The sequence below is a fragment of the Phocoena phocoena genome, chromosome 1 (assembly GCF_963924675.1).
Source record: "Phocoena phocoena chromosome 1, mPhoPho1.1, whole genome shotgun sequence".
NCBI classification, from domain to species: domain Eukaryota; kingdom Metazoa; phylum Chordata; class Mammalia; order Artiodactyla; family Phocoenidae; genus Phocoena; species Phocoena phocoena.
In genome coordinates, this window is record NC_089219.1 from 7,617,645 (window position 1) to 7,759,889 (window position 142,245).

General features: G+C 42.7%; 1 protein-coding gene across 1 annotated transcript; it reads left to right on the forward strand.

Annotated features, from left to right (window-relative positions):
• Nucleotides 1-40,607: 40,607 nt before the first annotated feature.
• UBE4B (ubiquitination factor E4B) lies at nucleotides 40,608-121,533 on the forward strand. Its single transcript, XM_065876495.1, has 26 exons — nucleotides 40,608-40,788; nucleotides 47,099-47,234; nucleotides 53,742-53,829; nucleotides 54,884-55,028; nucleotides 56,762-56,990; nucleotides 65,613-65,754; nucleotides 67,227-67,327; nucleotides 68,318-68,432; nucleotides 72,128-72,211; nucleotides 75,106-75,162; nucleotides 75,731-75,847; nucleotides 75,942-76,040; nucleotides 76,414-76,527; nucleotides 78,369-78,567; nucleotides 82,552-82,690; nucleotides 90,697-90,796; nucleotides 92,052-92,179; nucleotides 96,505-96,603; nucleotides 97,313-97,548; nucleotides 103,435-103,561; nucleotides 105,212-105,356; nucleotides 109,417-109,551; nucleotides 111,692-111,883; nucleotides 119,193-119,367; nucleotides 120,313-120,459; nucleotides 120,792-121,533. Exons 1-26 carry the CDS (start codon nucleotides 40,755-40,757, stop codon nucleotides 120,851-120,853), a joined length of 3,345 nt encoding a protein of 1,114 aa, XP_065732567.1. The 5' UTR covers nucleotides 40,608-40,754; the 3' UTR covers nucleotides 120,854-121,533.
• Nucleotides 121,534-142,245: the final 20,712 nt, after the last annotated feature.

Consider the following 142,245-nt stretch of genomic DNA (forward strand, 5'->3'; position numbering starts at 1 on the left):
CCCGCGAGCCATGGCCGCTGAGCCTGCGCGTCCGGAGCCTGTGCTCCGCAACGGGAGAGGACACAACAGTGAGAGGCCCGGCGTACCGCAAAAAAAGAAAAAGAAAACTTATGATGCTCTGAAATATCCCAGTTCATGTCTGAAACTTCATAAAAATAGCCCCAAGGGACTTCCCTGGTGGTCCAGTGGTTAAGACTCTGGGCTTCCATTGCCGGGGGCGTGGGTTTGATCTCTGATCAGGGAAATAAGATCCCGCAGGCCAAAGAAAAAGAAATAGCCCCAAGTTTAAAGACAGTCCTAAATTTTACCTATCCTTACCAATAATGTAATATCCTTACTATAATGAGTTGTGAAGCTAAAAGAAACTTTCCTAAGCTATCAGTAATAAAAAGTAGATTTAGGTCAACCACGATAGAGGAAAGATTAGTTTACTTTTTAAAATCTCTCTAAAAAATTATATTATGAAATTATCATATGAAGAGACAATGAGTATGTTGCAGATAAAATTTATTTAGGGGCAGTTAATCAAACTGTTATTTTTCTGATTCTTAAAATTCACATTTGAGACTAATTTTGTATTCTTTTTCTTAAAGAAGACCTCCGAAATTGTTTATGTTTTAGATATTACAAAACCTACATCCATCCCTGGTACTGGTATTATCTAAAATAGCAACTTAAGACTACTTACTTAGTCACTTATTTCTCAGGAGAAGCTGCCATTTATCTCTTCTTCTTCTTTTTTTTTTTTTTGGCCACACCACACATGTGGGATCTTAGTTCCCCTACCAGGGATCGATCCCACGCCCCTGCATTGAAAGAGCCGATTGTTAACCTCTGGACCGCGGGGGAAGTCCTTATCATTTAGCTTTCTAACCAGTGGGGTGGATAATGGGATTTTTATTTTGCTCAGGGAGATTCAATTTGGTTCTGCTGAAGTTAACTCCACCCCAGCTCTACAAGTGAAACATGGGACCCAGACTAAATCAATTAGTGCTTGTTTGTTTGTTTTGGTTACATGTTGTCCAAGTGGTCTAATGTGAGCGGGTTTCAGGATTCTAGCTGGGAAGGATGGGAAAAGACAATCTCTTCCTTACAAGGCTTGGATGAGGAAGTATAACCCATCCTGGGGGCCACCAGCACGCCGTGAAGGAAGCTCTCCAGAGGAGCAGGCAGCTACTGCAGAAAACAGAGAGAGAATCAAGAACCTTGGGTCCACTGTCGAGTCTCTGGAACAAACCTGACCTGAAAATCTGCTTCTGGACTTTGCAGTTATGTAAATCAATAAATTCCATTTACGGATGGAGCCAATTTCTCCTGGACTCTTTGCTTCAGTTTATTTATTTATTTATTTAGGACACGCTGCGCAGCTTGTGGAATCTTAGTTCCCAGACCAGGGATTGAACCCTGGCCATTGCAGTGAAAGCGCTGAGTCCTAACCACTGGACTCCCAGGGAATTCCTATTTTCCTCAGTTTATATTACTTACCCAGATATTGATAATGATAAAACTACACATGTGTTCTCAATACAGAAACATGGTGAGGAACGCAAATATGACCAAATAAATAAATGAAATCCATCAATCCAGGACTTCCACTCTGTATGTCATGTTTATTTTTGTTTTTAATTTATTTTTATTTTTAAAAATTTATTTATTTTATTTATTTATTATTATTTTGGGCTGTGTTGGGTCTTCGTTGCTGCACGTGGGCTTTCTCTAGTTGCGGCGAGCGGGGGCTACTCTTCCTTGTGGTGTGCAGGCTTCTCATTGCAGCGGTTTCTCTTGCTGCGGAGCACGGGCTGTAGGCACCCAGGCTTCAGGAGTTGTGGCACGTGGGCTCTAGAGTGCAGGCTCAGTAGTTGTGGCACACGGGCTTAGTTGCTCCACGGCATGTGGATCTTCACGGACCAGGGATCGAACCCATGTGCCCTGCATTGGCAGGCAGATTCTTAACCACTGCACCACAGGGAAGTCTCCCAACTCCCTTTTTTAAACAAAAATTTAAAAAATCTTTTTCTGAACCCCTTGAATCTGGTGTGACTGACTTACTCCCGTGTGAGGTGGTGTCTTCCATCATGTTCCTTTCTTATGCTCACTGACACATTTATCAATTTTTTTCTAAGAGTAGAGAGAGAGAAGGAATGTTGGAGACTTATGATGAAAATACAGCCAAGAGGTAGGTAGTTTTCTCCCGATAATACTTTTCACTTAATGAGGAAATATAGAAGATGAGTTTGTGAGTATTCATCTGATTAAAAACATAATAAATCTTATTTTTATTTAAATGCAACTGTTCATTAGGTTTTAAAAATTAAAGGAAACTCTTCTAATATTATGTTTTAAGTACATATAGCATTAATAGAATTTTTTTAACTAAAAGAGATGGAGTCAGTTCATTTGGCCATAAAATGAAAGTGGGGTCAAGATGTTCCTGCTTTTCAGGGGATTATAAAAATGAATTATCATGTTTTAAAATGCGGGGAAATACTGACATTAGTTGAGATCATTGGAAGGAAGGCTGTTGGGTAGATTTCTTTCAGAATACCTGCCTGCTTCAGTGAGTCAGAGCAATGTCCTCCAAACAAGTAATAATCTCTTTATCCTTTGGGCTCCTCTGTGCTTTCCTGGAATTTCTTTTATGGCACTTCACACTTTCTACAATGTATTATAGTTGTATACGTGTTTTGGGCTTTGTTTTTTGTTTTTAATTTTTTTTATTTTATTGAAGTATAGTTGATTTACAATGTTGTGTTAGGTTCAGGTGTACAGCAGAGTGATTCAACTATATATATATTCTTCTTCATATTCTTCTCCCTTATAGGTTACTACAAAATATTGAGTATAATATTGGGTATAATTCCCCATGCTATAAATAAGTCCTTGTTGGTTATCTATTTCGTATATAGTAGTGTGTATGTGTTAATCCCAACCCCCTAATTTATCCCTCCTGCCTTTCCCCTTTGGTAACCATAAATTTGTTTTCTGTGTCTGTGGGTCCATTTCTGTTTTGTAAATAAGTTCATTTGTACAATAACTTTTTTTTTAGATTCCATCTGTAAGCAATATCAGATGATATTTTTCTTTCTCTGTCTGACTTACTTCACTTAGTATGATAATCTCTAGGTCCATCCATGTTGCTGCAAACAGCATTATTTCATTCTTTTTTTATGGCTGAGTAATATTCCATTGTATATATATGTACCACATTTCTTTAGCCATTCATCTATTGATGGACATTTAGGTTGCTTCCATGTCTTGGCTATTGTAAATAGTGCTGCAAGGAACATTGGGCTACATGTATCTTTTTGAATTAGAGTTTTCTCCAGATATATGCCCAGGAAAGTTTTGTGTCTGTTCTCTCTCTCTCCTTGACTGTAAGGCATCTTATGGGTAGGAGAATACTTAGCATGTCTTATTCACCAGTTTGTCTTGGTAGCTTGTATAGTGCTTTGCCCACGATAGGCCTTTTTTTTTCTTTTTCCTACTTTTTTTTTTTTGTGCTTGTGGGATCTCAGTTCCCTCACCAGAGATTGAACCTGGGCCACAGCATTGAAAGCCCGTAATCCTAACCACTAGGCCACCAGGAAACTCCCCCATCATAGGCTTTCAATAAGTGGTTACCAAATGCACGAACAGATGACAGAGTGAGTCAGCAGTACTGGTTTTCTTTCCTGGATTTGGTGACCACATCTGCTGAGTGTGTCAAGCAACCCCAGACATTAGGCATAACAATGTAATCCTATAAAAATCAAATTCTACTCCAAGCAAGCAGAATTCTGAATCCTAAGGCCAAGTAAGAGTCAGAATACATAAATTTCAGATAGTTAACTTTTAGAGACATTAAGTCAGTCACAGACATTACCTGTGATTCTAGCCAGAAACAACATCTAATGATTAACATGGCCTCATAAAGCAGTAGGCATTCTTTGGCAGGCGTGCTGTATCATTTTAGGCAAGAAGAAGGTTAAAAATCTAGAAAATTACTAACGTCAAATCAGCAGTGATAGCAAACAAGATTTATGTAAGAAAAAATCTTGCTATTATTTTCCTTTCAAGAGGAAATACACTTTTCCAATTTATAAGATAAGAATATACTTCTTAGGGCTTCCCCGGTGGCGCAGTGGTTGGGAGTCCGCCTGCTGATGCAGGGGACATGGGTTCGTGCCCCGGTCCGGGAAGATCCCACATGCCGCAGAGCGGCTGGGCCCGTGAGCCATGGCCGCTGAGCCTGCGCGTCCGGAACCTGTGCTCCGCAACGGGGGAGGCCACAGCAGTGAGAGGCCCGCATACCGCAAAAAAAAAAAAAAAAAGAATATACTTCTTAGAAGGTAAAGGATTTAAAGAAGACATCAATAGTATACAGAATCTACTTTTCCCTAAATATTCAAAAATTTCCCTCTCAACTGATAATTCCCTTTAACATAAAAGATATACTATTATTTCTCCCAATATGAAAAACAAAACAGTTTTACCCACTTCTCCCTCCAACTACTGTCCCATTTCTTTGCTCTCTTTTGCCATAAAACGTCTTGAGAGAGTTGCCTATTCCTTCATTCTTTCTTATACATACCTAGATCAGTTTCCGTTCCCATCAATCCACCAAAACTGTTCTGAAGGTCACCGAAGAGCTGCTTGTTGCTAAATTCAATGGACAATCTCCATCTTCATCTTAAGTCATCTGTTGACAGCATTTGAAACAGCTGATCATTTCCTCTTTCTTTCAACACTTTGTTCACCTGACTTTGGTCACAGATACCACCGTCTCCTGGTTTTCCTCCAACTGCAGGCCAGTCATTGTCAGTCTCCCTTGCTCATTCCTTTCCTCCTCCTTGCTTCTTCTAATCACTCATCCCATCTCATGACTTCAAATTTCATCCATGCACCAAAGATGCTCAACTGATGTCTCTAGTCTGGACCTCTCTCCTAAACTCCAGCGCTATATGTGCAGCCATCTACTTGACATCTTTACTTCAAAGTCTAGTAGATATCTTAGACTTACCATGCACCAAACTGAGCTCCTTATCTTCCCCTCAGAGTCTGCTCCACCCATAGTCCTCCCCATCTCAATGAATCGCAACTTCTCTTTCTACCAACACTTGGAGTCACCCTTGATTTTTCTCATTGTTTTCATTCTCACCCTCCACTCCCAAATTCTGTTTGCTATTTCTTCAAAATATAACCAGAAGCCTATCTCTTCTCCCTACCTTGCTTGCTGCTATCTTGTCGAGCCCTCAGCACCTCTCACCTGGATCACTGAGCCAAGAGGTGAGAACCTTACTGGTCTCTGCGCTTCTACTCTTATTCCCTACTGTCTTCAACGTAGCATCGAGAGAGTGATCCTTTTAAAACATCGGAGAGATTAGATCACTCCTCTGTTCAGAATGCTCCAACAGCTCCCATCTTAGAGCAGAAAGCCACAGACATCACTTTCTACTTTCCCTAACATTCATCCTGCTTCTGCCACATTGGCCACCTGCCAGGCCTATTCCTGACTCAGGGCCTTCTATTCCCTCTGCTCCTCACATGCTCTCCCACTGATATCCACTTGGCTCACTTCCTCTGTCCCTTCAGGTCTTTCTTCAAATGCTACTTGCTGAGTTAGGTCTTCTCTGACCACTCTATTTATATATATATATATTTGGCTGTACCAGGTCTTAGTTGCAGCACACGGGATCTTCAGTTGTGGCACACGGGATCTTCAGTTGTGGCACACGAACTCTTAGTTGAGGCATGTGGGATTTAGTTCTCTGACCAGGGATCAAACCTGGGCCCCCTGCATTGGGAGCGTGGAGTCTTAGCCACTGGACCACCAGGGAAGTCCCTTTTATTTATTTATTTGAATTTAAATTAATTAATTTATTTTTGGCTGCACTGGGTCTTTGTTGCTGCGTGGGGCTTCCTCTAGTTGGGGCGAGTGGGGGCTGCTCTTCATTGAGGTACACAGGCTTCTTATTGCGGTGCCTTCTCTTGCTGCGGAGCACGGACTCTAGGCACCCGGGCTTCAGTATTTGCAGCACGCGGGCTCAGTACTTGTGGCTCACGGGCTCTAGAGCGCAGGCTCAGTAGTTGTGGCGCGCGGGCTTAGTTGCTCTGCGACATGTGGGATCTTCCTGGCCCAGGGCTCGAACCCGTGTCCCCTGCATTGGCAGGCGGATTCTTAACCATTGTGCCACCAGGAAAGTCCCCTTTATTTAGTTCATTTTTTTTTTGGAGTATAGTTGATTTACAATGTTGTGTTAGTTTCTGCTGTACAGCAAAGTGAATCAGCCATACATATACATATACCCACTCTCTTCTAGACTCTATTCCCGCATAGGTCATTACAGAGCACTGAATAAATTTCCCTGTGCTATACAGTAGGTTCTTATTAGTTATTTTTTATATATAGTAGTGTGTATATGTCAATCCCAATCTCCCAATTTATCCCCCCCCCCACTCCTTTCCTCCTTGGTAACCGTAAGTTTGTTTTCTATACCTGTGACTCAGTTTCTGTTTTGTATACAGATTCATTTGTATGACCACCCTCTTTAAAACGGAAACACCGATCTCCAGCATTATTCTCCTTCTTGGACTTACTTTAATCTACAGCACTTGTCATGTTGGCAGAGAGAAGAGGACTCAGCACTGAGCCTGCAGCTCTACAATATTTAAAACTTGGGTGAAAAAAAAAAAAGAAAAACAAAAACTTGGGTGAAGGAGGCAGCAAATGAACCTGAGGAAGAGCTTCCAGTGAGGCAAGAGGAAACCCAAGGGAGTGTGGCCTCAGTGAAAGGCAATATAGGGGAGAGTGTTTCCAAAGTGCTCAACTGTACTGAATGATGCTGAGAAGGCTGATAAAGGCTGGATACAGAAAATGGAACTGGGGCTTCCCTGGTGGCGCAGTGGTTGAGAGTCTGCCTGCCGATGCAGGGGACACGGGTTCGTGCCCCGGTCCGGGAAGATCCCACATGCCGCGGAGCGGCTGGGCCCGTGAGCCGTGGCCGCTGAGCCTGTGCTCCGCAACGGGAGAGGCCACAACGGTGAGAGGCCCGCGTACCAAAAAAAAAAAAAAAAAAAAAAATGGAACTGGTCTTGGCTAGACGGAGATCACTGGTGATCTCAACAAGAGAATTTTCTCAGAATGGCACGGACAGAGGATAGACTGGACTGAGGAATAAGGGAAGTAGTGGGAATAATATGCAAAATGTCTTTTGAGATGTTCTGCTGTGAAGGGAAGCAAGTAAAGGAGGCATAGCCCAAAGGAGATGTAAGGTCAAGGTAGGGGTTTTTAAAGTTAGTGTTCCTAGAGCAGAAATGTGTCCAGTGGGGAGAAAGAAAATGATGGTGCAAAAGAAAAAGAATAAATCCTGGACCAAAGTCCTTAAGAAGGTGGGAGGGGAAGGAATCCAGGGTCCAGGTGCAGGCGCTAACCTCTGATGGCAGAAGAGAAACCAGAATATATTGTACTTATAGATGTAGGTAGCTTTGTAGATCATCAGGAAGACAAATTTTGGTCCAGTGAACTCTCTATATCCTGGCACTTGAATAAAAGCTATCCTAAAAGATTATAAGTTCTAGAATTTACCTTCACAAATGCCTTTTAATTGACTAGGAGGCTATTTTTTACTTTTTCTAAAGACTATTTTATTTATTTATTTTTGGCTGTGTTGGGTCTTCATTGCTGCACGGGGGCCTTCTCTAGTTGCTGAGAGTGGGGGCTACCCTTCATTGCGGTTCGTGGGCTTCTCATTGCGGTGGCTTCTCCTGTTGCGGAGCATGGGCTCTAGGCATGCGGGCTTCAGTAGTTGTGGCATGCGGGCTCAGCAGCTGTGGCTCGTGGGCTCTAGAGCGCAGGCTCAGTAGTTGTGGCACACGGGCTTAGTTGCTCTGTGGCATGTGGGATCTTCCCGGGCCAGGGCTTGAACCCATGTCCCCTGCATTGGCAGGCGGATTTTTAACCACTGCGCCACCAGGGAAGTCCCTATTTTTACTTTCAAGTGAAAAAACCCCCACAAAAACTCCTTTCCCCTTATAAAATAACAAAATCTGCCCAAAGTATACTTTTATTTTCAGTCACATGTTTCAGTTTGTTCTCCTCCTTTATCTGTTACTAGTATTAAAAAGTACTTTTGCTAACTTCTAGGTAATTCTGAGAACTAATTTGTCTTGAGCCTTGATGCTTGGTAGTTCCCAAATGAGGCAGACAGATTATTTTGCATGATCTAAAGGGGGTAATATAATGCCCCCTTTAGAAGATGGAAGGTGGAAGAAACTGAGCAAAACAATGAGCTAAGTATCATGAACACCTCTGAGATACTCTTATTTATGATTTTGTGGGAAAGCTTCCCCTAAGGGAAGTGGTAGGTACTCCAGCACTTGGGCAGTTTAAAACACAACTGTAAAAGGCACTAAAAAACATATTAGAGGGATTCATCCTATAAAAGACCATGGGAAGTACAGTACATGGCTAAAGAGAGTTCACTTTTAATTTTTGCGATTTTACAAAATTCATTATATTTGCAGAAAGAGTACTTTGGAGTTGAAGAAAAAGAAAGGGAGTGGAGTTGTCACGCAAATGGTAAAAAAAAAAAATCCCTGTATTTCTTAGTCTTAAAATAGTGAGACAGCTTTAAAAGTGAATTCTATGTCAGAAAATCCAAATGTCATAAATCATAAAAGGTTAAAGCTAGATTGGACATGGAATCTATGGTGAATAAAATACTGTGGCATTTCCACAGTATCACTACTCAGCAAACAAGCATACAATCAGTACTTTCTCTTACATTTTTCGAATACCCATTTTGTTCTAGATATTGTGTTCTTGTGATGTATAGACAGAGATATTTGTGTGATAGGGAAAGAATTCAGGGGAAGCAAGACTTCTAATCATTTTCCCATTTGACTTGGGGCAGGCCATTTAATATTCATAGTTTCACTTTCTCCAGCCACAAAATGGGAAGGATATTTCCTATAGTATTTGAATATTGTTACAGATGGAATGTTTGTATCCCCTGCAAATTCATGTGTTGACACCCTCCCCATGTGATGGCATTACTTTGCAGAGATAATTAGGAATAGATGAGGTCATAAGGGTGAGGCACTCAAATGAGATCAGTGCCCTTATGAGAGTTTCTACAGAGCTTGCTTGCTCTCTGTTCACAGTCATGTGAGGATACCAGCAGAAGCTAGTACAAGCCACCTGGAAAAGGGAGTTCACCAGATTTGATCATGCTGGCACCCTGACCTCTGACTTTGAGCCTCCAGAACTAAGAAATAAATTTCTGTTGCTTATAAGCCACTCAGTCTATGGTATTGTTATAGCAGCACAAACTGACTAAGAGAAATAATAAATGATTCAATATGCCTTGTAAAAGTGAATGTATTACATCAAAAGCACAAATGACAAAAGAAAGAAAGAAATTGGACTACATCAAAATAAAACAATTTGTGCTGCAAATGATACTATCAAGAAAGTGAAATGACAACCCACAGAATGGGAAAGATATTTATAAATTACATGTTTGTTAAGGGACTAATACCCAGAGCATATAAAGAACTCTGACAACTCAACAATAAAAAGACAAATGACCAATTAAAAAATGAACAAAGGATTTGGACAGATATTTGTCCAAAGATATACAAATAACTAATAAATACATGAAAAGATGCTCAATATTGTTAGCCCTCAGAGGAATGAAAACACAAAACTGCAATGAGATACCACTTCACATCTACTAGTGTGACTATTCTAAAAAAGAGACACTAACAAGTGTTGGTGAGGATTGGAGAAATTGGAACCCTCATACATTGCTGGTGGAATGTACAATGGTGTGGCGCTTTGGAAAACAGTTTTTCAGTTGCTTGAAAAGTTAAACATAAAACCCAGAAATTCTCCTCCTAGGTATATATCCAAGAGAAATTAAAACAAATGTCCACACAAAAACTTACACATAAATATTGATAGCAGCATTATTCATAATAACCAAATAGTGGAAACAACCCAAATGTCCATTAGCTGATGTATGAATAAACAAAATGTAGTATATCCATACAATGGAATATTATTCGGCATTAAAGAAATGAAGTACTGATATATACTGCAACATGGATAAACTTTGAAAACATATGCTAAATAAAAGCAGCTGGACACAAAAAGCCACATAGAGTAGGATTCCATTGGTAGAGACAGAAAGTAGATTAGTGGTTGCCCAGAGGGAGAGGAGGGGAGAATGGGGAGTGACTGTTAACAGGTACAGGGTTTCTTTCTGGGGTGATGAAATGTTCTGGAATTAGTGATGATGGTTGATAACTGTGAATATTCTACAACCATCGTACACTTTAAATAGGTGAATTGTATGGAATACGAACTACATAGCAATGATCACGTTTAAAAAAAGAAGTAAATGTACTGATATCAATGTCAACAGGCATCTAAATTCTGGCTTACACAGAATTCCTTTCCTGGAGAACAGATAATATGTAAAGCCAGCAATGGTCTAATTTTACTTACAAATTCCTTACATATCTGGTTGTCAGGTTACTATTTTAAGTAAGTAGCAGGAAAAAAAAATTGTGACTTTTAATTCTGGAATGCAATCTGTAACATTATGGTTAAGTAAACCATCCCATACATTACATTCTTCGTAGGTGGCAAAATCTGGAATTTCATGACACTGTTAAACATTGACCACTGTTTAGACTTGTATATTATAAAATATTTGCATTCTTCAGAGAACAGATTGGTGGTTGCCAGAGGGGGATAGTGCGTGGGCAAAATGGTGAAGGTGGTCAAAAGGTACAAACTCAACTAAGAAGTCCTGTGGGTGTAATGTACAGCATTGGGACTATAGTCAACAATACTGTATCATATATTTTAAAGTTGCTAAGCGAATAACTCTTTAAAGTGCTCATTCCAAGAAAAACAAAGAACAAAAAAACAAGTATGTGTGGTGATGGGTGTTAACATATTGTGGTAATCATTTCCCAATATATACGTATGTCAAATCATTATGCTGTACACGTTAAAACTAATATGATGTTTTGATCACACACATTTCAATTAAAATTTTTTTTGTATTCTTGTCCAGGTGAGGACGATGGTTTCTTTTCCTTGGCTCCACAAGTCTTCCTTGTGTTTGTGTACGCACTTCAAAGTTTTCTGGGTCTCAAACCCATTTATACTTTCAAATTTGGAACACACTTAAAAAAAAATCAGAAATTATCTCTCTAAAAGAACACAGTGAAATGAAATGAAGTTCTTCTTGTGTTAAAGTTTTCTTCCAAATGGGCTTTCCTTGCGGACGAGGAAGAGTCTACGTTGAAAGGTTGTGCAGAATGTGACCGGTCAGGCTGGTAGAGAACGCTCATCGCAGAAAGGAGACGTTTTCCGTTTCTTTTAGTTCGTTTGGGCGGCATCGTGGACAGTCGAGAGGCGTTTGTGAGCCGCTAAACAGAAAAGCCTGGGAACAACGGAGGCGCTGTGGGCCCGGGTCGCGGGCGGGAGTCCCCTCCTGGCCACTCTTCCCGTTGTCTGCAGGCGCCGTGCCCCGCGGCCTCCGCCATCGCCCGCCCACGTGGCCCTCCCGGGAACCTACCTGGGCCGGGCCCGCGCACCGCCCCCCCGTGCCGTCGCCATGGCAACTCTCCGCCCCGCCCCCCGCGCTCGCCCGGTCCGCCGGCGGTCCCGCTCGCCCCTCCCCCCGCCCCGCGCAGCTGCCGGGGAGAGGGTGGGGCGGAGGCGGGAGGAGACGCAGGAGAGAGGAAATCGGCCGTGCGACGCCCGCGGCCCATTGGCTGCCTTGTCTTGGGGCCAGAAACCCCGCCTGTCTGACGGGGTCACGTGATCCCTTTCAAAGATGGCCGCCCTGTTGTTTTGATGAATAATACTTGGTGGGGCGAGGGGGTAAGAGTAGGGGTGGAGGGGTAGGAGGATTTACTCTTCTAGCCAGAACATCGCGAGTTCGGTCCTCCCCCTCCCCCTTGCCCAGGCTCCGGCGTGGAGGCGGGGCGTGGCCGGCCTGCTTTGGGAGGGGAGGAGCTTCCCTCCTCAGTGCTGGGCTCTGCCTGGGCGGCTCTGGGGTCGCCTTGCCTCGGGGCACCCACTCTGCAGTTGAACACTTCCCGCCAGGGGGAAAGGGTTGGAAGGAGAGCACGATCTGCTGGAGGAAGCGCAGCTGCCGCGCCACCACCACGAAGACACAGTAGGCTCCGGGCACGAGGAGAGCTGGAGACCGAGCTCCCTAGTCTGGGTAACCTGGGAAGCAGAGGGTAAAAAGTGGCGCCTTACGATAACCCTGTAGCAGCAGCAGTGGCGGTCAAAGGAGGCTGCTCGTGGCGTAAGCAGCTGTAGGAGTCTCTGGGGCAATTGGAGTGACCGACGCCAAGGCATTTCACTGCCTCTCGTGTTCTTATTTTTTAACCTCTGACTATGCAGTTCTGAAACCTCCCCCATTCGGGGGACCAGACAGCCCGATAGACACCTTCCACTCTCCTCCCGCCCCGGTCTCAAAGAAGAGAAGATCTCTCCTTAACGCCTTTCACCATTAAGAGGAAAGCGATGGAGGAGCTGAGCGCTGATGAGGTGAGGAGGTTGGGGGACACCTTGGGAGATTAGTTGGCAACTCTTTGGCGCTTTGGATAGGGTTGATATTGCGCCAGTGGTGCCTGGCCTTTGGGCAGGAATGGAGATGACATTTTCTAAGAATTAAATGAGTCCCTGAGAGGGTCTCCGGTTGTATTCTCTTGTATTCCTTTGCCTTCTTTTTCCATCCTGAACTCCATTTGCCTCTTTTCGAGTCTTCTTTTAGGGTCTAAAGAAGAGGAGAGTATACTGAGGCTTTCATTCTTTTCTTCAGGGTATTTAAGCAAAAAGGGCTAGATTTACATCAAGTTGTGTGTGTGTGTGTGTGTGTGTGTGTGTACGCGCGCGCTCGCGCATGTGCGTGTGCGCGTGCGCGCCTTACTGCAGAGATCTAAAGAATAATTTTGGGAGGAATCATAATGTATAGGTGTATGTTTTTAAAGGATTTGAAATCCCAAGTATGTGTGGCATTTCACTGTATAAGTTAATTAAACATTACATATGTGTTTGGGGGTGGTCTACAGACAGATTCTTTGATATTTAACAAAATATGCATCTTCTCAATAGCTTCGTGAATTACAGTTAAATTCTAGCAATTTAACAGACCACTAATGGCTTCTGGTATACTTCTCTTTCATTATGCCTTTTTCTAGTTTTTGCCCCTTTCAAACTTGTGTTTTGCTGTAACAGACACTGAACAGGAAGCAAATGACTTTGAAAATTCCCCCTATTATCATTTCTGAAAGGAGTCTTACAGATCCCCTTCTTGATGTTTTCAAGATTATTTAATAATAATAAGAAAAAGTGGCATTTAGGGTACAAGGATTTTCCTGTGACTGTTGACTTTTCCCTTCTTTTTTTTTTTACAAATAGGGAGCTTCCCTTTCAGGACCCCTGCTGGCCTCATTCTCTTCCACCTACCATTTCTTCCACAGTTCATGTAAAACTTCTCTACAGTATTGTGAAAGTAGTCATCCATCAGGTTGGTTGTACTGTAAAACTTCCATGCTTCAGTTTTAGCTGCAGAGCACTCAATATATTTACCTAGGGACTAAAATTCTCCAGAGATGAGGCAGGCAAGTGGTGGGTTAAGGGTCACATAGGAAAGGAAACAGATAATTTTGTTGGTTTTGATACCTGGCTTTTTGGAAAGTCAGAATTGCCCATTCTTTGTTACTGACTTTGTTTTCTAAATACATCAGTAGTGTAATCTTAAATTAGAAGAATATTGAACAATTTCTTTCATTCAGGTAGGAACTATCAAGAGATCCTCTTAGAGGCACTTTGTTTTGTGTAGTTTTTTTAAAGTGCACCCTCTTTTTTCTTTAACATTAATGCTAGTGGATCATTTCTCTTAAGGCGGAGAGTTTTTTAGTGAGTTTTTTACCTCCAGAAATTACTTTTTTTCTTGACATTCTTTAAATTGTTCCTGGTTTAGAAGTTTTTACATACTTGAGTTTTCACTAAGAAAACCATTAAAGCATACAGACCAGTTAAAGAGCTGTATAATCTGAACTGTAGCTCTTCACTTTATCCAGTCCTTGAGGAAGGTATTAACTTTTTTTTTTTTTACCATATATGGAACAAATATAATCATTGTGGAGGAGATAGACATTTTTCAAGGTCAACAAAATATTAAAATAAATGTGAAAAATTAAATTCACTAATATAAGATCAACATAAAATTATGTTCAACAAATTAGTTGGCCTGAACACAAAGGGACAGTTCAATAACTGGTAATTTTACTCTCAGCATAATCTAAAACAAATATTTTATGGGGAAGAAGCTTAAGTGTTTTTTAATCCATTCCTGTAATTCTGGGATTAGGTGAACAGTTCTCAACAGAGACATTTCCAGAACTTTTGCCTTATTGTTACTCTTTTGGTGGAAACTTGTGTCACAGATATGGTAGTTGACATTTATTTGGTTAGAAAATAATACATTTATATTATTGAAAACTCAAACATGTGTCTCAGGGTGTAAACAGTCAAGACATTGATCTTTCAATCTACATTAGGAAATTAGGTATGACAGAGTTTCATATTTTAGCAAAATGAAAATATATGAGAATGTAGTCCATGAAAAATAGAGCCTGCTGTAACCAGGGTAGTAGCTTTAGAAGATTTTACATTATGGGTACTTTTTGGTCCCTCTTATAGATCACCTTGAATTCTTGTACTTTTCTTCTCTTGTGCTTTCTAAGTAGAATATTTCTTTAACTTCAGTGCTGTTTTTATAGCACATTACAATGAGCCCTTTGCTCTATAGAGCAGATCCATGACTAAGTTTATTCTCTTCAGGAGCCTGCATTTCAAGGCGTCAGTATTTACATTACATTCATTCTGTACCCTGCTCATGTGTTGTTTTTTTTATACCAAAATGATGCTCTGAGTAGGGCAGGTATTTTAAACAGATTTTCAACTATGGTGATGATGTGTTTTCATCGAAATGATTTTCTTTTTTTTTTTTTGCAAAATCTGTATGACCTAGTTCATCTTCAAGAGGGCTGGCTGGGATTCAGGGTGTGGTCAAGGTTTTAGAAGTTGTCTTCCTTTCCAAATGCAGAATATATGACCTTGGACATTTTAGCAGTGTTTTTTCAGGGGAAAGGGACCAACATTTATTAGCAGTCTTAGAAACCTGCTCTGTGCCAGGCATTTTACAACCACTGTCTCATTTGATAAAACAGTGCAGTCCAGCAGTTCCTTAAATTTTCCTTGTTTTATAGGTGAAGCAGTTGAGAATTAGGTTAGGTCCATAGTGCCCTGGCTTAGAAGTGACAGAATTGGAATTCAAACCCAGGGTTCCTGATCTAAAAGCTCTTTTTACCGTATTTTAGTGCCCAACAACTGCCAGTAAATTCACCACAGCTTCTATATAAATATCCTACTAACATGCTTGATCTGCATAGTTTTTCTGTAAAAGTGTTGTTTTTTATGAATTCATTCATGATGTGATCAAGTTTCTAGTCTTTTTGGTGCTGACTCTCATCACACCCCTCCAAAATCATTCACTCGGCAAACATTTCTTAAAAAGATGCTGTTGGGGCTTCCCTGGTGGCGCAGTGGTTGAGAGTACGCCTGCCGATGCGGGGGACACGGGTTCGTGCCCCGGTCCGGGAGGATCCCACATGCCGCGGAGCGGCTGGGCCCGTGAGCCATGGCCGCTGAGCCTGCGCGTCTGGAGCCTGTGCTCCGCAACGGGAGAGGCCACAACAGTGAGAGGCCCGCATACCGCAAAAAATAAAAATTAAAATTAAAAAAAAAAAAGATGCTGTTGCTTTGTGACCACCTAGAGGGGTGGGATAGGGAGGGTGGGAGGGAGACGCAAGAAGGAGGAGATATGGGGATATATGTATATGTATAGCTGATTCACTGTTATACAGCAGAAACTAACACACCATTGTAAAGCAATTATACTCCAATAAAGATGTTAAAAAAAAAAGATGCTGTGCATTTCCAGCAATGTGTTAGGTAGGTTAGGAGAAACACAGTCTTTTTCTTAAAGAAATTATTTAACTGGGGTTAGGGGATGGGTAGAGATAGAGATAGCTAGGAGTCCAGCAATTACAATACAGGGTGCTAAGAGCTGTTGTGGACCTATGCACAAGACAGGAAAAACAAGAAGGGAGCCCTGTTGGCTTAGCGTCTTAGCGAAAACTTTCAAGAAAAAGCGATGCTTATGCGAAGGGCTCTTGAAACCGGCTGTGAAACTGGGGAGCTCAGGAAACCACAAGAAGTAGTGGGACTGGAGACAGGATTTGCCTGAGGGAGTGGCCGCAGGCAGACAGGCACCAGGTCTCCGAGGGTTTTCAGAAATTCCTAGGAGTTTGAACTTTCTCAGTGAGACTGTCAGAAGCCTTTGAGGGATTTTAAGGGATTCGAAAGATAACTGGCAAGGGTGTCAAAGGTGGATAGGAAGAAGGTGGCTGCTGTTGCTATGGGGACCAAGGCAGTGGAGTCTCAAGCAAGGCCTTGGCAGTGGGAATGGAGGAGAGCAGACATCAGAAATATTGAGGATCTAAGTTAACCCACTTCTGATGATAAGTTTGATGTGAAAGAGGTGGACGCAGGGGAAGAAAGAAAAAGATGACTCCTTGGTTTCTAGTTTGGGAGAAGGATGGCTTGGAGGAGAGAGAAGGAATTCCAGACAAGGAGCAGATTTTGGAGAAAGCAGATTTGTTCCTTTGGACCACTGAAAGATGAGCTGACATAGAGGCGCCAGCCCTGGCCTTTCTGCTCTTAACATCTCCATCTCTGACCTTTTCTTTCTTTGTAACAGGCCTCAGGACCTAAGCTCACTTTTCTTCCAGTAGATCATTGCTAACACTCACTTGATAACCAGGATTCTCCTTCCTCAAGCCTGGAAGGAGAGTGGGATGTTGCCTCCCAGGCCCCTTCTCCACTCCTTTTTGTTCATTTTAGCCAAAAACAGAGAATGGCAATGATAATAGTTGACATTTATGAAGCTCTTAATATGTGCTAAGCGCTTAACTTGCTCAGCAAGGTTGGTATTAATAGCCCCGTTTCACCGATTAAAAAGTTGAGGCTGATAGAAATTAACTTGCCAAAAGGTGGATAACGAGGAAGTGGTAGAACCTGGATTCTAATCCAGAGTCTGATCCCAGAGTTCTTAATCCCTTTGCTAAACTACCTCCAAAGTAGGGATAATCTCAGCCAGATGTAATGGTTACGGCATTTTTATTGTCCCTCTTGAGATGGGAAGTGGAAGCCCTCGTTATTGCTAAGAGTGGAGCTTATCAAATAGCCCTCTACTCTTTTAGGGGAAAAAGACAGGAAGACTTCTGACAACAGGTCCTCGGGTCTTCAGGCCTGTGCTTGGCACAGAATGCATTTTCTCAGAAGGTAGTTGTGGTGTGTCCAGGTGGAGAGAGCTTCCTGTAGCAGCTCATTCAGTGATACTTGCTGTTTACTTGCTGCATGTCAGACACCACACGAGCCTTGCTTGCACGGAGCTCCTTTCTAGTGGGAGGAGACGTGATAAACAGATGCATGCACATAAGATTTGTCATTTGGTGACAGTGCCACAGAGAAAAATAAAATAGGCTGTAAAGGGACGGAGAGCGATGCGAGGAGTGTGTGCAGTTTTAGGAGGTGACTTTCAATCAACTCTGAGGTGCCCCGCCCACATTTTCACATCTTTGAAATTGGGATGCTTCTTGGTGTAATCACGGTTGGCCACGTGGTAGTTGTCATTTCCTGTTTATGTGTACACCTGGTTATACCTGTTCATGTTGTTGTACGTTCAATTAAATGCTGTGCGTGAGAAATGTAGTTGCTATTTTAAATGCCTCCCCCCAGATGACACATTGATTAGCAGTGGAAGCGTATGTTACTTTGTATGCAGAGAGAAATGGAAATAGCAGCCGGGTCTCGATTTGATATTAGTAAAGAAAACAAAGAAAATGTTGGTGAAAGAATGACCACAGTTTCATATTTTATTGCAAAGCAACAACCAAGTGCATTAGGGAGCCGTAGAAAGGCAGAAATCCACAAGTCTCTGAAGCTGTGTCACATTTTGAAATTGAAGATACAGTTAGGAGGACTGCCTTCCAGGCAATGCAGTTGAAGGTCAGAGACGCTCCACCTTCTCAGAAAGAAATTTCAAAGCAATGAGAGGCTGGTGTAACTGATGACTACTCTGGCCTGGTCTGTTGTTAAGGTATTTTGTTGTGGTTTAATGGACAGTCGTTTTTTGTCTTGGTGGTGCAAAAAACAACGGTGCGGTTTACAGTCAGTGACATTTTGTATTTGATGACATGGTATATGCCCAGCTTTGTTTTAGATCATGAGGATATATGAATGAACAATACGGGCAGAAATCCTTGCCTGCGTGGGGCTTGCATTCTGAATTATGTTTTTTTTTAAAATTTATTAATTAATTAGTTTATTTGGCTGCGCCGGGTCTTAGTTGTGGCATGTGGGATCTAGTTTCCTGACCAGGGATCGAACCCGGGCCCCCTGCATTGGGAGCGTGGAGTCTTAACCACTGGACCACCAGGGAAGTCCCTGATTTATGTTTTAAAAGAATCACTGTGGCTGCTGTGAAGAGAATAGATAGAGAGGGAAAGAGTGAAAATGGAGAGAAAGGTTAGGAGGCCAGTGCAGGAGTCCCAGGACCAGGGTTTGTAGTGGAGAAGGTGAGAAAAGGTCAGATGGTCAGATATTTTGTGGGTAGAGCCAATAGGATTGGGTGATGGGATGGATGTGGAGTGGAGTCAAGAATGGCCATCTGAGCTGGGATGTCATCGAGTGGACCGTTGTAACAGTTGAAATAGCACGACACGAAATAGCAGCTGCTTAAACCAGATAGATGTTTATTTCTCTCTAAATAGAAGTCTGGGTGGGAGGCTGGGGCTGCTGTGGCAGCTTCGCGCTCATTAGGGGCCCAGGCGCCTTCTGTCCTGTTGTACCAACTCTCCTAACGTATGGGCATCCATCTTTTGGTCCACGTCTGTCTGCACTGTAGCCAGAGGGACGAGAGGAGAGGGGAAGGAGAAGTCATGCTCCTCGTTAATGGCACAGCTTGGAAGTTGCACAGATCACTCACTTCTGCTCACCTCCCATTGGCCAGAACCTAAGTCACGTGGCCACGGCTCCTGGCTGGGAAGCTGAGAACTGCAGTTCTTACTGGGTAGCTGTATGCTCATCTAAAAGCTCTCTCACGTTAGAAGGGGAGTACAGTCAAGGCTGTTCTGTTCAAACCCTTCTTCTGAAACCTAAAACACACGCTCCGCTTTCCTAAAGAGGCAACCTTCAGTTGAGTCCAGAATCTCTGGGTGATATACCATCCAGGAACCTTTAGATTAAAATGCAAGTTATCAGCTGCTTTTCCCTCCCCGCGCCCCCGCCCCACCATGTGCTGTGGTGGAGTAGGATAGAATCATGGAAATAACTACCATTTCGAAAAGGGAAGAATGGGGAGTACAGATCCCTCACTGGTCCACAGCCATTGTCAGCTCCTGCCAGGCTGTGGTAGGGGGTCTCCCTGCCTGGGCAGTGGTGGGAGTTCCTGAATCAGTCCTTTGGGGCCAGGTCATTGGAGAATATCCCCTTCCTGGGGCTGAACAGTGTCTCTAGCTTGTTTCTTTCAGGAGCCTGAAGGAGTTGGCTTTTTCAACCCTACTTGATCCCCAAATTACCAGACTCTGAGCAAACTTAGACTAGACTGTGGACGTGCCTTAGGCAGACCTGTTTTCCCTTTTATCTCTGCAGGCAAATCGGCAAACTGCAGCTTGAGTCTGTCTCATTCTTGCGGAACTGCTTGCTTAAAGTGGCAAGAGGCCAATAGGCACCCAAATTCCGAATTGTTCAACCAGTTCCCCTAGAATTGTAGGCCGTGTAGGCATGCAGGCTATTTTCTGAGGTGTCACAGGTTTTACCAAACGTTTTATTGTGGCCTAACAAGGTTACCAGCCTTCCATCCTGCAATATCTGTGCCCATGCTGAGCCCTAAGCCACTGCCACGTATTTATATTCTGTTTAGGTTGATTACTTCCAGGTTTCAAATTCTATATATTAGTTAAGGTATTGGTTTGATTGCTGCAGCAGAGAGATCCAAAATAATAATGGTTTAAATAAGATAGAAGCTTATATTTCTTTTAAGTAAAAATCTGGGTAGGTGGTTGAGAGCCGGTTTAATAATTCCATGATCACTAGGGAGCCAGTTCTCTTTAGTGCTGTGTTATCCTCTGTATGAGGCATCTAGCTTGTAGTCCAAGATGGCTGCTCCAGTGCCTATACGCACATCTGCATTCCAGTCCTCAGGGACCAAAGGGGAGGACATGTTCCTGTCTGTCAAGGGCATGATCAGAGATGTCACACATCATTGCTTACATCTCCTTGGCCAGAACGTAGTCACGTGGCCATAACCAAATGCAAGGGTGGCTGAATGTATAGGAGGAGGAAGCAACTAGCTCTCTCTACCACAGTGATGCCAAGAGTTTTAGCCTTCACAGTTTGAAAAATGGAGTTGTTCTGTACTGAGGTGGGGAACACTGAAAGAGGAGATTAGAGGGAGAAATTAAGCTATCTGTTTTGATCATATTCTTGTTATATTGTTTATTATTTGTCCACTTGGAGATGTTAAGTAGGTTGTTGGATGTATGTTGGGCTTGCAGTTCAGGAAAAAGGCTGGGGTTGGGGATACCAATCAGGACGTTGTCAGTATATTTAAAATCATGAGAATGGACAGATGACCTAGGGAGTGAGCCTAGATAGAAGAGTGGAAGTCAGAGGACTGAGCCTTGAGCCTCTCCAGCATTTAGAGATGGGAAGGAAAGAGGACCCAGATGGCTTCGCTGGTGGTGCAGTGGTTAAGAATCCACTTGCCAATGCAGGGGACACGGGTTTGAGCCCTGGTCCGGGAAGATCCCACATGCCGCGGAGCAGCTAAGCCCGTGCGCCACAACTACTGAGCCTGTGCTCTAGAGCCCGCAAGCCACAACTACTGAGCCTGTGTGCCTAGAGCCCGTGCTCTGCAACAAGAGAAGCCACCCCGATGAGAAGCCCCTGCTCGCCATAACTAGAGAAAGCCCGGGCGCAGCAACAAAGACCCAACACAGCCAAAAATAAAATAAATAAAAATAAATTAATTAATAAAGAGAAAAAAAAAGAGGACCCAGAAAAGAACTGACAAGGGATAGCCACTGAGATAGAAGGAAAGACAAGAGAGCCTGGAGTTCTGGTGTCCAGGAGAAGAAAGTGTTTCATGACGGAGGGCAGTGTTCAGCTCTGTTGAATGCCAGTAAAGTAAATTAAAGGAAGACCAAGACTCAACGATGGGATTTGGCAACGTGGAGGTCATTAGTGACCTTGACAAGACCAATTTCATTGCTGAATAGGTTTCAAGACAGAATAAGACAGAACGGGATGGGAGAGTACATAGCTCAGAGTGAGGTATCAGCTCCAGGGGTATACTGGGGAGCCATCCATACACTGTGAAGCCATGGGTTTAAAAAGTGGGAAGAAGATATTTGGCGAACATATCTATCTATCTATTTATTTATTTATTTATGGCTGCGTTGGGGCTTTGTTGCTGCGTGCGGGCTTTCTCTAGTTGCGGCGAGCGGGGGCTATTCTTCGTTGCAGTGCGCGGGCTTCTCGTTGCAGTGGCTTCTCTTGTTGCGGAGCACGGGCTTTAGGCGTGTGGGCTCAGTAGTTGTGTCTCACAGGCTCTAGAGCGCAGGCTCAGTAGTTGTGGCGCACGGGCTTAGTTGCTCCACGGCATGTGGGATCTTCCCGGACCAGGGGCTTGAACCTGTGTCTCCCGCATTGGCAGGCGGATTCTTAACCACTGTGCCACTAGGGAAGTCCCAGAACATACCCTTTTAAATTTTATCTTTTACCGTTTTCTATTATGATCACTAATTCCTTTATTCATTCAGTAAATATTTACTCTTTACTCTGTTCCTCTCTTTCCCGAGGTAGGAAGTAAAGGTGTGGAGGTAGATTTGTATATTATTCCTAGCAGGGTGTTTGGGGCCTGAAGAGTTCCAAATGTAAATTTTGAACCATAATCTGGGCACACTGAATCATACTACAGTTAATCTTTAAAACATTTAAGAAAGAGTGGCAAATAGGTATATGATAAAGTATTAATTTTGTTTGTGTAGTTTCAGCAAATATGTGTGGGATGTTTACTCTCTGCTGGGTATTGAGGGGTACATGTGTGGAGATACCGTCTCAAATATGAGTGAGACCTGGTCTTCACCTTCAGTGAGCTCGTACTGCAATGGGGAGACAGGAACACAGCCAACTCCAAGTAGAGTTCAAGGGCTGAAATAGATACTTAAGTAAAGGAGTACAGTTGATGGAGCAGTGAATCCTGACTGGGGAAATCTGGGAAGGGCTCTGGGAGGATTTGAGTTAGTCTGTAAAGATGATCAGAATTTTTGACATTTAGAAAAATCTGTGGTGAGGATAAATGTTTCAGTTATTTCTTACTCTGGGCAAACTCTGTTACATTCACTCTTTGAAATTGATTGTAAAATTTTTAGAAGCACTGAAGAAGCATTGGAGATGGTGAAAAAATCTCTGATATTGGTGGGTGTTTTGGGGTCTGAAAGGTTTTGCCATGTGATTATCAAGCACAGCCAACTGTGTAACCCCAAACGCTCCTAAACCAGTAAGTGAGCAGAAGCTGGAGGAGGAGGAGTTGAGGAGAAATAGGAAGAACAGAAAAGGTGTTTCATTAAAATCACTTCTCCTATCCTGATATTAATCACACTGGTTGGAATTGTCTATTTGTTTGGCGTATCTCCTACTGCAGCATAAGCCCTGATTATTCTTGTTTTCACTGTTTTTTAGCCATCTCTTAGCACGGGGCTTGACACAGGGTGCCCCACGGTAAATAGTGGCTGAGTTCACGAATTGACTACAAGATTTTTTTCCGTGACTCCCGGTTCTTGTGCTGCAATCGTTTTTTGTTTTGTTTTTGCTGTTACTACGTAAAATTACATTAGTTAGGTTAAGGTAGGCACTGGAAAGAAACCTTATTGTCAGAGCTGTAATTCAGAGTCAGATGTACCTGGGTTTTAGGTGGACCAACCAATTGGATGACCCGGGGCAAAGTACTTTCTGAGCCTCAGTTTCCTCACTTGTAAAATGGGGGTCTGCATACCTATCCGTGGCATTGTTCTTCATATTAATTGCAGTGATACATAAAGTGCTGAGTGCAGTGCCCTGGCAGAGCATGTAGGGACATATTAGCTCTCATATGTCCCTTCCTGGGACAAATTATCTCTTTTCCAGAGTAAGATTAAGTTGTACATGGTAAGAATTTTAGTTGGTGCTCAAATAGCACCTACCGAGCCCTTTGCCCGTAACAATGCGGAGAGCGTAAAAGGAGGTCTCTTACTTGTTAAGGTAGCAAATAGGCTGAGGCTTGTGTGAAAGGTTGGGTTGGAATCCTCTCCCCCAGCCCCTTAAGCTTCCTAAAGTCTCTTCTCACCCAGCTGCCATCTTTTGTGTGAAGCCGCAGTGTTATCACTGGGCACACCTCCTCTTCCTTGTTCCTAAAATCTGGAGTGATCAGGTGGCCTGCATGTACTAAGGGGGTGAAGGAAGAGCGAGGAAGTTTGAAAGGAAGGGAACTGTGCAGACAGGAGAAACACGCTGCATATCAGGACCAAAACCCAAAACACGAGGTGATTCAGTCTGCTCAAGTCAGATGACGTGTTTTGTCTTCTGAAGGGACTGTCCCCTCCTGCAGGGCTGGAGAAGGGGAATCTCTGAATGGGATGACGCTGTGCGAACTGCTTACCAGCTGCCGTATCTTTAGCATCATTTGAAAACAGTAGTCAGGCTGGGCAAAGAGGTCTCTTTTGGGTCCTAGTATTGAGAATATCTGGCCTTGACTTAATTAACTTTCTAATTAAACATTGTGAAATGTATTCAGTGCACATTGTTTCTTTGCTCCCTGTCAGTGTTTGGTATAGATTCTAGATGTGTAATACTGTCATGGTAATTAGTTAAATTTTCTGCCTAGATGCGATGGCCCTTTGCTTTTATGGGTCTTTTTGGGAGCTGAACTCCTTGGATTTCCAAACAAATCATCATGCACATCTGTCATCTGCCAGACACTCTTCTAGGGTCATATTAGGTCAGGGTCTTTGGTCAGACCTCTGTCTATACTTGTCACCAGGGCTGGCTTCGCGGACATGTGACCTGCAGTCAGAAGTGCCCCACACTTGGTTGAATGCTCTGCTGTTGCTGTCTTGAAATTTTTAATACATTTGAGCAAGAGGCCCTGCATTTTTATTAGGCCCCAGGCCCCACAAATCCTGTAGCTGGTCCTGGTTTGTCACTGACTTTCTCTGTACAGGTGGGTATATGTCTGGGGAGCGTTTGGTTAGAACCAAGCTTATAGAAAACCGTATGAAAGCTCATCAAAGACCCGATGTTCAGGTTTTAATGGAAAAAATATTGATATATGTCTGACTCTAATGCCATGTCATTAAGAGAATTTCTTGAAATTTTTAACAAGTTTCTACTTATACACAGTATTGAATCTTTGGATAACTCATTAAACTTCATCAGATAGATTCACTTTTTTTTTAATCAATATTTTTACATAGAGGCATTTACTTCCATATTATCGTTTTCATGTTGCATATCTTATTTCTCCAATCTCAATGAAACCTCTTTTGTATTTTATCAAATACATTGGTCATATTTTTTTAGTATAAACACTTTTTTCATGAATTATGGCTTGTTGTATTTAAAAACTATAATTCGTGTTTTAAAATTAAAACAATTTTTGATTAAAAAGTGTTATCCAACAGCTAGTTTTCTGTATTATTAGTGCTTATCTGTAAATACTTCTTTGTGCTGGCCAATCAGGTATTATGATTGACCCAAAGTAATCATATACAGCTTTCTCATTTTCAAAAATAATAAAGTACATTTAAGGTTAGAGATGGAAAAATTCTGTATGTATGAATGCCCTGGTGGGAAAAACTTATTTCTGAGAGGGAAATGAAAATTGGTGGAAAATTTAAAAATATCTAGCAACCTTTATAATCTACTGAGTAGAACTTTTTATGTGTGATTTAATTTACCCATAAAATTATCCTGTTTAGGCTATTGAGGGATATGAATATTTAGAAAAAAACAGGTAGTAAAGTTTTTTTTTTTTTTTTTTGGGCTACGCCATGCGCATGCGGGATTTTAGTTGCCCAGCCAGGGATCGAACCTGTGTCCCCTGCAGTGGAAGTGCGGAGTCTTAACCACTGGACCGCCAGGGAAGTCCCTTTTATTTTTTTAAAATTAATTAAAAAAAATTTTGAGGCAAGATGAAGGAAAAATTTTAAATGCTAAAAAGCAATAGCAAAACCCTTTTACCTTACTGTGTATAGATCTGCCAGAGGAATTTACACTTTGGTTTCAGCAATAATTATTTTGTGGGCCAGTTAAAAAATGTTAACATTCAATCTACACAGAGAAAAAAATGTATAGCCCCTTTGAGCTTTGAACATCAGTTATGTAGAGTAGATGTTTAGAGTGTCATTTACGACATTTTTGTTTTAGGATGCTACCGTATGACAGCATATATATATTTATGTTTGATGAACATTAATTAATTAATTAGCTTTCCACTTTTATGTTAGTTAACCTTTTAGTTATGATAAATACAGACCAGGCATCATTTCCGTGGAGTTTCATCACAGGAGTGCCCAATTTTTTTTTCCTTCAAGGCCATCTTGGGGCAGATGGGTTGGTCATCTGCAGGGGCTTTTGTGTGTTTGTTCTTTTTTACTTTGTATAAATGTCCTCACACTCGAATAGTTTGGTGATTTCTGGTCTAGGGAAATGCGGATAAAGCAGTCTTTTGCCTTGAGATGTTATGATTAGAATGGCTTGTGAGTGGGAGAATTTTAGTGAATGCCAAGTGGAAAATATGCTTGTGAAAGTGTCCCATTAGACACCTCTTAGTCTTTTTTTTTGGTAATTTTTTTAAAATTAAATTTGTTTATTTAATTTTGGCTGCATTGGGTCTTCGTTGCTGTGTACGGGCTTTCTCTAGTTGTGGCAAGTGGGGGCTACTCTTTGTTGCGGTGCGCGGGCTTCTCATTGTGGTGGCTTCTCTTGTTGTGGAGCACGGACTTTTTGGAAGTCCCTCCTTGTCTTTCTTGATGTTAATGTGGACAGGTAACAAAGCACATTGACCCGTACTGGAACGAGATGTTTATATGAAAGTATTGCCATTTCTGTTTTTAAAAAGGGCTGAGTGGCATTTGGGATGATGCTTAACCTGTAGGAGGAACTTAAACATTAATGATCCATGTTAGGAAGGAAACCTTTATTCATATCAAGAATATGATGGGGCTTCCCTGGTGGCGCAGTGGTTGAGAGTCCACCTGCCGATGCAGGGGACACGGGTTTGTGCCCCGGCCCGGGAGGATCCCACATGCCGCGGAGTGGCTGGGCCCGTGAGCCATGGCCGCTGAGCCTGCGCGTCCGGAGCCTGTGCTCCGCAACGGGAGAGGCCACAGCAGTGAGAGGCCCGCGTACCGCAAAAAAAAAAAAAAGAATATGATGGACAGGAAGTGGCCAGAAGTCAGTGTTTTCTCCCTCTGAAAGAGCCCGCTTTCCCCAGCCCTGCTATATAGATCTGCTAGAATATTGGCGTTGGAGTGTTCAGAGTTGGTGTGAATGTAGAACTTTGGTAGAGATTAGAGAAAACGCATGAACCCTGCCCCAGAAGAATTTACACTTTTGTTTCAGCAATAATTATTTTGTGAGTCAATTTAAAAACTCTTTCCACATAGCTGGGCTTCAGGAAATTCTTTAAAATGTTTAATACTGCCTGTTTCACTCGGTCATTCTTAAGTGACCAGGAACCATTCTGTGAGAGAGTGTCAGAAGTAGCTGCTACTTGGTCTGTAGGCTCTTCTCGTCTATTTAAGGGCCACCAGGGAAGCCCTGTAAGAATCATTTTTTAAAAGTCAGATCGAGTTAAAATGATCCTACCCTCAGGCTGTTTCTCTGCTCTATAATGTTAGGCTCTTGATTCTAGTGGTTTCTCCTAGTTTCACAGTCAGCTAATAGATCCGATGTTTTTCACAGATCTGATGTAGCTGTGCTGTTTATTCATACCGTTTGGGTGAAACAGAGCCCTGAGCCAAAGGAAAACAGCATCTGAGCCTAAAAGGGAGGTGGGCAGAACAAAAGGATGGGGGAAACTTGGAGGCTGAAGCTACAAAAAAAACAATGTTTACTGTGTGTCGGGTGGGCGCTTGGTTTGTTCAGCAGATATCTACCGAGTGCTCTCTGCTGTAGGCATTGCTGTCGTTGCTTGGGCTGTGGGGGTGAGCACGGTAGGCCAGGTCCCTGCTCTCCTTGTGCAGCGCCGCGGGGAGGTAGGCCATACGCCCATAAAGAGAGACCAGCCCAGGTAATGTGTTGCGTTACCTTTATCTCTGATGACTGTCTTGCAAGATGAGTGATATTTATATCATCACCTGCTTCCAAATGGGGAAACCAAGACCCAGAGAGGTAACACAGCTGGAAATGGGTACAGCTGGGATTTTGACCCAGAGCTGGCCCCAGGAGAGCTCGTCCGTCCCGTTGAAGGCTGTGAAGAGGGCACCTGGCGCAGCAATCGCTCACCCACTGTGCTCGGTCTCTTGTTTTACTTCCTCTTTTCTTTCCCCCTTGTTTTACTTTCAAGCGGAATGCTTTTTTAAAAAAATTGCTCTAATATCAAAAGTTGATGAAGAGTCTAGAATAAGTATTGTTATAAGCCGTTTATTATTTTAATTCGAAGTAATACTGTTAACTAATATTTTCAGTGTTACAGGGTGACTCAAGAAAGTACTTTGGATGATCAGGCAGCTTATGCCTTTGGTTCTTAGCCCTCTCCCTCTGGCAGGACCTGCTTAGGCACATACCTAGCACATACCCAGGGTTCTCCATGCTATTGATCAGATGCAGAAAATATTGACATCAGTCATTTTTGTTGGACTTTATAAAACTCCATGTAATGACAGACCCTGTAATCACTGCCTGGCATTGGAGAATTGCTAAGGGTCAAACCTTTTTTCTCCCTGAGACAAAACAGTTTATAGTCTCTTTTCTAATGACAATAAAGTCATTTCTTTGTTGTGAGCCAGACTGTGGGGGTGGTGGTTAGACTAGTTATGTAGGTGTGAGTGTCCTGTGGTAAAGCAGCCAGGGTAGTAGAGTTCAAAAGGCAGTTAGTTTGAAAATTGTGTATTTTGCCAGCGACTGCTGGAACTTGGCCTCTGTAAGAATTTTGTACTTTATTTTTGAGAGATTTACTCAACTAGAAAAGTACTCATGGAGGAAGTCGGATAACTTACCTTGTCTGCATTCCTTTCGCAGGGAAGGGAAGGGGAGCCTGGCAGCAGGCAACTGAGTGGATGTGGGTAAAGACAGGCGCTGGAGTAGAGGGGGCACCGGCCCGGGGGTGCTGAATGCAGGACAGCGAGACAGATAGCAAGTGACCACGAAATGGTCGTGTCCAAACCAGGACTCTTCCGAGAGTGGAAGGGGCTCTGTTAAAATTAGACAGGAGCACCTGGAGTGCACTGCTGGGATCCATGGTCCCCCTGCTGTGTGTGACACGTTTGGGCTGGAGAGGAGTGTTTGGGAAAAGCACTGATGCTTTAAGGTTTTAATCTGGGAGTCAGTCGTGAACGTGGTCGTCATATCCTTTGGAGAGGAAATGCAGTAGAGAAAGCAGGCTTCTTGTAGCTTTGAGTAAACATTTATTGAGTTGGGTGGGTAATCTGGAAAGAGAAGCAGAAAATGGTTGGAAGACAGATTGCAGAGGTGACATGACTGGTCTACTGTTGTCTCTCTCTGCTGTGCTTTGTGTGTCCTGTGGCAGGTTTCAGCTGATAGGAGGGCTTGGTCCTTTATTTGGAGTATGGGATCTGGGCTCACTGAGCTGTTAAATTCATGTGTTACAACTTGCGGTGCACAGTCACAGGAATGCGACCAGCTGTCTGTTCCTTTCTTCTGATACCTCCCTTTTATGACTTGCCGTTAAAGGAAGGGTAGAGAACTGCAGATTCTACAATTAAATGTCCTTTAGGTTCATTGTATTATGAGGCAAAAATAAAAATAGGAAACAGAAGGTAGAAGCAAAATCTTTGTTCAGAATCTCACCATCCAGGGATACCTGTAGTTTACCTTTTGGTGTATATACTTTCTTCCACTATTCCACTATTTTTTCTAGGTTAGGTATTTTCCCCCCACAACTAAACCTTCTAACATATTTTTTTTTTGTCCCTCTAGAGTCATAGATTTTTGGAAATTGATTTTAGAAATTGTTCTAACCTACCCTCTTCGTTTGAAATTATTTTTTTCTGATTATAAATTCAGTAGTATAGATTCACGGAATTCTGCATGATTCATTGTCGAAGACTTCCATAATCAGGAATAAAGGGAAAAGCAAGAATTACCTGTAAACCTGTTATCCAGAGAGAACCATTGTTAATTTGGCGGGGGGATTGCCTTCCCGGATTTTCTCAGTGTGTATATACTTCGCATACTCTGCTGTTTCCTACCTTTGTACCTCTGCTCTATCTAGCGTCCTCCCTCTTGAACATTACAAGTTTTGATTAATAAAATGTCCAGTTCACTCTGGTTTGAAAAACAAGATGCCACCTCTAGTCCTGCATTCCCCTCTTGCTGTCACTTGATCCCTTGGCTCTACTTTCACAGACTAGGCTCTTACAAGGGTAGATCTCTTATCCCCACTCATTTTTCAGTCCCCCTTCCTTTCCTGTGCTTTTTGGGGAGGCTTTTTCCTTCATCTTTCCACTTAGATTGCTCTTGCTAAGACCACCTGATTGACAAATCCCTTGGCACTTTTCAGAATGTGTTATTTAACCTCTCTTTGGATTTTGACCATGGTGACCACTTCTTCTTTTCAAAGTCTCTTCCTTTGGATATCATGGGGATACAGCTTTTCTTGACTTCTTTCTTTCTTTTCTGTCTCCATCACAGACTGCTCTTTCCTGTATACCTTAAATGATGATGTTTCTCAGGATTCTACTCTCGAATCCCTTCATTCCCTGCCTTCAGGGAATATCTGTTGAATGAGTGAATGCATGCACGAATGAATACCCTTTTACTGGACCTTCACTTATTTATTCTCCAGGTACTTATTTAGTGCTCCTGTGGTCCATGCTCGATTCTGCAGTCCTCAGGAGATGGATGTGAACTAGATAGCAAATTTCTGCTCTTGGTACCTAGAGTTATCTGCCATGTAAGTGTTGGTACTGATGACTTGCAAGTTCGTATCTCCTGCCTGCGATCTGGACCCAAATCTCCAGCCGCCCCAGCCTGGCAGACAGTGAGGGTGCGTGTCTTCTCAGCAGCTATACTTCTACACACGGCTCTGCTTTGGGGTATCACTGGAGGGCCACTAAGACTTGCTTCAGCTCAGTGCTCACTAGGAGTTCTGTTGAGGGTACATGTTTATGGGGGATCGAGTGAAGGATATGCAGCCCATTCATCCCCTGAGGAAGTGCTTTTTAATCTGTTCTGAGTCGGGGACCTCTTTACAAATCTTATGAAAACTGGAGACCCTCAGATTTTGAATCCGTGCCCTTAGTACTCTGAAGTCTGTCCTAAAATCAAGCCAGGCCACAGAGGTGGGGCAAGGCCCTCCTTCCTCATTCGGGCCACTCTAAACTGGATTGCTTCCTCTGAGTCACATTTTGGCATTAGCATCTGCCGATATGAATATGTGATATGTGTTGTCACTCACATACTGTGTTGGTAAACTACATGCATAATGTGTACTCATCTCCCTTCTGGCTTTATCTGATTTTTTCTGTCATCGTCTTATTTCTGTCCTAGTTTCCTTATCTATCAATGTTTGATTTTAACTTAAGTTAAATTAAAAATGTATTTTATGTGGTTTTTTTGTTAATCATTTTCGATCCTTGTTAGAATAAGGAAATGATAACCATAAATAAAACAAATGTCAGCTGCCTATAGGGCATTTCTGTTTAGATATTCTTACAGGCATCTCATACCCAGTAGTCTAATCATGACTCATCTTCTCTTCATAAAAACCCCTCCCTCTGTATTCTCAGTTTTAGGAATTTTACCATCCACTTAGGTATCCTGGCCCGAAACCTAGACTCTCCACCCTTCCTCACATCTCACTTCCAAAATAATGACCGAGTTCTGTTGATTATACACACTAAATATCCCTGGAACTGTCGCTTGCGGCGTCCCCCTTGCCCAGGCTTGCTTTGTCCTGCCTTAGTCCATTCTCCACATGGTAACTAGAGTGATGTGTTTTAAAAGATAAATCTGACCCGGTCACTCCTTCAAAATCTCTTCCTTGCCGTCATGAAAAAGTTCAGCCTTAGGATGGTATTCAGAGCTCACCATGGGCTTGCCCCAGCCTGTCTTTCCTGCCTTGTGTCTTGCTTTGGCCATTCACACGCATCTTTAACAAGCAGCCCAGAATTCCCTAAACACTGTGTGTTCTCACAAAGCCTCCCCACCGTTGCCAGTGCTCCAGTGTCCCTTTGCTTGCCGAATCCTACCTGTCCTGAGGAAGAAACTCTAGTCAGGTAACGTGCACAGCATGTTATGTTGTAGAATTTGTATGTTGCTTGACTTTCAAGATTACTCTTTGGGCTGATTCAGAAATGACTTACTATAGTTAGCGAAAGTGATTGTGAGTCCTGAAAACCTAATAGTGAAAAAAGCCAGGTGTTATTCTGTGCACAAACTATTGATCATGTCTTTGGGGAATCGAGTATTTATAAACATGTACACAGTAAGTAATACAGCAGCTTATCCAGCTTAAGCAAAAATAGGATTTATTTTAAGGCTACAGGGGTCCTCCTTCTGAGCCCAGGGACAGAAAGATAGCTGGGTCACGGGAAGCAACTGGAACCTGGAATCGGAACGCTGCCAGGGCTTCCTTTGTCTTGGGTTTGTGCTTCATTGTAATCGCCCCTTGTACACACTGTGCATTACCTTCCCTGTGTCTCACTGTCTCATACTCATGGGCAACCCTGGCTGCTCCAACTTCATGCCTACTGTGTACAGCTGAACACGGCTAGAGAAAAGCCAAGCCGGGTGGGCTGGTAGGTGTAATTTTTCTCTCAAGTTTTTATTCTGAAAATGTTCAAATCTGCAGAAAGATTGATCGAGTCACCTGGATGGATTCATCGTGTGTTAGCGTTGCCTTGTTCCGTATTCACGTGGTATGTAAGTGTGTGTGTGTGCATGTAAACATACACACGTAAACATACATGTTGGTTTTGACTGAACTGTTTGAAAGTACAGAGAACCATAAAGCAGAGATGGGGGACAGGAGGTGGCCAGGGAAGGCCTCACGAAGAAGGTAACATTTGAGCAAAGACCTGAGGAGGGGATGCTGGGAGGATCCCCTTAGAGAGGAGTGTGCTAGGGAGAAAGAGGCGGCAGTACAGGAAGTGACCCCTAACACCTGGACAGTGCGTGTGCTGAAGGAAAAAGAGCCTCTGCTTCACTAGACTGTTTTATTGTCCAGATATTCCCTGCCCCTTCCTGGCGGAAGGTGTTATGTTTCTCAGCCCCACTGGCTGCAGGTGTGGCCACGTGACTTGTTTTGGCCAATGAGATGTGAGCAGAAACGAATAGGTCCCTTCTGGGCGGGTACCCAGTGAGCACGCTCCTCTCCCTTTGCCTTGACAAGTGGGAGTGTTCCCTGTAGAGGCTACTTTGTCATCCTGGGTCCTTGGAGTGAGGACGATTTGGAGCAGAACAGACCTTGCATCTGAATGTTTTCAGATTTTATAGACATAGTAGGAGATAATAATAGTTTCATTCTCTTCATCAGAAATTGTGTGAAAGGAGAAGGAAGATGGGCAAAAATAGAAATTTATTATGTATCATTGCCATTTTCATTTGCACTAATACCTATTGTAATGTAAGTATACCCAAATGGAATCACAGTGTGTGCCCTTTTGCAACCTGCTTTTTCAATTCAATTAAAAAATACTGTGGTAAAATACATATAACAAAAATATACCTTCTTTTAAGAGCAGGAGATATCTGAATAGGAAACACATTGTTTTCTTTAAAAGATATGGCATGACTGGGCTTCCTTGGTGGCGCAGTGGTTGAGAGTCCGCCTGCCCATGCAGGGGACACGGGTTTGTGCCCCGGTCCGGGAGGATCCCACATGCCACGGAGCGGCTGGGCCCGTGAGCCATGGCCGCTGAGCCTGCGCGTCCAGAGCCTGTGCTCCGCAACGGGAGAGGCCACAACAGTGAGAGGCCCGCGTACCGCAAAAAAAAAAAAAATATATATATATATATAGCATGACTAAGCTCTGTATGTATGTATTATATATGTATGTGTGTATGTGTAACCTCCCTATGAAGTGATAATGGATGCACCAAACATCCATTATCAAAGGAGAAGAGTTGCACTCTTCTCCTTTGTGTCTTTTCTACTCTCATTATATCTTGTACAGACCTTATTTTGCTGTATCATAATTGTTGATTTTCTTCTATGTCTTTCCCCAGTGGATCTGGAAGTCCTTAAGGATAGAGCTTATGACCCCAGTGTTGTCTTACTTTTAGTGCCTGCTACCGTGACTGGTGCAAAGTAGACAAAAAAACCAACAAAGGACTGAATTTGGGGGGCAAGATGATGTTCATAAAGTGTCATTTTTTTCCTGTTTTATTTATCCATACTCTATATATTTTAAACAAGAAAATGGAAATATTCTTTGTTTCAGAATACACAGTCATCAAGAGGGAGATTTCTAATATTCTAATGTTGTTAGAATATAAATACAGTATCTGAAATACCAACATTCTATGCATAAATTCCTTTATTTGTAACTGATAATGCACCAGCACTGTGTCCTCAGGGAAGTAAGGCTGCCTCCATCTGCAAGACACTGCAGCTTCAGAGGGGGTTTTCTTCTGTAAAAGATCAGTGGGGTTTGGGTAAGACTGTACCCTCTGGAGTTAGAGTGGCTACTCTTTGGCTTTCTAGCTGTGTGACCTTGAGCAAGTCACTTAGCCTCTCTGAGTTCAGCTTTCTCATCTATAAAATGGGAAAATAAACGTACCGTCTCTTTGGATTATTAACTAAGTTTATATACGTGAAGCCCTTAGAACCAGCATTTGAGACATGATAAGGGTTTGGTAAGTGTTAATCATATTAATGTTAATTCTGTTTTGTCTTAGAGTTTGCAGCAGCCTCCCAAAGTATCAATAATTGTCAGTGACTAACCTAGAAAACTTTATTATCTGAGTGCCGTATTCACTTCCTCTTTGCAGGAGAGGAGATGATAGGATTGTATTGAGAAGTAAGGAGACATGTACTTGTGTTCAGTTGAAATCTTTGACTTAAACTCTTGTCACTTCTTGCTGTAATGTTAGGATTTAAAGAAAAAGCATTTTTTCATATTTTTGGCCTCATGTATATAGGGTGACAGTGATAGACTGAGTTTAATATATTCTTTTTAAATGGGGGGGATTTAAGTGACAAGACTTTTGGAGCTTTAAGTGAAAATTAATTTAAAATTGTGAATTTTAAAAAGGAAACTTGTGAATTTTAGATCTCAGAGCTGTGGTGTTCAGATTTGAATGTATTTACTTTGAGATATATTGTTGGGCTTAGATATAGGCATATTGTGAAATTGTCATAGCATTTAATAACTTTTAGATATGACCAGCTATTAAAAAAGAAAATAAAACCTACAATAATAATCAAAACAGGAGATACCTCCAGAAGGACACCATCCCAAAGAGTAAATATTTGAAAATGTTTTTCTTTATGTTGGAATTTAATATTTTAGAATTTAATAATTTGGAAAAGTAAGATGCTTTTGTAGAATGACTGTTTACTAAATTTAAAACAGTGCCTTTTGGATTTATTTTTCCCCACACAAACGCTAAAAATAGGAGGATCAGTTTGGCCCATCCTGTCTTAGCTTCTGCCTCATGTCACCACAGTGGCCCTTGCTGTTTTGAACAGAGGCTGTTTTGAATCTGTTTTTAGTTAGTCAGAAACGTGAGGGTAGGAAATGCTGCATCAAGATAAAACAGTTCCAGGGAAACCTCTATTTTATTTACGTTTTATCCTTTTAAAATTCTATTATTATTATTTTTTCGTCTGTACCGTGCGGCTTGCAGGATCTTAGTTCCCCGACCAAGGATTGAACCTGTGCCCCCTGCAGTGGAACCCAGGCCCACAGCAGTGAAAGCACTGAGTCCTAACCACTGGACCATCACGGAATTCCCGGGAAACCCCTATTTTAATGTCATTTGTGAAATAACTGAAACAGTCAAGATAAGAAAAACTCTAGGAATGAGATTTCATGATCAGTATGTTTGGGTTTGAGTTGTGGTTAGGTCGTAAGTTGAGGAATTGGAAGTTCCTTTTTTATGCTCTTGGTTTTTTACTCTCTGTGACATCTAGGAAGAAGTTCTTTTAAAAAGGACTTCCGCTTAACTTAAAAGACATTCTACCGGTCTTACCTGCTTATGTATAGAGTAGGCAAAGAGGAAAACGTTTAATAATACTTTGGTGTGTTGGGACTATTTTTAGTTTGTGTCTCATACGTTTTGCTTGTGATGAAAGTGAGGTCACGTCTCTTAATAGTCAAATTAATTAGGTAGGCCTTCATACCTGCGATTGCTCAAAGCCATTCTCTTGAGAGTCTCCAGTCCAGAAATTCCCAGGGTCCTCAGGCTGCTAGGCCAGTTCAGAGCCACCACCATGGTGGAAAGTGGTCAGTCCACTGAAGGGCACTGTCTTCTACTGAGAGCATTGCAGCGGGGCCGCCCAGAGCACTGCCCCATCCATGGCTGTTTGTTCCCTTCCCAGCAGGTTTTTAAGATGGGACGTCAGGACAGGTTCTGCCAGTCTCCTCCTACCAGCTCATGTTATCCGTGGACCTGTCCCTTTTCCTTACTCCACTCCTCCATCTCCCTTCCTGGTCCACAGTATATTTCACAAAGTCTTGATTCTTATTCTTTTTTTTAAACCTGTGTTTGTGGAGTGGTGGTGGGGAGGGATTAGGGAATCCCAGCACGGTGGAAATCTTTCTTCTTGGAAAATTTCCTTCAAGCCCGTATTACAGTGAGTCAGGACATTTATTCTATGTTTATATCACTGAGGAGGACATCTGAATGTAACATCTCAGGCTGAACTTGGCACCCAGTTTTTTTTTGTTTTTGTTTTTTTCCGCGGTATGCGGGCCTCTCCCGTTGCGGAGCACAGGCTCCAGATGCACAGGCTCAGCGGCCATGGCTCACAGGCCCAGCCGCTCGGTGGCATGTGGGATCTTCCCGGACCGGGGCACGTACCCGTGTCCCCTGCATCGGCAGGCGGACTATCACCACTGCGCCACCAGGGAAGCCCAGCACCCAGATTTAAAGTGGCTTCATATTTTTTTCAAAAGCAATGTGTGTGCTTTTTCAAAGGTAATATTATCATTCCCTAAACAGTAAATTTTACGTGCAATGCATTTTCTGATAGTTTTCATTTATTCTTTAATTCATTCAGCACATATTTAAAGAGCACCTACTATGTGCCAGGCACTCTTCTAGGCACAGATGAGCCATCAGAGAAAAAACTGAGAAAAGCCCGGGCCTGAAGAAACTTAAAGTAGGGGGATGGTGAACAAGCAATACACAAAGGAACATCACAGGGCTTCCCTGGTGGCGCAGTGGTTAAGAATCTGCCTGCCAGTGCAGGGGGCACGGGTTCGAGCCCTGGTCCGGGAAGATCCCACGTGCTGTGGAGCAACTAAGCCCATGCGCCCTGCCTACTGAGCCTGCACTCTAGAGCCCATGAGGCACAACTACTGAGCCCGCGTGTCACAGCTACTGAATCCCACGTGCCTAGAGCCCATGCTCCGCAAAAAGAGAAGTCACTGCAATGAGAAGCCCGCACACCTCAATGAAGAGTAGCCCCCGCTCACCGCAACTAGAGAAAGCCCAGCAACACACAGCAACGAAGACCCAATGCAGCTAAAAAATAAATAAATTAATTGATTAAAAAAAAAAAGAAACATCACATATGTAGTAGGTCAGTTAAGAGCCGTGAACATAAAATGAATTAGAGAACAGGGCAGAGTGGTAGTTTTCTCACAATTCTCTGAGGAAGGCACTGTTTATCCCCATTGTACAGATTCGGAACTGGAAGCCCAGAGAGGTCAGGTGACTTGTCTTGAGCCCACTTAGGTAGTGAGTTAGTAGTAAAGGTTGCATTTGAATTTCAAGTCAAGCACGGGCTCTTAAGTTTAGCTGCCTCTAAAGTAATGAAACTTAACTTCTAGCAAATCCCCCAATGCTGGTTTCCTTGAAAATTTAAAGTCTCTTCTGTTGTATTGGTGTGCATACACAAACACATTTTAAAATGAAAATACTGCCTTAATTTCAGTATCAGGTAGTAAGCACAGTGTTTGTGTAAGGTTTTTTAATTTACACTAAATTGAAAAAAATGGAGAATCCTCATAAAGACTGTAGCATTTCCAGTGGGCCTTGAGGGATAAGTAGGATTTATTTTTTAAAATTATATCCTATTTGAAACACGTAAAAGACTATATTTAACGTATAAGTTATGAAGAGTAATATGATGAACACCCGTGAACTCACTACCCACAGTTGTAAGTATACAACCCAGTGAATTGTCACAGGCGGACACACCTGTGAAACTAGCATCTCGTTAAAAAAGACAAAAGGCCATTACCAGCACCCGAGACACCTGCTCATGCCTCCCCCAGCCATCCTCCCTGTACCCCCGCACCCCCTGCCAAAGGTAACCACTATCCTGACTAATGTTACAGTTTAGTTTTTCTTGTTTTTGAAATTTATCAGAATGGAATCATGCAGTGTTTGCTTTCTCATGTCTGGCTTTTCTTTTTATTTATTTATTTATATATTTTTGGCTATGTTAGGTCTTTGTTGCTGTGCGCAGGCTCTCTCTAGTTGCGGCGAGCGGAGGCTACTCTTCCCTGCGGTGCACGGGCTTCTCATTGTGGTGGCTTCTCTTGTTGCGGAGCACAGGCTCTAGGTGCGCGGGCTTCAGTAGTTGTGGCACACAGGCTCAGTAGTTGTGGCGCACGGGCTTAGTTGCTCCACAGCACGTAGGATCTTCCCGGACCAGGGCTCGAACCCGTGTCCCCTGCATTGGCAGGCGGACTCGTCACCACTGCGCCACCAGGGAAGCCTCGTGATTTGTGTTTTTAAAGAATTACTGTGATTGCTGTGTGGGGAATGGGTTGCAGAGGAATCTAGGTGATACATGCTTTCTATGGATTTTATTCCATACTTAGATTAAAAAAAAAAATCTCCCTAGCTCTTGGCAACTACCATTCTACTTTCTGCCTCTATGAAATTTGACTAGTCTAGGTACCTCATGTAAGTGGAATCATACAGTATTTGTCTTTTTGTGACTGCCTTATTTCACTTAGCATAAAGTGCTTGGGGCTCATTGTGTTGCAGTCAGAATTTCCTTTTTAAGGTTGAATAATATTCCATTTATGTTTAGAGCACATTTTATTTATCTATTAATAGACATTTGGGTTGCTTCCACCTTTTGGCTTTTGGAAATAATTTTACTATGAACATGGGTAAACAAGTACATGTTTGAGTCCCTGCTTTCAGGTCTTTTGGGTATATACCTATGAATGGAATTACTGGATCATATGGTAATTCTGTGTTTAATTTCTTAAGGAACTGCCATACTGTTTTCCATAGCGGCTGCACCATTTTACATTCCCAATAACAGTGTACAGGGGTTCCAGTTTCTCTACACCCTTGCTAATAGTTGTTATTTTATGGGTTTTTGATTGTTTTTTTGATAGTAGCCATCCTAATGGGTGTGAGGTATTAGCTCCTTGTGGTTTTGATTTGCATTTCAGAAATCTAAAGCTTTGAAAGTGTTTAAAGAAAGGCGGATGGGGCCTCTGCCCTCACTAGGCCAGAGTGGACCCAGGCATATCCATTAGGAAGCTTTTGCAGAGGTCCTGGTGAGAGAGGGTGGTGGCAGAGGAGCTGAGCGGGGAGGGTGTACTCCAGCAGAAGGAACAGGACTTGGTGGTAAATTGTCTGTGTTTGAGGAGGTGAAGGGCAGCAGAGAAGCTGGGAACACAGACCCTGGGTCTCTGGCTTGATAATTGCGTTGGGAACAGGTTGGGGGTGGTGTTTCTGGTCCGTCCCCCTCCCACGCCCCCCCCCCCCCCAGTGAAGTATTCCTGAGAGAACGACTTGTTAGCTTCTTTCAGTGAGGTGTTTGTTTTTTTTTTAAGACACATATTCTTTTATTTCTGTTAAACTGAATATACAATTATTGTTCCCTAGGCAGCCAACTTTTACTTATAACTACAATTTAATTTCACGTTAACAAAACACAGACGGTGAAAAGACAACTTTGTGTAGATCTTATCACAATAGTAAATAATTTATACAAGTTTTTTTTTGTGACCAAACAACTTCAGGATTTTGTATAAATTCATCGATAGATGTATTTACAGCAGGGACACAGGGAGGGGCTTCTGAACTTTGGGGTCAAGAATCAGGATGTTCTTGTCTGAACAATAGAAGGAGCAGATTTCCAACAGTGTTAGAATATGGCAAATAGGTTCTTAGTTCAGATGAGGTCCGTCCCCGTTAGCACTTGTCGTAATTTAACTTTTTCATCTAACTTATTCGTAATGGAAAGAGTGTGAGCAGCCTAGTTGGTTTGCTTCTTTGATGCCTACTTAGAGCCAGAAGCCTTATCGTAGTTGTTGCGTATGCCCGCTGCCTGGGAGGGCAGGTGCTCAGTTTTTTGCCTGGTTATGAATTAGTGACTATGAAAATGTGGGGAGAACATTTCTGTGATCCACCGGGATTTTGTGGTACATATTTGTAATCACTTCATAACTCTGAGATGTCATTATAAGGAGGAGGTTGTTGATTATGTTTTTATTGAAATTAAGTAAGAAAAATCTAATCATTTTGTTCTTGAAAGTGAGAGTAAAATTTGTCCTAATATAACTTTTGTTAATTTCACTGTTTCAGTGACTTATATTTATTTCATATCCTACCTATTAATATGACCAAATTTATATAGTTTTATTACAATAACAACAAGCTTTAGTGTGTTTAAAAGTGTTGTATGCTTATTACAAATTCACAGTGTCACTCAAGAAGATTCAGTAAACAGAGGTGGTAAGGTGATTACGATGCAGGTTTTAGGGACTTCCCTGGTGGTCCAGTGGTTAGGACTCCGAGCTCTCACTGCCGAGGGCCTGGGTTCAGTCCCTGATCAGGGAACTAAGATCCCACAAGCTGTGTGGTGTGGCCAAAAAAAAGAAAAAAAGATTCAGTTTTTAAAATGTGAGGTGGTAGCTTATAAAAATACTGGTACACAGAGATATCACTTGTCTCGAATGAGTGCTTTTTTCTCAAGGCGTATTTAGTTGTCAAGTTCTAGTATGCTTATTGATAACATTAACGTTGTTGTTCTTTGGAAGAATTGTGTTTCTGCTGTTCAGTTATGAATTGCCCTTTCGCTCTCATTGTAGATCCGACGGAGGCGCCTGGCACGACTTGCTGGTGGACAGACCTCCCAGCCAAACACCCCGCTCACCTCTCCCCAGAGGGAGAGCCCTCCGGGGCCTCCTGTAGCAGCCTCAGCCCCAGGCCCGTCCCAGAGTCTTGGTCTCAATGTCCACAACATGACCCCAGCTACCTCCCCCATAGGTGCATCAGGTAAGCCTTGCCTTCACACCTGGGACACATTTATAGTTCCCACAACTGTAAGCTTGCTCTTAACGCTTACAGTTGTGGCGTTTCCACAGCAACATAAAATGAATTGAACAATTGCTGAATCGAACAGCAACTTTTTAAAATCCTGCAAGCGGTAGTTTAAAGATTAAGATCATCAGAGTGTGTTTTGTTAATGTCTCTTCATTTTGATAGTGATCTGTTGAAGCTACTTGTTTTCCTTTCTATAGCTTTCATCTTTTTTTTTTTTTTTTTTTGCGGTACGCGGGCCTCTCAATGTTATGGCCTCTCCCGTTGCAGAGCACAGGCTCCGGACGCACAGGCTCAGTGGCCACGGCTCACAGGCCCAGCCGCTCCGCGGCATGTGGGATCCTCCCGGACCGGGGCACGAACCCGTGTCCCCTGCATCGGCAGGCGGACTCTCAACCACTGCGCTTCCAGGAAGCCCAGCTTTCATCTTTTTTTTCAAACAGGGTCAGGTCTTTATCTCTGATGGCAAGGAGATTAAGACTAAATTTGGTTCTGTTGATTTCATGAGTTTGGTTGATACTTTTTTTTAAAGATAAAATAATCTGAAAATGCAAGATTAAACTAATGGTCAAAATGAAGGGAACTTACCTCCTTAAGCTTCGATCGTGCCTCCACCCACCTACTCGAATGTGTGGCCAGTTCCTGTTGGGCTTGAGCTGTCCCTGCCCTAACTGCAGGCTGCGCCGCGGATCCCATCTCCTCTCACCTACCCAGAGCCGTTGTTCCAGCAGTTCCTGTCTCTCTCCTGCTTCATCTGGTTTTCCGTCTCAAGTGGAAACCTTTTATTTTTTCTTTTGACAGCCATTGTGCATGCTGTTCCTTCTCCCCTCTTGGGAGTAAATAGAAAGGAACTCTCTTGATCTCGTATACCCTGCCGGCTTCCACCCCACGTCTCTGCACCCCTTCACAACAGAAATTCTGGAAAGAGTTGCCTGTCCTCAGTCTCTTCCTTCTGTCCTTGTACCTCTGCTGAGTCGAATCCCGTCAGGTGAGGCCTCCCGTGGTCTGCTCTGAGTCACTGTCTGATCTGACTTGTCAGCCCCATTCAGCGTGGATTTGGCCTCATTCTCCTTGCGGTGTCTCTTGGGCTCCGGAACGTCACACTCCTGGTGTTCGTCCCGTCTCCATCTGTTCCTTCTTAGCTCTTTGTATGAGTCTTTTTCATTTCCCTGCCTTCGAAGTGTCAGGGTTCCAGGACTCAGTTAACCTCTTCTCCTCTCCATCTATGCTTATTCTCTTACTGATTTTATCCAGCTTCCTGGGTTTAATTGGTATTTCTAATCTGATGATGCCTGAGTTTATATCTCCAGCTCAGACCTGTCGTTTGAACCTCAGACTCACACATCATCTACTACACATCTCACAGGTAACAGGTCCAAAATCGAGCTCCTGGTATTTCCTTACATCTTGTCTTTTCCTAGGACCCCTTCTCAATAAATGACAACTTTTTTTTTTCTAGTTACTTAAGCCTAAAACATTCTCTCTTCTTTTTACCTCATATTCTAGATCGGGGGTCAGCACACTCTTTCTCTAAAGGGCCAGATAGTAAATATTTTTGGCTCTGCAGGCTGTGCAGTCTCTGTCACAACTATTCTTCTCTGCCCTGTAGCACAAAAGCAGCCATAGGCGATATATAAACTAATGATCATTGCTGTGTTCCAATAAAACTCTATTTACAAAAATAGGTAAGAGTGGCCTGTGGACTGTAGCTTGCCGACCCCAGCTCTAGGTCTGTCAGCAAAATTTAGAACCAGACCCGATTCTCACCATCTCTTCTCATCTCACCACCTCTCCAGGTTCAAGGCACTAGCATATCTTGCCTGGATTACTGGAGTGGGCTCCAGACTGGTCTCTCCATGCCTACCCTTGCTTCACCTCAGTCTGTTCTCAGTGTAGAGCCATACTGGATCCCACTAAAGCATAACTACAGCGTTGTATGACAGCAACGTTATTTTTTACAGCAAGCAGGATAGTTACTATCACAAACCAACAGACTCGGGCGACTCTGAATGGTTAGTTCTTGCCAGTGCACCTCTCTGCTGTTAAGTCCCAATTATGTTTCTCATATAATCATCATTATTCATAATCATAAATAGGTAGATATTTTTAGCCATGCTCTTGGCAGGTTGGATAAACAGATTTTTAGGGATCTATTAAATAAACAAGTTTAAACAAAACAAAATAGAAAACGAACCCCTCGTAAGACAGGTCACATCATTTTCTGTTAGCTCCCGGCCTCACTCAGAATGAAAGTCAGAGTCCTCACCTCGACCCGGGGCCGCATGTGACCTGGCCCTGCCCCAGCCCTGCCCTCCTCTCTCACTGCCCTTCTTGCGCCCTCTGCTCCAGCCATACTGGCTTCCTCTCTGTTCCTGGAACATTCCAGGCATGGTACCTAGCGGGGGCCTTTGTATTTGCTATTTCTTCGCCTAGTATGCTCCTACCCTAAAGTCCACATGGCTTTTTTGTTCAGCTCTTCAGTTGTTTGACCAAGTGTCACTTTCTCAAAAAGGCCTTCTCTGGGGCTTCCCTGGTGGCGCAGTGGTTGGGAGTCTGCCTGCCAATGCGGGGGACACGGGTTCGAGCCCTGGGCTGGAAGGATTCCAAATGCCGCAGAGCAGCTGGGCCCCTGAGCCACAACTACTGAGCCTGTGCTCCGCAACAAGAGAGGCTGCAATAGTGAGAGGCCCACGCACCGCAACGAAGAGTAGCCCCTGCTCACTGCGACTAGAGATGAATAAATAAATTAATTTTTTAAAAAAAAGGCCTTCTCTGGCCACCTTGTATAAAAGTGCAACCTCTATCTGACATAGACACTTTTTCTTCGAGCTCCTGTCACCGGCTGACATAGCATGTATATTACTTGTATATCCTGTTTTCTCTGCTTCCTCTGCTAGAGTATAAGTTCTGCGGGACAGGGACTTGTGTCCATATTATTCACTGCTGTGTGCCCAGTGCCTTAACAGTGCATGCCACGTGGTAGGCACCGAATAAAGATCTGTTGATCAGTAAGTGGATTGCAAGAGCAAATGACCAAAACAACATAGGCCTGTGTAGTTCAAACAAAAGAAATCTCAGGCGGTTGTGATAGCTTTCCACGAAAACAGTGTGAAATGTCATGAGGAGGAGGCCGGCTTATGCTTGCCTCCTTTGGTCCTAGATGGTAAAAATAGGGCCAGTGGGTAGCTTCATTATCCACTGAGCATGAAGGGACGACTTCTGTTCCAGAATGATGTGCTTTCTAACAGAGACAAATACAGGGTGGGCTGCCACCCATGGGAAGGAGGTCCTTATCCGGGAGTGACTTGGCAGTCACCTGGCAGCCTTCTAAATTGAGATGCTTTCAGTTACAAGTAGGTTTCAGTTAAAGTAACTGAAGCTGCAGTGAGTCCTACAAGTTGTTTCTCCCATCTAGTCCCAGCTTCTTTTTTTTTTTTAATTTAATTTGTTTACTTATTGGCTGCGTTGGGTCTTCGTTGCTGTGTGTGGGCTTTCTCTAGTTGCGGCGAGCGGCTATGCTTCATTGTGGTGCGCGGGCTTCTCATTGCGGTGGCTTCTCTTGTTGCGGAGCACGGGCTCCAGGGGCGCGGGCTTCAGTAGTTGTGGCACACGGGCTCTAGAGCGCAGGCTCAGTAGTTGTGGCACATGGGCTTAGTTGCTCTGCAGCATGTGGGATCTTCCCGGACTAGGGCTCGAACCCGTGTCCTCTGCATTGGCAGGTGGATTCTTAACCACTTCGCCACCAGGGGAGTCCCCAAAGCGATATTTTGTTCTGTTGTTTTGATTTGATTTTAGTTACAATATTTAATTTATATCGATTCTAGATAAAGTCAAAGAGACCCTCCGTTTTTTTAAGTTTAAGAAAGAAGTGGAGGGCTTCCCTGGTGGCACAGTGGCTGGGAGTCTGCCTGCCAATGCAGGGTACATGGGTTTGAGCCCTGGTCCGGGAGATCCCACATGCCGTGGAGCAACTAAGCCCGTGCACTACAGCTGCTGAGCCTGCGTGCCACAACTGCTGAGGCCCACACGCCTAGAGCCCGTGCTGCGCAACAGGAGAAGCTGCTGCAATGAGAGGCCCGTGTACCGCAACGAAGGAGTAGCCCTGGCTCGCTGCAACTAGAGAAAGCCCGCATGCATCAACGAAGACCCAACACAGCCAAATAAACAAATAAAAAGAAAGAAGTGGGGTCCCTCCTAGATTCTAGATGGTGTGTAGAGATTGGGGAACACTGGTAGACATAATAAATTCTGGGGAGAATTGCCCCACTTGAGCCTTGTGAAGATCATATGGAGGGTTGAGGAAAAAAAGAATTCAGATGATATTCTTGTTGTCTTATAAAAATATTGCAAATACAGTATATTATACTATATGATATACTCTGGCACTCTATTACTATAGGGTTATTGTATACATAGTATAGCAGAGCACCCTGTGTTACAAGTATAGTTACTTAAACAACTTATTGTAATTATCAATTTAATTTTAGAACTGGTTTTTACAAGGTGGAGATTTAAAAGCTGCTAAATTGGTATCCCATAAAAATTGTTGAACTTTATTATTTTATTAAGAAGTTGTCAGTCCTTTCAGTGTGGTAGGTAAAATGATATTCTCTTCAGGACATTGTTGATGCTCTGTTATTTACTCCTTCAATAAATATTTATTGAGGACTTATTTTGGGTTACACTGGAATTGATGATTTAAAGTTTTACTGTCTTCTCTAAGCTTATTTCAAAATTCTCACTACATCAAATGCTTTTGGTATTTTACTTGAATCTACTTATGAATAGTAAAAATTTAGTTTCTCTTTCCCTCCTGAGTCCTGCAAAAGTTTTAATAAACAGGTCTGGGACTTCCCTGGTGGTGCAGTGGTTAAGAATCCACCTACCAATGCCAGGGTCACAGGTTCGATCCCTGGTCCGGGAAGATTCCCACATGCCGCGGAGCAGCTAAGCCTGTGTGCCACAACTACTGAGCCTGCTCTCTAGAGCCAGCGAGCCACAACTACGGATCCCGCGCCACAACTACTGAAGCCCGCGTGCCCTAGAACCCGCACACCGCAACTGCTGAGCCTGCGTGCTGCAGCTACTGAAGCCCACACACTCTAGAGCCCTTGCTCTGCAACCAGAGAAGCCACAGCAATGAAGAGCCCACGCACCGCAACAAAGAGTAGCCCCCGCTTGCCGCAACTAGAGAGGGCCCGCGCGCAGTGACAAAGACCCAACACAGCCAAAAAAAAATTAAAAATTAAAAAAAAAACCAAACAGGTCCATGTTAAAACGTGCTGTCGGGCATGGATAAAGTCTTCAACGAAGAGAGACTTGAAAGGGTGGCAAGTGGACTTTCTTGGGATGCTGGGAGGGTTAAAGTTTCCTCCACTTGATAGTTGTTTCAGCTGCAAGTGATAAATTGTTTTGTTTTGCTTTTTAAAATATATGAGCCATTTTCCTTTCAGCAACATAGGTATATATTTTTTAAGTACTTGAAAATGCCTGGGTAAACTTTTTTTTTTATATAGAAAGATATTCATAGAGTTAAAGTAATTTTTTAAATTCTATGAAAAAGATGGTTTTGAAGACATTACTAGAAACACTGTGTCCCTCTGTGCCTGGCGGTGGTTCACTACACTGTGGGCTCTGTGAGGGCAAGGATGATGTCAGGATTTTTGTTTTCCCCAAACTATCACAAGATAAGATCTTCAGTTAATAAATGGATTGATCTGTATTTAAGGGCATGGCTTAGATGGATCTATTCGACATCTTATTATGAAAATTCTAAGCATACAGAGAAGTAGAAAGAATTTTGCAATGAATGCTTACATACCCATCACCTAGATTCTACCATTAACATTTTACTGTATTTGTTTTATCATACATCTCTCCATCTGTCTGACTCTCTATCCATTCACTAAGGTATCTTATTTTTGGTACATTTCAAGGATATTTCTGGACTGTCTTGGAAGCTGATTTGTACTCGGGGCCCATAGTTTGAATTAGTGAAAGAGAAGGTGATGAGTTAGTTTTAGGTATCAGACGTAGCTCTGTAACTGACCTCATGTGATATCTGTTGATAAATTATGATTTCTTGCTAACATTCCTATGATTTTAATGTTCCTTCAACCTTCAGTGTAATATTCTGATAGAAAGTCCTCAGTTGCCAACTGTAATGATTGTGTGAATGCCGATTCTGTGTGTTTACGGTTGCCGTTACAAATAGCTTTGACGTTATCTCACGTGAGACTTCACCTTTCATGTCTCTTCTGGTTAGGAGTAGCCCATCGAAGCCAGAGCAGTGAAGGAGTCAGTTCTCTCAGCAGCTCGCCCTCCAATAGCCTTGAAACACAATCTCAGTCTCTCTCACGTTCCCAGAGCATGGATATCGATGGAGTCTCTTGTGAAAAAAGGTAAAGTAAGCCAGTTTTCCAGTAAGCTGCTTTGTTGTTGGAAAGGGAAAGATCCATTCACTTTAATCTCTAGTCCAGTGGTCTCAAATGCCAGCCCAGAGATCCATGCCAGTCCTTAGCAAGTCAGAGCTAAATATAATAAATTGAAAGGTCTTTGTTTTATTCTGAAATGTTCTGTATACCTTTTTTTGTTTTTGGTGTTGGAATGTCTTTTATGAAATAATGGTATAGGTGGTAAAAAAAATTTTTTTTAATGTCTTTATTTTGTAAATGCAAAGTTGGCAAGCATAGGTCAGCCCCTAAAAATTTCTGCAAAGATTTACTGCTTGGTGAAATTTTAAAAGTTTGGAAGGGTATAGGCAGGTAAGCCCCATATTCTAGGAGCTCCATGAGGATCAGGGTGTCTTGGAGCAGAGCCTTCCTGTGTTGCAGGTGTGCTGTGACAAGATAACAGAGTTGCTGAAGGGTTGAGTACTCCTTGGGCAGCCAGACCTCCAGGGCCTGGCTCCTTTGCCCTCAAGCAGCCCCCTCTGTTTATGTCAGTGGGCCAGACAGATACCATTTTCGGTGTGTGTTAGGATACTGGGGTGTCGTGCACTTGGTGGGTTGGGGTGAGGAGCCAGGTCAGGGGTTACCCCACATTAGGCAAGAATCAGAAAGGACTACACTCCCAGGAAGAAGATCAAGTAGAAAAAAATCAACCTCATAGAGTAAAAACAATTGTGTTCTTATTACCTTTGCTCTGAGTGGATGAATTTTTAAAAATCAAGTCAACTCTGCAATTTCTTGGCCAGTGGGTAACTTTCACATGGGTTTAGAACCTAAATTTACACTATCGTGGTAGTCTGAAAAATCTCAGGCTAAGAACTGTCATAGATAATGGACTCTTTAGTGTCTTCAGGCATCTAGCAGATATAAACATAAATCATCCAAGTCTTTAGAAAATGTCCTTAGAAAAATTTCCAAGAAATATGAACTCATGGTCAAAAATTAAAGCATGCTAGAAAAAGCCACCATGAGTAAGAAGAGTCTGTAGAATCAATAAAAACAGAATTATTCACCTAGATGTTTTTGGGGTTTGGAATTATCAAATACAGAATGTAAAATTTGTATGTTTAAATAAATTTAAAAGCGTATGGAAAACATGAATAAGGTATAAGCAACTATAAAAACAACCAAGCACATTTGAAAAAGAACCAAATAGAATTTCTAGAAATGAAAGTAATAAACAGTGGAAATGAAAACAATAAAATAATAAAATAATAAACAGATTAAAATAACTAAAGAGAAAAAAAAAATAACTAAAGAGAAATTAACAAATGGAATGATAGAGCTGAAGAACTTATCCAGAGTGTACCACAAAGAGAAAAAGAACTGAAAAATATGAAGGGTATTTAGAAATATAGAGGACACAGATCCAATATATATCTAATAGAAATGTCAAAAGGAGAGAATAGGCAGACTGGGAGATTCCCCACCCTTCTCCTTATTCCATGTTTTTTCCTCTGCTGGTTTGGAAGCCATTATCAAAAAGATAAATGGCTGAGGATTTTTCTGGAGTTGATAAATGTTATGAATCCTCAGATTCAGGAAGCCCAACAACTCACGAGCAGATTAAACAAAGAGAAATTCATATCTAGACATTTTATAGTAAAATTGCAGAACACCAAAGACAAAGACGTTTAAAGCAGCCAGAGAGAAATGAGAGATTATCTACAAAAGAACAATAGTTAGATAGATGTCTCAGTGATGGAGCCCAGAGGATGGTGGAAGTAGCATTAAGTGCTGAGAGAATGTAACTGTCAGCTGGGAATTATGTGCCCTTGTGGAACTATCTTTTAAGAGCAGGGGTGAAATAAAGACATTTATAGATTTAAAAAACAAACTAGAACAACCTGATAGTCTGCCACCAGAAGACCCGAACTTTTAACGGATGCAGAAGGAAAATGGTCTCAGGACTAATGTCTGAGATGCAAGAAGGAAAGATGAGTCAAGAAAATATTAAATATGTGGTAACCCTAAACACTGATGGTGTAAGACAGTAATAACAGTTTATGAAATAGTATAGGGGGAGAGAAGTAAATCATCAGGTAGATCTAACATACTGAACAGCAGTAGCAGGTAAGCCAGAAGGGGAGTGATTTGTATACTTGGGAGAGTGGTAAAGACAGTGGCCAACTTTTAGATTTTGAGTTAAGAATACTTGATAAAGTTTCAAGGGTAACCACTGAAAGAATAGAAAGAGTTTCTTTTCAAACCAGCAAAGGGAAAATATGGAATTGGGGTGGGTAGGGAGGGGATTTAAGTCAATTCAAAGAAAGGGAAGAAAGAAACAGATTTTAAAAAAGGCAAACAGCACAAAATAAGATGGTTAAAAGAAATGAAAATACGTCAGTAATCACAGTAAATCACAGTGAAACGTCAGGTTGGATTAAAAACAAAATAGAACACAGCTTTATTCTTGTTTACTGAAGGCATACCTGAAACATTAGGTTAGAGAAAGCTTGAAAATAAAAGGAAGGGAAAAATATATACCGGGCAAAAATACTAAACAAAAGAAAATTGGGGAAAGTATATTAGTAAAGTAGACTTTGTCACAAAGTATTACTAGAAATAAGCACTGTGCAGTGATAAGTGTTTAGTTTACCAGTAGGATATAACAGTTTCCAAAGTATATGCACTTAGTAATATAATAGCAACATGAAATAAGGCAAATCTTGATAGAACTAGAGGAAATTGACAGAGACATAATCATAATGGGAGGTTTTTAACATGTCTTCTTCAGTTATCAATAGAGCAAAGAGAATAAACATCAGTAAGCATATGGACAAATTAAACAACACAGCTAACAAGTGTGATCAAATTGAAAGATACAGAATTTGGCACTCTGCAGTTGGAGAATACACATTCTTTTCTGATAAGCTCCATTGACCCAGAGGTTTCAGGAGTCAGAATCGTACAGATCATGTTTTCTGACATTAGCTTAGATAATTATATAAGGTAAAAAAATCTTCTAAAAACCCATCATGAATTTGGAAATTTTAAAAACAGATCATGCTTCTAAATACAAGTCAAAGAAGAAATCATAATGGAAATTTGGAAGTATCTAGAACTGAACAATAACAAATATTACATATCATCATTTGTATGTTGCAGCTAATGTGCTTCTTAAAGAGAATATAAAGCTATATATAATACATGAAAAATGAAAAAGAATATAAATAAACATTGGGAATAAAACCCCTTTTCTTGGAATACTTTTCCTCTGGATATGTGCATGGCTAACCTCCTTCATAATTTTGCCCATTTAAAAGGGGGAAAGCCCTGCCCTCTCAATTGCCTTTTCCCTGCTCTGTTTTCTTTAATTTTTCCATAGCATTTATCATATACTATATGCTTTGTTTATTGTTTATTATCTTTCTCCCTTTAACTAGAATGGAAGCTCCATGATGCAGGGATTTTTTTGTCTGTTTGTTTGTTGACATCTCAGACACCTGGAACAATGCCTGCATAGAACGGGCACTCAGTAATACTTGTTACTGAAAAAGAATTCTGCGAAAAATGTAAATATGCAGGATGCACATAAATTTCAAAATTTGGATGAAAATCAAATTCCTAGAAAAACACATTCTCCCAAAATTGACTCAAGAAAAAAGAGAGAACCTGAATAATCAAAAAAACGTGAAATAAATTGAATCAGTATTTTAAAATTTTCCAAAGAAAGCACGTTTCTTATATGATTTTATAGGTAATTCCAGCATTCCAACTTTACACACATTTTTCAGGTAATTTTTAAACTTACCAAGTCAGTTTACGAGACTAATATGACCTTAATGTACAAAACCAGACAAGAATAATGTAAAAGGAGAAAATTAATTACATGGTAATCATGCTTATGAACACATTTGCAAAAGTCTGAAGATATTGGCAAATCAAATACTGCAGCACATAAAAAGAAGACAAAACACCTATGGGGCTAGATGCCAGGAGAGCAGTTACTGTGGGCTAGCGTAGTAGTGATTGAAAGGGTCATGAGGGGGGACTTTTGGGGTGCTGGTAATGTTCTGTTGCTTGATCTGGGTGTCGGTTACATTACTATGTTTCCTTTGTGAAACTATTCAGCCAAACACACCATGCATGCACATTTCTGTATATTTCAACTAAAAGATTAGTTTAAAAAAATAATATAACATGACCAACTTGGGTTTATCTTAAGAATGCAAAGGTGCTTTAACATTAGAAAATCTATAAATATTATTCATCACATTATATATTAAATAGAAAAGCCATATAATCTTGGAAGTTGCAAAGGTTTGATACAATTCAACATTGATTCATGGTAAAAATCTTAGCAAACAGGAAACAGAAAGTTGCATCCTTAAACTGTAGGGCAGAGACAGAGTTCTCCAAATACTCCACAGACTCCCCTGCATTTCCAGTCTCCTTTGCCATTAGATTGGGGCCAATTAACTAGTTCTGTCCAGTAGACTTGTGAATGGAAGTGACATGTGTCACTTTTAGGTGAAGGCAGTTGAGCCGATGATCCTCCTCCATCCCTCTCTTCTCTTGCTCTAGTGACCTTGGAGGCTGTGTATTGCAGACGGCATAGATTAAAGATGGCCTAAGGTTGCTTCACTCATCAAACTTTGCGGAAGCAAGAAACAAACCCTTATAGTGTGAAGCCTCTAAGATTGCAGAGTGTATGTGTTACCACAACATAGCCTCTTATTCTCACTAATATAAAGGACATCTACCAAAAAACCACAGCAGCTCTCATACTCAGTGGTAAGAAATTAGAAGCATTCTCTTTAAAATCAGGAATAAAAAAAGGATGAGTGCTGTTTCTGCTTCTATTCAACATGGGATCCTACCCACTGCAGTAAAGCAAGTTAGGATTGGAGTGAAAGAAACAAAACAGTTATTATTTGGAGATAAAATGTTTGCCTTATAAGCCCAGTGTATAAGTAAACAAGTAGCTTATAAGAGGTCTGTGTCTAAAGTCAGTTACATTACTATGTACTCGCAACAAATTAGAAAACTTAACTTCTAAAAAGGCCCATTCACAATTTTATTTAAAAATATTTGGTGCTGGGCTTCCCTGGTGGCGCAGTGGCTAAGAATCCGCCTCCCAATGCAAGGGACACGGGTTCGAGTCCTGGTCTGGGAAGATCCCACATGCTGTGGAACAACTACGCCTGTGCGCCACAACTACTGAGCGTGGGCTCTAGAGCCCGTGAGCCACAACTACTGAAGCAAGCCCGCACGCCTAGAGTCCGTGCTCCGCAACAAGAGAAGCCACCGCAATGAGAAGGCCGCGCACCACAACAAAGAGTAGCCCCCCCTTGTCACAACTAGAGAAAGCCCGCACGCAGCAGCAAAGACCCAACACAGCCCAAAAAAAAAAAAAAAAAAAAATATATATATATATATATATATATATATGGTGCCTGAGGATAAATTCAGCAAAAGAAGTGAAAGACTTAGGGAGAAAATTATCAAAGTTTATTGAAAGAAGACCTTAAATACTTGGAGAGAGGTACCTTGTCCATGGATAGATCAGTAACATAATGAGGTCTTTTCTTCCCAATTTGATCTATAGAGTCAGTGAAATTCTAGTCAGAATCCCAACAGGAGTTTTAAGGAACCTGTCAAGCTGATTCTTAAGTACGTGTGGAAGAGCAAAGGGCCAAGAATGGCCAAGACTCTCCTGAGGTAGAAGAACAAGGTAGAGGCGTTGACCTAGCATATAGCAAGGTTTATTGTGAAGTCGTAGTAAGTACAACACAGTGGTATTGGCTCAGGGACAGACAGATTGTCTAATGGAACAGCAATGAGTATCCAGAAGGAGACCTGCACACGTATGACAGTTGGACATATGACGTAGGTGATTTCATATTGGTGTTGAAAAGGATGGTCTTTTCAATAAATGGTGCTGGGACAGTTATTTAATGTGGGGGAAATAATATATGTACTTCACCAGATTTTGTAATCAGGCTCTGATTGATTGTATATCATTTAGAAATAGTATGTATAGAAAACCTGCTGTTAATTTTTGTTTTTGAAAGTGAGCCTGAGAAAATAACAACTTGAGGAAAATATTTCCAACAATATTATTATTATTTTTGAAAGTGAGCCTAAGGAAATGACAACTTGGGAAAAATATTTTCAACAAGAATGATAGAATGTTTATATCCTAATATATGAAGAGCTCTTAAAAATTAATGAGAAAAAAGATGAACCTTTATTATTTTGCTTTCCTGACTGACTTTGATTGATATTTTAAAACTTTTCCCCAGGGAATTCCCTGGCGGTCCCATGGTTAGGACTTGGTGCTTTCAGTGCTGAGGGCACAGGTTCAATCCCTGGTCGGGGAACTAAGGTCCTTTAAGCCATGTGGCACAGCCAAAAAAGACCCCCACAAAAACCAAAAACTTTTCCTCAACCAGTAGCTGTGACATTGGGTGGATTTATCAAAGGTGAAAGACTGATTGTCTTTTATACTTAAAGCATGTCCCAGGTGGATGTGGATTCAGGAATTGAAAATATGGAAGTTGATGAAAATGACCGAAGAGAAAAAAGGAGCCTCAGCGATAAGGTTGGTAAGAGATGAAGCCCTTGCTTCTGTTTTTAGTTACAGGTAATATAAATAAACACTGCTTCATGTCTTGTATCTGTAAAGTCCATGAGAGAATGCCACCCCAAACCAGCAGATCCTATTTAGTTGACTGGGTTTTTTCTTTTACTTTTTTCAGGAAAAGTGGGTAGCCTTGATCACCCTTATTAATGGAAGTATAACTCAGTCCTTTAACCTGATAAAAATCCTTCAGTTATCTTTGTTTCAGGTCCATGTTTTTTTCAGTAAATGTTAGCAAATAATTTAGAGCTAATTTGAATTTTTTTCTGTCTGTCTTTAATTGCTTAAGCAAGTAGGTCATCCCATCTTTGGTTGTATTCTGAGGGAAATGACTGGGAATTGAAGCAAGAATGTGAGGAAACAGGAGGCTTTTATATTTTGTTATCATCTGAGCCTTGTTTCCTATATTTAGAAAAAGGATTTTTTGGGTTTTTGGTGTGTGTCATGGTGTAGAACTGGTAGAGATAATTGCCTCACTTTCTGTTCAGTAAATTATTGGGGTTCAGCAACATTATTAGAAGCTGGACTGTAGCCTCCTGGTGGTGCAGTGCTTTATTTTGTATAGGTTTTGAGTGTTTACAAAGTCCTTTCATATATGATACTTTCTGTGATGGAAAGTAGTGAAAAACATTGAATTCTGGAAAAATTTCTAGAGAAAAATTGGTTGTGTACTTAGAATGTCAACCTGGTCTTTTAGCATTCAGAAAAGTAAATAAATGGGATATATGTACATCCTTTATCACTGTCTTCCTTGGCAATTCCTGATAACAATCCTGCTGTTTTGTACTCCCCCCACCCCATAGACTTGTGTTGTAAGCTCGTAAGACCTACATGTTGTAACCTTGAAGTCATAGTAGCAAGCTTATTTTTCCCTAAATCAGTAGGTGAATAGTTTTATGCATTTCTAAAATATCCTCATTTGTAAAAAATTAAATCAGAATTAGGTATTTCTATTAAAGTCTAACTCACACCTCCTACTACTTGAAATTAACCCTCAAATCTTCTTCCTCACAAGGAGCCTTCATCAGGTTCTGAAGTGTCTGAAGAACAGGCCTTACAGCTGGTCTGTAAGATCTTCCGTGTCTCCTGGAAGGACCGGGACAGAGATGTCATCTTTCTTTCTTCTCTTTCTGCACAATTTAAGCAGAACCCAAAAGAAGGTAGGAATCGAGCTCAGCTGTCTTATTTCAGAGCCCTTAATAGAAAACCAGGATGAAAAATCTTTTGTCTTTCCCTCCTATCCACATTCATTGTCTTGCTTTGCAGTTGTATTTTTGATTACAGGGATACTTCTTGATGAGGACTCTGCTGTTTGGCTACTTTCCACCTATCTTATTGATAAATGATTTTTTTACTTTTATGATTTCTCTAAAAGAAAACCGTATAAATAAGTTAATGGTCTCTCCTGTCTCAAGGTTGAAGTTTTTTCCTTTGCAATAAGAAGGTGCTTAGAGAGAGCATTAGCGCCTCTTATACTCTGGGCAGGAGTATACTGGGTCGTCGCCGGGGATCCTGAGAGAGGCACTCTGGGTGACTGTGCCTGCTGTAAGTGCCTCCCGGGTCATATGGAGACAGTGGCGTAAATCGGCTTGATTAAACTGCGTAGCAAGATAGCACATGTTGGTACTTTGCAGTGTTTACAGGATTCTATTTTAAGAGGCTGCACCAAACCACACTTAGAGCAAAGTAATAAAACTCTTAGCAAGATACCAGCATTACAGGGCACACGCACTTTTCTCTGCAGCAGTCATTTCGAGAACAGAAGAGGGAGGGGAAGTGCGCCGGAGTGTCCTTCTACGTATCACTAGTATATAACCTCCCTGATGGCAGGAATTTTTGTCTGTTTTGCTCACTGATGTATTCCCAGTGCCTGCACTTAATAATCCCTCAGTAGATATATTTTAAATGAGTGAATGAACATCAAGGAGATTGCATTCCCTTTTCTCTGCTGCTTGTCTTCCATGGCAGACACGTGCACGCACACACACGCACACACGTGCGCACACACACACACACACACGCACACGAGTCCTCTGTGTTCCTGGTGGATAGATAGTTTACTTCTGACTTCACTGAGATCTTCTTAACTCTGGTTATAGAGATGAGCTTAGCAACCATGAGTTTCAAAACCCTGCCACTTGTAATTATTGTAAATGTTAAGATTCTTAAATCTGTCCAGTACATAAATAAGTGGTAATTTTTAATAACAAATCAGATAAGATTTACATGGGTTAGACATTTTATTTATTTAGTAATATTTAAAATATATCTAAAGACCTACAATAAAGCAGTTGGGAGCTGCAAAGAATAAGAAGGAAGCTAGAAGACAGAGTCTGCTCCAGAAAGGCAGGTGGTGACTAAATATTAGACCCTTCATAAAATACTTTGAACTTTGTACTTAATAGTTTAACTATATAAACATATAGAGGTGAAGAAATATTAACCCAGATTGCATTTCTAGTGTGATAAACTAACCTCTGTAGTTGGGAGTAGCTTCTTTTTATAGTTAATATATATCAGCAGTGACTCTCATCAACTGGGCTCCAGTTCTTTTTTGTTTTTTTTCTAATAAGCTTTCTGTTTTGGAATAATTTTAGATTTACAGAAAGTTCTAGAGATAGTGCAGGGAGTTCCTATATACACTTCACGCAGTTTTCCCTAATGTTAACATCTTACATAACCATAGTATATTTGTCAGAACTAAGATCTTAACTGTTCACTAAACTCCAGACCTTATTTGGATTTCACCAGGTTTTCTACTGACGTCCTTCTACTGTTCCCGAATCCAACCCAAGATACCACATCGAACTTCTCTGGTTCACTTTGGCTTATTCAAGGACCGTGTGTATGAAGAACCATGTGTAACCTCTTCTTTATTCTGCCTTTCCAACAGTGTTCTCTGATTTTAAGGACTTGATTGGCCAGATTTTAATGGAAGTGCTAATGATGTCCACTCAGACTAGAGATGAAAACCCATTTGCCAGTCTGACAGCCACATCCCAGCCAATTGCAGCGGCAGCTCGGTCACCAGACAGAAATCTCATGCTAAATACCGGCTCCAATCCAGGAACAAGCCCCATGTTCTGCAGCGTGGGTTCCTTCGGTGCCAGCTCTTTATCTAGGTCGGTGTGGTTCTTTTTGTACATCTCATTGGTGGTAAAATAGCCAGGAAGTATGTAAGAGAAGAGAATGTTCATCTGTGGGCCTGTCATGCAGATTATGACATGTATTGTGTTTGGGGGATGGATTGACTCATTGAGGAGATATTGTCTCTTCCACTTGGGTCTCTTTGGCTTTCCATGGTTAGGCTACTGGTAAGTTAAGTTTTAGGAACAAATGATTGTGTATAGTATATTATTCTTTGGAAAGAAGGCTTTCTCATATTATAAGTATAACCTCTAAATCAGTACGGCAGTCTAATTACAGTTATTTAGATGAGTCTCTAAAAGATCTGTATACTTGAACGCTTAGAGATATGAAGTGAAATTATACTATTCTTTAAAAACATGATATTTTCCTTTTTAGTTATTTATCTCAAGCTTTTCTTCAATTTTCTCTCCTTTCCTCCCTTTCTCAACTCGTTTAGCCTCTATGAGACTAGCCCAGCTCCCAGCATGAGTGTCTGGAGCTCTGTGCCAATGATGAGTCTGCCTCTGGCCCCCTCGTCCCGGGCAGCCAGCCAGGCGTCCACTCCTCCCGCTTCCCTCAGTCCTCACGGTGCAGCTGCGGGGACACCTGCAGGAAGCCAGCCCTCGTCTCCGCGGTACCGGCCCTACACTGTCACCCACCCCTGGGGGTCGTCATCTTCTCCTGCCCCGCGGTCCTCGGGCAGCTCCATCCTGTCGAGCTCCCCAGGCCTGCCCACCCCAGCTAGTAGCCCTCAAGCCGTGCCCGCCAGCTCCTCCCGACAGAGACCCACCGGCGCGGGGCCACCTTTACTGTCCGCCTCACCCGGTGCGGGTGCCATGAGCAGACGGCCCTCCTCCCTAAGGAGCTCTCCTAGGTATCTATGCAGCAGGAGAGTCGGGTGCGTGTTTGCAGTGCAGGGAGAGGAGATTAACACGGTTTGGAAGAACTGTCGTGTGGCACTGACCTCAGTTACCTGTGTTTCTTTGTTTGGGGTCATTAACCCGCGTGTCTAACTGGTTCGGTAGGCTCGTGCCCCGAGTCCACGCCCAGCCAGGCTTCAGTCACATCAGAAAGTATGGGTTGCTTGATGGTGAGACCCTTTCTTCCCTTCTTCCCCCTTACTCTTCCTCCTTCCTGTGCAAAATAAAAAGAAGTCACTTGGTGTTTGAAATCGAGTGCACATGTCATGCCTCATGACAAATGAATTTCAGAGACCGGGCAGCTTGTATTTGAGAGTTGGGGCTCACAGGACCACTTTTCCACGTTTCGTACTGTTGCTAATCATAGTTGAAATACAGTCAGACCAAGGGGTTGAGGGAGCAGATCCCTTACCTCTGGCAAGTGCTTATGCCTTGACACTTTGTTTTCAGCCCCTTAGAAAGAAGCAGTATCGTGACTCCATTAATCCGCGCCCTCCACCCAAGTGTTCCTATGCCTTTATATAATTTAGGTGAATTATTTTTCTGCATGTCAGTAGACAAAACTTGTAGCGTAAGATTTCATTAAAAGGCCAGCAATTGTAAAAGCTTTCCTCCTCTCTGTTTTCCTTTGTTCCCTGATGACTTTTTTTGCTTTTGTTACGGTAGTATGTACGACAGTCCTTTCTCCTTCCTCTTCCTCGCACTTTCTGGGGACAGTAGTGATGAAGATGGAGAAGAAGATGATGATGATGGTGATGATGAAGGTGGTGGTGGTGGTGATGAGTTTTCTTGTGTCCAGTTTGGGTCCAGGTATCAGAGGAATGGAGTCTTACCCCTGCATGTGCCTAGGTGCTTAGGAACTAACTTTTATAAGTCTTAATTAGAGGTGTGCTTTGAATCCAAACAGGATAGGATCAAATGACTCCAGGTGGCCTGGAGAGTCAAGATGTGAGAAACTTTGCATGTACTAAAGCATTAGGACCTCCTCATGGGGTAAAGTGGTACACAGAAAAAATTTCATAGTTGTTGCCTGACAAGTTTGGAGAAAAACTTACATGTAATCATTTGTCAAGAACATGAACAGGATCCGTCATCGTTAAGATCAAAGATTAAAGATCAGTCATCATTAAGTTCACCCACCCTAAGATCTAAAACGAGAGGCCCTCCATTTATCTGTTGGAAGAGTATTCTTATGAGCTGCCAGGTGTGAGCAAAATCTACTCTGGGAGGCATGTTCTCTTATGTACAGTTGCATGGATTGCTGCTATTTAGGAATGGCAGAGGAGCTGGAACTTATGTCTGTGTGTGTGTGTGTGTGTGTGTGTGTGTGTGTGTCCCTCTCCAGCTCACTCTGGGCAATCCATTGAAGAGCCTATGGGGTCATACTGTCTGGTATAACTGTGATGCTGCTTTCACTTCTTTTTTTTTTTTCTTTCAATAAATGTTTTAAATTTTATTTATTTATTGTTGGCTGTGTTGGGTCTTCATTGCTGCATTCTGGCTTTCTCTAGTTGCAGCAAGCGGGGGCTACTCTTCATTGCCGCTTGCGGACTTCTCATTGTGGTGGCTTCTCTTGTTGAGGAGCATGGGCTCTAGGCTTGCAGGCTTCAGTAGTTGTGGCACGCAGGCTCAGTAGTTGTGGCTCACGGGCTCTAGAGCGTAGGCTCAGTAGTTGTGGCACACGGGCTTAGTTGCTCTGCGGCATGTGGGATCTTCCTGGACCAGGGCTCGAACCCGTGTACCCTGCATTGGCAGGCGGATTCTTAACCACTGCGCCACCAGGGAGGTCCCGCTGCTTTCACTTCTAATCTTAAATTTTGCTAATCATTCACCTCCTTGGCCTTGGTAAAGCCAGACCGTATTTGTTTAGACGGCCTGTGGAATGGCAGCAGAGGCTAAAGCATAGCTCATGATGTTGCTGAATGTTCACCCCTGAAAACCGAGTGAAAGAGATCGCTTGGGTCTTCGAGGTGACTTTGAGCAAGAAAATATAATAGCCCCGTCTTTCTAACCCTCCCACTCATTGTCTTACAATTTTGCTCTTAAATTGAAGTTTCCTCTGTACCAAGTTGATATTTGTGCCCAGCAGTGTTCAAAAATAGCTCCAGGCTATAAATAGAGACAACCGTAGGAGCGAGGTACACTGCATTCAATTCGTCGGTGTTCAGAAGAATCATTAGAGGGTATATAAAGAGAGAGGGGTGTTGGTGCAATGTCGAATATTGATTCAGGAAGGTCAATATTTGTTTTAGGTTGAACGTTGTATCACTGTTTCTCAAGTAAATTTCCCAAAGATAGAAGTGTCTTTTTCATGTAGATAAAGTCCTAATCCATGACTATAGTAATGCAGCAGGCATCCTTGTCAGGAATCAATTTCTGTACCTGATAAAAGTGCTTTATTAATCTGTTTTACTGTAAGCTATCTGTGGGAGAGACGCTGTCTCTCCCGGGCCTGTTGAATTCCAGCTTCCTCTAACAAAGATACCAGAATTGTATGCTGCTTTCACTGACTCCGCTCTAGACTTCTAACATCCCAGCCTTGTGTCAGATCTAGACTTGATAAGGAGAAATAAATCTTACCGATTATGTACTCATAGCTGCGAATAGTTACGGGCATCACCTGCCGGGTACTGTGTCAGCTCTCAGCCTACGGTATCACTCTAATCCTCACAGCACCACCCCTACTTACTGCCAGGAAACGTGGGTACAGGGAGGTTAGTCACACAACTAGTACGAGGTAAATCCTGAGTCCAGAACTCACATGCCTCCCACCATACCCAGGTGCCTCTGCCTTCTCCATCTTTGCCCAGTGGGACTTGTGTTGTTCTCATTCCTTACTAGTTATTTCGCTGCCCAGAGTTTACACATCTACTCAGTTCCTTGGCAAGAAAGTGCCAACATTTTACTCCTTAATTACAAAATTCCACTCCAGTCGGTTGGCAGGTCCTTTGCTGGCTGTTAAAATGAAATCTGATCTGTCCAGGTTTTAGAAATTATAGATTCTGAATCTATATCAGAATCTATTTCAAAAAGAATGTAGAAGGACAGGGCGTATTCATATATAACTGATTAAACAAATAGAGAAGAACTTGAGAATGCACGTAGTGTCAGACCAAGAAGTAGCAGAAAAATCTGATTAATTTGGGCAGTCGGTAAAGAGTTTTTTTCTTTCCCCTTTTCTAATTGATCTTAGAATTTTATTTACTTGGAAGTAAGCACTTTTAACACCCACTTCTCGCCTGGTAAGATCAATGTCATAGAAGCAGCAGTCAAAGGGGCTTGTTTCTGTCTCCCTTTGTGCTTGCCCAGTGGAATCGATGGGTTGTACATCTTTTGTGACGTAGTTAGGACATACATTCCTATGTTAGTTATTTATAGTGGTGATAATAAGGGTTAATTTAAGAAAGGCAAAAACATTCCTTCTAGAATGTTTCGTGTGCTCTGTGAAAAAAGCTATAAGAATTATGAGGAACTACTTCCGTATAGGAAGTATGGAAGGGATGGAGGGGAATGGAAGGGATGGAGCAGGAATGGAAATGAGTGAAGTGAGAGTTATCTTTGTAATAAAGATAACAAAGGAATTATTCTGAGGAAAGGTTTTCTGATTGTTTCCTAGGAAGTTGAGGACTAGAAAGAAGTTTTTCTTTCGTTTATTGGGTTCTTCTTTTTACTGCTTAGATATTTCAGTGAAGGAGATCAAATCTTGAAAGTTCTGAGCCTATGTGAATAGAGAAAGAGAAAACTAACAAATAGTGGAAAACATTGACCTTTCCCCTCTTACTTCTGCTGACCATCACTATTTGGAGATGAAGCAACAGAGATGGTCGAAAGGAAATCTTTCTACCATGTCTGTCCCCCAAACCCTCCAGTGATTTCCCTTCTCCCACAGAGTAAGACCCAAAGCCTCTCACCCTGGCCTGCAAGACCGTGCATCCCACGTGTACACACACACACACACACACACACACACACACACACACTCACATTCACACTCACACACTCTTCCTGCCCCTTTCTGTCACCCATACTCTGCCTTTCTTTTCCTTCATAGCACTTAAAGCACTTCTGTACTATTTTTGTTTTTAATTGTCTCCTCTCTGTAATGTAGTTGGCATATAGCAAGGTCTTTATCTGTTTGATTCAGTGTACTGCCCCCAGGACCTTCGACACTGCAGACATTTGTTCAGGGAATTTACATGGCTTGACTCTGCCCAGCTCTGCCTTTGCCTTGCATCTAGAGAATATACCATTCCAAAGTCTGCATCTAAAAAAGTAATAAAATAGGGTGATTATTCCCACAATAGAAGAATGGAAACTGCGATGGAATCCTTTTAAGAAACAAGTTTTCTTGGTACATTTAAAATGGGACTCAATTTGCACAGATCTGATGCTTGTATAAATCCCCAGAAATATTTTCATTGTGTTTTCAGAAGGATTCAGCTGTATTTCCAATATGTGAAGTAATTACATTATTCAGTTGGATTGTTGATGTCATTATCAGAAAATGGTTCACATATTCTCCCAAGGGAGGTATAATTTTATAGATACTCTTAGGACTTAAACATGACATGTTTCCAGTGTCATATTCCATGTTACGGTTGTAAAAGCATCATGAATTTCATAACAACTTCTTTAGGAAAAAAATGAAATACTATTTTAAAACATTTAAAAATGTCCATTGATAGCATAAATTTAATGCATGTAAACTGTACACCCCTTGCTCCTTTAGTATCACATTCAAAATTTGAGTTCAGCTCTTTGAGTTCAAACCTAGAGATCCTTATAAACCGGTTTTGACCGCTGACAATCATGCACATCCCTGGTGACACTGGCCGCTTTGCATAGCTGTGCTCATGATCTACTTCGGCACCCTTAGGACTGATCTTATAATTTGGAAGCATGTTGACAAACACTAGGGTTTATTCTATGTTTTCTGTTTAGTTAAACAGAAACATAGTTTCTGTTCTTTCTTTTGTTCTTTTCTTTTGTTCTGTTCTTTTCTTTCTGTTTAGTTTCTTTTCTTTCTTTCTTTCTCTCTCTCCTCTTGAAAGTCACTTGGAAGTGTTGTTTGGTGCCTGACAGATGATCACAGCATACATCAATGTCTTTTATCTTTGAAACTTCTCTTATACATTCTGAGTGTCTCTCATTGCCTTGCCTGACGGTCTCGTACACACTCTGTCATTTTTCATGCCTTTGCGACATGTTCGTGAAGGCATTTCGGTTGACTTTGAGGTGTTCAGATCTAAGTTAAAATGAAAGGGGACGTTTTGGCTGAGAATGGAACCCAGCGTCAGTGCATCAGCAGCCACCAGCTAAGCGCGTTGACTTCCCACAGTCGTTCACGGGCACAGCATCAGACTGACTCCTTGCAACTGGCAAGGACCTATTGGCATCAAATATCAGATGCTTTCCATTTCAGAGGTGTAAAAATGTGAGAAAGATGGGGCTTATTATCAAGGAAATGTATAGTTTAAATACTTCATTTTAAACACGAGGAAGATCTATTTTCATTGTCATCTGTGAGAGCTTTTCAAAGGGAATTTAACCTTAACTGTGTATAGTTATAAGCCTGTGTTAGCAAATTTCATCTTTGGGAAGTGCAGTGAATATAGTCCCTGAGTCACTAACCTCAGATGGAAGAGGGAGGGTTAGCAGATAGCTTGAGAGCGGGATCGTGGCAGGTAAAGCCAAATATCTTTCTCCCCTGTCTCCTTCTGGGGATTCACCACACTACTTATATTTATGGGTAGGTTTTTCTGTTTTGTTCTTTTGTTTTGTTTTTTTCCTTTGCTTCATTACAGTCCTCATCTTTCTGTTGTCAGGCCAATTAACAGATAACAGATCTTACCATACCATGAACTGTAGCCCAAATTTAAGTGGTGTGAAGACACAAGAATTGTTTTTGGTTTTTTGAGGTTTCCCACCCTGGGCTGCCCATCTTTGTCTCTGGTGAGGCACTTTGTGGGTGGCTCCATTACCTGCCCAGTCAGGAGGGCGTTGACTGCTTTGTGCTTTTTTTTTTTTTTTTTAATTTATTTATTTTGGGCTGTGTTGGGTCTTCGTTTCTGTGCGAGGGCTTTCTCTAGTTGTGGCGGGGGGGGTGGGCACTCTTCATTGTGGTGCGCGGGCCTCTCACTGTCGTGGCCTCTCGTTGCGGAGCACAGGCTCCAGACGCGCAGGCTCAGTAGTTGTGGCCCACGGGCCTAGTTGCTGCGCGGCATGTGGGATCTTCCCAGACCAGGGCTCGAACCCGTGTCCCCTGCATTAGCAGGCAGATTCTCAACCACTGCGCCACCAGGGAAGCCCTGCCTTATGCCTTTGACTGCTTCTCAGCCTCCCCTCCTCCCTTCCCTTCTGTCAGACCTATGTAGTAAGTAAGTTGTAAGAATTCAGGTTTACGAGACTCTGGCCTGAGAGCCTTGGATTTAAAGCCTTGGCATTGGTTTCATCTTTTTAAATTGAAATACTCTAATATCATACTTTCATTCCAAGGTCAATTATGTGTATTCTTCTAAAATTCTAAGGTCAGTTATGTATATATTCCAGAATTACTTTTGTGTATCTATGCATCTATCTGCATAATGTATCATTAATATCTTAATTCTTCTTTTAGTTTCTAGCTCCTCTCTGCCCCAGGCTGAAGTAGGGATGGGTATCTCAAGTTCCTGATATTCTTCCCCGCCTTTATCATCTTTCACATGTAAATTTTTTTTTTTGCTAAGTTTATATTTTTTCATTTATCTTCATTTCATAATTCCTGACCTCTTCCTATGCCATGATTAATCTTTTTGTATCTTTTATGTCTATCAAATTTGTGAGTTAAACAGCAGATTTGGTATTTGACCTATTGATGGTTAATCTAAACTTTGATTTCCTAACACCTAACCCTTGTGATAATGGTCTCAGGGAATAGTTGTTACTAATAATAACGGTGCCTCACGTTGTATCCTGCTTATATTTTACAAAACACCTCCACATGATTTTATTGAACGCTCACTGCAGATGAGATGAAGTTCTGGGTTCAGGTAACAAGTAAGCAGTAGGGATGGGAATAGAACGCAAGTTTGGATACTCCTAGTGCAAGGTTTTTGTTTTGTTTTCACTATACTACTTTGTCCCTTTTGCCAAACATTTTGGAAAATTTGTGTTTGTAACATATTTTTCATGTCTCCTTCTAACTGGACGGTTTTCCTAAGTCCTGTTGCCTAATGCTGGATGAAGGCTTTTAAGATCTGTGCTAGAAGTTAGGAAGAGGGGTGTTTTGTTAGTCCCTTGTAACTTCCCTCCTAAAGACTTCGATTACGTAATAGCGTAGGCTGGCTTTAACCTCCAAGCCTGCCTAATTGCAGCTGGCCAGTTGGATTTACATACCTGTGGTATCCCTTCAAATGCCCAGCGCTCAGTAGTAATTCTTAGAGTCCTCCTGGTTTTGTAAGGTGCTGTTCCCAAGAAGATAAGATGTTGGGTTTCTGGACAGACTTTCTTCTTAGGTCAATAAAATGTTTACTAAAAATTGCTATTGTTGGACTTGGAGCAGGTAAAACAAGCAGTCCGCTCCAGCCTCGGCTGCATGGGTGTCTGTGCTTTGTTCTGGGCGTGGGGACCCTAACGGGCTTTCTGCAAAAGTGCGAACTCTATCAAACATGATTTATTGGAACAGGTAAAAATCATCCTTTCTTCTTTTCTCCAAAGTTTTGGAGCCTCTGGTGGGGCAAGTACTTGGGATTCCTACAGCGACCATTTCACCATTGAGACGTGCAAAGAGACAGATATGCTGAACTACCTCATCGAGTGTTTTGACCGAGTTGGAATAGAGGAAAAAAAAGCACCGAAGGTAACATGAAATGCATTCTTTTTTTTTTTTCAGTACACGGGCCTCTCACTGTTGTGGCCTCTCCCGTTGCGGAGCACAGGCTCCGGACGCGCAGGCTCAGCGGCCGTGGCTCATGGGCCCAGCCGCTCCGCGGCATGTGGGATCTTCCCAGACTGGGGCACGAACCCGTGTGCCCTGCATCGGCAGGCGGACTGTCAACCACTGCGCCACCAGGGAAGCCCGAAATGGATTCATTTTAAAGCCCCCACAAAAACCTGGTTATGTGGTGGATAAATAATTGGTTTTTGACCCCCTAATGAGCATTCACTCATGTATTCAATCAGTAAAGTGGTTATTGAGCATCTACTATGGGTCAGGCACTGTGTTAGGAAGCTGGGGGTGGATCAGTGAACCAGACAGACGAGGATCCCAGTCCTCATGGAACTCACATCCTAGTGGAGGGAAGAAGTGACAGGGCCAAGTGCCACTGCCACCAGTGACTTACACGGCCCTGATGATTTCTCTCCTAGTCTGTCGTAATCATAATAACCAACATTTATGGAGCGCCTGAAGTGCCAGACACTTGGCTAGGTCTCATTCTCACAGTTGTTCATTAGTCCAGTGTGGTCCTGTGTGGTATAAGTATTGTTTTTTTCCATTGTGTTAATAAGCAAATGAACCTCAGAGAGATCAAGTACATACTAACCTCGGTCTTTCCTAAAAGCCAAGTGGTGTAAAGTGAACTTTCGAAAAGCGAATCACATAAATAATAAATTGCAAAACTGGGTTTAAACTCAGCAAGCTGCACTTTTTCTTCTATTTCATGCTGAGTTACTTTATTATTATCGCATTTCATTCCTATTTCATTTTCTTTTTTTTTTAAGTTTTTATTGGAGTATAGTTGATTTACAATGTTGTGTTAGTTTCAGGTACACAGCAAAGTGAATCGGTTATACATACACAAATATCCACTCTTTTTTTTAAGATTCTTTTCCCATATAGGCCATTGCAGAGTACTAAGTAGAGTTCCCTGTGCTATACAGTAGGTCCTTATCAGTTATCTATTGTGTATATATAGTAGTGTGTATATGTCAATCCCAGTCTCCCAATTTATCCCCACCACCCCAATTACATTTTCTAGTTCTGGTTTTCCATTGGAAACTAATCCGGCTGTCAACCTGTTAGCTTCATATTTGTGAAGGGCTTCTTGGGGTTTGCTGCACTTAACCTTAGCAAAATCAAAGAGAGTGGGCATATCTCTGAAATCCCCACGTGGTCACCTGAAGCTTCTGCTTCTCTCTTCTCTAATTGTAGATTTTAGCGGAGACATTATACTTGGACGATACAGTTACTGTAGTTTGTTCATCATCAGTAAAGGAAGAGAAAAGGGTGCCATTTCCTGCAGATTGATCTCTCCTGACTCTTCTCAGTTTTCAACTGTATGGGATTATTTTGTTTGTCTTTGTAGACCTAACCTCTACCTTTCTTTGCAGATGTGCAGCCAGCCAGCAGTCAGCCAGCTTCTGAGCAACATCCGCTCACAGTGCATATCCCATACTGCATTAGTACTACAAGGGTCCCTCACACAACCAAGGTATGAAAAACCAATATGTGCTTGCTGTTAGCAGGGAGAGGGCCCTCTCCATCAGGCTGTCCAGCCATTCTGCACCACGTTGGATAACTCACTTCCTCACCCATGAAATGAGTGTTTGACTAGATGGTTTCTGAGGTCCCTTTCTTTCTCTAAAATACTATGAAAACAAAACACTCTGTGTGCTTTATTGAGATAGACTGTGGTTCAAATATGTTGACATCAGGGCAGGAAATTAGTAATTCAGTTTAAAAGCAGCTGCTTGAAAGCAGTATAGATACTTGAAAAAAATGTGCAGATCATCACTTTCCATGTATCATATAATCAATTTCTGTTATTCAATAATAAAGAATAGTGGTGGAATCGGTAATATGGGAATCACCCAAAGTGTACTACATTATTAATTTTTGTTCAGAGGGTCCCATAAAGGTTTCAAGTTTAATAAAAGAGTATTTCTGTATTTCATTTCTCTTATGAAAAGACATCTAAAGGAAAAATGACAAAGTTCAAGGTTTATTCATTCTGGATGATCTTACCATAACCATTTTTGAAATTTGTCAGGAAAGAAAAAAAGGAAAATGATGCACATGTACTAAAACTTAAACACTGTTCCGTGGTTAAAATTAATAAGAGCTTAAAAAAGTCTTCAGCCACTGCTAATCTTTTTTCCCCCCATTGGATGAGGCATAAATAAATAAGTAAAAGAGACGTATAATACTTTGGTTTTTCTAATGCTTTATTTTTCAAGGGCTGTATGGAGGCAAAAATGGATCCTTTCAAACTTTCTATAGTTTCTCACAGAAAAGCCCCCAAAGTGATTATCTTAACAATGAGAAAGGTGATCTTTTGCCTAAAACGATTGACTGTTGTGTGGATTATTTGGGAAATTTGAAGCTTGACCTGTGATTGTCAGCTACGTGACATTCTGTATGTTCTGTTGTTACACGGTGACAAGTTGATTCATCAGAGCCCTTGACTTTCGTGGGTCTGCAGGTCCCTGCAGCAGCCGTCCTTCCTGGTGCCGTACATGCTGTGTAGGAATCTCCCATACGGCTTTATTCAAGAACTGGTGAGAACCACTCACCAGGATGAAGAAGTGTTCAAGCAGGTACGGTTTTGTGCGTTTGCTACTGAAAGTGCTGGATTAGGAGCTTCCCTGCTGAGCTAGATTTCTAAAGACGCCGTATATTGAAAACTTTGGTTCCTGAATTTGAACATGCGCATGTTATTTACTCAGAGAGAGCTCCCCGAGGTGCCTGTCCTGAGGAAATCAGATTGACAGCTGCATTGTTCAGATCATGTGTACATTTCAACTAATCAGTCAAGCATCAGGTATTTTAAACATGGTCTGTGCTAAGTGCTTCGGGAGAGTAGAAGAAATATCAGGCCCTGTCTTTGATTTTAAGAAGCTTTTAACACACTACCAAGAGGTAGCATAAGATGTGGTATACATTTGCCAGATAAATAGTGTTGAAAATCAGTTCTCTGAGTTTACAAAAAGGAGATTAATAAATCAAAGACCAAATTAGCTCAGCTGCAGTTTGCACGTCACATAAAACCGTTGTCTTCTCACCACTAGACCGGGAATGAAGTCTCAGATCTTACTGATTACTTCATTCATTAGGTATCCATACATTTTTGGTATCCCATTATGTAAAGGCAAGTGAAAATGCAGATATGTAATATTTAATAATAAAGCTTAATAATAATAATAACAACTAAAAAGTTAGTCTTGAAGATTTCTTCCGAGGTAGAACCTTGGCAGGAATTTTGATTACTGTTTTGTGGCCTGTGTTGTAAAGTAAGCACTTTGCCACAGCAACTTTAACACAGCTGTTTCCCATGATGAAAGGATGCTAATGACATTTTCTTACAATTTGTTGTATGATAATCTCTTTTTTTGTTTCTAGAAAGAATAATAGAGGCAATAGCTACAAATGATATGATTCCTTTTAATCTGTTTTTTGAAAAACTCTGTTTGTTTGTTTATTTATGGCTGCTTTGGGTCTTCGTTGCTACGCACAGACTTTCTTTAATTTTGGCGAACGGGGGCTACTCTTCATTGTGGTGCGCAGGCTTCTCATTGCAGTGGCTTCTCTTGTTGCGGAGCACGGGCTCTAGGCATGCGGGCTTCAGTAGTTGCGGCACACGGGCTTCAATAGTTGCAGTGCACGGGCTCAGTAGTTGTGGCTCACGGGCTCTAGAGCGCAGGCTCAGTAGTTGTGGCACATGGGCTTAGTTGCTCCGTGGCATGAGGGATCTTCCTGGACCAGGGCTCGAACCCGTGTCCCCTGCATTGGCAGGCGGATTCTTAACCACTTCGCCACCAGGGAGATCCCTTATCTGTTTTTATACCTAATATTATTTTTAACTGTTCATATTGAGGCCTTTGAATTCTCAGGAAGTGTGTTTTCAGCAGTTTTCAAAATATTAGTAAAAGAAGCATCCAGGAGTGAAAATCCCAGTCAGTGTTGTGTATTCTGTATTTGGAATTTATCAACTGCTCATCTTAGATGATGGTCTTACTGACTTATAGGAATATTTTAGGCATTATAGTGAGCTTTTCTTCTCTAGAAAATTAAGTGAACTCTGATGAAAATATACAACTGTCTTGGAAGGTTTAAGTGATACTCTATATTATATGTGTAATATATATAAAGTAGAATACTTCTACTCAAAAAGACATCACTTGAGGAGCCAGAGTAGCTTTACCTGTATGAAAGCCTGGAGATCAGCTAAAAAAGTATGTTATGCCTATTTTATTCATAAAGAAACTTACATAGAGGCTATGAAATGACCTCTATGTGTTTTTGTTTTTTTATATATTTTAAATTTATTTATTTCATCTTATTTATTTTTTGGCTGCATTAGGTCTTCGTTGCAGTGCGCGGGCTTCTCAGTGCGGTGGCTTCTCTTGTTGTGGAGCATGGGCTTCAGGCACGCGGGCTTCAGTAGTTGTGGAGCACGGGCTTCAGTAGTTGTGGTGCATGGGCTTTGTTGCTCCACAGCATGTGGGATTCTCCCGGACCAGGGCTCGAACCTGTGTCTGCTGCATCGACAGGCGGACTCCCAACCACTGCGCCACCAGGGACGCCCGATCTGTTTATTTTTAATCACAGACTTCTGATCCCTTGTCTTTTCTTATGTGTCACTATGTTTCCTCAAGAGAAATGATGAGTACGGTGGAGTTGCTGAACTGAAAAACAGCATTTTACCTTTTGTCTTAAGAATGTGGCAGATTTGAATTTCTTTTGACTGAAATTTCAGTCTTCCTTTAAAGTTTGAGATGTTCATAGATAAATAAACAGCAATAAATAGTAGCTAGAATTTAGAATTGGAGATGAACACTTGGAGCATTTTTTATCAGTGCTGGGAGGTATTTATTTGAAAATAAAATTATTTTAAAAACGTAAATCACACAAACAGTATAATGTTTGATATTTGAAAAGTATTGTGTTTAGTAATATTTTGTCTGCTTATTATGATTTAAACCCTACTTGCAAAAGAGGAAAACTCTAAAGAAGTTTTACTTTATAGCGTTCCTGAAAAAAATGCTTAAGAGATTTTTCTAGATGATCAATTGTGAAATTTAGTTTTGGGGGATTCTGGAACTACTGTTTTTCCCTCGATTGCAGTTTGGGCATTTCCCACCCCTACACCTAAGCATTTCCTCTCCATTTTTAGCTAGCTTACGAAAGCACATTACTTCTACCCTGATTGCTTGGGTTGCGAGAACTAGAAGGATCTCTTCAAGAGCTGTGTTGATATCTCAAGACACTCCAATACACTTTGTAATGCAGGGCACCTTTTTAATACTGTGCTCCTTAAATGACAAAGGTGTTCCATGCAATGGGATGAAATTAGTAGGAAAGAGAATTTTTCAGGTTTTCTAGTAGCTTTTTAGAACACTCCCTTTTTCAACTTGTTGGCATTCAGACTGTCAGCTGTTGTTTACAACATTCTCAGCTTAATGTTATTAGTCTTGAATCCCAACTAACTCCCTAAATGTGCTGCTCAGTGAGTACACTGTGAAATTTAAACATGAGCCGTGCGGAGCAGATTCTGCAGTGTTCCTGTGCCCTGATATTAATGGTGAGCTTGTAAGCGTAAATTTGAGTGCCCTTAGGCCCTGACATCAGGTTGTTGTATTAATCACACCATATATGGAGGTAAGGCATCCTGATGAAGTTTTCTTTTTCAGTTTCAACATTTACCAGCCATCTCTTTGTTCTACATAATTCAAGTTAAGATGCTAATAATATCCATTATTGGTCTATTTTTTTTGTTCTCTTCGAAGTAAACGAGGAAAGATGGAAAGAATTAAAGGTGTAGGTGTAGGGGTGGCAACAAAAAATTTCTTAAAACGTTAATAGAATTGAGCAGATATTGGAACATTTAGTCCAGTTTCTTTACAGATTATAGGTGCTTGGTAATCAGAAACATATTCGTTGCTGTGATATGCAGGTTAGAGTCATTCATTTGATTAGAGCAAGGAACCCGGGAGAGTCCTACAGCAGGCTCCACATTTGTGAGTTTCTGTTGAATCACGGGGAGTCTCGTCAGAGTTTTAGGGTTCACCAAAACCTATTCTGGAGAATTCAGCTGCCTTACTTTACGGTCAGCCTTGTGAAAGGACAAAGCAACACACTGTGGCTGGATTCTAGGCTCCTGTGTATGCAAAACAGCTTTTCCTTGGGCAAGCGGTGCAAATGCCTGGACTTGCAGATTCGGCACTTTATTTGACATGCCTCCTGTTCTTAAATTTTCTTTAACTTATATTTCTGATTTTTTTTTTTCTTGCAGATCTTTATCCCCATTTTACAAGGCCTGGCTCTTGCTGCCAAAGAGTGCTCCCTCGATAGTGACTACTTTAAATACCCCCTCATGGTAAAACTTTATTCTTTTCCTTGTAACACATTCAGTAGATGTTTTTCTTCCAGATGATTTTAACATACACTTTTCTTTCAGGTCCATGATCAACCTTGTTTTCAAACTTAAAACATGAAATCATTGTGTTGGCCATGCAGAGTGTTTGGTGTGCAGTGAGATGCATCAGTGAAGACAGTTAGCAGCGCGGTACATATTTCACCATCCGAGCCTTAGACAGGAGTCAGTGATACAGTCATTAAAATGTACTTTGCCTTATTCTATAGCTTATGAAAACAATAATCATTGGTGGTCTCCTTCTTGATTGTCCTAGCAATGAGCATACCATATTTGGGGTGAAATTTTGTTAATTTAAAACAAAACAAAACAAAACAAAGAACTGTGACAAATGCAGATAAAGAAGGCAGAGTTAGATGAAGAAAAGGAATACAATTTTGTCCTTACATAGTGACTTTGCACAGAAAATTGCACAGTGCTTTTCTTGTTCATCTTCCCCGTTTCCTGAGGCTGTACACTTCACTTCAGGCTTTACTTGGAAAACACAAATTTGCTCAGCTCCTCCAGGCACTTAGAGGAAGCATAAATTGTGGACAGGACTATTGGCTAGATTCTCACCAAGGGTCTTCAGAGTTGTGAAAATATTGGAACCAGAAAGAAAGTAAGAGGCTGTTTTCTTCTCTGACCTTGCTTCTTTAAAATTTTGGGAGAAAAATACTTCGAAGTATTACTGAATATTTTTCATTCTAAAAGTATGAAGGAAAAATATCAAAACATGAAATCAGTTGACTCTGTATAAATACGACCTTGTGTAAATTGAAGCCTTGGTTAAATTGATGTTTTGCTGCCCATGTTCCTTTTACTCATTCTGCTAACTTGATTCCATCTTACCATTAATTCACTGCTTCCTGAGCACCTCAAGTGTGACACACACAGAGGACCCAGGAGCTCATGAGATAAGGTGCCTCTCCTCAAGGCAAAAATCAAGACCACAGCGATACAGTCAGATAGTTACAATCAGTGCAAAGACAGAGGTGTATTTATCTGTTTCAGACAATCAAAAGTGAGCTAAAAGGCTAAATATTAAAGTTAAACATTAATTAATGTTTTAAACATTAAAGCCAGTTAAATAGAAGGTGAAGCAGGAAGTCTTAGTTTTAAAAACAATTTTGAATGAATTTATGTCAGGGTTCTTCCTAGTGCACGTTATTCCCATTCCTAATGAAATTCTATTAATCCTTATGCATTGTTCTGTCTTTGGCACATAAAAAGAAGTGGAAAAATCTGATTATTTGAGTTCAGTGATGAAATCTCTCAGTGTACATTAATTGTCACTGTATTATATAAATATTCCCTCCTGGAATTGTCGGCTTTTCTCTTGTGGTTTGAATTAGCTTGATGGTTCAGTAAGGAGCTTTTAGTGTCAGATACCAACAAAGTGTTCTTCCGGGTCAAAAGACAAAGGCCTCCGTTACGATAGACAGTAGTTTTTTTTTTTTTTTTTTTATAAATTTATTTATTCATTTATTTATTTTTGGCTGTGTTGGGTCTTCGTTTCTGTGCGAGGGCTTTCTCTAGTTGTGGCAAGCGGGGGCCACTCTTCATCGCGGTGCGCGGGCCTCTCACTGTCGCGGCCTCTCTTGCTGCGGAGCACAGGCTCCAGACGCGCAGAGCTCAGTATTTGTAGCTCACGGGCCCAGCTGCTCCGCGGCACGTGGGATCTTCCCAGACCAGGGCTTGAACCCGTGTCCCCTGCATTGGCAGGCAGACTCTCAACCACTGCGCCACCAGGGAAGCCCCTAGACAGTAGTTTTATTTTGTACCTTTATTGATGCTTGCGCAGCAAAGGGAGTGCACTGAGAGAAAGGGCAGTAATTTAAGGCCGGAAGCGGAAGGCCGTTGGAGCTAGAATCAGAAGGAAGCCTGATTATCCTCTAGGCCAGTGGATCCCAACTTTGCCATACCTTGGAATCACCTGGGGATCTGTAGAAAGTACCTCTGCCTGGCTCTCCAAAGCTGTGACTTAATTCGTTGAGGATGTGGTGAGGGCGTGGCCTGGCATGGGGCTTGCAGAGGCTGCCCAGGTGATCCTAATATGCAGCTGAGTTTGGGAGCCCCGGTGCTGAGCAGGGAGGATGTTTCCTTCTCAGTGGCTCTCTGAGCCTCAGCGGCTTCTCAGATGTGTCAGTGCCTAAATGCATGGACTCAGAAGCTTCCAGCAGCTGTTTTAGCAACTCCCATAGCAACATCCAAATCACAGAGGAAATTAAATTCACCGTTAAAATAGTGTTTGACTGTATTACCGTGGCCATGGTAAACGCTTTTTATGTGCCTAAGAACTATATTTCCTGACCGTCTTAACTCGAGAACGATTGGAGCGCCAAAGGAAAACTTTGAGGTTCTCAAAAAACCAGGGATCTTGAAACCAAGGAATACTTTTAAATATATTTTGAATTTGGTCGCTTATTAAATTTTAATTATTTGTAGTCCTGTTTAATACTGGCAAGACTAGCCATCTAAAGTTTATGAAGCATATCTTTCTGGTATAGAAAGATGTTAAATGAAAAAATCATTTATTGTAAGAATACACTCATTTACCTCTGTGTGTATACGTACAAAAATATGTCTAGGAAGCTCTTGGCCAAAATATCAATAGAGGTTAATGAGGGTGAAGTTTATGAGCGACTTTTAGTTTCACTTTATATTTCTGTTTTATCGGAAGTTTTTTGCAACGCACATGTACTAGTTCATTCATCAGAAAAGCAGTGAAGCTGTTTGTGCTTTGTTGGGAATGCATACGTATTTATAGCAGCATTAAAGCTATGTCTTGGTGTTACCCATGGTGGTCAGTTTAGGATGAAATACATTTAAATGACCCTTTCTGATCTTGTTTCTAGGCTTTAGGTGAGCTCTGTGAAACCAAGTTTGGAAAGACACACCCTGTGTGCAATTTGGTAAGTGCCACCCTAATGGACTTGCACATTTTCAGTGAACATGTAACACAGAAGATATTCCTTAAGTAACAGTATCTGAAAAATGTCTCTTGGAGGACGTTGAGATGCAGATGTGAGTAATACATGTGCGTGGCTCTCAACTGTTACATTGTTGTCACCTACATTATTTCCGGGAATGCCATTATTCACTTCTCTTTTGTGATTTTCGGGAGATAAGTATTGTACAGCTAGTACAACAGGTCCCATTGGAAACGTTTCCTTGAGTCCTTTGGTGGTATAGGAATAGTTCATTTGCATGATATCAAATATTATCATGAAACATAGAAATTAAAAGTATATCTTGTAAAAATGTAGCGGACCTGGAGGGCTTTCCTTCATCTGAAATGAGAAAAAGTGGACAGGCATCCTGACATATTTGTGACCTTGTGTTTTTGGATGTTAAGTGTCAGCCATTTTGCTGGTGGCTAAGAGCCAGCTGAACAGGTCACCTGCCAAGAATTCTTTTTGTCTCATTTTTACATGACTTGCTGATTTAGCAGCTTGACTTGCCTCTTCTGTTTTTTCCTAGGTTGCTTCTTTGCCTTTGTGGTTGCCGAAATCATTAAGCCCTGGCTCTGGGCGGGAGCTGCAGAGACTCTCGTACTTGGGGGCTTTCTTTAGCTTCTCAGTCTTTGCAGAAGATGATGTAAGTACAGCGGCCCTTTGCACTTTGCTGCTCTTATGTTCAGATTCTTCCCCAAATGTATATTATACGTTGAGTTTTTGCTTTCTCTTTCCAGGCAAAAGTGGTTGAAAAATATTTCTCAGGGCCTGCCATTACCCTGGAAAACACTCGTGTGGTGAGCCAGTCACTGCAGCATTACTTGGAGCTGGGAAGGGTAGGTGCTGAGAAAATGAATCCAAAGGATGAATGTGTTTTCAGTTCTGAAAGTTAAAAGCAGCACAATTATAGGCTCATTATAGTGTGATTAAGGTAATTGGGCCCCTGTCCTGGAAAGGAAATAGCAAAGGCTATTTTATTAAAACTATAACTACTCCCCTCTTCCACTGCACATTCTGCTTTCATGCTGATCATCTTGATACAGTTGAATACGGACCTCTCTTCTATCCTTGTAGTCAGGTTCTTCTAAAATGAGTGGACGTGGGAGAGGAGAAAACGTGGGAAGGAGCTTAGCTTTTCGTAAAGTCAAAAAGGAATAATTTCTTAAACAAAGTTTTAAATTTTTTCTTCCCTTATAAAATAAATTTCAGCAAGAGCTTTTCAAGATTCTGCATAGTATTTTGTTAAACGGAGAAACCCGGGAGGCTGCTCTTGGTTACATGGCAGCTGTCGTCAATGCCAATATGAAGAAAGCACAGATGCAGGTAGGATTCCTGAAGACTGCTTTTACTTATTCATGAATTCATTCATGTAAGTCATATTTATTCAGAACCTACCAGACATTGTGCTAGGAAATGGAGATACAGTGTTGAACAAGATAGACAAGCTTCCTGCCTTTGTGGCGCTTATGTTCTATAGGGTAGATGAGTAGACATGTAAATGTTTAATTCTAGAATCGATGAAGCCAGTGAAGCAAGGTAGAGGACTTGAAAGTAACCATGGAGGCACCAGAACGAAGGCATGGGAGTGTCCAAGGAGGAGACATTTGATCAGAGGCCTGACTGATAAGAAAGAGCCAGCCGTCACAAGGCTGAGAAAAGAACTTTCTAGATACGTGTGAAACACGAAGGTGGGAGTGAACCAGCTTTGGAACGAGCCCCACGTGCAGGCTTTCGTGGCTGGAGGATAGTGAACAGGAAGGAAACCGGCGGGTCATGGGCTGGAGGGGTGGGCAGAGGCTCCATCAGGTTGAGCTGATGTTTTAAGAAGTGTCATGAGGAGCCACTGGAGGGTTTTCGGGAAGGAAATCACCAAGTCTGCTGTGTGGAGGATGGGCTAATGGGAGGAGGGGATACAGGAGCCAACCCAAGGAGACCAGGTACAAGGTGCGGTGTTCCTGATGAGGGAGGCTGGTGGCTGGGACCACTTTACTGGCATGGAAAAGTTAAAAGGGCATCCTTATTATATTATTATTATTAAAAATAATAAATTTATTTATTTTTGGCTGCATTGGGTCTTTGTTGCTGCACGTGGGCTTTTCTCTAGTTGCGGTGAGCGGGCGCTGCTCTTTGTTGCGGTGCGCGGGCTTCTCATTGCAGTGGCTTCTCTTGTTGCGGAGCACGGCCTCCAGGCGTGCGGGCTCAGTAGTTGTGACACGGGCTTAGTTACTCCACGGCATGTGGGATCTTCCCGGACCAGGACTCAAACCCGTGTCCCCTGCATTGGCACGCGGATTCTCAACGACTGCGCCACCAGGGAAGCTCCCTTGCTATATTATTAATGAGCAATGTGACATTTCTACTCAGAAGAAAGAGCAGAGAGAAGAGCATGGACGTGATATTAGACTGCCTGGATTTCCAACTGGGGTTCCACTGTTTGCCGGCAGTAGGACGCAGACAGTTGCTTCTCTGCGCCTCCATTTCCTTGTTGCCAAGTGGGGATAATAATAGTACCTGACTCGTGGACTTAGTGTATATAAAGCTGTTAAATCATGCCCAGTACGTGGTGAGCACTCCACCGATGTTAACTATCTTTATTAGAATTATGGTCTTTTTTTTTTTGACTGTGCCACACGCTTACAGGATCCCCAACCAGGGATTGAACCCAGACCCTGGGCAGTGAAAGCGCGGCGTCCCAACCACTGGACCTCCAGGGAATTCTCGGAATTGTTGTATTCTTAAAGCAGGATTATTCTATCTCTGTCAGCCAGAGAAGCTGTTAGTCAAGTGGTAACTGTGAAACGAGTTGTTCTGATGCTTTTGAGGGGAAATAAAGAAGAGAAAGGAAATAGCATTTATTGCATTGCTGCTTACTGATTTTGAGGATCTTAGGCAAATCACTTAAATTCTCTGAGCCTTAGTTTCCTCCTCTGTAAAATGTGAATAACAGTATCATTCAATTCTGGGGGCTATTGTGGAGATTCAGTGAGAGAAAACCCTTCACGTATGGTTAACACTCAACAAATCGCACCTGCCAGTAGAGTGACGATGGTGGTGCTATAGGTGTCCCCTCGCTGACTTCAGGATGAAAGTTTGCTCTCCTTTCTGTACACTTGTGCCAACATTTCTGTTCAGATCATGATTTTAAATGCTTTTCTCTTTCACAGACGGATGATAGGCTGGTGTCTACGGACGGATTGATGCTGAACTTCCTTTGGGTGCTGCAGCAGCTAAGCACAAAGATCAAGTTAGAGACGGTCGACCCCACGTACATATTCCACCCGAGGTGTCGGATTACTCTTCCCAGCGATGAGACGAGAGTGAATGCAACGATGGAGGACGTGAATGACTGGCTGACTGAACTTTGTGAGTGACCTGTTCATTGTTAGGTCGTTAAAAGCTGCCCTTCTTTTATTATTTTTTTTTGGTTGCCCCACGTGGCACGTGGGACTTAGTTCCCAGACCAGTGATCGAACCCACGCCCTCTGCATCGGAAGCATGGAGTTGCAACCACCGGACCACCGGGGAAGCAGTTCTTCTACTTTCTTTTAATTACAAAAAGTAGAGTAGATACGCATTCTAACAGAAGGACCCATTTGGACTCAGCATCATCCCACAGTGTGAATCTGACAGCAGCTACAGCGTCCCTGTCTGTCATCTCCCAGCGTCCCACCCCCATCCCTGGGGCTCCCTCTTGCCCTTGTTCTTGTTCTCCGTCATCAGTGCCAGTTTTCATTGACTCCTCTCCCCATAAAGCTGCTACATCAGACTGTTATGGGATTATCAGGAGGAGAACTTTAATAAACATCTTAATAGCAACGCTACTGTCTTACTCGTTAAATATAAGGAGACTGAGGCTCCAGAAGGTGCCCAGCTCACCTAGCCTGTCAATCAGCGAGTTGCACCTGCGGCTCAGGTGTGCTGAGCCGAGCCCAGGGCTCTGTCTGCTCCACCACACTCCCTGATCTGGGTCCGTCCTTCCCGGTGTTTAGTTCGGTTCCATTTTTTCTTACTTGGCAGTAGTGAGGGAAGCAACCTAATTCTTTAGGGAATTTCTGTTCCTCTCAGGCGACCTGATTTCTGATAAGCCAGGCAAACTCCAGAATTAGGATCTGGGCTCCTGGGGCCAGGCCAGCCAGGGTTGGGGGTAGTTAGAGGGTTTGTGGAGAAGGTCAAGGGGGTCCCCTACAGAACAGGCTGCCCAGAGGACGGCTGGAGCTAAGGAAGACGCTTTCTGAGGAAGGCCCCTTCCAGAGGGAGGGCCTGTGGGAGAGAGGAAGAAGAGAGCCTACCCTGCTTGACCACAGCTGCTTTCCCGGCTAAACGCAATCGTGACAGAGAGGTCCAGAGGAGCAGAGGGAGAGAATGCAAAGGAGTATAGATGGAGAAGGCAGAAGAGAAGGAAAGACACAGGCAAAGGGAAGCTTGTGACGAATAAAATGTATCTGAGAGACCGGTGATCAGGAAAACAGAAAAGTAGAAATCCAAGAGAAATGGGTACATATTTTATGTTGCAAAATTCTGGGTTTGAAAGTGATTCCTGAGTGAAGGAAAATAATGACTTTCTGGGCTTCCCTGGTGGCACAGTGGTTGAGAGTCCGCCTGCCGATGCAGGGGGCACGGGTTCGTACCCCGGTCCGGGAACATCCCATATGCTGCGGAGCGGCTGGGCCCGTGAGCCATGGCCGCTGAGCCTGCGTGTCCGGAGCCTGTGCTCCACAATGGGAGAGGCCACAACAGTGAAGAGGCCTGCGTACCGCAAAAAAAAAAAAAGACTTTTCTGCTTTTCCATTTCTTTGTTTTGTTACAATCCCTAAGAATCTGTCAGTACTGGGAATGCTATTCATTCACCCAAGTGAGCCACATCCAGCTTATGTGGAGGGCTGGTTCTCAGCTGTGCCAGGTGAGAAGTTAGAGTTTACAGAGTCTAGGAAAAAGAGAAAAATTTATTTTGTTTGGATGCTAATGACTCCTCACAAATTGTTACTACCTCTCTAGAAATACATTTATGAGCTAGAGATATGCAATGAAAATCAATACAATAAAAAAAAAAGTTCTTTTTTGGATTAGCCAACATCAAATAGATACGTAGAACAAATGGGACGAAATGTGCTGTTCTGGGCTTAAATATATATGTGTATACAATAGAAATGATAACAATGACTTAGTTATTATGTAGATTTTATATATGCCAGTTAAAATTCTCATGAAATCTCTCATAGATCTTGATGAATTGATGGAATAAAAATACGAATATTTTGAAGGTGTTACGATTATGGATCTTTTTCTCTATATTATAAAGCATGTTATTAAAGCAACTATACTTCAATTTAAAAAATTTTAAGGGGTTTCCCTGGTGGCGCAGTGGTTGAGAATCTGCCTGCTAATGCAGGGGACACGGGTTCGAGCCCTGGTCTGGGAAGATCCCAGATGCCGCGGAGCGGCTAGGCCCGTGAGCCACAACTACTGAGCCTGCGTGCCTGGAGCCTGTGCTCTGCAACAAGAGAGGCCGCGATAGTGAGAGGCCCGCGCACCGCGATGACGAGTGGCCCCCGCTTGCCACAACTAGAGAAAGCCCTCGCACAGAAACGAAGACCCAACACAGCAAAAATAAATAATTAATAAACTCCTAAAAAAAAAATTTTTTTTAAACATGTTACTTAATGACAAACATAAAAACCATATGACATTTAGTTTTAAACATTATAAAATTATTCATGGAGTAATGTAGAGATTCCATCCTTCCCTGGCACGAAAAAGCCGAACAGAGGATTTGACCCAACCATAAAAGAGAGAGAAATTTTTAATGATTTAAGAAATGGAAAATATCATCAGAGATAATATATATATATCTTAATATATAAACATACTTTTTATAGAGGGAGAGAAAATGAATATGTAAAATCAAAGAATGGGAGAAAATATGTGTCACATAATTGATAAAATCATATTCAAAATGCAGAACTGTTATAAATGTGTAAAACCAAAACTAAATTCTCCCAAGAAACAGTTATCTTTTGTTTGGGGGGAAAAAATATAAGCAGTATATGTCAAATAAAATATACTTGTAGGGAAAAATATACATATTTGTAGGAATTAGATACAAATTGAAAGAAATTCAAGTTAACGTTCTATAACTATAAATTATTCAAAAACAGAGTGATAAGATAGAATATAAGTTTGTAAATAAATAGATGGTATTTTATCAATTAATTTAGTCTCTCTAAAGTGAGTTCTGGTGATTCATAACAAAAATCTGTAATACTGTCTTTCTCAGTAATTCCACTTCCCAGAATATACTCCCAAAGCTGGCAACGGAGAGGGGATGAGAGAGTAACTTGTTATACATAGATCCTCCCAGCACTGTTTCTAACAGAGAAAAATTAGAAACAACAAATATGTCCAACAGTAGGGAAATGGCTATGGAATCTGTAGCTTATTTTACATAATCTAATACCGTTTTGAGGTTTAACAATGATGTTTGAATAGTAGAAATGATTCTATAAAATACACCAGGGAGACACATCACCGAAGATTGTTGGTGTACATTTGTATAAACATTTAATTAGATGGGGCAGAGTACCTGATCATAAATGGAGCTCAGAGGAATTCTGTTTTTCTTATAACATTACCTAAGCCTAATTTTTTTTTAAATAAATTTATTTATTTATTTTGGCTGCTTTGGGTCTTCGCTGTTGCGCATGGGCTTTCTCTAGTTGCGGCGAGCGGGGGCTACTCTTCGTTGCAGTGCGCGGGCTTCTCACTGCAGTGGCTTCTCTTGTTGCAGAGCATGGGCTCTAGGCGCGCAGGCTTCAGTACTTGTGGCACGTGGGCTCAGTAGTTGTGGCTTGCGGTGTCTAGAGCACAGGCTCAGTAGTTGTGGAACACGAGCTTAGTTGCTCCTCAGCATGTGGGATCTTCCTGGACCAGGGATCAAACCCGTGTCCCCTGCCTTGGCAGGCGGATTCTTAACCACTGTACCACCAGGGAAGTCCCATTAATTCTAATTTTTTTAAAAGTGTCCTTGGGGGCTTCCCTAGTGGCACAGTGGTTGAGAGTCCGCCTGCCGATGCAGGGGACACGGGTTCGTGCCCCGGTCCAGGAAGATCCCACATGCCGTGGAATGGCTGGGCCCGTGAGCCATGGCCAATGAGCCTGCGCGTCCAGAGCCTGTGCTCCGCAACGGGAGAGGCCACAACAGTGAGAGGCCCGAGTACCACAAAAAAAAAAAAATAAAGTGTCCTTAAACTTCTTGAAAATACAAGTGTAATTTTGTCTTCTTAATTGTGCTTTTCCTCTGATATAGTCATGTGATAGATTTTATTTCGGGGATTTTGTTCTTTTTCCTAGATGGAGATCAATCTCCGTTTTCTGAGCCGAAATTCCCTACGGAATGCTTCTTTCTTACCCTGCACGCCCACCATCTCTCAATTCTGCCGGGTTGCCGACGCTACATCCGCAGACTCCGGGCCATACGGGAGCTCAACAGGTATGTGCATGATGCCGTGTCCTGAGGTTGCCTGAGTCACCACTTGTTCTCACAAGCAGGCAGTTCCCTTGTGACCAGTAGATTTGAATGTGAGGGGTACATAGGGTACAGTATACCATCTGCCTCTGCTACTACATCCATGTTCCTTGATTGGCCAGAGTTCTTTACATGGTGAAGTGACCCAAACTTTGATTTCTAGAGTTCTCAACCCTTGGTATATGGTTGAGACTTCCATTAACTTTTTCCACTGGGCACCGTATTATCAGGAGGCACTTTAAAGGATTTCTTGGGTTCCAGACATACCCCTCTTTCTCTGGACTGTGAAACAGTAACTCTGGTTTCCCTTAATAAACAAGGTCATTTACTCCCACTAACATGTAATTCACTTTTTTTGCACATTGTCCTGTGGCATAAGAAGTCTAAAAGGGCCAGATAGTAGCCTCAGTTTCCTATTCATTAGTACCATTGTTGTTTTTCTTAATCTAAGCATTTCTCCCCATGTACCAGCACCTGCAAACAAAGGTCACAGGAATAGGAGGCAAACATTTTTTGAACAGGTCATCTGGAATAATAATGGAGTAGCCACTTAACACCATTTGGTCCGGGAGTGGTGTAGTCCGAGTATGATAGAAAATGTGTCATATCTATATCTACCTTGAATTAAAATAGAATCAATCACTTAATAATTCTAATAACTGCCTGGTAGATTTCTTAATGTTTTTTTTCCTACATGTAATCATGTTGTCTGTAAATGATGGCAGTTTTCTTTCTTTGTCATAATTTTCTTTTTTATTTTTATTATTTTTCTAATTTTAATTATGCTTTATTATTTGACCTACATGCTATTTATGATTGTATTGATTAATTTTAAATTCTTTTCCTTTTTTTTTTTTTTAAACCCCACATTTGTTTATTTATTTATTTCTTTGGCTGTGTTGGGTCTTCGTTTCTGTGCGAGGGCTTTCTCTAGTTGTGGCAAGCAGGGGCCACTCTTCGTCGCAGTGCAAGGGCCTCTCACTATCACGGCCTCTCTTGTTGCGGAGCACAGGCTCCAGACGCGCAGGCTCAGTAGCTGTGGCTCACGGGCCCATTTGCTCCACGGCATGTGGGATCTTCTCAGACCAGGGCTCGAACCCGTGTCCCCTGCATTAGCAGGCAGATTCTCAACCACTGCGCCACCAGGGAAGCCCTCATAATTTTCTTTTTCATGCCTTACTGCCCTGGCTACAATTTCTACTACAGTCTTGAGTAGAAGTATTGATAACTTTATTAAAATTTCTTTCTTTTTCCAGTTAATGGGAGGAAGTTTTTTAGACATCCTCTATTATCAGATTAAGGAAATTCCCTTTTAGGTGATTATTTTCTACAGGTTTTTTGTTCTCAACAGGAGTTGAATTTTATTAAAATCTTTTTCCATCTCTGTTGAGGAGATCAGATTTTTCCCCCTTTATTAATATGGTTGAATTACATCAGCTGGCTTTCTGATATCAAACCAATCTTACATTCTTTTATTATTATTATTATTTTATTTATTTTATTCTTGACTGTGTTGGGTCTTAGTTGTGGCACGTGGGATCTTTGTTGAGGCATGCAGGATCTTTTGTTGCAGTTCCTGGGCTTCCCTCTAGTTGTGGCGTGTAGGTTTTCTCTCTGTAGTTGTGGCGCGCAGGCTCCAGAGTGTGTGAGGTCTCTAGTTCAGGCATGCAGGCTCAGTAGTTGTGGCACGCAGGCTTAGTTGCCCCATGGCATGTGGGATCTTAGTTCCCTGACCAAGGATCGAACCCGCGTCCCCTGCATTGGAAGGTGGATTCTTTACCACTGGACCACCAGGGAAGTTCCCTTATATTCTTGAAATAAACTCAACTCCATATTATTGCTTTTAAATCTCAGTGGATATTCAATTTGCTAATATTCTGTTTAGGAGTTTTGAGTCTATATTCAAAAGAAAGATTGACCTATGATTTTCATTTCTTGTTAAGTCCTTCTCAAATTTTGTTATCAACATTATTCTTGCCACATAGAATCAGTTGTGAAGTGTTCCCTCTTTTTATATTTTTTGAGGAGTTTATTGTGTAAGAATTATTTTATTTCTTCCTTAAATGTTTGGAAACATTGATGAAGTTGTCTGGGCTTAGAGTTTTCTATGTGGGAAGTTTTTTAAATTATGTATTTTATTGTTAATAGATATAGGCCTGTTTAGATTTTCATTTCATCTTGTGCCAGTTTTCCTGTGGTATGTAAAGTTTCAAAACTTTTCGGTATAAAGTTGTTGATAGTATCCTCTTTTTATCACTTTTGTGTCTGTAGGGCCTTTGTTATTTCCTTTCAGTTTAATTTGCTCTTTGTTGATGTTTCTATTGCTTTTTGAGGTTGATATTTAAATCATTCATTTTCAGCTCTTTCTTATATATGCATTTAAGGCTGTTTAGTTTCCCTCTAAGTATGGCTTTAGCTGCATCCCTCATTTTTAATAGGTCATCTTTTTTACTGAGGTATAATAGACATATAACATTATGTTGGTTTCAGGTGTACAACATAATGATTTGATGTTTGCATATATTGCAAAATGGTCACCACAATAAGTCTAATTAACATCTGTCACCGTACATAGTAACATATTTTTTTCTTGTGATGAGAACTTTTAAGTTCTCTCTCAGCAACTTTCAAATACACAGTACAGTATTATTAACTATAGTCACCATGTTGTATATTACATCCCCATGACTTACTTATTTTATAACTGGTAGTTTGTGTACCTTTTGACTCCCTTGACCTATTTTGTCCACCCCACTCCCCCACCTCTGGCAGCCACCAGTCGTCTTCTCTGTGTCTTTGAACTTGGTATTTTGGGTTTTTGTTTGTTTTTTTAGGATTCCATACATAAGTGAAATTATATGGTATTTTTCGCTGTCCGACTTATTTCACTTAGCATAATGCCTTCAAGGTCCATCCATGTTGTTACCAGTGGCAAAATTTCATTCTTTTTTACGGCCGAATAATATTCCTCTGTGTGTGCGTGAGACATTTCTTTTTCCATTCATCTGTTGGTGGACACTTAGATTGTTTCTCTATCTTGGCTATTGTAAATAATGTTGCAATGAACATGGGGGTGCATATATCTTTTCATTTTTGTTTTCGTGGGCTAAATACCCAGAAGTGGAATTGCTGGATCATACGGTAGTTCTAATTTTAATTTTTTGCGGAACATCCATACTGTTTTCCATAGTGGTTGTACCAGTTTACATTCCCACCAACAGTGCACAGGGGTTCCCTTTTCTCTGCATTCTTACCAACACTTATTTCTTATCTTTTTGATAGTAGTCATTCTAACAGGGGTGAGGTGATATCTCATTGTGGTTTTGATTTGCATTTCCTTGATAGTTAGTGATCTTGAGCACCTTTTGGTATGTCGTATTTTATTGTTCAGTTCAAAATATATCCTAATTTTTATTATTTCTTACTTGACTTGTGAATTATATAAAGATGGGGTGCTTAAAATTCCAGATTCTTGGGGGGATTTGTTCATTTATCCTTTGTTACTGATTTCTAGCTAAATTCCATTGTCAGAAGACATATTCTGATTTGTGTTCTTTGAACTTTATTGAGATTTGCTTTGTAGCTAACTTTTAAATTAATAAATGTTCCATAGCGGAAATGAGTGCACAGGAATTCCCTGGCAGTCCAGTGGTTAGGACTCTGCACTCTCACTGCTGAGGACCTCGGTTCAATCCCTGGTCAGGGAGCTAAAATCCCATGCGCCACGCAGCCAAAAAAAAAAAAAGAAGAAAAGAAAAGAATCCGCTTTCTATATTGCTTTTTGCAGTATTTCACATATATTGTTCAAGTTTGTTTATCCTTTGTTCAAATTTTCCTTATGTCTGCTGATTTTATCAGCTTATAATATCAGTTATTGAGAGGCTTATAAAAATTTCCAACTCTGATTTGTCTGTTCCTTCATCCTGGAATGGATGCTGTCCTGTGGTCCCATCATTCCCACTGACTTCGGAGGATACATTTCAATGGCACCATCTGCCATCTTCACTCCCAACCTGCAGTGAGGGTTGGTGCCTTTCAGAGATGTTGGTGTTTCCCTCACCTGTGTATTTTTCAGTGCTGTGATACAAGAAGTATCTTCCAGGGCTTCCCTGGTGGTGCAGTGGTTAAGAATCTGCCCGCCAATGCAGGGGACATGGGTTCAAGCCCTGATCCAGGAAGATCCCACATGCTGCGGAGCAGCTAAGCCTGTAGTCCGTGGCAACCAAGCCCGTGTGCCACAACTACTGATCCTGCACTCTACAGCCTCCGAGCCACAACTACTTAGCCCGCACACCTAGAGCCCGTGCTCCACAACAAGAGAAGCCACTGCAATGAGAAGCCCGTGCACCACAACAAAGAGTAGCCCCCGCTCGCCGCAACTAGAGAAAGCCCGCGCGCAGCAGTGAAGACCCAATGCAGCCAAAAATAAATAAATTTTTTAAATTAAAAAATTAAATAAATAAAAATACATCTGGCTGAAGTCAGATTAAGAAAATAAAAGAAGTATCTTCCAGGACACAGTTGGGGGTATGTGTGTGTTTTGAGAGGGTGGTTTTCTGAGCTAGTCATATGTGGTAAATCTATATTAATATTCCAAGCTTCTTATATTTTGGATTCCTTCCTCTGAATTTATATCAAGGAATTCCTAACAACTCAACTTCAATTCTAGGTTTTAGTCAACCAGGTGGGCACACAGTTAGAGCCCCTCCCAGATACTCAGGATAAGGTTGAATCCAGAGACTCTGGTCGTATTCATGTCAATGAATTTATCCCCACTTAGGAGTGTGTTAGCATGTTCCCTCTCTTGGTGATCAAGCATCTTCAGAATCTGTTCCACACATACTGCCCCATTTGTTCACTACATACGTAGTAGGTAGAATAGTGGTGCGGCAAAGATGTTCATGTCCTAGTGCCCAGAACTTGTGAATGTGTTACCTTACATGGTAAAAGAGACTTTGCAGATGTGATTAATTGTAGGATCTTGAGATGGAGAGGTTTTCCTAGATTATCTGGGTGGACCCAGTGTATCACAAGGGTCCTTTTAAGAGGGAGGCAAGAAGGTCAGAGTGAGAAAGGAAATGTGATGACAGAAGCAGACATCAGAGTGATGTGGGTCCACAAGCCAAGGAATGCAGGCTCCCTCTAGAAGCTGGAAAGGGCAAGGAAACACTCTCCCTAGAGCCTCCAGAAGGAATGCATCCCCTGCTGACCCATTTTAGATTCCTGACCTCTGGAACTCTAAGACTATAATTGTGTTGCCGCAAGCCAGTAAGTTTGTGATGATTTGTTACAGCAGCAATAGGAAGCTAATATAAAATATTAGCAAATCTTGGTCTTTCTTTTTTCTTCAAATATGTGCTTTTCCTGCATGTGGCTTTGTAATTGGCCCATAAGGACAGTGATTGATCTCACTCCAGTTTCAGTTCTGGAAGCAATGAGGTATGATGGGTTGGGACCTAAGGGAAATTGGCATCATCCTGCAGTTTGACCATCTGCGCTACAATCACTGCAGGAGCTGCTTCTGCTGTCAGATGAGGCTCAGGGGATTTAGGGATTTGGGTACTTTGGTTCTCCTGAACTCCTCCATTTGAATTCTTGGAGTCCCAGTCTTTGCTCTGACATTTAGATAAGAGATCCAGTGAGGTTATGGATTCAGTCTATGTTATAATTTGGTGCTTTATAGGACCAGACTCTGCTTCTTTATGGTCGCCTTAGAAACTCCCTGACTCATTGGTTTGTTCTTGAGGCGAGATTTTAAAATCTGGAGCCTGTCATTTTCTTCTGTGAGCTTTCCAGCATAGTTACAAGTAGCCACACCATCTCTTCACTCTAGGAGGTCACTGGTGATCATTTATGCAGCTGTTTTTCCACTGAGAACCTGGGCTACCAGTTTTATGCCCTCACATGCTAACTGAATCTTCACCGCTTTCTTTTTTTTTTTTTTTAGTATTTATTTTTAATTATTTATTTTGGCTGCACCGGGTCTTAGTTGTGGCACACGGGATCTTAGTTGCGGCATGCGGGATCTAGTTCCACAACCACGGATCGAACCCAGGCCCCATGCATTGGGAGCGTGGAGTCTTACCCACTGGACCACTGGAAGTCCCCTTCACCACTTTCAAACCAGCCCAGTCGAAGAACTAATCCCAAAGGCCCATTTTTCTGAAGGGCCTGTTACCTGTAACCTCTTCTTGCCAATAAGCATATAGGTCGTTATGTTAGTTTCCTTTTGCTACTGCAACAGATTACCATGACCTTCGTGAGTTAAAAAAACAAAAATTATTACCTTAGGGTTCTGGTGGTCGGAAGTCCTAAAATCAAGGCTGCATTCCTTCTGAGGCTCTAGGGAAGGATCTCTTTCTCTGCCTGTTCCAGCTGCTGGAGACCCCCTACATTCCTTGGTTCACGGCCCGCTTCCTCTCTTCAAAATCAGCACCATCGCATCTTCAGCTCTCCCTCCCTCTGATCTCTGCTTCACTTGTCACAACTCTTTCTCTTACTCTGACTCCCTCTTTCTCTTAGAAGGACCCTGAGATGACATTGGGCCCACCCAGACATATGGGCCCGTCTCAGACTCCATACCCTTAATCACATCTGCAAGTTTCCTTTTGCCATGTAAGGTAACATATTCACAGGTTCTGGGGATTAAGCTGTGACATCTTCCTATGGGGCGGTGGGGCGGAGCATTATTCTGTCTACCATTATTCATGTTCCAGTTGTAGACAGAGGAATCCACTTCATCTGAGATAAGCAGAAAGAGGATAATTAAGGCTACTATTTGGTTTATTGAATCACTGGCACGCCTGGAAAAGAGGACTCCCAGAGCTCTTCTTCGAACCTGGCCTGGCAGGAAGAAGCTGCTTCAGGGTTCAGCCTCTGCCAGTGCTTCAAGCAAAACCCGTCCACAGTGTGCTTCCAGAAGAACCATGTGGCTGTCACTTCACTATATGCACCTCTGCCTTCAGTGAGGGCTCACCTCTTGGTGGAAGCTAGGTCATGTGCAGAAATGCTGGCAGCAAGGGAATCAAGGAAATGTAGTTTTTGTTTTTGTTTAATTTATTTATTTAATTAATTTATCTTTGGCTGTGTTGGGTCTTCGTTGCTGCGCGCGGGCTTTCTCTAGTTGCGGCGAGCGGGGGCTGCTCTTCGTTCTCATGCACGGGCTTCTCATTGTGGTGGCTTCTCTTATTGCGGAGCATGGGCCTCTAGGTGCGTGGGCTTCAGTAGTTGTGGCACGCAGGCTCAGTAGTTATGGCTCGCGGGTTCTAGAGAGCAGGCTCAGCTGCTCCACGGCATGTGGGATCTTCCCGGACCAGGGCTCAAACCCGTGTCCCCTGCATTGGTAGGCGGATTCTTAACCACTGCACCACCAGGGAAGTCACTAGGAAATGTACTTTTAAAGAAGTTATTGCCCCCTAGTTTCCTACACAATGTTTTGATAGATAGAAAGGGTTGACATAGTGTTAAGTGAGCCAGTCTTTAAAATATGCAGCATATTACATGATCAGGGAAGGCTTTACCTGTCTGACAGGTGATATTTGAGGAGATACCTGAAGGGAGTGAAGGAGCAAGTCACAAAGGTAACCTCAGAGAAGAGCATTCCAAGCAGAAGGAAAAGTGCCCTTAGTAAAGTAGCGTTTTGTTTTGGGTAATTGAGTAGGCATAGTAACCTTGCATTTTCTCCCTCCCAGAAAAACAGGGAACGATGTATTTCCTTCCAAAAGTAATGATTACTGTATTTCATCAAATCTAAAATGCCATCCACTTTAAGACATCGTTATGTTGGGAACCAGTAAGAAAGAAAAATACTGCCAATTTAGCCATAACTTGCCACTGAGTTTGGTGATGCTGACATGGGGGGAGAGAGGGGACATGTGTCTGAGAGTCAGTGACATGGTGAAAATGAACACATAAGGTGGGTGATAGATCTCTGTGTCTTCTTTCATTTGACTGTTAGTCTTTACTTTCAGAACTGTGGAAGATTTGAAAAACAATGAAAGCCAATGGAAAGACTCCCCACTGGCAGCTAGACACCGTGAAATGCTGAAGCGCTGCAAAACTCAGCTTAAGGTTTGTATCATTAATTGGGATAATTATACACCAGCCTCATAATAGTAATTTTCCCACCAGAATATGAGCAGTTTAATGTCCTCAGTTTTTCTCATTATTCTCTTCCCCCCAAGATAAAAATGGTACATTTAAAAACTTGTGGATAGTTTCTATGTATATTTAAATCTCAGGACAGAAAATGCCTATGCCTATGCCAATGACAATATGAATTCTTAATGGATTTTATCATCCTCAGTTGAACATCACCTCCCTTTCCTTGCCTTGTGCAAGATCCTCCCCATCTGCTAACCCTCACCCCCGCACCTCAAAACACACACAACTCCAGTTTGTCCAGCCACGCATTTTCATGATGTTTGACAAAGTGGATTTGTGGTAGTGGAAAGATCTCTTTGCTTTGCCCCTCATTGTTCGTTTAATTGAAAATGATCCATCGTATAGAACCTAACTGCAGATGGGAAGATTTCTGCTTATGAGACATAGCTGGAAACAAATGCTAGCTAAGGTTGTACAAGGGAAGCACAGGCAGCAGATTTATGCATTTTTCATTTATGCATTTTTATGTTCCAATTACAAAGCTGAATGTTAGCTGCTCGTGTTTTTTGTTGATTCGTAGGATGATGTGTAGACATTTTACCTGACTTAGATTTCTGGTACAAGTTAAGATTCCAGTTTTATTTATCTATACAGTAGACCTCTTTGAGATGCCGAAAAAGCTGGGGGCTCTTTTCTGGGGTCTGTAGACCCCCTAAGCACTCCAGAGATAGGTTTCAAGAAGCCTATAAACTGTTTATATGCAATGTGTGCTCACGTGTGTGTTTAAACTCACAGCGATACTCTGAGGCGGGTATTATACCACCCTTGGTGGACAAGCATTTTGCCCAAGAGCAGCTTTTCAGTGCTGACCCGGCATTGAGATGCGGATTTGTCTGGCTCTTCTCAGTAACCATCCCTGACTTCCGAAGGGCCTCCCCCATCAGGTTATTTGAATATGGCAGTGACAGCCTAACCTTTTTCAGCACTAACTGTGTGCTAGGTTCTGTGCCCAGTGATTCGCATGGCATGCCTTTTCTTTCTCTTAGAACAGAGAAAGAGAAAGCTCTAGAGACATGACCAGCATCTTACAGGCAGTTAGCAATGAAGCTCTTGAAGCTCTAGAGCCTAGGTTTCCCATCTCCTTGCCCATTCCCTGCCCAGTCACGCTGCAGGTACTTAGCCACCAACTAATCTATGGGTGGGGACATACCTGCTTCCGCAGAAACTGGTACGATGCAAGGCCTGTGCTGATGCTGGTTTACTTGACGAGAGCTTCCTGAGAAGATGTCTGAATTTTTACGGCCTTCTCATTCAGCTGCTGCTCCGCATCCTGGACCCTGCCTATCCCGAGTGAGTGTGCTCTGTCCTCTTCACACCGGCTGCACTCCCCAGGCTGTGTTGTCTTTATTGTTCTTCAAAGCCAATACCTAAGACAAGACCCTTACATTATTAAGAATTCATTTCCAGGTTGTACTTATATAGAAAGTAGTATTTTTTTTTTTTTTTTTTTTTTTTGCGCGGGCCTCTCACTGTTATGGCCTCTCCCGTTGCGGAGCACAGGCTCTGGACGCGCAGGCTCAGTGGCCACAGCTCACGGACCCAGCCGCTCCGCGGCATGTGGGGTCTTCCCGGACTGGGGCACGAACCCGTGTCCCCTGCATCAGCAGGCAGACTCTCAACCACTGCACCACCAGGGAAGCCCAAAGGTAGTAGTATTAATAAATATTTTCGGGGACTTCCCTGGCGGTCCAGTGGTTAAGACTCCACACTCCCAATGCAGGGGCCATGGGTTCGACCCCTGGTTGGGAAACTAAGATTCCCACGTGCCACATGGCGCGGCCTGGGGGAAAAAAAAAATAAGTAAGTAAATATTTTCCTTGGAATTAGTTACAGTAATAAGGGACTGTCAACACCTATTAAATTATTAATCTTGACATAGTGCTTTTTAAAAATTGGCTATAAAATCTTCAGGGTTTTTTCTTGTTGTTCTGGGGGGTTTTTTGTTTTTGCTTTTATTTATTTAGTAGGTTAATTTTGGCTGCATTGGGTCTTCGTTGCTGCACGCAGGCTTTCTCTAGTTGCCACAAGAGGAGGCTACTCTTCGTTGCGGTGCACGGGCTTCCCATTGAAGTGGCTTCTCTTGTTGTGGAGCACGGGCTCTAGGCACGCGGGTTTCAGTAGTTGTGGCATGTGGGCTCAGTAGTTGTGGCTCACAGGCTCTAGAGCGCAGGCTCAGTAGTTGTGACACACGGACATAGTTGCTCTGTGGCATGTGGGATCGTCCCGGACCAGGGCTCGAACCCGTGTCCCCTTCATTGGCAGGCAGATTCTTATCCACTGCGCCACCAGGGAAGCCTCGCTTTTCTTTATTTTTTTTAATTGAAGTAGAGTTGATTTACAGTGTTGTGCCAGTCTCTGCTGTACAGCAAAGTGACTCAGTTACTCATATATAGACATTCTTTTCTTTTTAAATATTCTTTTCCATTATGGTTTATCACAGGATAGTGAATATAGTTCCCTGTGTTTATACAGTAGGACCTAGTTGTTTATCCATCCTATATTTAATAGTTTACATCTGCTAATCCCATACTCCCAATCCTTCCCCCACCCCCCTCCCCCTTGGCAACCACAAGTCTGTTCTCTATGCCAGTGAGTCTGTTTCTGTTTTGTAGATGGGTTCATTTGTGCCATATTTTAGATTCCACATATGAGTGATACCATATGGTATTTGTCTTTCTCTTTCTGACTTCCTTCACTTAGCATGATAATCTCTAGTTGCATCCATGTTGCTGCAAATGGCATTATTTTGTTCTTTTTTATGGCTAAATAGTATTCCATTGTATATATATGTACCACATCTTCTTTATCCATTCATCTGTCAATGAACATTTAGGTTTTCTCCATGACTTGGCTATCGTGAATAATGCTGCTGTGAACATAGGGGTGCATGTATCTTTTTGAATTATAGTTTTGTCCAGGTATATGCCCAGGAGTGGGATTGCTGGATCATATGGTGATTCTATTTTTCGTTTTTTGAGGAATCTTCATACTGTTCTCCACAGTGGCTGCACCAACTTACATTCCCACCAACAGCGTAGGAGGGTTCCCTTTTCTTTACACCCTCTCCAGCATTTGTTATTTGTAGACTTTTTAATGATGGCCATTCTGACCTTTGTGAGGTGGTACCTCATTGTAGTTTTGATTTGCATTTCTCTAATAATTAGCAATGATGAACATCTTTTCATGTGCCTACTGGCCATCTGTATGTCTTCTTTGGAGAAGTGTCTGTTAAGGTCTTCTGCCCATTTTTCAATTGTGTTGATTTTTTTTGTTGTTGAGTTGTATGAGTTTGTATATTTTGGAGATTAAGCCCTTGTCTGTCACATCATTTGCAAATACTTTTCTCCCATTCCATAGGTTGTCTTTTCATTTGTTTTTTATGGTTTCCTTTGCTGTGCAAAAGCTTGTAAATTTGATTAGGTCCCATTTGTTTATTTTTGTTTTTATTTCTATTGCCTTGGGAGACTGACCTAAGAAAACATTGGTATGATTTATATCAGAGAATGCTTTGCCTATGCTCTCTCCTAGGATTTTATGGTGTCATGTCTTATGTTTAGGTCTTAAGACATTTTGAGTTTATTTTTTTTCATGGAGTGAGGGAGTGTTCTAATTTCATTGATTTACATGCAGCTCTCCAACTTTCCCAGCACCACTTGCTGAAGAGACTGTTTCCCATTTTATATTCTTGGAAAATTGGCTATAAAATCTTTGATTGATAGAAAAGGAAATTGGAAGCTAAACGCTGGAGTTAACAGGATATTAGGTCCCCCTAGACACTGGGTCCAGGCAAATCCCTAGCGAATTCAGAGAATGAGCTGAGAACATTCTTGATCTCTTTATCATCACCTGGACAGCTCCTCCAGGCAGCCATTTTTGTTTTATTTGTTATTGTTTTATGGTTATTATGAAATCTCAGGATCACCAGTGTTGGTGAGGTTGGCCCAAGCCCCCTGCAGGAGTGGAAAATATTGGGTTGGCCAAAAGGTTCGTTCAGTTTTTTCCGTAAGATGGCTCTAGTAGCACTTAGTTGTCTTTAACTTCATTTGAAACAATTTTGTTAGGTTGTATGTGACAGCTGTCATATCAGCGTGCATTTAAAAAAAGACATCAGAATTGGTGAATTTTTGTGTAGCCATTTTCATATTGAAGATAGAAGGAAAAAAGTCACAATTTCAGCATATCATGCTTTATTATTTCAAGAAAGGTAAAAACGCAGCTGAAACGCAAAAAAAGATTTGTGCAGTGTATGGAGAAGGTGCTGCGACTGATCGAATGTTGTCAGAAGTGGTTTGCAAAGTTTCGCGCTGGAGATTTCTCACTGGATGACACTCCCGGTCAGACAGACCAGTTGAAGTTGATAGCGATCAAATCAAGACGTTAACTGAGAACAATCAGTGTTACACCACGTGGGAGATAGCCGCATACTCAAAATATCCAAATCAAGCGTTGGAAATCATTTGCACCAACTTGGTTATGTTAATTGTTTTGATGTTTGGGTTCCACGTAAGTTAAGCAAAAAAAACCTTCTTGACTGTATTTCCGAATGCCATTCTCTACTTAAATGTAACGAAAATGTTCCATTTTTAAAACAAATTGTGACGGGCAATGAAAAGTGGATACTGTGCAGTAATGTGGAATGGAAGAGATCGTGGGGCAAGCAAAGTGGACCACCACCAACTACACCAAAGGCCGGTCTTCATCCAAAGAAGGTGATGTTGTGTATATGGTGGGACTGGAAGGGAGTCCTCTATCATGAGCTCCTTCTGGAAAACCAAACGATTAATTCCAACAAGTACTGCTCCCAGTTAGATCAACCGAAAGCGGCACTCAACAAAAAACGTGCAGAATTAGTCAACAGAAAACGCATAATCTTCCATCAGGATAACGCAAGACCGCATGTTTCTTTGATGACCAGGCAAAAACTTTTACAGCTTGGCTGGGAAGTTCTGATTCATGTGCCGTATTCACCAGACATTGCACCTTTGGATTTGAATTTATTTCGGTCTTTACGAAATTCTCTTAATGAAAAAAATTTCAATTCCCTGGAAGACTGTAAAAGGCACCTGGAACAGTTCTTTGCTCAAAAAGATAAAACGTCTTGGGAAGATGGAATTATGAAGTTGCCTGAAAAATGGCAGAAGGTAGTGGATCAAAAGGGTGAAGACGTTGTTCAATAAAGTTCTTGGTGAAAATGAAAAATGTGTCTTTTATTTTTACTTAAAAACCGAAGGCACTTTTTGGCCAACCCAATAGTATTTAAAGTACATGTGTAGCTCTGTTGTCTCAAACAGTTTGAGTTCCATAAAATGACCAAACATGACCCTTTTATTTCCTTCACAATTATTGCATTAATCTTAATGCAATAAATAAAAATCAAGAAATCAAGAAAAGGAAAAACAAAAATGTTTCACGTCCACCCTAGCCTATCCCTGTCTTCATTATTCCCTGTTCATTTCTGGTTGTAGTTTCTTTGCCTGTGCACTTTTTACATAGTTCTGTTCTAGAATGAGAGCTTTTTCCAAATGAAACACTTACTTGTGATGGTAGTATAATATTCCTTGTAGTTTGATGTGTCATGATTTCATTTTGTAACCTGTACTTTTTCTCTTTGACAGTGTCACACTGCCTTTAAGTTCAGATGTCCCCAAGGTATTTGCAGCATTGCCTGAGTTTTATGTAGAAGATGTTGCTGAATTTTTATTTTTTATTGTACAGTAAGTCCCATTCACATATTACATAGTTCTAAAATGTGTTTATATTTAATATGTACATTATATTATGAACCTCCATCTTATGCCACTGCTTTAACGGAATGCTGCCTGGAGACTGGAAAAATAAATCCGGCTGTGGCATCCAGCCAATTCCAATAATAACTCAAGACAGAGGAGGATTAACAGTGCTGGTAATAACGTGCTCTGTGAAAAGTGAGTCGAATTGTGTGTCTGAGAAACAAGGAGAAAACCGTTTATAAATATCTGAGTGAACATTCAAAAGCCAGAAATACCCACCTCTATATTTTGTACCAAAATTTTTCTCAATTGTAAAATTAGAGAATGCTTACAAAGAAATAGGTTGAGTTTGTAACCAATATTTGAACGTTGAAAAAATGAAAACAGCTCCATCAAAATATTTTTTAAAGTCTTTTTGGTCATGAAGATCTTTTGTAAAATTCACCTACGATTTAATCATACCTTTGGTTTATTTTCTAAAACATAAGTTAATATAGCATGCTATGGCCAATAGACGCAATGGGTTTTAAATCTACCTAGTTGTGATGTGGATAGTCACCTTAAACTCAGCAAGTTAAAGGGAATTCCGTGTCCTGGCTCCTAGACCTATTCGTCCCCTTCCTTGCCTAATGACACCAGCATCCACCCGTGTTTTCTCAGAGCTTTACTACCTGTTCCTCTCACCTCTCTTCAGATACTCTCCTCAGGTGCTTTATGAGCCCTGTACTCAGGATATTGTGATGTTCCTCGTTGTGATGTTGTGTAACCAGAACTACATCCGAAATCCGTATCTGGTGGCCAAACTCGTAGAAGTCATGTTTATGACTAACCCTGCTGTTCAGCCACGGACCCAGAAGTTTTTTGAAATGATTGAGAACCATCCTCTCTCCACCAAGCTGTTGGTCCCTTCCCTGATGAAGTTTTATACAGGTAGGTTCCTGATGTGTACAGGTGGGCAAGGTCGTCTAAAGCCAGTGGTTGAAGTTGTTCTAAACCTGTTACCTAATATTCTGACATCGGCTTATAAGTATGACCCACTAGTACACTGCCAGCAGAGCATAAACTGTTGGTTATTTTTCCCCTGAGTTGTGGAAATATTACACTGACCACTCTATATACTAGTCCCTGATGATTCAGTGAGATCCATTGAAAGTCAGATGGGTAACACTGAGATCAAGTTGGTGTTTTTATCTGAAACTACCTGGGTCATTTTAGCTTTTAACTTACAACATTAGTTTCGCAACACTGTCCTATAACCCAGAGTTTCAAAACTGGGTAAAACCAGGAGCTTGTTAAAAATGCTTATTCTTGGAGATCCCACTCAAACCAACAGAAGCAGGATCTCTGAGAGTCTTCACTCATTGACTAATTCTGTACATTCATCCAATGCCTGCTATTTGCCAGGCACTGTTCTAGGTGCTAGGCGACACTGGTGAACAAGACTGAGAATGTATCAGACACTCTGCAAGGAGGTCTTCCTCTTCTGGTTGAATTGCATTCCAAATTTTCATTTTTAATTTGGCTTTTGAACTGCAAATGTGTTTTCATAAAGCCTGTTCCTTAGGGGACGCATTCCCCTGTTCTCTACCAAAGGCACAGGACTATACAGATGGAACATTTCCCTCCAGTTTGTATATTTCTCAGGAAAGGAAGTGTGTTGTCTGTCTTCTTTTTATTTATTTATTTATTTATTTATTTTTGGCTGTGTTGGGTGTTCGTTGCTGCGCTCAGGCTTTCTCCAGCTGCGGCAAGCGGGGGCTATTCTTCATTGCGGTGTGTGGTCTTCTCATTGCAGTGGCTTCTCTTGTTGCGGAGCACAGGCTCTAGGCACACGGACTTCAGTAGTTGTGGCATGTGGGCTCAGTAGTTGTGGCTTGTGGGCTTAGTAGTTGTGGATCGTGCAGGCTCAGTAGTTGTGGCACGTGGGCTTAGTGGTTCCACGGCATGTGGGATCTCCCCGGACCAGGGCTCGAACCCGTGTCCCCTGCATTGGCAGGTGGATTCTTAACCACTGCGCCATCGGGGAAGCCCTTGTCTGTCTTCTTATCTTCTATTGAACCTAGCACGTTCTGAGCACCCATTTAGCAGAATGTACTCGCCATGCTCTTAGAGGAAACACCAGCCTCCCGGAGCACAGTCCATTGTTGTTCACGGCGGCGGCAGCGGTTTGAGGATTCCTCTGTGTTCAGTGACAACCGCCCCTTCCCTGTAGACCAAGACCTGCTCCTGCTTATTTTGGGCTGGTGCTGACATCTCTCTCTGTGTGCTTCTGAGGCTCAAGAACCTGTCTACCTCCTTTCCCCTTTGTCACTATTATCTTATGTCACCTACTGGGAGTTTCTCTCCTTCCCCAAGCCTGCCTGTATCCTCTTAAACCTAAACAAGTATGCAGGCCTCTTGAAGTTTTGTTAACATGCTCACCTTGGCAATAGCAGAACACTCCTGGGTAAAAGGCCCCCGCTTGGCTCTCCTGTCCTCCTCTTACCTCTCAGCCCTGGTAGGAGAGGACCACGGGCCATTCCAGGTACAAGTGGTACATCACCCGTGTACAGGACGGGACCTTGTATGGTCCCATGCACCTGTCAGGCTTACCTGAATTGAAGGTAATTCTGCATTTCTTAAAATAATGATGAGGTACCTCTTTTCACCTGTTAAATTTATTTTTAAGATGGGAATACCTAGTGCTAATATGGTTGTAGGGAAATAAACGAACCTGCAAAAAAAGTCTGTTTCATCTCCTCCGTAGCTCATGTGTAGAATTAGTGCTATGAAACTCTCTAAGAATGTAAGTTGGTAAAGCCTTTCTGGAAGGCATATTGGCAGTCCACACCAAAGCCTTTTATCTTCCATATCAGTCAAGGCCCAGTTAGGATAACCTGCTGGTTAGTTTAAGAGAGAGAATTTAACATAAGGAACTGGTGAAATAGGTAGTGGAAGACAGAAAAGGCAAATAAGGAACACTGGGGTAGTACAGATTGTTGGTGCAGTGAGCAGCCATCATCTGTCCCTAGGACTGGGGGAACCAAGGGAAAAGGCTGGGGTTATGGGATTCTAGTGCCTCAAATTAGTGCTTAGACAGAACTGGGACCCAGGCCTGAGGAAGCATGCTGGCCAGCTGGTGCTGGTGTCTCTGAGGGCATGTGGGATTCCTGGTCCTGCGAGTGTGGAACAAAGCTGGAAACAAGCCAGCTGCTGCTGCTGGGCTGGAGAGTCCATGATGGGAGCAGCAAGCCAACAGAGGTCCAAGTCCCTTCTTCAGTTTTCCAACTCCCCTGCAGCGCCCCCTGTTGGCGAGCCTAACGGGGCCAGCCGGCAAAGGGAAACTTAAGAGTCCCAGCGTCAGTATCACAAAGCCAAGTATAAAGGGTGGATTTGGGGGGACCTCCCTGGTGGCCCAGTGGTTAAGACTTCATCCTCCCAATGCAAGGGCCCGGGTTCGATCCCAGGTCAGGGAACTAGATCCCACGTGCATGCCGCACCTAAGAGTTACATGCCGCAACTAAGGAGCCCAGTGTTGCAACTAAGACCCGGCGCGACCAAATAAATAAATAAATGTCTTAAAAAAAAAAAATTGGTGGATTTGGGGCTGAGAGACAGCAGCTAAATAAAGAGTACACCCTCTTACATGTAAACTTCATTCATAGTAATCGATTCTGGGGGAATAAATATAAATGTTTATAACAGCATTCACTGTGTTAGTATTTATAATGCGGTACAGTGAGAGTATTAAAAACAACCTGAATTCCTGCCAGTTGTGGGTCAGTTAAGTAAATTATAGTGTATCCATACGGTGGGTCTATGTGAACCATGAAAAATAGTGTGTTATTTACAGTACGTGGTTAAGTAATAAAAAGTAAAGAAAATGCCATGTAATGGAACAATATGTCAAGTATGACCACGTTTTGGTACACGTATATATATTACAGAAAAAAGTGTGGGAGAATATACGCCAAAATATTAACAGTGAATTGGTTATTTATGAATGGTAGAACTGTGGGTAGTTTGGGTTTTTTTTTTTTAATTATCTGAACATCTTAATTATTCTACAGTAAACATGCTTTGTTAGTATTAAAAAAATTTTTTTAGTTAAGTGCATTTTGTACTAGGATAGTGCTCTGGGCCTGTCACTGTGGTTTTGGTATAAAGAGCAGGGCTGGGCCTCTTGCCTGTGAGACCAGTGCTGGGCCTGGGGGGCCCCCCACCGGTAAGATTCCAGGAGCTGGTGGGCGGGTGTTGTTTTTCCTTTCCCCCTTGCCACCAAGCAGTGTGCCCTCTGGCCCTGGACCACCTCTGTGGTGGTCCATGGGTATTAGATGATACCCATGCTAATAATAGCCACTGCTTATTGAACATTTACTAATCCTTTCACTAAATCCACACAGCAGTCCTCAAGATGGCTGCTATAAATATCTCCATTTTACGAATGAGGAAACTGCAGCTTAGAAAGGTCAAGAAGCTTGCTGAAGGTAAACAGCCAGTGAGTGGCAGCGGCCTCAGCAGCCGGGCATTAGCACAGGTGCTCCTCCGGTTACCACGGGCCCTGCGCCAAGGGAGCCCTGCCACGGGCGTGGTGGACACTCCCCACGTGTCCGTCAAATCCATGTTAAGTCCTGCTGACTGAGGTCCTGGCTCCTGAGCACGGCTGACTCTCAGACATGAATTAGAGATTGATCTCTGGAACAGGCTCCTCTTTTACACCCCAGAGAGGGTATTCTAGCTTAGACAATACTTAAGATCAAATGTTTGTTCCAAAAATAAAACTGAGTTTCAAAAATAAGAGTATTTTATTTGTACCACAGCAGTCAGTGCCTTAAGGACCAGCTCTCAAAACTTGGCTACTCAGAACCAGGAAGAACACTGATAACCAAGACTTACCTTCAAGACTGTTCTCTTCCCCACGCTGATCTGAATCAGCAAAGCCAGCGTTAGCCCAAGTAGATTCGATCACTAATTCAACAAATACGTACGGAGCTCCTACTGCGGGTCAGCTTTGGTGTTGCTGCCAGGGCCTAGCGGTGAGGACCCCAAATCCCCGCCATCACCAGTCAGGCACCCTAGCTGGGAGACAGACACTGAACCCATAAATGAGGTAATTCCAGAGAGTGAGTGTGAGAGGAAGGCCTGGTGCTGCTTTAAGAAGCATAGTCAGGGGAGGTCTCTGAGGAGATGACTTTGGAGTAATGTTGAAAATGAGACCCAAGAGGGGACAATAAGCAGATCTCAGCCACAGTGTGCAGACAGTGAGGACAGCAAGTGTAAAGGCCCTGAGGCCCGGGCAGCCTAGTGAATCAAGCCAGAAGACTCATGACGGGGGAGCAACTACCAGGGATAGTTCATTGCAGGCCTCTTAGAACTAGGACTTGAGAATTAGAACTTGGGCTGATGCAGTTTTGAGGCAACATTAGGAATGAATTTTCTTTTAATGTTGGGAGAGATGTATATTGATGGGTAGTAAGTTAACCGTCATTACTTAGCCTCTGCTCTGTTCAGGACACAGTACAGGTGTTATGAGCCATTTAGAGCCTTGACGAGGCTCTTTGTCAGCCCCCGGTGTTCTTCTCCTGTGGACTCTGCTAAATCAGCCCTCCACGCTTTAGTTCACATTTTTATACAGTTAATAAAATGACACTTAGTTCAGCTTAAAGAAAGGTTGACCTAATGAATATATGTAAGTGCTTTTAGATCTTTGTACCATGGGTCTTAGCTTATTCCTTTTATCTTTAAATAACTACTTTCCTTTTTAATCCCAAGAAACTGTTCATTGGCAAATATAGAAAATAGCAAAAAGAAAATAAAAATCATTGATAATCTCTGCACTCAGAGAGAATCTGTTAACATTTTGCTCTGTATCTTTCCAGTCAATTTGTATATCGTGTGTATGAGTGTGTGTGTATTTTTTAATATGATTGGACCCAAACTGTATATTTTGTTTGGTAGCCTATGGTTTTCACTTAATATATCACAAATACCTTTTTGTGTTCTCTGTTGGGCACTTGGATTATTTATATTTTTTTCATATAAATAGTACTTTAATGAGTATCCTTGGAGATCAGTCTTTGAACATGTGTTTTCTTGAATAGAATTGGTGGGTCAGAAAGATGGGCATACTGATGGCTTGTGATACATTTTGTAATATTGTCTGTTCATCCCCACCAGCATTTATAGGGTGCCTTTTATCTTTTCCTTGAGTCGTACTGTCTTTACCTGACAGTTTTCCTTCTTTTTAAGATTTGTCACGAATTCAGGAATTTCTCATGCTTAAGCTGTTTGTCTTTTGGATAACTAAGTTTGATCTTTGTTCCATGTGAAAAGATACATGGATGATGGTAATTGGTAAATGAATGATGAGTACATAGAGATTTACTATGCTTTTCTCTACTTTTAGAACATCAATTATACGAAAGTAGTTAAAATAATAGTCACATTTAGTAGGTATGTGGCCCTTAATAAAACTTAACCCAATTTTTTTCCTGCTCAGGGATACTCATTTAAAGTTCTATGGAATTTCTATAAATTAGTAAGAAAATTGGGGGAGTTATGAGAATTCAGATTCTGGTCATGGGTGTTGCCACGCTATTTTCCCAGCCCAGTTCCTTTTGTTATTGTGTCATTGCCAGACCTTCGTTGTGAAACTTTTGTCTTCAAAACCACCTCGTAATTTCTCTTCTGCCTTCCATGTGAGATATAGACAAAATTTTATCACATCTGTGATTTTGCAGATTTGTATTATTCATTCAATGACATTGTAGCAGCAATAACTGCTTTTAGAAAGGGAAGAAAGTACATATGCTTCAGTCCCTTGTCTTTCTTCTTTAGATGTTGAGCATACCGGAGCCACCAGCGAGTTCTATGACAAGTTCACCATTCGCTATCATATTAGCACCATTTTTAAAAGCCTTTGGCAAAATATAGCTCACCATGGCACCTTTATGGAGGAGTTCAAGTGAGTATTGGGCCCCTAATGTCACAGCTTGCTCTCTTGCAAATCACAGGTAGAGTGGCCGCTTAAAAACTTTCACAGCTGGGTTCTTGTTGACTGTTTGCTTGGTCTCAGCCTCCCTTAAGTTTTCCAGATGGTACTACTAAATGTGAGTAGGGTTACCTAAATCTCTGTGCTTGACAGACATTGCTGAACTTTAGATTTTTCAAGATACTGCGGGCATGGTATACGTAGAGAAAGAATCTATAACTATTCTGAAGTGATGTGTTGTGTTTTTTGGTGTTTCCTGAGTACAGTATTAAATGAATTTGCAGAATGCCTGAAATGAGATCTTACGGTGCTCTTGAATATGATACCAAGCTTTAGAGTTAGAAATGTAAGGAGAACTTCAGATTCAGAAGCAGATAGGGTAAGGCTGTCACTTGAAGTGACGTTCTTTGTAGTGAGGCCCTAGACCTTGATTAAGGGCTTTTCATTACCAACCTGAAATTTCGGTGACTACTTAAACCTGGACATTAGTAATTCCATCTAAGTTACTTTTAAAAGAAAGGTGCTTCAAATAGAAAGGTAGGTGAAAATATTGAACTCTTGAATTATTCTTCAGAAGAGATTTTATCCCATCTCCTTGGATCTTTTGCAACCCATGTTCAGTCTTTGGTCAAGCCTAGCTGTCACTTGTTTACTGAGTTACTAGTCAACAGTATAAGTACGACCAGTGGAGTAGCCATTTGCTAGACACCTTTCTGCAGAGTAACCTCTTTAAGTTTGTTATCTCCATGAACTGCTCTTGTCATCAGAATTACATTCCAGCAAAAAAAGCTTGGCATGAGCTTAGGAGCCCAGGCAGGCCCACAGCTTCATCTGCCTGGAGAGTTCATCCTGAACTTCCCATGTTCCTGAAATCCAGGCCTCTGCCCTTGTTCACAGGAACTTCTCTTCCCCGCACCCCCGGCATGGGCTCACTGCCCTCTGGTCACCCAAAAGTAGATCCTGAAGTGTAGCTCCTCTTTTCTCTACTAATCTGGCAGATACAGAGCCTAACCGGTTGGCCAAGCCATCTCAGCTCACCAGCAAGTCCGTCCATTATAATAGGATATGCAGGACAGTTCCAGAGATTGGAAACTTCTGTTTCCATAAAGTATGTTAATATCCTACTTTATCAGTATTACAGCTTCCACTTTTTCTTCAACCTGTCTTTCTTTATAATAAAGAAGAACTGTATCGGAAGTTCTCTTATCTCTTATATGTGGGTATTTGTGCTTTCCTTGTATGTTGGGGAGTTTAAGCATATTTTCTTTTCTAGTCTGGAAGAGTGTTTTCTCTACTTAAAATTATTGAGGGAATGAGCTGGGGAGTGCTGGTAAATCCACTCTCTGGAGGGGGAGAAAAATCAGCATTTGCTGGTCGTCCAGGGTGTAAATACCACCACTGTTGCCAAATTTGAGCTACCAAAGAATTTGCTCGCAGAACTCTAGAATGTTAGGACTTGGCTCTCGGGAACCGTGCAGGGTGGCTGTAGCACATCGGTGGAATGAGCTTATCAATTAATACAGAAGAATAACAAGGTCTCAGGAGATGTGGGGCTGCAGCACCAGAGCTGCACCTCCGCTCCAGGGAAATGTGTGACCATGTACCGTGTAATTGCCTTTTTAGTTCCGGGAAGCAGTTTGTCCGCTATATAAACATGCTGATAAACGACACAACATTTTTGCTCGATGAAAGCCTGGAGTCTTTGAAGCGGATCCACGAAGTGCAAGAAGAGATGAAGAACAAAGAACAGTGGGACCAGCTGCCCCGGGTGAGGACACGGTCCAGGTGATGGGACAGCATCGCAGGGAAGCAGCCTTGGCCCCAGGCAGAGCCCTGCTTTGGGGGCTGCATCTGGGTCTGAAGGCTTAGGTCCGACAGACTTGTCGGTACTTGTTACCATCCCACCTGTGGGCTTCTGTGAAGTTAGAGCCCAGGTTTGGGGTAGGAGAACCCTTAAACACTTGACCTAAAGCTAGGAAATGAGGTGAGAAGTCTTTGTCCTGAAAACTCTCTCTGCCTTTTTAACTTCCAAGGGCTGTTTTGCAGAAGAGCTTTTATTGTTGGAATATGTTAAGATGTAGGAAAGTAGGAAATAAATCTCTAGAACTCTGTCTGCTAGTCAAGAATTTGGTTTGTTCGCACGATCTTCTTTGGACATCTGTGTGACTAACTCAGGAGGGCTCTGATGGGGTGTTTTTCCTCTCAGTACATCTTGGTTTTTATGTTCAGTTATAAACAGAAAAGAGGTCCGTTTTGCCAGGTTCCATGAGAAATTCCTGCTGTACCAGTGACAGCACACTGCCCTCTCCTGACATTGATTGCCACCATTTAGACGGTTCCCCGGTCAGTTATTAGGCCCTTCGCAGCTATTGGTGACTTCATATATTGCTTAGTTCTGCTCCTGGTTTTGTTAGGTTCAAAATCAGAACTGCTTTCCGGAAAGCTGGGAGGACCGCTTTTTCTTTACTCGCAGCAGCATTCTCGAGATGAAGATGGTACCGAGGTTGTTCTAAAGCTGTGGAGTCAAAACTCTCTTAAACGTAGAATGTCGAAGCACACTTAGGGAAGGTTTTCATTCCAAGTATTCCTGCAGCTTTGATGAGAATTTTACGTCTTACTGTAGCCAACATGCTTCAACTACAAACTTAAACCTTCTGGGGGGGCTTTGCGCAGAGTCCGTGGATGCTGGATTTCTCCGGTGTCCATGCCACCACGCTCCTTGAGCCCCTCTAATTGTATTCATGAGGTGGCGCAGTGGTCGTCATCTTTTCCCTCGGCACTGTGCTGGCACCCTTTCGATGGCGTTCATCCTACCCACCAGCCTCGTATGCATTTCTAAACACATCTTAAACTGTTTCGCTCCTGTGCCTCCAAAACTCTCCTCCTGCTGCTCTCGGTTTCCCATGGGGCGGCATCACCCCCAGGCCTGAGGCTCCCCAGGGTGGCTCTAAGACATCCTCCCATGCTTGCCCCTTGTCACAGTCCATCAGCTCGAATCTGGTCCAGTTCCCCGGCCTTTGCAGAACGTGCCGGGGAAACAGATGACCTGTAGTTGCAAGAGCCCCAGCTTCGGGGTCCAGGGGACCTGGGTTTGAGAACTGTCACTGCCGTACATTAAAAGTTCTTCCTCGCTGTTTCCTAGCCCGTAAGTCAGAGATAGTTCTTGCCTTGTGGGAAAGTTGTAAGGAGAGACAGATGGTGAGGACGTAGTTCGTGGCCAGCCCAGAGAAAGTGTTCAGGATGTGTAGCACCTATTGCTTTGTTTGCCTTGAGACACTTCTGTCCAAAATGCTGTACATTCTACTCTTACGTATTAAAATCTTACCCATTCTTTGAGGGAGGTCTTGTCCAAATACTCCCTCACAGCTGACCTGCCCCATCAGTGGAGCTGCAAAGTCTCACCTTTCTCCCCACTCCTGTAACACCTCTTTATGTCACTCATGATGCGAATGTTGGACCAGCTTACGTTGTCGATGTTGGGATGCCGGTCTGTGGCACGTTACCTCGTCCAGAGTCAGTGCTTATAATAAGAGCATTTGTTTATGAGGCGACTGAGCAGATACTATTGATTTTTCTGGGTCAACGGATGGAAAAGGGCATAAATAATCCCTAAAACAATGCTCCTTCAGAATCAGGTCTGCTTGACTTTGGAGTCACTTCCTGCCTCCTGCCTCCCTGCCTGGTCCTCCCAGGTGCTCAGCTCTCAGGCTTCTCTTCTCTCTCCATACTTGTTCCCTAGGTCGTGTGTTTCACGGTGAGGATGCTGGTTGGAGTTTTGCTATAAGAATAATTCTTTGCTATGCGACAAGGTCCCAGACACTGCAGGACCTTTAGCGTCTCTAGCTCATGCCCATTTAATGCCAGTGATGCTTCCCTCCGACCCTGGGTCACCATGCAACCGGAAACATTCCCACACGTGGCCTGATGCCCCCAGTTGAAAATCACTGCTAGCTGATCTCATCTGTTCCAAGGCTTTAGCTGTCTGAATTCTAACGACTCCAAAATGTGCCTCCCCAGCCCGGCTCACTCCTGATTCAGGCTTACATAACCAGCTGTTGACCTGCCCCTGCCCAGTGGTCTAATAGGATCTCAAACCTGACTTGTCCAAAACTGAGCCCTCGATGTCGTCCCCCAGACCTCCTCTCCAGACTGCCCTGTCTCAGGAAGTGCCGACTGCATTCTGCTCATTGCTCTGGCTCAGCACCTTCTGGAGTCTTCCTTGATTCCTCCCTCTCCCAGCAAAGGCCCCTGGGCTCTGTCCTAAAGTATGTTTGTTATCTGACCTCTTCCCCCACCTCCAGCTCACTACCGTCTCTTAACCTGCATTACTGGAGTAGCCCCCCATTTGGTTTCGGCCTCCACCCTTGCCCATGTGCATTCCAGCAGGATGGTGTTAAAATCTGTCAGCCTCTCATCCCTGCTCTGCTCGGAGCCCTTCCAGGCTTCCCGAGTTCTCACACTCGGGCCTGGAGGGCACTGCAGTCTCGGCCCCGCCCTTCCCCTTCGCTCATGCTACCCTGCCCCCACTCGCCTCCCTGATCTTCCACCGAACAGCAGGGCCTTTGCACTTGCTGTTCCCTGAGCCCGGAGTGCTTTTCCCCTGGATCTTGCTGACTCACTTCCTTCAGATACCTGCTTAAATGTTACCTCCTCAGAGAGGCCTTCCCTGACCACCCTTTCCAGACTAGCACCCCAGCCCCAGCACACTTCTTACCCCTCCTCTGCCACCCCAGCCCGGCTTTATTTTTCTTCATCGTTATCGGACTTATCTGTATCTGGGTGGGTGTCTGCTTATTGCTTATCTCCCTAACTGGCATCTAAATTCCATGAGGTAGGCAGCCTTCTTGGTCATGTTCTATGCTTCATCTCCAGGACTAAAGGAGGCCTGGCCTGTGGAAGGGGCTGGATCACACTGATTGATGAATGAATGTGACACCCACACACACACTGAGGTGGTTCTCACCTTGCTCTCCCTCCATCCTCCCTGCTTCAGCCTTTCGTTCCTGACCGAAGGGCGGTGGGCAGGTCACCCAGCACTGGTGCAGGATCTCCACCGGGCACTTACCCAGGGGGCACTCGTGTGGCTACATCAGCTGTTCTAGCTGTTTCCCCTCCCCCAAGGTAAAGTAAACAGGCCTCTGAGCAGATGTAGGAATTTACGCCTGTACTGATGTTTCTGTATTTGGTCTATCACAGAGCCTTCAGTAGATTCCACCTTATTTTACCCATGAGTCAAATACACTTTATTGTCTTGTTTCCCAGCCTATGGCAGAGTAGAAGGAGGAGGATGGCACCAGAGGCAAGCATGCTGACAGTTGTAGAGGTTGACAGCCTAACCGATGTGGAGAGACAAAATTCAAAAGCTGAGCAATCTACAGGCCCTTGGTGTTGTGGCGAAACCTGTAGGCCAGTGTGATAGCGCAGCACGCCTGTGGTTTTCAAAATAACGATGACTACGCAGACGTTGTTATTAAGGAAGGTGAATATCCTTTATTAGCACGTGTATCAGGCAGGATGTAAGAATCACTTATTGCGTCCTGCATAGAAGTTGATGGTGAGTTCTTTTATCATTGAGGAAACTGAGTCTCATGTAAGTTATGTGCCAAGGTCCCCTTCTTCAAAGCCCTAAAGACATCCGATGGCGAAAGGAATAAACCTCAGTAATCTGGGAGGTTTGCTGTACAGGTTGTTGTATCATTCCCTAAGTATGTTGGCTGTATTCTGCACTTTCCCAGTTATGAGCTGACTGTATTTTTCCTTCGCACTTGGTGTTTGCCGAGCTGCTGACTGTACTGAGATGTGTCTGGCATCTGTTCACTGTCCCCCAGGATCAGCAGCAGGCCCGCCAGTCCCAGCTCGCTCAGGATGAGCGCGTTTCACGCTCATATCTTGCCCTGGCGACAGAAACCGTGGACATGTTCCATATCCTCACCAAGCAGGTCCAGAAGCCATTCCTCAGACCTGTGAGTAGAACCTTGGGGGTGTTTGTTTTGTCTGTTGGATTCCACATTCAGAGTCTATCACTTATAACTAAATAGAGTAGTTGTTGAAATCCTGGGTGTTTCAGCACCACAGTCACCCATCGGTGAGATTCTGTTACTGATTTTGTTCCCAGTTATGCTAATCGATACACACAACATTCTATCGGTAGTCTGAAGTGTGCCAGAGGTCACTTCCAAGATAACTTACATCACTTTCTGCTGAGACAGCACGTTGGATTATTAATGTTGAAGCTGTGACGTATTTTTGTCATCGTCGACTCCAGTATTTTATTTATAGGAAAAGTATAGGTGACATCAGTTGGAAATGAGACTATATTAAGTAGAAATAATTGATAGTGTATAAGATCTTTGGTTCTCTTCAGTGTAGGTTTGTTACACTCAGGAAACCAAAGGTTAATGAGAGCCATAATTAGGGTTTATGATAGGTCAAAGGTAGCCAGATTGTTTGGCCATGACTTGATTGATGAGACCGGGATCCTGTTTCTGAAATCGAAACTGAGGGGCATAAATGAAGATCTCTGCTTCTCTTCAACAATCCCCCGCAACACACACACACACTCACACATGCACGCAAACACACACACAGAGTTTAGAAGTCTTATGGTGGGGCCGGGGCCAGGATAGCGAGGAAGGCAAGAAAGGGGCCTGAGATTTGGTAGTGACTTGCCCACAGGGAGACAAGTTCACAGTGGGATATAATTTTACTACACGTCTCCTCCAGTTTCCCTGTTTACTCTCACCTCCATCATTATCACTACACCCTGTCCTACGTGCAACTCAAGAGATGAGCCCCCTCCTCTGTCCCGTTTACATTTCATGTCTCTTCATAAATAGATTTCAGTGCGAGAGCAGCAGAACACGAAGCAAAACAGTGCGCCACTGAAAGCGTAAGAACACTCAGCTCATTTAGATAAGGTACTTCAGACACTTGCTTCCCTTAAAGGTTCGCAGATGGACTTCTTTAAACTTTTTCTATAAAGGCCAGACAGTAAATAGTTTCGGCATTGTAGGCCACGTGGCCTCTATTGCAGCTGCTAGCTATGCTTTTGCTGTATTCCAGTAAAACTCCATGAAGTGAGGCATCAGGCCTGATACGTCTTGCAGCTAGCAGTTTGCCAATCCCTGCTCTAAGTCATGTTTTATTTTGTGTTCAACTACTCCGATGGCAGTGCTCTTTGATTGTTCAGAAGGTCAGAAACTATAAAAATTGCTTGAGACTATTCTTATCCCTCCTTTACCTCACAGTTTCTTAACAATTAAATACAGGAGTACTTTTTACTTTGTGCAAAAGCAGGTCCTTTAGAAGCCAAATTTAAGTTGAATTTGTATAAATCCAGTCGTGAAATTTAATGAAAACCTTGTTACTTAAAGAGAAGCTTTCATGGCTCATTTTTTATGGCCGGTGTTTAACACTCTATAAGCCAGGTGTTCCTATTTCAGGTTTGCTTAAAGCAATGTATGCCCACCTGTAGTAGGTACTGTGTCACCTTGTGGGGTTATAGGATATTATTTCATAATTAGTTTTTAGTTGTTTCATTTAAGTTTGTCTTGTCTCACTGGCTAGATTTAAAACTATTCAAGACATAAATTTTATCTTCTACCTCTTTTATATTTCTTCACTCTTTGCATCCGATAAATAAATAAGAACAGTGCATATTGCCTGAACTGTCAGGGACTTGAAATTTATAGAAAAATAATGCATAAAATGATGGCTGAAAGAGCGTACTCCAGAAACTTTCATGACACGTGTGATGATGATGGAATTATGAATAGTTTCCCTCTTTTACCTATTAACAAATTCGAAGTGATCCTTGTTTTTATAATTAAAGCATGAATTTAATGAAAATGTTGCCTTTTTGGTATTTATAAATATTCCATCAGCATGCAACATTCTGTGAAGTATTAGAATTACTGGGTTAGAAATGGAGAGTAAAGAAAAGTTTGAATGGAATGTCCTTCTTCAGCGTATGGTATAGCACATATAAGGGATTCTTTGAAGATGGAGCCTGCCAATTCCTGTTCCTCCACTGAAATGGGAGTTTTGGGTCCTTCTTGCTTGTCTCAACAGCATGAGTTGTCCTATTATCCTGTGATTTCCTAGGAACTCGGACCCCGATTGGCTGCGATGCTGAACTTTAACCTTCAGCAACTCTGTGGCCCTAAGTGCCGTGACCTGAAAGTTGAAAACCCTGAGAAATATGGCTTTGAACCAAAGAAGCTGTTGGACCAACTGACGGATATTTACTTGCAGCTGGACTGTGCCCGGTTCGCTAAAGCCATTGCTGACGACCAGGTTAGTGCCCAAGGGAACAGTTTCAGAGGGAGCCTGGAGTTCAGGCTCCTGAAGTGGGTGACTTGAGTTTGCTTCCCTGTGGATTTCCCGGCAGACCCTGCGCGATTACATATCCATCTGTTCTTGGATTTTCCCCACTTGAAATCAAGGAAGGTGACACTTTTCAAAACGTGGTTTGAGAAGTTTTTAGTTTGTAAATAGAAATAATGGCCACAGTGGCAAGGGGAACTTGTCTGGTGTAAATGGATGTGACTCAGTTGTTTTCCTTTGGGCGTAAAGAGCAGATTTGGCTCTCAGATCCGTCTCCAGTTGAGTTTGTACCCATCCTGCTAAGGGCCTCACTCGACAAATCGGTTACATTTCCAGAAAGAGCCTGGTTTTCTCAGGGATTCCAAATCTTCTTCCCAAGAAGGAGATTTAATAACAGCTTCAGTGTTGCCATTATTTCTGTGGTTCCAGGTTTCAAACCGTGTACGTTATATTTACATTCTTCCCTCCTTTATTCCTTGCGTCCCTCTGATCGTATCCATTTTGTGGTTTTCATTTCCACAGCTACCAATTTAGTCCAAGCGGCCCCTGTCCATCCTCATGTTTAATTTTTCATTATCTCATGAAGGGCTTCCCCTCCCTCCACGGTCCTGTGTCCTGCAGCATCTTCAGTGTTATAGTAACTGATGTTACTAACCACACATCAAGTTTTAGCCACTTTTCACATTTTCACTTGTAATCCTCACAGGACCCTACGACTGAGGTTTAGGTGGATTCCTTGCTTTTCAGGGAGGCACACGGAGGTTAACACGCTGCACAGCTGATGTGAGGCAGAGGCAGGACTCCCACCTGGCAGTCTGGCCCTGAGCCCATGTTCTCAGCTTCTCTGCTCTCCACTTAAAATGCCCCCAAAGTGCCACGTCCGTTTCAGTCTCCACATCGTTGTTCACATTATTTATCCAAGTATTAACTCACATCTCAGGGTAACCATCTCTAGGCATTCCAGAAGATTCTTTACTTATATCTCATCCAAAGGTCAAAATAGGGGAATTGTAGGTACTTTTTATTTTTCAATAACAGCTTTATTGAGACATAATTCTCATACATAGGTACTTTTGGATAAAGCAAGAGATGTGGTCTTGACAAAGCACCTGCAATGGAAAAAACCACATATGTCTAAAGCAGTTTTTCCATAAAAAGTCGCGTTAAAAGAGCGGGTTAGGTGTTTGCAGTTACTTTGGGTAGACGCTGAAATGATTCTCTAGCCTACGACTGTATGATGCTGCACATATTGAGAAATGGAAGATAAGCGGTAGCCTTAAGAGGGACAGGAAATGGAAACGCTCCCCAGGCAAGGTCAGGTCGTCTGCTTGGGCAGCAGGCCAGCTGGAGCTGGGCCTCTCCGGCCCAGCCAGAGGTCGGGTGTGAGGAGTCCCCGGGGACTCCTCCGCTTTCACTGTCAGGGACTCAGAAGGGTCGTTTAGCCTGCTCCCTCTTCTCCTGGTAGGTCTTGCTGTGGCTGCCACGTCGCAAGCGGTTATAACACGTAACATAAAGTTTGCAGGGTGCGTGAGCACAGCACACCCACTGAGACGGTGCAAACCAAGTGGGTGACAAAGGAGTGTTTCCGAGTGCTTCCAGCTGCCTTTCCTTGGTGACCAACAAAACGTCCACACTGCCTGGTAATGCCTATGGCTTGTGGTGGTGGCACAGGTGGTGGCCTGTGGTGGCACGTGGCTTGAGTCACAGGCAGTGATTTCTGCACAGTGACACATGGGTCTTCTCGAATGTCTAAATAGCTCTGTTCTTGCAGACACGTGAAGCAGGCCCACAAGTGCCAGCAGCACAGTGGAGAGAAAAACACTTTTGAAGTGGTTTCTTTGCTGCCTTGTACAGTGTGGCATTTGTCTTGATCGTTGGACACTTTCCATTTGTATGGGCTGTAAGCTGATGAGGGGCCTGCCCACTGGATTGTTTCGGAAGAGGGGCTGGGGGGGTGCTGGGGGTGGAAGGATGGAAGACTAGAAAGCTCCAGGGAGGTGGTAGAATTTCGTCTTCTCCCTTGGGAGCAGTGCCCTTGCTTCGCTCTGGTTCCGTCTGGTATGTCTTGTTTTCCTGGGGAGACAGAGGAGAAAAAAAACAGCAGCCGAGCAAGGGAAGAAACTGAGAGCCTTCTCTCCTGTGCACCGAGAGCGGGCGGAAGACAGGTGCCCGGGAGAGGTGGCAGAAGGCCCCAGCGCGAGGAGCCCTGAGCCTTACACTCACAGGCCTTAGGAGAGAGCCCCTCGTCAGAGAGGAAGTGCGACAGGACAGTTGTCCCTGGAGCCCAGGAGAGAGAGAGGCCTTAGCCTGACACAGCAAGCTGCACTGAGGGCCAAGTCTGCCTGTGGTCTCCGGGCAGATGGACGGCAGATCTGTTGTTCACGGAGCGCTGTCTGTTAACACCATGTTCCATTAAACAATAGTAGTAAAGAGCCCATGTAATGGGGACTTCCTGGTGGTCCAGTGATTAAGACTTCACCTTCCAGTGCAGGGGGTGTGGGTTTGATCCCTGGTCAGGGAGCTAAGATCCCACATGGCTCCTGGCCAAAAAACCAAAACATAAAACAGAAGCAATATTGTAACGAATTCAATAAAGACTTTTAAAAAATAAAAAAGGGAAAAAAAATCTTGGGATTTCCCTGGTGGTCCAGCGGTAAAGAATCCACCTTCTAATGCAGGGACCGCAGGTTCAATCCCTGGTTGGGGATCCAAGATCCCACATGCCGCGGGGCAGCTAAGCTCGCGCGCCACAACAACTGAACTGGCATGCCTCAACGAGAGCCCGCGTGCCACAAACTACAGAGTCCTTGCGCTCTGGAACCTGCACACCACAACTAAAGAGAAGCCCATGCGCTGCAGTGAAAGATCCCGCATGCCTCAACGAAGATCCCTCATGCCGCAACCATAAAAATTAAAAAAAAAAGAAAGAGCCCATGTGAAATCTCACTTCTCCTATGCAGCGTTCCTTTTTTTAAAATAAATTTATTTATTTATTTGGCTGTGTTGGGTCTTCATTGCTGCACGCAGGCTTTGTCTAGTTGCAGCGAGCGGGGGCTACTCCTCGTTGCGGTGCGCGGGCTTCTCATTGCAGTGGCTTCTCTTGTTGCAGAGCACGGGCTCTAGGTGCGTGGGCTTCAGTAGTTGTGGCTCGCGGGCTCTAGAGCACAGGCTGAGTAGTTGTGGCACACGGGCTTCGTTGCTCCGCAGCATGTGGGATCTTCCCAGACCGGGACTCAAACCCATGTCCCCTGCGTTGGCAGGCGGATTCTTAACCACTGCGCCACCAGGGAAGTCCTGCAGCCTTCCTTTTTTTTTTTTGAGGTGAAATTCACATAACATAAAATTAACCATGTTGAAGTGTGTAATTCAGTGGCATTTAGTACGCTCACAGTATTGTACAACCATCACCTCTAATCACCCCCACAAGGAAATCCCGTACCCATTAAGCAGTCAGTGTCCCTTCGTCCTCACCCCAGCTCCTGGCAACCACTAGACTGATTTCTGTCTTTATTTTACCTATTTTTACATTTATCTATTAGCCTATCTGAATATTTCATGTAAATGGAATGATACAATGTATAACCTTTTGTGTCTGGCTTCTTTCATGTAGCATGCTTTCGAGGTTCATTCATGTTATATCACGTATCAGTACCTGATTCCTTTTTACGGCTTAATGTTTCATTATATGGCTATACCATGGTTGGTTTGTTCATTCATCCATTGATGGACATTTGAATTGTTTCCACCTTTTGGCTGTTATAAATAGTATCCTGTGAATGTTCATGTAAAAGTGTTTGAATACCTATTTTCGATTCTTTGGGATATACTTAGGAGTAGAATTTGAGTCATATGGTAATTCTATGTTTAACATTCCCACCAGCAGTGTACGAAGGTTCTAATTTCTCCACATCCTCGCCAACACTTGCTATTTTCTGTTTTGATTTTTTATTTTTAAATAGCCACCCTAGTGGGAGTAAAGTTGTATTTCACTGTGGTTTTGATTTGCATTTCCCTAATGACAAATGCTGTTGAACATCTTTTCGTGTACTTGCTGGCCATTTGTGTATCTTTTTTGAAGAAATGTCTGTTCGATCCTTCATCTTTTTCTTTTTCTTTGGCCGCACCAAGCAGCTTTGTGGGATTTTAGTTCCCTGACCAGGGATTCAACCCAGACCCTCGGTAGTGAAAGCACGAGTCCTAACCACTGGACCACCAGAGAACTCCCCTTCATCCATTTTTTATTTTATTTATTTATTTTTGGCTGCATTAGGTCTTCATTGCTGCACGCGGGCTTTCTTTAGTTGCGTCAAGTGGGGGCTACTTTTTGTTGCAGTGTGTGGGCTTCTCATTGCGGTGGCTTCTTTTGTTGCGGAGCATGGGCTCTAGGCTCGCGGGCTTCAGTAGTTGTGGTGCACGGGCTTATTAGTTGCTCCACGGCATGTGGGAATTTTCCTGGACTAGGGCTCAAACCTGTGTCCTCTCCATTGGCAGGTGGATTCTTTTTTTTTTTTTGGTACGCGGGCCTCTCACTGCTCTGCCCTCTCCTGTTGCAGAGCACAGGCTCTGGACGCGCAGACTCAGTGGCCATGGCTCACGGGCCCAGCTGCTCCGCGGCATGCGGGATCCTCCCAGACCAGGGCATGAGCCCACGTCCCCTGCATCAGCAGGCGGACTCTCAACCATTGCGCCACCAGGGAAGCCCCTATCCATTTTTTAAATTGGATTCTTTCTGTTTTGTTCTTTATATATTCTGTGTGAGTTCTTTATATATTCTGGATACTAGACCTTTATCAGATATATGATTTGCAGATATTTTTATGTTTAATTTCTGTAGCCATTCTGTAAGATCCTTGAGGTCAAGAACAACATCTTGGGACTTCCCTGGTGGTCCAGTAGTTAAGAATCAGCCTGGGCTTCCCTGGTGGCACAGTGGTTAAGAATCTGCCTGCCGGGCTTCCCTGGTGGCTCAGTGGTTGAGAGTCTGCCTGCTGGGCTTCCCTGGTGGCGCAGTGGTTGAGAGTCCGCCTGCCGATGCAGGGGACACGGGTTCGTGCCCCGGTCCGGGAAGATCCCACATGGCGCGGAGCGGCTGGGCCCGTGAGCCATGGCCACTGAGCCTGCGTGTCTGGAGCCTGTGCTCCACAACGAGAGTAGCCACCGCAATAAGTCCGTGCGCTACAACAAAGCATAGCCCCCACTTGCCGCAACTAGAGAAAGCCCGCACACAACAACCAAGACCCAGCACAGCCAAAAAAAAAAACACAACATCTTTGCTTCCTCTCTGACACCATCCACACTGAACTTGAAGCAGCAGCTCAGTAATCTGTATTTGGTCGATTCATTGACACCACTGCTCTTTGAAACTGAGTGCCATGTCCCCTTATCATAAGTACCCTTTGATTTCTTATTTCTGTTTTTTTGGCTGTGCTGGGTCTTGATTGCTACTCACAGGCTTTCTCTAGTTGCAGTGAGCGGGGGCTACTCTTTGTTGCAGTGTGCAGGTTTCTCATTGCGGTGGCTTCTCTTGTTGCGGAGCATGGGCTCTAGGCACGCGGGCTTCAGCAGTTGTGGCACATGGTCTCTAGAGCGCAGGCTCAGTAGTTGTGGCACACGGGCTTAGTTGCTCCGCAGCATGTGGGATCTTCCCGGACCAGGGCTCGAACCCACGTCCCTTGCATTGGCAGGCGGATTCTTAACCACTGCCCCACCAGGGAAGTCCCTACCCTTTGATTTCTGATAATGCTCACTCCACTGCTCTATCTTAGAAGTTGACTTAATAGCAGGCAGAAGTCAGTTGGTTAAAAACTCAATCATCTTTTGAGAAATAGAGTGGGTGATATTTTCGAGAATAGTAAATGGGCTAAGAACGACTACTTGTTTACACAGAGAAGTTCAAGGTGAATAGTCTCAGTAGTGTGGATAGCAGCACCCAGCCTGTGCGTTTCTGCCCTTCCAACATCTCACCATAACCCTTTGGCCATTTATCCCCTGTGCCTCTTCCCAAAGGGACGGGGACTGTAGCTTACCTGGCTCATAATAAGTAGACACCAAATAAAGTATCTGTTGACCTAATGTAGTAATTTAGTTTCAGAAGACTATAACCGAGGCTCTCTGAACTTTTCAAATTATTTTAAAGGATTATTGCCAAGCCCAAGTGCTCTGCTGGCTTTTTGTCCTCTCCTCTCTTTTCCCCTGAGTTGCATGGATTAAATAAGGGGCGTGGCTGTGTGTGGAGAGAGAAAGTGAGCATGTGCACTTATTTAGAAACTGAAGTTAAAAAAGAACCCGAAGAAAGACTGAGGACTTTCATTCCAGCCTTCTAAGGGAACACAAGTATTGAGATGAGTTCATCCCATGATGTTCATGTGAATCCTCGTTTAGAAATCACAGGTCACAGATTATGGTCCTATCATTCAGAGTTTCAGATTTAGTCATTCCCCTCCTCCATTTGCATCACTGTCACTAAAGTGACAAGCATTCAGTGATTTTGCCGTAAATGCAAAATAGGATATACTTTGATATTTTGAAATGGCAATGATATATATAAATTAGGCACCTGTGGGGTAGGTGTTACTACCCCCATTTTACACCTGAGGAAACTGGGGCTCAGGAGAGTTAGAGCTTTCTCTAAGACCACACAGCAGGTAGATGGTAAAGCCAGGATTGAAACCCAGGCTTGCCTGGGTCTTTGGTGGGCGCTTGCCGTGTAGACCAGCCCTCCCACTCTCACAGGCATAAACCCTGTCTGCTCCCGTCAGTAGAGCCCCTGACATTTAACAGCGTTGAACTGAGAAATCTTAAATAAGGATTGACAGGGAATGGGAGAACGTGCTTGTTGATTATGAACTCTATTGGGTTGTTTTCACCATGTTTACCTTTAGGGAAAAGAACTGAAATTTCCACCTCCTCTCATAGGCTGCTAGGGCTCAGTGCCTGGCAAGGACTGAAGTAGACTTTCAGTCCTTCTCTTTTTAATATTTCCTTCTCTTTTTAATATTTAAATTTTAAGAGAAATGGATGTTTGCTATAAAAGTAATTAAAACTTTTAAAAATTGCCCTCATTTGCCTCGATCCTGAAGCCCTTTCCAGAGGCCTTGTACAGTGTGGTGTGTGTTAGCCCAGTCTTTATGTATTTATAGCCATGTCGAAGTATTTATATATGTACATTATAATTTTAGGGCTTTTTTAGAAAACAGATGATGCTTTGGGTATTTTCTGCAGCTTGCTTTTTTCCACTTAAAATATATTTACGTCTCACAGTGTCTTTCCTCATTTTCAGAGATCCTACAGCAAAGAATTGTTTGAAGAAGTTATTTCGAAGATGCGGAAGGCAGGGATCAAATCCACAATAGCGATAGAGAAGTTTAAACTTCTGGCTGAGAAGGTGGAGGAGATCGTGGCCAAGAACGCGCGTGCAGAAATCGACTACAGTGACGCCCCAGACGAGTTCAGAGGCGAGTGGGCCCGCTTTTTTAACGTGGAATTCTTTGATTTGAGTTAACTTGAAACATGTAGCATTAGAAGAGGACGTTCTGTGCTCTCATTACTTTTTTTTTTTTTTTTTAATTTAATTTATTTTATTTTTGGCTGCCTTGGGTCTTCGTTGCTGTGCGTGGGCTTTCTCTAGTTACGGCGAGCGGGGGCTACTCTTCGTTGTGGCGCGTGGGCTTCTCATTGCAGTGGCTTCTCTTGTTGCGGAGCACGGGCTCTAGGCGCGTGGGCTTCAGTAGTTGTGGCATGTGGGCTCAGTAGTTATGGCTCGCGGGCTCTAGAGCACAGGCTCAGTAGTTACGGCGTGAGGGCTTAGTTGCTCTGCGGCATGTGGGATCTTCCCGGACCAGGGCTGGAACCCGTGTCCCCTGCACGGGCAGGCGGATTCTTAACCACTGCCAGGGAAGCCCCTCTCATTGCTTTTTGAGACACTGGTCAGAAATTGAAATTCTGTTTATCTACCTTTAGTTCATATTATAAATTACAAGAGAAAAAAGTCCTCAGCCTGATTTCAAACCAGATAACAACCCTGAAGATTCTAAGGTCAATCTTGCCTTTGCAAGTGGGGACTCATGTTTTCAAAGAATTCTGAGTAGTCCTAAGAGGAAAGGTTGATTCTAGCCTGCCATCTTCGCCATACAGCTCGGGAGGGCCTGTCTGTCCTGCTGTCTTTTTTGTCTGTTCTTTCCTCCCAGCAGTAGCTGACAAAAGGGTGCTTCCCCTCTACAAAAGGTGAAGTATATGCCTTTATCTAATGCTGATTTCCTTCTAAACTTGGGGGCCTGGTAGGGGCCATTTGGTTGCTGTTTCCTATGGTTATATTTTTCACTGATAGGAGGGACTGTGTTTTCTTTTTCAGTTTTAGGCTCTATTGTTAGGTCAGAGTTTGCTTTGCTCTGTCTCTGTAGACCCTCTGATGGACACCCTGATGACTGACCCCGTGCGGCTGCCCTCTGGCACCATCATGGACCGCTCCATCATCTTGCGGCACTTGCTGAACTCCGCCACGGACCCCTTCAACCGACAGACGCTGACAGAGAGCATGCTGGAGCCAGGTAGAGGAGGGCATGGCTCGAACTGCAGTGCCTTCACCTGTACTGAGCAGTGAGGTCAAAATCGTGTATCAGAGAGTAATCAGAAGGGGGAAATTTAACAAATCCAGACACTACATGGTTTCTGACACTTAATGGACAAGACATAAAACATTCTTTGCTCTTTTTCACTACAGAATTCCAGTTCTTACTTTTCACGTCCTATTTCTTCTTCAGCCTTCAGTTCAGTGAGGGAATGAATTGCCTTTTCTTTCCTTTTATACAGAACTACAAGCATCATCTCTCAGGAAGAGCCCTCCCATCTGGGGTATTAATTCTTTGCTTTCTTTTCTCAGTGCCAGAACTGAAAGAACAGATTCATGCCTGGATGAGAGAGAAACAGAACAGTGATCATTAAACCATCCCCCTTGCCCACCCTCTGCGAGAAACAGCCAAGGCCGGCGAGGCAGGCAGGAGCAGCATCGGTGGTGCAAATGCTGTTCACATGTTGGAGGCCAGAAGTGGCAAAATACACCAAGAGCCCACCCAGAGTGACCAAACAGTGGAGACCTGAAAGGACATGAATAAGAAGAGGAGCCCAATTCCTGTACATATATTTAAGTGACAGACGTGGTCAAAAGCTTGAGGGATACGTTTTATGATTGCTTGTGTAATAGAGCACGTCCTTCATATGTCACAATTTGGGGCTTTTGCTACGGAAGTCTTTTAGTGATTGATGACGAATGGGTCTGGGCAGCATCCCCTTCATCCCTTTTTTTTTTTTTTTTTTTTTTTTTCCTAAATCCAGTATCCATTGGTTTTGATTGTGATTAGAGAACCTTGGACATTTTGCTGCTAAGACTCTTCCCCCCCGCCGGCCCCATCCTGATCCTACTTGCACTGCTGTGGATTTTTTTTAAGAGAAGCAAAAACAAAAATAAACTCTTTTCCCTGGCCCTCCAAACATTTATTCTGTGAGATAACTGTGCCTGCAACAAAGTGTTAATCCTGGGATCGTATTTTTATATCATATTCACATATTTGTTTTTTTAATTGGTGTTAGATGACATGATTAATAAAAAAGGCAAGATATTTTCAGAATTTGAATTTCAGTTTTTTTTTTTTTTATTATTTTGAAATGTCCCTTAAAATTTTTTTTTATTCTAAACAAAATGAAGAGAATCCTGTTGCTCTGGTCCTTGTAGTGAGTCCACGATTAGGAATCTGAGGAACAGCTGCAGCAAAGGAAGCATTTAAGTGTATCAGGATTTCGCGTCTTACGGTTTGGGGGGGGTTGGGTTATTTTTAATGCTGTGTGACAGTTGGAAACCTTTATAGTTATCCTGCGAGGGTAAATCAATTCCTCAACCCTTGAGTCTGTGAGTTCAAGGCAGGGGTCGTTTGTATGATGTGTCCTGTGGGGCTTGGCCTTACCAAAGCAAAAAAGGGGTGCAAGAAATGTGGAAGTACGTCTGCTTGTAAAAACACACACAAAGAAAAACACACACACACACACACATATAAACATAAGATTTTTTGTATTACTGCTCCCTACTTACCACACTCGGATTCTTGAATCTCCTTTGGGGTAAAAAAGGATTTGAAACCATAAAGTGTTTTGAAGAAATTAAGTCTACAAAAACATACTTTCTTTTTCTTTTCCTTTCTTTCCCGCTCCACAGACAATGTCCTCTGTTCAGTTCCTAACGCAAACTACAATAAATGGTGATACACATTCAGAAGGAATCTTCTTTGAGTCTCTTCTTTTTGTGGAAAACAAAGGGGTGGGTGAAGACCAAGAGCCAGATGTGTTGGCATGTGGTACATGATCTTTCCTGGAGCCAATTAGGAGTTGCTGTTTTTAAAATAAAACTTTCCTATTGTGTCAGTCTTGATGCTCCAGTTGGTTCTTGTGTCACTGTTTGCTTGTTCAAGGGGGTTGAGCTTTGTCACGTTCAGTCTCTTCAGTTCTCAGGTGGTTACCCTATTGCAAATATATTTTCCCTGACCTTGAAAATTTTTGCTCAAGTTCAACCCATCTCATAGGTACTGCAGTTGATGAAACCTTACCTACCAGCTCATCTAATAAGAGCAAGCGTTTCTGCAGCATTTACTGTGTGCCAACCTATGCCAACCAAGGCCTTTACATTTACGATTTCGTTCTCTGAGATGGTACAATCATCTTTGTTTTTTTCCAGCAGGTCAGGGTGTGGCATGTGGAGAGGTTAGGTCACTTGCCCAAGGTCACCTGGCCAATTAGTGGAAGAGCAGGTGTCCAGGCTCCAGAGTCCATGCCCTTAGCCACTACTCTTGAGCACATTTGGAGTAAATCAACTTTTTCCTTTTTCCAAAAAATATAATGTATTCCTGTTAACAACAATTTAGACAATATAGGTAAAAGAAAGCCGAAATCACCTGTAATCCCACTGTTCAGAAAATTGTTAATTTATTTTTTACCAAGTTTATATACATTTATGCCTATACAGTTAATGATGTTTATTGGCTTCTATTGCCAGTTTTGTTTCTCCATGTCATGAATGTGTATTGTTTCTCTCCTCTCTATCCAGAAGATAAACTCTGCACAGGTTTATCAGGTTCAAGCACAGGTTCTGTCGTGATATTTGCATGCCTCACTCTTTCCCCATGAATGTAAGAAGATGCTGCTTTACCCCTTCAGATGTACTCATCGTTTTGAAAATTCGGAATTCGGAGGCTTGAAGGACCTTCCGCCGGCTAGGGCATTCCTACTTGTACTGTCTCTAGGGGGAAGATGTTTGCTATTTCTATTTTTAGAATCTAAGGCTTGCTATTGTATAGAAACTTGTGACTGCCTTCATTCTGTGAATTATGGATATTAAAGTAAGTTCCAAAATATTTTAAAAATAGGCCTTGGCTACAAGGAAGATGGCCAAACAGGAAGGAGGATCTGAGAATCAGAAAAGCAGAAGAGAAATGGTCCTGAAGAGAAAGATGATTAAAATAGCTTCTTAGTCGTTTTGTGACTCACTATTGTGTGGGTTTTTAAACGGAGTTGATAAGAATATCTTTTGAAAAAATAGCCGAGCACGTTATTTTGTTCACATTTTGTAACCTGTGGGTTTGGTACATAAAATAGTGAATTTCACAGTCTTTGTGTTGAGGTGCTAAGGGGAGATAAATAGGCCCTATCTGACTAGGTAACTTTTTTTTTTTTTTTTTTGGTGGTATGCGGGCCTCTCACTGCTGTGGCCTCTCCCATTGCGGAGCACAGGCTCCGGACGCGCAGGCTCAGTGGCCATGGCTCACAGGTCCAGCCGCCCCGTGGCACGTGGGATCTTCCCAGACCGGGGCACGAACCCGTGTCCCCTGCATCGGCAGGCGGACTCTCAACCGCTGCGCCACCAGGGAAGCCCCCAAGGTAACTTTTTGATTGAAGGAAACATCCATAGTATGAGCTTGATGTTTGGATCAGCTGGCATTGGGCTGAGGAAGTCACCCTTGGTTGATAAATGTGCATTTTATGAGCGTTTTCTATGTACAAGCCACTCTCATATATTAATTTGTTATCTCCTCAACAGTTGTGTAAAGGGGACAGGGAAGTGGCATATGAATCTAGGCCATCTGGGCTTCAGGCTCTGATCCCTTCACCACTCCTGCTGTGTGGCAGTTCAGTGGTCCCTCAGTATCTGCAGGAGGTTGGTTCCAGGACCCCAAGAGATATCAAAATCTGCAGATGCTCAAGTTCCTTATATAAAATGGTGTAGTGTTTGCTTATAACCTTCCCATGTACTTTAAATCATCTCTAGATTACTTATAATATCTAACACAGTGTAAATAGCTGTAAATACAATGTAAATAGTTGATAGCAGGCGACGAATTCAAGTTTTGCCTTTCTGGAACTTTCTGGAGTCTTCAAACCGTGGCTGGTTTAATCTGGATGTGGAACCCACATATACGGAGGGCCAACTATATTCCAGAATGGTCCAAGTTCATAATGGCAAAGGAGATATGGAGAAGCAGCATAGCATTCCAGAAGGCACTTCGGCCTTGGGGTCAACTCTAGACTCAACCCTCATTTTATTTTCTATTTTAAAAAATTTTTTGTACCGCAGGTTCTTATTATCTGTTTCATACATATTAGTATATATATGTCAATCCCAATTCCTCCCACCACCATCACCATTCCCCCCTGCCTTTCCCCCTTGGTATCCATACATTTGTTCTCTATATCTGTGTCTCTGTTTCTGCCTTGCAAACTGGTTCATCTGTACCATTTTTCTAGATTCCACATATATGCGTTAATATACGATACTTATTTTTCTCTTTCTGACTTACTTCACTCTGCATGACAGTCTCTAGGTCCATCCACGTCTCTGCAAATGACCCAATTTCATTCCTTTTTATGGCTGAGTAATATTCCATTGTATATATGTACCACATCTTCTTTATCCATTCATCTGTCAATGGGCATTTAGGTTGCATGACCTGGCTATTGTAAATAGTGCTGCAATGAACATAGGGGTGCATGTGTCTTTTTGAATTACAGTTTTCTCAGGGTATATGCCCAGTAGTGGGATTGCTGTATCGTATGGTAATTCTAGTTTTAGTTTTTTAAGGAACCTCCATAATGTTCTCCATTCAACCCTCATTTTAAATGGTTAAATAACTTTAGTCTCACAGCTTTCAATATCAGACACTCACTGTTGACCCCCAAATTTGCATCTCCAGCCCAGACCTCCCTCCTGTACTGCAGACACTGGACACCTCAAATGTCTAAAAGACCCTTGGAATTCACATATCTAAATCAAGTTCCTTATATTTCACCCCAAACCTGATCCTCTTAGTCTCCCCATCACAGTAAATGTCAACTCTGTCCTTCCAGTTTTGTTTCAGTTCAAAACTTTGGGGTCATCCTTGACTCCTGTTTTACCCTTTTCCTATTCAGTCTGCCCACAAATTTCTCAGCTCTGCCTATAGAACAGACCCAGAATTCAACTGCTTCTCACCAGATCCACTGCTGTTATTGGTCTGAGTCATCATTAGCGGTGTTCTAGATTATTTCAACAGCATCATGACTGGTCTCCCTGTTCGTCCCTCGTCCTTTCTCAAAACAGCAGCTGAAACAGTCTTGTTAAAACTTAACTAAGGTTATGTCACTTCTCTGCTCAAAACCCTCCAGTGGCTTCCTAATCCCCTCAGAATAAAAGAAGCCCTTACACTGGCCTAGAAGGCAGTACCCATCCACCACATTATCGCTTTGACCTCATATCCTGTAACCTCCCCTAACTCCAACCATTAAGCCACCCTGGCCTCATGGTCCTCCTTAAACTGTAGGCACGCTCTCCACCCCTCCTAGGTCCCTGGTACTTGTGGCTCCCTCTACAAGGAATCTTCTTCCCACAGGAAAAAAAATACATAGATCACTCACTCCCTTACTTGCTTGAGGTCTTTACTCAAAAATCAGGGACTTCCCTGGCAGTCTAGTGGTTAAGACTCCAAGCTTCCCCTGCAGGGGACAAAGGTTTGATCTTTGTTGGAGAACTAAGATCCCACATGCCGCACGGTGTGGCCAAAAACAAACAAAAAATTCACCTTTTCGAGCCCTTCCTTGTTCACTCTTTTTATTTATTTATTTTTTATGAATTTATTTATTTTTGGCTGCGTTGGGTTTTTGTTGCTGCGCGTGGGCTTTCTCTAGTTGTGACGAGTGGGGGCTACTCTTCATTGCGGTGCTCAGGCTTCTCATTGCGGTGACATCTCGTTGCAGAGCACGGGCTCCAGGCGCATGGGCCTCAGTAGTTGTGGCATGCGGGCTCATTAGTTGTGGCTCACGGGCTCCAGAGCGCAGGCTCGGTAGTTGTGGCACACGGGCTTAGTTGCTCCACAGCATGTGTGATCTTCCCGGACCAGGGCTTGAGTTTGTGTCCCCTGCTTTGGCAGGCAGATTCTTAACCACTGCGCCACCAGGGAAGTCCCTGTTCACTCTTTTTTAAAACTGCAATTCATTCACCCACTTTTGCTATGCCTTGCTAGTCCCTTTCTTTGCATTTTCTCCTTAGCATTCTAAGAGATAGCATCATTATCTAACCGTCTATATCTACTATTTTCTTGATTACACTCTGTTTCTCCCCACTAGAACGTATGCCCCATGAAGGCAGAGATTTTAGTCTGTTATGTATCCCCAGCACCTAGAAGAGTGCCTAGCACAGAGTAAATGCTCAGTATGTTTGTTGAATGAATGATCTCTTCATATATTTGTTTGTCATTCCAGTTGCGTCAGTTATCTATCGCTGCATAACAAAATACCTGCAAATTTAGTGGCTTGATACAATAACAGTGATTTTTATCTCCCACAATTCTGGAGGTCCCAAGAGCAAGCACCCGCAAAGACCAGACAGAAGCTGTGTTGCCTTTTACAACTCAGGTTTGGAAGTAACATAGGGGCCCTTCTGCCTTAGTCACGAGCCCACCTGGATTTAAGGGGAAAGAACAAACAGCCCAACCTCATGATGGGAAGACATTAACATCACACTGTAAGAAGAGCATCGGGGATGGGAGATGTTGTCCTGGCCATCCTGCAAAATAAGATCTGCCATATTCCCCCTCTGGTAACAATTTACACTCTTCCTAGTACATCCCTTCCTCTAAGACTCCCAAATTTCATCCCATTATGACATCATCTTGAAGTCCATTGTCTTGTCCTTCAAAGCAAGCCTAGGTATAGATGAGCTCCTCAGATCTGACTCTTTGGGTACCATCGAGTGCTCTTCCTCTGGACCCAAAGAGATGTGAACTAAAGATAAAAGTTATCTCCACACATGGAGAGCATATAATGATGGGCCAGGCGTAAAAAAACCATTATAGATGCTCCTGTTCAAAAAGTTGGCAACTGGGAACACGCATGAGTCACTGGTCCGTAGTAATTCGGAAATCCAGTTAGGCGTGTGTTGCCAGTTCCTTGTTCGGGGATCAATCCTACAGCCTGTGAATTGTTCACCGAGGCTCTCACTTCCATCTTCTGGACTCTTGGTTTCTGCGTCTGAATCTTTTCTTTCTTTTCCACAGGAAAACTGAATTGCAACTAAGTACCCTTCCTCGTTTCTTTCCTGCTTGTGAAGAGATTGGGTTCCAGAGTCTCTTTTCATGCTGTACTTTTTCTGTCCCTTTTCATTTAAGCTGGAGGTACTTTCCTCAAAACAGTTCTCTTAAAATTGTGTGGGTTTTCTATGAATCTTCTTGGGGTTTACTCTTCCAGACAAAAGCCACAACCACAAATGTCTTCATGAGACACTCTTCTCTATTTTGAATTTCTTGTGAAACCCTTAAATCTTTCTGAGATCTTAAGAAAGGATTTTACAGTCATGTTCTTGACCTCATCTTTAGATGTTTACCTGACAGTGATCTCTGTTTGATTTCTGCCCAGAAGCCATTCTTCCGTAGGCAATGAGAAGTCAAGTGACACATTCATTATTCCTGCCTTGAAATTTCCTTACCTCGGTCATTGAGTTCACTAGGTACATTTCTTCTCTTCACATTACCACAGATGACAGAGTTGCCAAAATTTCCACCACTCCATAGAAAGCGTTCCCTTTCCTCCAGCTTCCAATAACATTTACTCACTTTGCTTTAAAGCCTCTTAGATGCCCTGTAGGCCTCACTAAGGTCTCCTCAATGTCCTCTGCCTGCCGTTCAGTCCCAAAGCCAATGCCCTGTAATTTAGGCTTGGTTACAATCTCACCCACTTCCAAGACCTAAACCTTGCTGCTAAACAGATTTAATGGCTTAAAACATTAGTTATTATTTAATGATCATCTATGATGGTTCTGGGCTGGCCTGAGCTCAACAAGGCAGCTCGCTCAGGGACTCTTAGGCCATTACAATCATAGTGGCTGAGGCTGGAGTCATCGTAAAGGCTTCCTCATTCACATCTGGCTGTTGCCTGGGACCCAACTGGGACTGTTGGCTGGAGCACCTACACATGGCCTCCCTGGGGCTTTTGGCTTCACATACCAGGTTCTAAGCGCTAGCACCCCAAGAGGACCCAGCAGAAGTTGGTTTTGTATGACCTAGCAGCCTCGAAAGTCATATACAGTCGCAGGCCTGCCCAGGTTCAAGGGGAAGGAACACAGACCCCACCTCTCAATGTGGGGAATTCCAGTGTCACATTTTAAAAACAGCATGTGGCGGACTTCCCTGGTGGTCCAGTGGTTAAGACTCCACGCTCCCAATGCAGGCGGCCCGGGTTTGATACCTTGTAAGGGAACTAGGTCCCGCATGCCACAACTAAAAGAGCCTGCATGCCACAACGAAGATACGGCGCAGCTAAATAAATAAATAACTAATAAGAAAAAAACAAAACAAAACAGCATGTGCATGGGAGATCTCATTGAGCCATCTTAGAAAATGCAATCATCCACACAGTTTTCCCCCTTCTGTAAAATGACAATTCTGTGTTTTCCTGCCCCTTTTCTTGCTGTTTTGTAGGCATTCTTTTGTATTTCCTAGAATTTACTCCCTAGTCAGTTTTAGATGTTGGGAATATCTTCCGCCAATCTGTTATCACTCTGATAGATTTGTTGTAATCTTTTTTTGAGTGGAAGTGCTGTTGTATCTACATACATATATATATATATATATATATTTTTTTTTTTTTTTTTTGCGGTACGCAGGCCTCTCAGTGTTGTGGCCTCTCCCGTTGCAGAGAACAGGCTCCGGACACGCAGGCTCAGCGGCCATGGCTCACGGGCCCAGCCGCTCTGCGGCATGTGGGATCTTCCCGGACGGGGGCACGAACCCGTGTCCCCTGCATCGGCAGGCGGACTCTCAACCACTGCACCACCAGGGAAGCCCTCTACCTATATTTTTATTTATGGATTTTTAGAGGTAAAATTCACATAACATACAATTAACCATCTTTTTTTTTCATTGGGGTACAGTTGTTTTACAATGTTGTGTTAGTTTCTACTGTACAGTGAAGTGGAGTTCCCTGTGCTATACAGCAAGTTCTTATTAATTATTTATTTTATACATATTAGTGTGTATATGTCAATCCCAGTCTCCCAATTCATCACCCCCCACCCCCCGCTTTCCCCCCTTGCTGTCCATACGTTTGTTCTCTACATCTGTGTCTCTATTTCTGCCTTGCAAAATGGTTCATCTGTACAATTTTTCTAGATTCCACATACATGCGTTAGTATACAATATAATTAACCATCTTAATGTTTAAAATTCAGTGGTGTTGGACTTCCCTGATGGTGCAGTGAAGAATCTGCCTGCCAATGCAGGGGACACGGGTTTGAGCCCTGCTCCGGGAAGATCCCACATGCCACAGAGCAACTAAGCCCACGTGCCACAACTACTGAGCCCACGTGCCACAGCTACTTAAGCCCATGCGCCTAGAGCCCGTGCTCCACAACAAGAGAAGCCACCGCAAATGAGAAGCCGCATATTGCAGCAAAGAGTAGCCCCCGCTCGCCACAACTAGAGAAAGCCCGTGCACAGCAATGAAGACCCAATGCAGCCTAATTAATTAATTAAAATTTTAAAAATTTCAGTGGTGTTTAGTGTATTCACAGTGTTGAGCAATGACCAGCTTTTTCAAGTTTCAAAACCATGAATGTGGTTTCAGGACTTCACATTTTTTAAATTTAATCTTTCTTTTAAGTCTTTTTTTTTTTTATGTGAACCATTTTTAAAGTCTTTATGGAATTTGTTACAATATTGCTTCTGTTTTATGTTTTGGTTTTCTGGCCAAGAGGCATGTGGGATCTCAGCTCCCCAACCAGGGATTGAACCCGCACCCCCTGCATTGGAAGGCAAAGTCTTAAACACTGGACCGCCAGGGAAGTCCCCAATTTAATCTTCTGAATAAGAAATATGTACAGGGAATTCCCTGGTGGTCCAGTGGTTAGGACTCCACGCTTTCACTGCTAAGAGCGAGGGTTCAATCCCTGGTTTGGAAACTAAGATCCTGCAAGCCAGGTGGAGCAGCCAGAAAAAAGAAAAAGAAAAAGAAATATGTACAAACAGTTCAAAATACAAGAAGTGCCTGCCTCCTCATTTCCACCCCAGTCCTCCAGCCTCCCAATATCCCTCCCACTGCTGTTAGCAGTTTTCTTTTCCAACAGAAATGGTAGTACTACACTGTCTGCTTCTTGCTTTTTTCCGTGTAAAATATACCTTGGAATCCTTTTTTTCTTCCAGCAGCACAAATATTCTATTATTACTAAGACATCTATTGATGGCACTTGGGCTGATTGAAATCTGGGTTACCTCAAGCAGTGCAGCACTGAACTACCTTGTAAATACATCATTGTATGCATGCAAACATATGTTAAGATATAATCCTGGACTTCCCTGGTGGCACAGTGGTTAAGAATCCGCCTGTCAGTGCAGGGGACACGGGTTCGGGACCCGGTCCTGGAGGATCACACATGCCATGGAGCAACTAAGCCCATGGGCCACAACGGCTAAGCCTGTGCTCTAGAGCCCGCGAGCCAAACCTACTGAGCCCGCGTGCTGCAGCTGCTGAAGCCCGCGCACCTGGAGCCCGTACTCCACAACGAGAGAAGCCCCCGCTCGCCGCAACTGGAGAAAGCCTGCACGCAGCAACGAAGACCCAACACAGCCAAAAATAAATAAATAAATAAATAAATAAATAAATAAATAAATAAATAAAAAGATACATTCCTAGCAATGGAATTAGATGATCAAAGAGTATATAAAATTCCAGTTTTGCTATATATGGGGATGTACCATTTACCTTCTCACCAGCAGTATTTGAGAGACCCTTTTGGGAGGTGGTTAGGGAAGGTGTCTCTGAAAAAGTATCATTTAAAAATCTTGAAAGCAGGGAATTACCTGGCAGTCCAATGGTTAGGACTCGGCGCTTCCTCTGCAGGGGGACCAAGTTCGATCCCTGGTCAGGGAGCTAGGATTCCATGAGCCACGCAGCCAAAAAGAAAAAAATCTTGAAAGTAATGGAGAGAGGCCTGCAAAGATCTGTGGGAAGAGTGGTCCAGACTATGGAAACATACAAATGCAGAAGCTACGGCTGGAGTTCTCTTGGTACGTTTAAGGAACAGCAAGGAGGCAAGTGTACTGGAGGGAAGTAAGCAAGGCTGTGAGTAGTAGGAGATGAGGTTAGAGAAACTGAGAGGGCTGGAGAGATGGTGGCTACACATGATAGGCCATTGCAAGGACTATGCTTTCACCTTGAGTGAGAGCAATTTGTATTGAAAGGTGTGAGCAGAAGAGTGACACCACCCAACACTCATTCATGTTATCAACTCTGGCTACTGTGGAAAACAGATTGAAAAGGGGATGGCAGGCGTAAAAACAAAGATATGAGGGCACCCAGTGGAAGGCTATTGCAGCAATTCAGGAACCAATGATGGGAAGCTTAGACCAGGCAGTAGCAGCAGAGCTGTGAAGTGTGGAGATTCTGGAAATATTTTGAAGGTACAGTCAAAAGATTTGTCGATTGCCTGGATGTGAGAATGAGAGAAAAAAGGGGATTAAATTTGGCCCTAAATTTTTAGCTTGAACAGCTTGAGAGATGTAGTTGCCATTTACTTACAAGCGGAAGACTGAAACAAGAGTAAATTGAGGTAGGGAAACTCAGTTGCTTCATTTTGTTCATTTTATTTTATTTTTTTAAATTAATTAATTTAGGGACTTCCCTGGTGGTGCAGTGGTTGAGAGTCCGCCTGCCGATGCAGGGGACGCGGGTTCGTGCCCCGGTCCAGGAAGATCCCACATGCCGCGGAGCGGCTGGGCCCGTGAGCTGTGGCCGCTGAGCCTGCGCATCCGGAGCCTGTGCTCTGCAACGGGAGAGGCCACAACAGTGAGAGGCCCGCGTACCGAAAAAAAAAAAATTAATTTAATTTATTTTTGACTGTGTTGGGTCTTCGTTGCTGTGCACGGGCTTTCTCTAGTTGCAGCGAACGGGGGCTACTCTTCGTTGTGGTGCACAGGCTTCTCACTGCTGTGGCTTCTCTTGTTGCAGAGTACGGGTTCTAGGTTCACGGGCTTCAGCAGTTATGGCATGCGGGCTCAGTAGTTGTGGCGCACGGGCTTAGTTGCTCCACGGCATGTGGGATCTTCCCGGACCAGGGATCGAACCCGTGTCCCCTGCATTGGCAGGTGGATTCTTAACCACTGTGCCACCAGGGAAGTCCCTATATTCATATATTTAATTTAATATATTTAAATCTGACTTTTCTTGATCAATATTACGTCATAAGAATGAGTGTAGTCAGTATTGCTGCATTACCTATGATTCATTCATTTTCGTTGCTATATATATTTCATTGTTTAAATATACCAAAATATTTTTTATCCATTTTACTGTTGACAGAGGCTTGTAGCTCCAGTTTGGAACTACTATTAATAATGTAGCTATGAACATTCTTGAATATGTTTCAGGGTCCATTTGATGTTGGATATTTGGATCTTGGATTTTTGTCAAATGCATTTTCTGCGTCTATTGAGATGTTAATATAGTCTGGGTTTTTTTAGGCTGTTAATGTGATGAATTACACTGATTAATTTTTGAATGTTAAACCTTGCCATCCTGGGAGAAATCCCACTAGGACGTCATGTATTATTGTTTTCTTATATTGTTTGAGTCAATTTGCTAAAATTTTGTTGAGTTTTTACATCTATCTATATCTATCTATATCTAATATAATCAATATTTATATTGGTTTATAGTTTTTCTTTCTTATAATACCTTTTTCTGGTTTTAGTAACTTCCTCACTGACTTTTTCTCTGTCTTTGAGATGCCAATTTTCAAAGTCACTATATCTTATAAATCAGTGATTTAGCATTATAACTTATGATGCCATTTCTCTTTTTCTCACTCTCTATGTATATACATATACACATATTTTCTAAATGTCCCTTCTTGGTGTCTTCTAGTGGAGTTTCTCAGTCTTATCTTCTGACTCGCTAATTCCTTCTCTGTATGCATTTTCCTGTTGGACCCTGTATCTCCAATTCATTTTTTAAAATAACTGCTTATTTCATTACTTATTACCCGTAGCCCATCTCTTTGAAGATATTTATTATGCTTACTGGAAATTTTTGTTGTGTCTTAGTGCATTAATTCTGCTTCCTCTGATGTAAGGTGTTCAGTTTATGGTCTGATTTACGTTATAGCTGTTTTGCTTCTTAAATGTATAGTTATTTTCTCATGAGCTCATATTCCTCTGGGCACTGTAAGTTACCTGGATGCTAATGGTAATGTATAGTGAGCAGGACTAAAGCTCAGGCCCTGGTCTGTGCCCTCCTGGTGAGTGAGTGTACGTGTGTGTGTGTGTGTGTATGTTGGGGGGTGCATCTCAGAGGGTAAAATTGGTGGCATTACATTATAGGTCTCATGAGTCCCCATTTGTCATCCCAACAGGTCACACTGCCCTTCAAGAAAACTTCTTGTTGGAATTCCCTGGTTGTCCAGTGGTTAGGACTCACTGCTTTCACTGCCAGGGTGAGGGTTCAATCCCTGGTCAGGGGACCAAGATCCTGCAAGCCGCATGGTACGGCCAAAAAAAAAAGAAAAGAAAACTTCTTGTACCTCTTCCCCAGCACTGCTCTTACTGTGGTTATAATCACCCGGTCCCTTGGGCATGGAGGAGGGGAAGGGAACAGGAGAAGGGGGTCAGGCTGCCGTCACCTCCTATCCCAGAGCATAACTACCTTGTGTCTCCTCACAGATTTCTCAGTTTTTGTATAGTTTCTCAGTCTCTTCCTCACTCTCTCTTCAGGGCCCTCCATGGCTGGGTTCAGTGGTGTAGATTACAGCCTCATCTAATTCACCCAAGAACCCTTGCTGTAGATACTACAGTTGTCCCTCGGTATCTGCAGGGGACTGGCTCCAGAGCTCCCACAGACACCAAAATCCACAGATGCTCAAGTCCCTTATATAAAATGGTGCAGTGCAGCCGGCCGGCCTTGTCCACGGGTTCCACATCTGCATATACAGAGGGCTGACTGGATTATCCATCTCATCCTACAGATGAAGGAACAGAGATTCACAGGGGTTATATTACTTGCCTGCAACTACACAGGTGCTAATTGAAAACACTGAGACTCGCCTATTTCTCCCTGTAAGGTACTCTTTGGAGTATTTTGTATCAAAAAATAAAGAAACATGGGCAAGAGCTTTGCTTCAGTTGTTTTGAAACCCTAGGGATCCTGGGCTGAAAAAAGGAACTTTGGTGATGCTCTTTTCCAGAAGACCGTCTCCTTTAAATCTTCTGTACTCTTGTGTCGTGTATCACTTTTTATGGTGGTTTAAATTATTTATGCTGTTTTGTTGAAATCTAAGCACGTTGGATAAATTGCCACTAATTGAAAGGTAGAAAGCGGACAGGCAGGCTGGATTGTGATTAAAAAACAAAAATGAAAACATGGTATCTCCAACCCCGTGACACCTTGAAGTTCTTTCAGTGCAAGGTGTGTGTGTGCGTGTGTGTGTGTGTGTGTGTGAAGGAGACAGAGACAGACAGACAGACAGAATGTGCTGTTGTCAGAGCTTGTCTCGTCCGCAGGCCTCTCTGCTCACTTCACTGGTGGGTTGATAGCCTTTGGAGATTATTTCTGTAGCTTTCAGTGTCCTTGTGAAATGAGCGTGTTACCTTTCAACATTACATGGATGGAAAGAAATGGCTGATGTAACGGCTTTAAAAAAAAAAAACAAAACTTTGAGCTCTTATAAAGAAAAGCACATTATGAATAAATAGGGTTAATTCTGAGCTCTAAGTACAGAGTCAGCTGTTTATATAAATGTCGTAGATCTAAATGCTTACCTTCTTCCTTAGAGACGCCTTAAAGGCTGTGCTTTATCATCCCTTCAAACCACAACGTACTGAGGATGTTAGTCATGCGAAAACATTTTTCTTTTCCAGTTGACTTATTTAGGATGATTGAGAAATACTATGGCAGCCAAGGGGACCTCATCTTCAGTTCTCTGCACGCTTGCTGCTTTGTGCCCATAAATCTGGGTCGAGAACAACATTTAATTTAGAGCATTGCAGACCACCCTGCTATTCTGACCACTTATCTCAAAACTTTGTGCATATTCATTTAAATGGCAGAAAAAGGGGGGAAAGGAGGTCAGATGAATCAAGTTGGTGGATTTGGGGACACACACTGATGACTATAAGAGCCTCAGAGTATAGCCTAGAAGTTTAATGAGTGTTAAGAGATGACGGTCTTGTTCCTACAGAGAAAAATGTAGGCTCATTTGCAGATTAAGATTAAATTCAAACCCCCAATCCTAACTTTCCCATTAGCTGATTTGCCTGGGAACTCCAACAGTCAGGAAGGTAGCAAGAGAGGGGAATAAAAAATCCAGTTCTTATAGCCCTTACTCATTTTCCTTGAGAAAATTGAAGACAGAGTCCCAGTTGAAGGAGAAAAAAGGAAACAAACCTTTTCAAAAGATAAGCAGCTTCTGCTTCTCAACTGTGGACTAAGAGGCTGAAGTTGCTGCCAAGTAAACTCTTTAGCTATAAACTAAATGTATCATCTTTTCTCCTTTTACAAATTTTTTCTTCTCGTTGAAGTGCACACATTCTTGGCTGTGATGCAGGTATGACCTAAGTTCGATGTAAAGTGTGTGGGAGAATGAACTTTCAAAGTCATGCTCCTAAAGCTGAGATGTTTGCGGTAGAGAGAACGGATTTGGTTGAATCAACCAGAATGCTACCCTGCTTTTGATGGAATTCCAGTTTTTCTGCTTCTTCCTTTTTTGGTAGTCAGTACTTCGTCACTGTCTGTCTGTTTTATGTATTATACAGGGTGTACCGTGCCGTGCCGAAGAGCGTAGTGTTTGGAGCCAGATGTTCATGGATTTGAATCCTGACTCTCTCACCACTTATTAACCATGACCATGAATAAATTACTTAATCTCTGTATGAGTTTTCTGTGGCCGCTATAACAAATTACCACAAACTAGTTGGCTTAGAATAAGAGAATTTTATGATCTCACATTTCTGGAGGCCAGAATTCTGAAATCTGTATCACTGGGCTGAAAAATCAAAGCACTGGCCAGGCCATGCTGCTTCTGGAGGCTCTTGCCTCTTCCGGCTTGGGGAGACTGCTGGAGTGACTGCATCGCTCCAGTCTCTGCCTCCGTGGCCACACTGCCTTCCCCACTTTTTTTTTTTTTCTGCACCGCGCGCAAGGCATGTGGGATCTTAGTTAGTTCCCTGACCAGGGATCGAACCCACATCCCCTGCGTTGGATGCTCAGAGTCTTTACCACTGGACCGCCAGGGAAGTCCTTTTTTTCTTTTTTCTCACTTCTGTATGTGTAGTCAAATCTCCCTCTGCCTTCCTCTTATAAGGATACACATGCTTGCATTTAGGGCCCAATTCTGATAATCTAGGATAGTCTCCTGGCCTCAAAATACTACATTTATATCTACAAAGACCCTGTTTCCATATAAGGTAATACTTACAGTTTCCAGGGATTGGGACCTGGTACCGTTGGGAGGCCATTTACCAGTCTCCACAACTTCTCTGAGTTTCCTTATATATGAATTTGCAACAAGAAGAGTACCTGTTTTATAGACGTTGTGAAGATCAAGTGAAATAATGTGGAGTGCTTAATACAGTTCTTGCTTTATAGTAAATGCTCAATAAATACCAACTGCTATCATCACTGGCACCACCATCATTACCATCTGTTTAAACTCTTGGTCTCTCTGGAGAGGAAGGAAAAACTCCAGTAAGTACAGAAGGCCAAGATATTAGAACGGAAAGTTCTTTAGAACTCATCTACTCTAATCGCCTTACTTAATGATCAAAAACTGAAGTCTAGGGCTTCCCTGGTGGCGCAGTGGTTGACAGTCCGCCTGCCGATGCAGGGGATGCGGGTTTGTGTCCCGGTCCGGGAAGATCTCACATGCCGCGGAGCGGCTGCGCCCGTGAGCCATGGCCGCTGAGCCTGCGCATCCGGAGCCTGTGCTCCGCAACGGGAGAGGCCACAACAGTGAGAGGCCCGCGTACCGCAAAAAAAAAACAAAAACAAAAAACTGAAGTCTAGAGATATTGACTTGCTCACGATCCCATAGCTTGGATGAAGCAGGTGTATTTCATCAAAACATTTGAGATATTGTGACTGTAATCAGTAGATACGGAAACAAGGGAAAGGAGAAATAAGCTCACTTAGAGGAAGAGAGAAGAAACAGTCAATGAGCTTGTTTTTGACTCGATGAGACTATGGCTTTATTATTATGAATCTGACAGTGCACTGGACATCGTGCTTTACACTCACACTTTTATTTTTGGGCCACACCACGCAGCTTGCAGGAATTTAGTTCCCTGACCAGGGATTGAACCCTGACCCTCAGCAGTGAAGGTGCTGAGTCCTAACCACTGGACCACCAGGGGATTCCCTACACTCATACTCTGATTTGATTCATACAATGTAAAGAGTGAATTAGGTATTATCTTCATTCCTATTTTAGAGATAAGGAAACCAAGGGTTATGTGCTCAAGGGCACCTGGCAAGTGACAGAATTAGAATCCAAACAGTTGGATTGTAAAGGCCAGGTGCTCTCAACCCCTCTCTACTTCCTCTTTGCAGTAGATGCTTTCTCTCAGCAGGAATTATATATTCATCTCAAGTGGTTGTGCTCTAAGCAAGGGTGACAAAGTGCAGTTCCCGTGAGGCACTGTCTGAAAGCTGGAGCTTTGGGCCGAGCTACGTCTTCAGGATAGTCTCCTTGGAATGGGGATTTGGGAATGATGGACTTGAAGGGGTCATCTTACATATCATGACTCTGCTGAGCCCCGTTCACCTGGACATCATGCTCCCAGCTCTCCGTTTTGCCTGGAGTGTCCCCATTCTTGTGTCCTAAGGACCCCTCCTGACAGCTGGCATGTCTCTGGAGCTGTAGGGAGCCCATTTCAGGCACCATCTTCTTCCCATGTGTTCTAGGGCCATCTGTCACTGGCACAGCAATAGCCAGAAACAACAATTTGGTTTCTTTAATCACGGCTTTAAGACCAAAGTTAATTGATACAAGGTTGTGCCTAATTAGTAAAAATGCTTGTTACAGAAAAATTATACGTAAACTGCAGTTCAGAAGAGGAGAATCTATGCAGAAGATTCTTTTTTTTTTTTTTTTTTTTTTTTTTAGAAGATTCTTATTTGGCTGAAATGATGGGTCCCCAGTTAGGACCAGGGGAAAAGCCAGACATATTGATCACTGCTGACTGTTTTTGCAAAGAGCCAGCAGGTGATTAAAACAAAATCTTGCACTAATCATTGGGAACTAAGAGAACACACCAAATTAAAATTTCCCATTTCTTTTAGTCTACAAAAATATTGGTGCTTGGTTCTTTTTTTGGGGCCTCTCACTGGTGCGGCCTCTCCCGTTGCAGAGAGCAGGCTCAGCGGCCATGGCTCACGGGCCCAGCCACTCCGCGGCATGTGGGATCTTCCTGGACCAGGGCACGAACACGTGTCCCCTGCATCGGCAGGCGGACTCTCAACCACTGTGCCACCAGGGAAGCCCTGGTGCTTGGTTCTTGATTCATTACTTCTGCATGGATTTTTTGGGCATTTACTGTGTCGTCCCACGGGCCAGGGTGATCATAGCAATTGTGCTAACCTGCATTGTGTTGTATATATTACTTGTTAAACTGATATTCATTTTATATTTAAATGAATTGAGCATTGGAGAAAAAGGGGGGAAAATGACACCAATTGATTTTGCTACTGCCTTTAACAGCTTTAGAGAATGTGGTCCAGGCGGAGACATTTTTATTTTCAGGGCTGTCTAGAAGACTAGAAACTTATTTTCAAAGGTGGCACTTTTGCCCTACTCGACATGTTTTTGAAATTACTTTTCCAGAATTGTGTTTATATCCTGCAGTATGATTTTGACTATTCTAGACAATACCAGAATTCAGTTTTTGTATTAGTTTGGTTTTTGGAGATAGCTAAAAGTCATTTGGATCCAAGTGTTATGAGGCAGCCAGGTTTTTTGAGTTCTTACGTGTGCTTTTAAAATTGTAGTCCTTGTTGTAGTAAGCTTCACTTCTAGCGTTGCAATCCCCCCTTTCCAATTTGTTCCACTGATCTCATTAGCTAAAAATTCAGGCAGTGGAACTTGTTAGAATTAGTGGTGCAGGGGACTTCCCTGGCGGTCCGGTGCTTAAGACTTCACCTTCCAATGCAGGGTGTGCGGGTTCAATCCCTTGTTGGGGAGCTAGGATCCCACATGCCTCGTGGCCAAAAAACCAAAACATAAACAACAGAAGCAGTACTGTAACAAATTCAATGAAGACTTTAAAAATGGTCCACAGCAAAAAAAAACTTAAAAGAAAAAAGAATTAGTGGCGCAACATAAGTAAAGAGGTATTTAACGCGGGCCTGAGGAAATTTCCAGTGAATAAGATGTTTGAGTTTTAAAACATCTATTTTGGTTGGTTTTCTTTTCCTTCCTTCTGGATTCTGGGTAGTTGAAGCCATCAAAAAAAATTAGTCCTCTGCAAACTAAAAGGCTTTCTGTGCTCATTGGTTTCCTGATGAAGTGGACTAACCAGTTCTAAAATATTTTCCTGTTTTGATTCTCTGATTCCAAATAACCTCAGCATAAGTGGTTTCACTGTATATTAATATTAATGAGTTAAACCAAACTGCATTCTATCGAAGTATTCACTGAAAAAAAAAAAAGACCACTTATTGATTTATCTTGAGCTCAAAATTGTTATTTAATACAGTGTTTAATACCATCTGTACACACGTACTTATATCAAATAGATGTTAACTAATTAATATTTACAAGGACTTTGTATAAAAAAACAGATCTGGGGACTTCCCTGGTGATCCAACGGCTGGGACTTCACGCTCCCAGGGCAGGGGGTCCCGGTTCGATCCCCCGTCGGGGAACTAGATCCTGCATGCCTGCCCCAACTAAAGATCCTGTCTGCCGCAGTGAAGGTCCCACACACCGCAACTAAGACTCATCATAGCCAAGTAAATAAATAAATATTAAAAAATAAATAAATAAAAGACACACACACACACACACACACACACACACACAAAACAAACAAACAAAAAACCCCAGATCTTTTCTACTTCAACATGGCGACCTCCTATGTCCAAAAATATAAGCAGTTTCTATTTTTAAATGTTCAATATGATCCAAGACTTAAGTACATGTGTTACCTGATCTAGGTTAAAATAACCAGAAAATAATTCTCTTTATGGACACGGATAATTCTGCAGAGGACTGCAGTCTTAGTTCTCCCAGAAATGAAAATGAGCTCTTCCTACATTATTGTCAGTGCAAGTGGTGGCATGCGGCAGTTATTTTGCTGTTGTTGTTTTTTGCCACACCGTGTGGCATGCAGGATCTTAGTTCCCCAACCAGGGATCGAACCCGTGCCCCCTGCAGTGGAAGCGTGAGGACCTAACCACTGGACACCCCTCTCAGGGAATTCCCCATGCAGCAGCTTTGAATGAATACAGACTCTGAGTCAGGAAGCCCAACTGTTTGGCCAAGATGTGGTGGCCTTTTACATAGCAGGCTGTGAGACCAGCGCATCTTAAAACCAGGTCAGAGAGAGGATTATGGTCTCCCGCCCACTCAGCCCTTCATGCTTTGTCCAGCTGCCACTGGTCAGTCTCTCTGATCCAGCTGCTGACCCAGACTGCAGAGGATTACTGGCGGGATCAGAGCTGGGATGCCTTAGGACAAATATCGTTCTTAAATGATGGGATAGAGACTAGCACAAAGATACCCACCCACGTATCCACACCCAACTCCATCAACATTCCCATCCTCGGATCATTTATTTTCCCAAGAAATAAAATATTACAGATGGAGTTGATGTTTCTTGTGTCCTGCTTCCTTTCTTTTCTCTCTCTTGGGATAACCTATATTCTGAATTTGGTGATTATCATTCTCACCCATGTTTTCGACTGTACATGAATATAGTCCTATATACTCTATATATAGGACTATATAGTATAGTGTTCTTCTGCATGTTTTCAAACTTTATATATAAATGACATTATACGGCACACATAATTTTTTTTTTTTTTTTTTTTTTTTTGCTCAGCTTCATGTTTTTGAGATAAGCCATTGTGCTGGGTATTTACCTATTGTTTCTCAGCCCTGTACCCACCCTTCTGTAGTCTGTATTTCTCAAGCTCCTTTGCCAGTTGATTTCCCTTTGGGTTCTGCCAGTAAGAGGTATTGAGATGAGAGAAGTCATGGTTTTTCTTTCATTTTTGCTCTTTCCTTTCTTCTGGTGCTTTCTCCTGATGCAGCAGCCCCTGCTTTTCATCCCCAGCTCCAGTCCTGGCCCCTCCTCCCTCGAGTCTCCTAGCTTTGGTAACACCCCCTCCTCCTTTTTGTTCTCCCAATGCTTATGGGTGTAGCACCTTCCTACAGTTTCTAGTCTCTGAGTTATCATCCCTTCTCCTTTTTTTTTCTCTTTGAGACTGGGAGCATATGGATAACCATTTCACCTATTAAATCTGCTGTGTTTGTAACAACTATCACGGTTTCTGTTTCCTGACTGGGCCCTGACTGCTGAAGGTGTGCTGTTAAATGTAGCTCTTGGGAGTTCCTGGGCGGTCCAGTGGTTAGGACTCAGCACTTTCACTGTTGGGGCCGCGGGTTCAATCCCTGCTCAGGGAAATAAGATCCTGCAAGCCACGAGGCACAGCCAAAAAAGAAAAGAAAAGTAGCTCTGGATCATTCTTTTTTTTTTTTTTGGATCATTCATTTTTACTGCCATGTACTATTCTATTCTATGACTGCATCACAATTTATTCATCCATCCTCCTCCTGATGGATA

Coding starts and splice junctions, on each gene's coding strand:
- UBE4B (XM_065876495.1), top strand. CDS start 40,755: ATGACCCCAGCTACCTCCCCCATAGGTGCATCAG. Junction 47,235..53,741: donor GGAGTCTCTTGTGAAAAAAG/GTAAAGTAAGCC, acceptor TTATACTTAAAG/CATGTCCCAGGTGGATGTGG. Junction 67,328..68,317: donor GGGTCCCTCACACAACCAAG/GTATGAAAAACC, acceptor GTGGGTCTGCAG/GTCCCTGCAGCAGCCGTCCT.